Genomic DNA, 123,746 nt, shown 5'->3' with positions numbered 1-123,746 from the left:
TATAACAGACTCCAGAAATAATGGATGCTGATGCCAACCCTCTGCCCCCGCATCTAAATAAACGCTAGAGACTCACCAGAGCAGCTGTTGGGGCTGGAGGAGCTGCTGGGGTTGCCGGAGCCACTGCAGTGGCTGAGGCCACCAGGGCCAGGGCAGCCAGCGGGGGGTGGAGCTGCAGCGGGGCTCAGGAGTTCTCCTTGCCCAGCCCTGTGTGCATGGAGCATGTCAGCGCCCAGCCGCCGCTGCCTACTATGGCACTGAGTAGCACCCATGCTGTCAGAGGCCGCTGCCTGCTGCCAGGCTGGGGGTGGCCATATTCTACCTTTGTGCGGGAGGCTCAGAGCTGGGGGCTGGAGGAGCCACAGCACTGAAGCTGCAGGAGGTGATAGGAGCCAGACAGGCATTCAGCTCCTCTCCTGATAATTGGGAGAGGGAAATGGAGGTGTGAGGGGAAGAATGGGGGAAGGGGAGGAAGGGAAAGGAAGCAGGGGGCAGATGACAGGCATGAGTGATGGACTCAGAAGATCAGTGCATCATCATACAGTATAACCATTCGAATATAACAGACTTTCAGTATTAATGGATACCCCTTCCCACCATTAGTCTATTAAATTGAGGGTTTACTGTGTTGTTAAACAGTACTTTTCTGTTTTAAAAAGCTTGCCTGAACACTGCCCACTACTGGTCCTGGACACCTGAAAGGAAAAAAGCAGTCCTGTAGCACTTTAAAGACTAACAATATTATTTATTAGGTGACGAGCTTTTGTAAGACAGACCCACTTCTTTAGATCTGGAGAATACTTGACAACTGAGAGAAAGAGAATTTTAAATAGATAGGAAAAAAGAAAGAAAACAAAACCTGGCAGATCAGCTAGAGGGAAGGGGAGAGGAGAAAGGGAGGAGGAAAAAAAGCCTCTGCAATTGTCTATTAAGTGGGATGCTTGTGGTCACTGTGAATATCAAAGGTGGGGAAACTGTTCTTGTAACACGTAATTGATATCTTTAAGTCCATGATGAAGAAGTGGGTCTGTCCCATGAAAGAGCATCACCTAAGAAACAATAGTTAAAGTGCTACAGGGCTGCTTTTTTTTTTTCATTTTGTTTTGTGAAGATACAGACTGACACTGCTACCTCTCAGAGTCTATTCACCCAAAAGGAAGAACAATGAAACTTGCTGCGTGTGCTTGGTTGCTACAGAGGGTACTACAGATTTGACCTAGCCTAGAAATGGGACCACTGCACATTTCCACCCTAGAAAATATAAGGACAAGGCCAGCAATCAGGAAGAGGCCAACTGTGCAGCTGGCCTTGTGACACAAGATCCCCGAAAAAAGAAGTCCTGTGGCAAAGCCCACAAAAGCTTATGCTCCAAAATCTGTTAGTTTGTTAATCTATAGGGTACCACAGGACTTCTTGTTGTTTTTGAAGATACAGACCATCTCGGTTACCTCTCTGATACTTAAGATTCCTAAACTCTGCCAGGGCAGGCTCAGACCTATGCCATACCTTGCATGTAATTACAACACACAGGCTATGTCTAGACTAGCCCCCAACTTCAAAGGGGGCATGTTAATTAAGGTGCTGGAAGATTACTAATAAAGTGCTGCAGTGCATATGCAGCACTTCATTAGGCTAAATCTCCCCAGCGGCAACTCTGAAGTGTTGAACTTCGAAGTGCTGGCTTGTGTGTAGTGCAGGTCAGCCGCTGGGAACTTGGAAGTCCCTCTACTCCTCAAGGAGCTGTCTACACTATCACCTTCCTTCGAAGGAAGGATGGTAATTAGGGTGTTGGGAGTTTACTAATGAAGTGCTGTCCTACAAAGGCAACACTTCATTAAACAAATTCCACACGCCATGGCAACTTCAAAGTACCAGCACAGCACACATCTAGCCACGGCTCACCCACCAGTACTTGGAAGTGCTGGGGCAACTTCTAAGTCCCTTTAAACCCTCAATTTACTCCTTTACTCCCAATTACCATCCTTCCCTCGAACGAAGGTGGTAGTGTAGACAAGACCAAAATTTTGGGGGAATAAAGACACTCCGAAGTAGCACAGGCACTTCAAATCACCCAGGGCTACAGCAAGCCTGCACTTCAAAGTCTGACGCTTCAAAGTTGCCGCGGGGGAGATTTAGTCTAATGAAGAGCAGCATATGCACCGCAGCACTTCATCAGTAATCTCCCCACACCCTAATTACTACACCCCTTGGAAGCTGGGAGCTAGTCTAGACACAGCCACAAGGTTGCATCGGCACGCAGCCCAGTCTTGAGGCTAAAAGCGAGATCGGACACCATGGCGCGGCCGTGGCTTTACAAGCCCCAGTGCAAAGCTGGACGAGCTCGCCGCGGCGCTCCGGGAAGCGATACAGGCGGACCACCAGCCAGGCCCACACCCCAGCGGCAGGCCCAAGAAGCGCACGAAGGGCCGACCCTTCGGCCCCCTAAGCCGCTTCCCAGGCAGCCACGGCTCGTGGGCGCCGCGCCGCTCCTCGCGCACGCGCCTTAGCGGCCCGCCCTCGTGGGGGGGGTGGGGGGAACGTGCCTCGCCCCCGGGGCTCAATGGCGACGAGTGACCCGGAAACGGCCCAGAGACAAGTGAGTGACAGGGGTTCAACCCCCTCTCCCGGGCCGGTCCCGGCCAGGTCGCGCGCCCTCACCCCGTCACCGGGAGGGGGGAACCTCCTGCGCGCACCGCCCCCTCAGCCCCAGCGACCTCCCCAGCGTGCAGCAGCAGCAGCAGCAGCAGCAGCCTAGGCGTCCTGCCCCGGCCGGGCCTGGGCGCCCCCGCCCGCTGGCGCGCGCGGTGCTGTGACTCCTGGCAGCCTGCCCTGGGCTGCAGCCCCCCGGTCCTAGGCTACCCCAAGCTTTGTATCTACCCGGCCGAGCTTCTCTGCAGGGGTTGGGACCCTCGGGGCTTAGCTGGAGCCGGGAGCTGCTAGCCGGGCCGCGTGGGGCGGCGGCCAGAGCTGTGTCAAGTGTGGGATGTTAAAACTTTGGTTAATCAATTAATGGGGGGCGGGCTGTTCTGGCCGGGCTGCGAGCGAGCTCCCCGCCTGTGGCGGGGCGGCCCCTTGGGGCTGGAGCACCCCCCTGCCCAACAGTGGGCCGCTCCAGCCCCTACTGGTGGAACGGATGAGGCTTGCTGGTTAATCCTGTAATATTGCTAGTTCAATTAGCCACGTTAGTCCGTAGTCTAACAAAACAAACCAGCAGTCATGTAGCAGTTTAAAGACTAACAAAATAATTTATTAGGTGATGAGTATTGAATTTCAACGGTCGCTGTCAATAAACTTTATCGATTTTTTTAAAAAGGCTTTTGACAGCATACATAGAGAGTCATTGCAGAACATAGTACATAGTTATGGTATCCTGCAACGCTACATCAATACCTTCCAAAATCTCTATCTAAACTCCCATTGCTGTGTGAGGACCGATCGTGGTATGACCGATTTCTTCAATATTGATTCTGGTGTGCGGCAAGGGTGTGATCTATCACCATTCTTGTTCCTTCTGGCTGTGGACTTCATTGTGAGGAAAGCAATGTGCAGGATGAGTTTTGGTATCACTTGGGAAAATCAGTGCCGGCTCATGGATCTGGACTTCGCTGATGATATCGTGCTGCTTGCAGAAATGGGCGAATGCTTGCAGGACATGACAACAAGTTTAGAAAAAGAAGCAGGTAAAGTTGGGTTGAGGATAAACAGCAATAAAACAAAGGTGATGCCGGTCAGAAAAGATCAGGCGAATACGCCAATAGCGGTCGAAAGTCAGTCTTTAGAAGATGTTTGGCAGTTCACCTATCTTGGCAGTATTCTGCCCAATGATGGGGATGTTAAGGCAGATGTCAACTGCAGAGTTGGGAAGGCCTCGACAATGTTTCAAAGACTATGCCCAATTTGGTGTGCATCAACAATTGGCCTTGCTACAAAGCTTCAACTCTATAGCACTATTGTCATGTCCACTGCAATCTATGCCAGTGAAACATGGAAAAACACTGCAAGAATATCATAAGCTGAATGTGTTCCACCAACGATGTCTGCGTAAGATCCTTGGTGTTACCTACATCGATTGCATTGCTAATGAAGAGGTTCTATGAAGATGTGGTCTGTGGAGACTGCAAGATGTTGTGGCAGAGCGTAGATTGCACCTTGCTGGACACATCTTGCGTCTTTCAGATAATCTCCGTCCAAAGGTAGCAATGTGATGGACACTAGCTGAAGGAAAAAGAAAAAGGGGAAGACCACTGAAAACATGGCGAAGCACAGTTAAAGAAGATTTTGAGAACATTGGCATACCATGGGAAGAAGCGGAAACAGTGGCATCAGACGGGAATCTCTGGAAAGCACTTGTTGCCCAATGTGCCCAGACGCACAGGCGGACTTAAGTCTAAGTCTGAGCTTTCGTGGGACAGACCCACTTCTAATGGAAGATCTGGAGAAGCAGGTCTGTCCCAGGAAAGCTTATCACCTAATAAATTTTGTTAGTCTGTAAAGTGCTATATGACTGCTGGTTTGTCTAGTTCAATTCAACATTCAGTTACATGAAACCTCCCCGTCTTTTTAATTTGTGGGGTGGGGGTTACACTCAGAGGCTTGATGTGTGAAAGGGGTTGCCAGTACAGAAAGTTAACATCTCCAGTGGCTGATGAACTGGTGTGTGTATAACTTTGCATGTCTGTGTTATGCCATTTAGAGTGTGATATTCAAGTACGTGTGGCTGCAGGAATATCTAATGCTAGGAAGGACACTGTTTGCAACCACAAGTGGAACAATAGGAAACTTACCAACCAGACCTAGCGTAGTAAGCGCCACCTTAATTTTTGTCTATTAAAAACATGTACAAGTGGGGAAAATCTAAGACATTGAAATACATTAAAGCAAATTTGTTGTTGAGGCTTTAAAAACAGAAAAGTCATTAAGTTAAAGCTGTTGAACTGCTCCTGTTTTCTGAGATACCAGCATCTAATTCTTTAGTTAGCTGTATCATTTTATTGGACTCAGAACTGGAAGGGACCTTAAAAGGTCAGCTGTAGAGCCCTATATGAACCCAAAATTTGTATCCACAAAAATGGCCCAGGGTGGATATCTGTAAATTTGCAGAACTCTAGATACAAAATTTGTATCCGTGCCTGAATCCTCAAAAATGAGCTGCAGATTTCCACGTCCGCTGATCCCCACAGATACAAAGCAGATATCTGCAGATTTATGGACTCTAGTCAGCTGGCCCAGTCTTCTGCACTCGTAAAAGGACTAAGCATTATTTGGAACAGTGGTCTCCAACCTGTCTGTATCCAAGACCACTTTCTGAATGTAAGGGTAACCCAAGGTCTACCTTTCCCCCAAGCAGTGCCCTGCTCACTCCATCCCCACTCTCTCCCTCACTTTCACTGCCTCTTATCTGGGGCAAGGTGTTGGGGTTCAGGAGGGGTGCAGACTCTGAGCTGGGACTACAGGGTTCACAACGCAGGAGGGGACTCTGGGCAGAGCCTGGGGCTTGGGTTGGGGTACAGGAAGGTGTTCCGAGCTGGGGCAGTGTGTTAGCGTGCAGGAGTAGTGTGGGTTGCTTGTGCTGAGAGGGGGCCAGGATAGGACAGGTGCTTGGGATGCAGGAGGGGCTTCAAAGTATGGGAGATACAGGGTGCTGGCTTTGAGACTGGCAGGGCTAGGATGGGGAGCTGCGGTTAAGAAGAGAGGCTGGGGTGTTGGTTTGGGAAGGGGGTTCAGGGCTAGGGTTTGGGGTGCAGGAGGGGAATCAGTGCAGTAGGAGGTATGTGTTGCTGACTATGAGAGAAGATGAGGTGTTTGGGGTACAGGAGCAGATTTGGGATACTGGCTCTGGGATGGGGATCAGGGCTGAGGCGTGGGATGTAGGAGGGCTTGTGGGGTGCTGACTGTGGGAGGGGGCTGGGAACTGGGCTGTGGTCTCCTGGCAGGTGGCACTTACCATCGGCGGCTCCCTGGTTGGTGGTGCAGTGAAGCTAAGACAGGCTCCCTTTTCTGCTTTCCGAAGGAGCTACTATGGCCCTGGGGATGGGGCACATGTGGCTCTGTGTGCTGCCATCTGTGCCCGCACTACTCCCTCAGTTCCCATTGGCACAATTCCTTGTTCCTGGCCAATAAGAGCTGCAAGGAAGAGTGCCTGAGGGCAGGAGCAGCATGCCAAGAGTCTTGCCCTCCCCTCCTTTCTGCAAACGCAGGGCCACACTCACTACTTCCAGAAATGGGCTAGCTGCATGGGGCTGGGTCAGGTGGTGAGCCTGCCTTAGCAGCAGCCCCATTCCACTACCAGAGATCACAATCCCCAAGACTGATCAATCAGTCATGATAGACCATCCCGGATATGTAGTTGTCTAACTTGCTATTAAAAATCTTCAGTGATGAAGATTTCACAGTATTCCTAAAGAATTTGTTTGTGTTTAGCCACGCTGATAGGATTTTTTTTTTCCTAATGTTCTTCCTAAACTTCCCTTGATCCCCATTGCTTCCTATCCTATCCTCAGAGGTCAGTAACAATTTTTCCTCTCCTCCTTGTAACAACCTTTTATATACTAGAAAAACATTTTTTTTGTTTTCTGGTTGTTAGCCGGTGGCCGGGTAATGTGCGGTGAGGTACCAACTATGCCCTTGTTATCATCCAAGTTTAAAACTGCAAGAGCAGAGAGCTCGTCGCTGCAAGCAGCCAAGACAGGCTGACGGATTCCCCTGGGTCCTAAGTAACCCAGTTTTTAACTGTTAGAGCAGGCAGCTCCTTGCACTCTCACCTACGGCCAGGCTGTTGTAACCAAATGGTTAAAGTTCTTTTGTTGTGCCGGCTGTGTTGCAGTGACAAAAGGGTTAACAAAATAGTTAGGCTTGGATCTTAACTAGTTACAAGTTTATTAAGCTACAGTTATAAGCCTGCTGTTACAAAAGGCTATTGTTTACTTCTTATATGCTAGCAAAGTACAGGTGTTAACAAGTTACGTTACAATCCAATACAAAGATATCTGTTACCATCTAACACAATGATATCTTGATACTAGTTACAGAGCTCTAATTCTTTAGCTGTGCACAAAAAAAAGTCAGAGACCTAGCATGGGTGTATCTTACCCTCTCTGCGTCTCTCGATACCAGTGTAGCCAAGCCGGATCGGTCACTCAATTCTGCGGAAAGACGAATACGAGGTTGGGCGTCCCTAGCTGTGGACCTCGGGAGGCAATCACCTGACCCGACCAGCAGGTAGTTGGTGGAATGCACTCAAAGTTAGAGTTCTGCTGGGCCCATCTTTTATACCCCTTTTGGGTTACGTATTCTCTTTCTTATCTATGGTGCCAGATCATACTGGTCTGTCTTTGTGACGCCAGTTTGTTACAAGGGCATTTCTACTTAAGCAATTTAGGAGTACAGGACATTCTTTTGTGCAGGCGGGGCACGTCCCCTTCTGGGTGATTGTGTGTGTGCATCACATTGATCAATGCCAGCTGGGGTGATTTCTGAGGGTCTCCCCCCCCTCTTGTTGACAGTCTGGCCTGTTAGCCTTCTAGCTGTACTTTCTGCTTCTCAGGGTCACGATAAGCTAGCATATCTGGGCCTCAATGAGGGCATCAAAGACTGTGCTGTCAGCAGCCATTTCCGTGCCCTGTGTGCTCCTCAGTGGGGGGGGGCAGCGAGCAAGCTGGCTTGTAAGGGGGAGACTCTGTCTGGCTACACTGGTGGAATGCAGTGGACCTGCATTCCACCATCTTTTTTCCTGGGACTGCCATTTTTAAAAGGTGGCTGGGCAGCTCTGAGCTGCATGTGGCTCTTTAAGCAGCCACTTGCAGCTCCTGCCACTCCACTTCCGGCTCCCTGAGTGCTGATGAAAGAACAGGACTCAATTTAACTGGTTTAATGGCCGTTGCCCGCCATTAAACCAATGAAATTAAATTGAGCCCTGCTCTTTCAGTGTGGCGGGTCAGGGAGCTGCCCCTGCTGCACTGTTAAGTGTGGGAGCCAGAGGGCTGTGGGGAGCCGTGCAGCTGCATGGAAGGGAACATGGCACTCCTTTTGAAATGTAAATGAATCCTGGGTTTGGGGGGATGTGGTTAAAGGCTGGGGGCAGTTTGGGGCTCTGCAGGGGAGGATGTTTAAAGGCTGGCAGCAGGTTGGGGCTGCAGCGGGGTGTGGAGTTAAAGCCTGGAAGCAGGTTGAGGCTGTGGGGGCGTTGAAGTGTGGCCATGGGGAAGAGGGCAGGGGGTTAGGACTGGTGGTGGGTTGGAGCCACAGGAGAGGCAGGGGGTTAAGTCTGGAGGCAGTTTGGGGCTGCGGAGGGTGGGGGGTATGAGATTAAAGCCTGGCATCAGGTTGGGGATGCATGGGGATGGGGTGTTAAAGCTGTGGTAGTTTGGAGCCGTGGGGGGAGCCAGGGTGGTTAAGGCTGTGGTGGGTTGGGGGTGGGGCTGTTAAGCATGGTGGTGGGTTGGGGCTGCAGGGGGGGATTAAGCCTGCAGGGGGCAGAATTCCAGCATATTTTTTTCCTAGAAGAAAAGCACTGTTGAAAACAGTTTAATTACTCTTCTCTTTTCCAGACTGAATAAACCCATTTTTTTCAGTCTTCCCTCAAAGGTCGTATTTTCTAGCTCTTTAATGATTTTTGTTGCTTTTCTCTTGGCTTTTTCCAATTTGTCCACAAATGTCCTGAAATGCAGCCTCCAAACAAGACACAATACTGCAGTTGAGGCTTAATCACTAGGGCTGTGGTTACACTAGCAAGTTTTGTGGACAAAACCCCGGTTTTGTGGACAAAACTCGTGGATTGCCTACATACAAACTGCGTTTTGTTGACCGTTTGTCAACAAAACTCATCTCTTTTGCCTGCAGCATTCTGCCTCTCAGCCACAAGGCACAATGCTGCTGTTGACAGATTTTGTTGACAAAAAAGCTGTGTGGATGCTGTGGGGGAGCCTTATCTTGACTGACAGGGTATCCAGAACAATGGGCAGCCCTGTCTGCTATGCTTCCAGGTGCCTGTTTTGTCCAGAGGGCAGCTGGACAGTCCAGCCACTGTGTCCACAGAATGGAGTGATCTTCCGGTTGGGTTTTGTGTGTTGCTGCACTCTGTCAACAGAAATTTTGTCGGGAAATCCCTTCCGATAGTGACTTCTGTAGACATATCGCTGTAGTGTAACCATATACTGGGGTGGAGTGGAAGACTTATTTCTTGTGTCTTAGGGTATGTCTACACAGCAGCCTTATTTTGAAATAAGCTATTCCAGAAGAGGTATTCTAAAGTAGTTTATTTTGAAATAATACAAGTGCTGAGCTCTTTTATATTCAAATTTGACACATTAACACGTGGTTTGAACCGGAACTCCAGTTACCTGGGTCATTATATGGACTCTTCTTTACATACTTTGTTTTATCTGACTCTTGACTCCCCCCACCACCCCCTCTGCTCTTCTGATTTGCCCACCTTGATTACAATTTTTCGGGTTTGTCAACGTTCATAACTATTTTTGGTTCTCTGTGTCTTAAATATTGAGTCTGTTCTGGTATGGCTATGGTCTGAAGAAGTGGGTCTGTCCCAAGAAAGCTAATAAAGTATTTTGTTAGTCTTTAAAGTGCTACTGGACTGCTTTTTTGTTTTTACATCTACACACAATATCCATTTCAAAATAGCAGTTGTATTGGGTAGATGGTACCAAAGTTATCTGGAAATAAGGGCTGTTACTTTAAAATAACTTTGCTGTGTAAACCTACTCTTACTTATAACACTCCTGGTTTGTACGTCCCAGCTCATCACCCCCATCTTGATATTGTCCTGTCAATATAATTGGTAAAAATGTGTTCACATAAGTCCCAATCCTGCAATGATTTCTTTGCGGGTAGACTCCCATGATTGCACAGAGCCAGCTCCAGTGAATTCAGCTGGGCTCCATACAGGTGGAAACCAGTAGTATATTTTCAGATATGTGGTTTTTTCAAGTTTATGGTGCCCATTTAAAATATTTAGTGGATAACAGTGAGAAGATGCAAAATGTGCATCAGTGGAGCAATTACATGTTTGACAACTTCAATTTCACTTACAGATGGGGGTAGAATTCTGGTCATAGGGAACTTACGGTAATAAGCACTTTAGACTTGAGGATCAGGTTATTTATCTTTTAACATACTTTTCTTCTAGATTGATGAAATTGATGCTCTCTCATCTATATATGGTGATGACTGGTGTGTTGTTGATGAAGATGAAAGGATATTTTGCATTAAGATTAGTGATTGTTTGGAACAGCCAAAATGGACTCTGTGTTTGCAGGTATGGTATTGGTACAGAGTTCAGTACATAATTATGAACAGTAAACCCTCGAAATGTGGGATTTCGAGTAGCCCTTAACTCGTATTAATGCAAGTTAAACAAACTCAATATCTTGCTCCCCCTGGCTCTGGCTCAATCCCCCTCAATCCTGCGTGGCCCTGGCTCAACCCCCCCACCCCAGCCCTGCTCACCATCCACTCACACCTACCCCCACGCACAGCTCTGGCTCACTACCCCTCACTTGTGGCTCCGGCTCAACCCCCGCCCCCACCGGTTCAACACCCGAGCATGGCTCCGGCTCAACCCTCCCCACCCCGGTTCAAATCCCCCACACGTGGCTCTGGCTCAAACTCCCAGGGTGTGACCCTGGTTCAACCCCCCTTAGCTGCAGTTCACCCCCTTCCCCCTACCCATGTGGCTCTGGCTCAACCCCCCACACCAGCCCAGTTTAAATCCTCCAAGCGTGACCCCAGTCCAAACCCCCTGTGGCCCAGCTCACCACCCGAGCCCAGCTCTGGCTCACCATCCTCATGCTTGGTTCTGGCTCAACCCCACCCCCGCCTCAGTTCAACTGCCCCTTCCCCTGTGCGTGGCTCTGGCTCAACTCCATCCTCCACCCCCAGCAGCCCTAACCCGCCCCAGGCTTAACCCCTCTGCCCCTCTCCAACGGACCCAACCCATCATCAGGCTTAACCCTCCCCCAACTGCCCACCCAACTCCAGGACTTACCTTTCAAAAGAAGCTCCAGGTGCTCCTGCTGCTTCCCTGGCTGCAGAATATGCGTTCTGCCAGGGACAAAGCTGCCCCCAACTTATACGAAATTCGAATTACGCAAGTGTGTGTGGGAATGGAACACTTTGTGTAAATCGAGGCTCTGCTGTAGGGGTACATGTGTGCCTCATTTAATGGGACTCCATACAGACTCTAGGGTCGTCTTCTACAGGTCCAGTAATAGGATGAAGGCTTTCCACAGTGTGTTCAGATTGGCTGCGTCTACACTACAGAGATCTTTCAAAAGAAGCTCTTCCAGAAGATCTCTTCCAAAAGAACTTTTTCTGAAAGAGTGCGTCCACACACAAAAAAGTGGATCAAAAGAGCAATCTGCTCTTTCAAAAGAGATTGTCCACACAGCCCCAGCTCTTTCTAAAGAACAGGCCAGGGATAGAAAAATCTTGCCCCATGATGACTGCTCTTTTGGGGAAAAAAAGGGCCTGTGGAGCATCTGCACACATTTTCTTTTGAAAAAGCTTTTGAAATGGGATTGGAAGAGTGGTTTCAAAAGAAGCACCACATTCTTTCGATTTACTTTTGAAAGAACACTTTTTGTGTGTAGATGCTCTGCAGGATCTTTTGAAAGAGCCCCCTCCTTCCAAAAAATCTTTTGAAAGAATTGCTAGTGTAGACACAGTCTTATTGTCTCCTTAGAATATCTGAAAAAAGTTCGCAGTAATTATTTTTGCTTATTCCACACCCTTACATATTTCATTTAAAACGTGTCTGTCCCAGATAGTTCTTTCACTGTTATCTATTTATATACTGATTTTGCATAGAAGGACTGGCTGAATTTATGCAGCTGGTTCTCTTATAGCTTTATTTGAGAATTAAAGAAACCATTTTAGATTGCATTTCAGCTCAGGCTGACCTGATTGAAAAAATTTCTTCTAGGTATTGCAATCAGTGTTCATAAAATGTTTAGGATATGTGTCATACATGGCTTTGTACAGTATTACAAGCCAAGAACATGCCAAACAATTGTTTGTTGAAACACTTTTTTTGGTTAGTGTACACATGGATGACATCTATGTGTATATACTTTTTAGTAAATCAAATAGACATAAACAGTTACATATGAATTGCTTCTAATTCTTTTCATTTGTGTGTATCATGGATGGGCAGAAGTCTGCATTATACCGCTCCTCCGCCCCTAGAATAGAAATACTTCCTTTGTATCATCGTGTAATAATGGAGCAACGTACTTACTCCTGTTTATAACACTGCTTGCCACCCGAATACTCTAACTGGTTTTATCATGGTCATTTTCAATTTAGCTATTTTTTTTGTGTTCAACCTTATAACTATTTACATTTAAAATTCTTTTTAGGTGATTCTGCCTTCTGAATATCCAACTTCAGCTCCTCCTATTTATCAGCTGAAGTAAGTGATATCTCTTTGTCAACAGATGTTTCTTTTAAAAATTTACTGCATTTTTTCAAATTATTATAATTGGAGTTGCTTGTAGAAGTTAAATCTCTGAATTGAATATTCATCCTGAGAGTTAGAGATGTTAACAAACCATTGTAAAATTTACAGTTTTATTTGAGATTGAAATGTTAGCACCATAGGATGAAAGGATCACTCTGAAGTCTATTAGACAGGATGGAGGAAGCTGCCACAGCAGCAGGGGCAGAGAGAACAAAAGCAGCAGCGTGCACAACTGCATGGGAGGCAGTAGGGAGAGTCTGTTATACTCTGAGCAAATCTGGAGCCATGTTAATGGAAAGTGTGTTCAGCCTTTTTCAAATGGAGCGATGGCATAATCCAAAAAGTGGGGTGTTAGAAGGGAGCAATAGAAAATCTTGGAAGATTGCTTATTCTGAGATGTTAAAAACCCAAATTCTTTATCACTAGAAACAGCTGACAATATTTTGTCCTAAAAGTCCTACTTTTGACTGTAATTTTTTTAAAGTAATAATTTTTTCAGGTAAGTAAAGACACAAAACTCACAATTTGTAGGTACCAACTTCATTGTATGTCTTTTTTTTTTTTTTTTTGATCATTCTAGTGCCCCTTGGCTTCGAGGACAGGATTATACGGAACTAGCAAATAGTCTGGAAGAAATCTATGTGTAAGTGGCAGAAGATGGAAAATTCTAAACAGTTACTTAATGTATTTTCAGTTGCATATCTCTCAATAACTATATGCATGAATCAGAAGGATTGGGGTAACTACTGGAACAGCTGAAACAAAATTAGACATTTGCATAAATAAAGCAATCTAAGAGATACTTTTGTACGTTTCTCGGATTATTTTGAGAACGGCGAATTATATAAAGTTACAAGCATTAATCTTGATGGATAATTTCTATTTTAATTATATTCTTTAGACCATTTGTACCACTGATATAGAATTCTTTACTTTGACTGCTGTTATATTATGGGTTACTTTTACAGTTTGGGTTACTTATACAGTTTACAGTTACAAAAAATCAAATCCCTGATGTCCAATCTGTATCCACATGTTAAACTGCAGGATGTGAAACTACTTACTCAGGCCTTTGAATACAGTTGGAAAATCAGTTTTTATTAAAAACTATGTTTCAGCTAAAGAAAATAATTATAAATCTAGCTTTAGAAAAGACACTCATTAGCTAGAAGAGCCTTATTAACCCAGTGTGGAAATAACAGAACATCTCAAAATGAGTGAGAATAAATAAATATTTAGAAACATTCAGACTATGTTGTTTGTTTTATTAGTGTCAGCATGAGATAGAAACAATTATTATATATAGTTTGTATTATCCAGTCAGATCCTGGAGCCTGATATAAACCTAGCAAAAGTGAAATACACATTAAGCATGCAGGCATGTCATTTGCTACTGAAATACAAACATCTTTGGTGAGGACTATGGTAGCTTTTCAATGGCACAAAACAACACAGTAGTTAATTTGGGCCTGTAAACAGATATCTAACTGAGCGATTGAGAATATATTAGGCAGAATGTAATTATTAAAATTAAAATTTGGACAGAAAATAAGGGCCTGCAAGTCTATTCTTACGAAAAGTGCCATAGGGACTTTTAATAACTGTAAATTCTCCAGCTGTGCACGAAGTTCTCCAACAAGGGTGATGACTGACATGGGGGAGTCTCTAGGATGTGTAAATACACAGTAGCTGTTTGCACACCTTTTGAACCACAGCATTTGGAACAGGGGCTAGAGGATGACTATACTCTGACTATTCCAGAAGTCATCAAGAAGTTGCCTGAATCTGTTGGTAACACTGCATGTGGTGTGCCGGATCTCTCTTATTCCAAACCATTTCTTAATAAGGAGTGTTCAGTAATACGAAATCTGCTATAAGGTGGGAAAAATGAAATACAACTAGAACAGTTAAAGAAGTATTCATGACTCTGTGGTAAAATTCTTGCTTTTCATTGTACACAATGAAATACACTGCAAGAATTAAAAATGGTACATGCTTGTCAGAAAGGAGCATGAAGTAAGGTACTTAACTCATTCTAGAGTGTGTCTGAATTCTGAGGCCACAGTTACAAGTCTATGCTTACTCAATTCTTAAAGTCTTTTAAAATAATATTCGTGCCTAAATGTTCAGCTTCTATTCAGTAATATACAGATTTACTGGAAATTTACATTTTAAACTTTGCCACAAAATGATACTTATGCATTTTTCTATAAGGTGGCAGTAGTTTGAAAAAATATTGGAAGGCAAGCCTGAGATTGCTTCTTTGATGCATTTTGGTTTTGTGACCCTAGTAAACATCAGAATTTTAAGCATCTTTTTTTAAAAAAATTGTAATTGGAATAATTTTAGACAGTATTCTAAGTTTTCATTTTCTAGTACAAGTAATTTCAGGTTATAATAGATGCTGGATTCTGTGCAAATTATAAGTGCTTCTAAGTATTTTCCATTTCTGTACACATTACAAGTATAATTTTATATGTGATTAGTTTAACTGCTTGAAGAAAAGATATTATGTGAAGGAAAAACAAGAATATATACAGGTGAAGATAGATGTGCCCTATCAAGTTTATAGGATGGTTGTAGATTTTTTCTTAATGAATTATTTAACTTTCATTATTGAAAGTGAGTTTCGCCCTTATCAGTAGACTTTCTTGATCTCTGTGTCTGATTGGTATTGTCGTGCTTAAAACATCTCTGTGGACATAATCGCCCCCATGAGTCAGGGACAGCATGCGTTTGGTAGGAAAGATCACTGTGAGGAAAAAAATCTCCTCAGACACATGGAGTTTCAAATTGTCATAGCCTGCCAGCTAGCAGTGTTCCAATGGTCACTTTTTGACCGTTAGCTCCCCCGGCAACTTGAAATCATACATATTCATGAATCATGATTCGCATGCGGTGCCCTGATTGGCTGGCTCTGGAGACTTTCCGGAACCTTCTGCAAAAGTGAGGACCTAATAGAGAACTGTGCCCACATGCTAATTTCTTCGTAAATATTCATAAGGATGCTCTATAAAAGCCGGGCTCGCAGCTCATTCGGCGGCCCTTGACGGGGAGGCGTGGCTTGGACGAGCGTCCGCCAGTCCCCCAGGCTAGTCTGAAAAGGCGAAGAGCGAAGAAAGAGCTGAACGCCTCACAGAAGTGCAAGACTGCCCATCACCTGCACTCCTGGCAAGCAGCAAGTAGTGTCTCTGAGGGGAAGCTGCTGCCAGCTGTCGAACTGGCCTGCACTTGTGCAGGTACTGCGCGGCTGGTACGGTGAAACCCAGGGCCCACCAACACACATACCGGACCCGACCAGCTTATCGGACTTGACCAATCTACCGGATGTGACGCACCATACAGGACAAGTATCCTCATTGCTAGGCCCGCGCTTTGTGTGGACCCACACCCATACACCACATCTTCGTTCCAGTAAGTGGCACCGGGACCCCCAGTGGGGGAGCAAGGTTGATCCCCTTGCTGTGTCCCTGCTCGGCAGGGTAGGGGCAATGCCCAGGGGCCTGACCCTAGGGCTGGGCCTTTCTGGCCTCAGGCTGGACTCTAATTTTAAAAAGGAACTCTTAATAAGACTATTTATTTTACTATTGTTGTTGTTGTTATGGTTTGATAATTATAGATATATACATAGATAGGATTTCTTAATGTTATTTAGTTAGTTAAGCTTATAGAATTGTTATCATCATTAGAATTTCTTGTTAAATTATTAATATTTATTCATAAAGGAATTAGTGGTCACATGACAGCCACGTACATACACTAAGGTGAAGGCGTGACCTCCCTTCTTCCTTGTTTTATTTTCTGGTCCAATAGAGAGGAAAATCCTCCATTGGCCATAATTAATATATGGGTTGGACTAGCAACCCGATCCCGGTAGGGGTGAGAGGGGTAGCGTCCTCCCCCCTCCTTTGGATAAGAAAAGGTACATATATATTTATATACTTATATGTTTAATATTTATCTATTTTATTCCTTCAAACTCGTATTCCCTTTTGAAGCCACGCCACTTTAGTGTTGTCATGAACACCTGGGCTTTAGTTCAAGTAAGTGTCTACTGCTGTTAAGATAAGACCACAATACTATTTAATTTTCTTCTTAATAATTAATAAATTAATTGTGAGTGTTTTTGGAAAAATCCGGTTGTCTGTCTCGTCGTTCTTCCTAGCTCCTGCCTGTCCGGGGGGGTCGGTGGGATCCGGGTCAACTGAGTGCGCACCCCGTCATAAGTCCACGGAGGTGGGTCCTGGGACCTGAAAGGTGGTAAGGGGTTGCTTTGTTGCGTCCTCTTGCCACCCGAGGAATGCCTAGCATTGCTGTTGTTTTGTGGTACTGCTAGAGAGCCTCCCTCCGCAGGTATACTTTTTTTTTTTTTATCTCTGTTCATGTCATTTTAATAAATTTAGGACATTTTCCTAAATAAGAAAAAGAATTTCAGGTAGGAATTGTTGAATTGCTCTTCCTTACTGTTTATGTAAGAGACTGTACTTTCAGCTAGTCAATTCACCTGTAAGCAAAACAAACTTTAGTAACATGATTCATAACCAAAATTGGAATTTTTCATATTTATTGTCCCTGTAGATCCGCACCATAGAAGTCTTGTGCCATGTCTTGTAAGCACTGAAGCCATTGGTAGTTATAAAGTTTTTGGAAGGTATTTGTGTTTGTCTAAGATCTGAAAGTGCAAGAAACAGGAAATAAAAAAGAAAGTGCTCATCACAGTTCCTTTCTACCTTCAAATACTCACCGAAGGCCTCCAGGAAAAAAAAAAGAGGAAGAATAATCAAAGTTGATCTGCAGAAGCAATATAGATGAAACTCCATTTACTGATACAATGTGTAATCTTCCTGTCTTCCTTCTGAATTGTCTCTGCAGAGCCACACTATAGGAGATAATTTAAATGTGTACAGTCAGGAGGTGGGTTGAGGAATACTTAATTAGCAAAAGATATTGAAAGTTGAAGGATTAGCTTCTGAAACCAAGAATTTGATCTATCTCTAGAATTAAGAATGTTTCATCAAGGTAGGAATTGAATTCCAAGTCCCAAGTCCAGGGCAGTCTTATTTAAGAAAGTAGAGATTTTTCACAGAAGCAATTGCTCATTATAATAGTGTAGGTACACCACCAGTGATCCATTTTAGTATGTGTTTGTGTTGGAAGGGCTTTTGTCTGGGATTTCTCCCCTTAATCTGTAAAGAGTTGTGAAAGGTTTTGTTTTTTCCAAACAGTAACTATTAATTGCCCAGTCCTGCAGACACACATGCACAGGCTTAATTAACTTTAATATCATGAATAATTCCATTGGAGTCATTATGAACTAGTTATTTAAAAGTAAACATGTGCAGGGCATTTGCAGGATCAGGGATGTCAGTGTCTTCATACACTGCAGTCTAGAAGCTTTGCTTTACCTTGAAGATCATGATTGTTATGAAAAAAAACATGGACATCAAAAACAGGACCAACACCTTCTGAGATGGAGAAAATATGAATTATACAGTATTTTAAAACTTTAAAAGAGGCTTCATGTACAGGATGGTCGTGGAAGTTGTAGACACATAAATCCTTGGGGTACTAAAGGAAATCTTGGAACTGAAGAACGTCTAAATTGTAGCTCCTTGTAATGGAAGCGATCAAGAATTTCAAATGGGAAACTACCACTCAAAAAAGAACTCTGCTCCCATTAGCATGTCTAATTCCTACAACATTTCAGTCTATAATAATTTTTATAATGTGCTGCTAAAATTTGTTCATATTATTGAATGCAAATAATTCCTCAAGTGATACCTGCAAATAGACCTTTTTACTTGCTGCAAATTTTATGTATATTCCAGGAAGAATCTTGGTGAAAGCATCATTTACCTCTGGGTGGAGAAGATAAGAGAAGTTCTGATAGAAAAAGCTCAGTCATCTGAGCCAGGTAATGTAGAAAATATATGGTGCTATCTGTTTATTTTTGATGTAATTTTAAACTATGATTCTTCTTCAAGTGCTTACTTGTGTCAGTTCTATTCTAGATGTCTGTGTGTTCCCGGGGTGTCAGAATTTCTTGCCTTAGTGGTAGAGGTTGAACCTCTCTAATCTGGAACTCTCTTGTCCGGCAACCTCCGTAATCTGGCATGATTTTTGTTAACTGGACGACCATTTATCGTGGGTGTGGCCAAATTTCCAGTGGTCCCATAAAGTTTGTTTCCAGCCACCAGTCCTAGCTTTCAGTGTTCTGTGCTGTTATTTAGCTGTAATTTACCCCAAATGTCTTCTAAGCCCAGTAAGCTGTGGAAGCCTTCATAATGTGCTAGAAAATATTGACTTATCATGGTCCAGCAATTTCTCTCATCTGGCACTGGTCAGGTCCCAAGGGTGCTGGACAATAGAGGTTCAGGCTGTGTCTGTATTTTTGGCTCTGGCTCTCTCTGGAGTCCTGCAATAGTGTAAGGGTCGCTGGTGATTAATATACAGCACCCCATCTCTTCTGAGTTCCTTCTTACTGGCCATGATTGTAGGTGAGAGCACCTGTCCTCTTGCATCTGCAAATACAATAAGAGCTCTCTTCTGTGTTCCATTTTTTCTAATTGCAAATAGTTCTGATTAGATCGTTAATGAGTAGTGTTTAATAGCTAGAGAGAATCCCCACAGGGACTTTGTCCCAAGAATGGGATATGCTCCAGTCCTTGGGATTCAAACTGTGTGCTCAACTTGCAACAAAGGTTAGCGAGCCCCAGAGCAGCTGCGTGAAGTGTTTGAGTGAATCGTACATGAAGGAGAAATGCATAATTTGTTTAAAAAAAATTAGGCTACGAATCCAGAATGAAGCCTTAAAAGCCCTCCTCACAGAGCTTGCACTTCAACCGATATTGAAGCTGTCCCTCTCTGATTCAGCTCTGAGCATATTGGTGTCAGTATGGAGCAATCTGCCAGTAGCAAGTTCCTCCTAATACCTTTCCTCCTTGCTGGTGCCTAACAAGCACCAGAAGCAACAGTGCAGCCACTTCCTGGCACTGAGTAAAGAGGGGAAGGGGGTGAGGATCCAAGTGCCCTATTTGAGTCACCTGCCCACCTGAATCACCAAGGGAATATCTCCCTGGCTAGACCCCCACCCCCCTCCTGCCATAGACTGCTCGGTAATCTGAAGCAGTGCCTTTAATGCCCAAAGTGTTTCAGATGGCTAGTGACCCAAAGGCCCTACTGGCAGCGCTTATGCTTTAGCTGGTGTAGAGATGGTTAAGGCTCCCTGATCCAAGAGCAAGTCAGCCATGGGATAATTTCAAAGAGCTGTGGAACGTCGCTGGTCCTTGGAGCAGAGCAACATTTCCTTACTCAGTGACCCAGGTCTCTCACACCACAGTAGCACAGATCATATGTCTTTAGATGCTGGTCCCTGCCCTCCCATTATTGCCCTTCCTCTTGGCAACTGATGCCCCAGTGCAAGGCCCCATATCTCAAGTGGGCTCAGGTGCACCAGTACTGCCTGCTTGGCGCCAGTCTCCCACTCCAGGCATTTGCTTCCAGACACAGATTTTTGTGGCTTCTCCAGGGTACCCAAGGAGAGACTCCTGAGTTTGCTCAGGAATTCAGCCTTTTGCCACACAAGCAGCAGTCGTTCCGGGTGTCAGATACCAGCATGGCATCCACAATGACTGCATGCCAGCAGGGCCACTGGTGAGCTCAATTGCTCTGTTGGAACACACGGGGTCTCATGGTGATGCCGGTGTTTTACTTGCACCACTTTTCTCTGGACGCCCTGGAAAAACAACCCATTACACTGCCAGCACCAGATTCAGATCATGAAACAAGCTTCTATGGCTGGGTGGAGGAACAAGTAACAACTCTGCAGGAAACTGCTCCATTGTGGAACAGTGCCTCAATCCCTTCCCCCCCGCTTGGTACCACTGTCATCCTCATCACCCGATGAGTCTGTGGTGAGCTCCTCGACTTGGCCCTTTTGGATGACTTCCGGGTACATCAAGCTCTAGTTAAGTGGGTGGCCTCCTGTTATCAATGAACAAGATATGCAGAGCTGTTGTCCCCTCCAGGTAACAATTGTTTACACTGGGTTTAAGAAACAAAAGTGATATTAAATATAAAAGTACAATTTAAGTGGTTGCAAATGATAACAGACTGGTGCTAAAGCTAATTAAAAGAAGACATGCCATCTTATTCTAAGAAACGTGTTACATGCCATTGCTTACCTTACAGTAGTTTTAATAATTTTTTTCTCAACAAACTAGGCAGCCTCCTAGCTTCGGCGTGTTCTTTCCCTCTGTTCAGTCTTAGATGTTTCCAGCAGTCATCTTAGTGGTAAGCAGGGGGTGTCTAGGTGTCTGGTCTGCTAACTAACTCCTTATTGTTGGTTCCCTGCCTATAAATAAAATTTGCCCAAGATCGGAATCCTTTGTGTTCAGTTTTAACCATTTCACTCCCTGCCTCCTATGGAAAAGTACCACATACAAAATGGATTCTAGCATCAGATGGCCACATATCTTGGCAGGACCAACCATAGTCCAGGCTTACATGAAAAATAAGACTATTCACAGATCATTGGCTTGAGTACTGGGCCATTAATTTCCTGGAGTACTGCTAATGTCCTTCAGTAGCACATTTAGATAAATAAACAGGTATATACTGCATACTTCCAATGTCAAATACAGGAATGCTACATGCACACAAATAGAATATACACATTAAGGGTATTACAAGCTCTCTAATGCTAGGTTGTATACCACATTTTGCATATAGCGTATTCAAGATAGGCATATTCATATTCAGAAACATATTTCCGTAAAAATATGGAGTTGTAATGCCACACGTGGGATCAACAGACGCTCCTTGTGTGGTACCTTCTTGGTCATGTGGTCATGGGCTCTATTGTATGCTCCCTGTAGGGTTTCGGAAATCAGAGTGTGTACATCGTAATGACCCTATCCGATATTCTACAGGACAAGGTTTAATGCCATCTCATCTGACCTTTTTACACAAGGTGGTTTTGCAGTTTGACACTATTTCATGGTATACTTCTACTGGTCGTCTTTCTAAAACCTCATAAGTTAGACAAGGAATGCAGGTTATACACTCTGGACATAAGGAAAGCACTAACTTTTATATTGAGCAAACTGAGCTGTTCCGTAAGTTGATGCATCTTTTCATTGCAGTAGTGAAAATGGAAGCCTGCCTATTTCTTGCAGAGAATTTCCTCTTGGATCACTACCTGGATCACCCCCAGCATCAAATTTTGTTATGAATAGGTGAAAGAGCAGCTGCCAGCAAGTGTTACTACCTGTTCCACCAGGGAGACGGCCTTGTCAGCAGCCTTCCTGTTCCAGTGGCTGATTCAGGATATCTGCAGGGCTGCTGTCTAGTCATACTTTCATGCCTTCGCATTGTATTATGCCATCATCCAGCAAGCCTGGGATGATGCCAGCTTTGGCAGAGTAGTGCTATAAGCTACATGATCATGAATTCCAAGTCCACCTCCACAGGTTCCACGAGTCACATAGAATGGAGTGAATACAAGCAAGATTTCAAAGAAGAAAAATACTTAGCTATGTCTTGTAACTATTGCTCTTTAAGACATGACACTCATGTCCATTCAATTACTCACCCTCCTCCCCTCTCTGAGAGTTGCCAGCAAGAAGGAACTGAGAAGGTGGAGGGCTGATTGGTGCCTTTTATACTGGCATATGCATGCAGGACTCCAGAGAGGCCCAGAACCAGCCCTACTCTGTGGAGCACCAGCTGATTGGGAGCTGACTAGACAGCCTGTAGATGGATTGCCAGCTACAATGATCCCTACGGTGGGGCAACCTTTTCTGGTTGGACTCCCATAATTTTATGGGCCGTGATAGGACAGCACCACTCACCCCATTGTAGCTATGCTACCGAGGAAATTGATACTGCCACCAACCACAAGACTCTCTACCTTTGCAAGATTTCAATCTTCAATGCTGTTAATGTAGCTTGTTTCACCAACATTGAAAATAAAAGTGATGAGAGAGGAATTGGAAGTAATAAAAACTGAAGTATTTAATTACCCCATATTGTTTCGAATTGGGCATTAGATTCAGTTCTTTCCTACAGTGCTCAACAAATGACCTAGACCTGAGCTGGAAGGAACAATCACTAAGGCCTAGTCTACACTATCACATTTGCTTTCTTGTGCTTCCAAAAGTCATGCTTTGGCAATGAAACAGAGGTGTCCGCTCTGCCATTCTTTGCACCAGAAGTCCTGAGTTGCAGCAATGTAGTAAAGCCACCCCAATGAGAGTTGTAAGGCTTTTTGTGCTAAGGCTTTAACATAAGTTCCAGTGTGAATGCCTTGTACCTAGACTGGATGCTCTGCTCATTGCGTTGAACTCAGCAGTCATGCCAGCATGTGAACCTCCCATTTCAAAGCTTTGTTGTGACAGCAGGGGCATGCTGTGCCACTCTGCTCAGGGGAAACAAAGCAAATCATTGCTGTGTAGTGCTCTTGCTGTCTTCCACTATAGGAACAGAGGGTGACAGGTGAGAGAGGATATGGGTTTGACAGCTGTGCCGTGGTAGGGAAGGAGATGGAGGTAGAATTTAGGGTCTCCTTCCTCTGTTCCTCACCTCAAGACACTGTATGACAATGAGTCATCAGCTATAAGCTGGGACTTCAGTCTTCTCTTGATGGTGCCTCTTTTCTTGAATGGATTCTTTTGCAGGGCTCAGCTCCTATTGTTCTCTGGTCATCAAAGTGCTGGTGGCAGCTGTTTGGCCAGACAGGCTGACCTTGGGGACTAATTTCACTGCATACACAGTCATTCATACTTCTAAATGAAATTGCAGGCACACCTAAATTTCTAACAGCTAGGATTTCTTACAGACCTATGATAGCTGTACTTTCTTACAAACTTATACAGGCTGAACCTCTTTAATCTGGAACTCTCTTATCCGGCAACTTCCGTAATCCACCATTATTTTAGTTAGCTGGATGACCACTTATCATGGGTGTGGTCATGGTCCTATAAAGTTTGTTTATAGCCACCAGCTCTAGGTCTCAGTGTTCTGCACTGGTATTTGGATGTAATTTACCCCTAAATGTTTTCTGAGGTTCCAGTAAGCAGTGGAAGTATTGGTAGTGTGCTAGACAATATGGATCTCCCATTGTCTGGCAAATTCTCATGTTCAGAACCAGTTAGGTTCTGAGGGTGAAGATTTGAGAGGTCCAACCTGTAATATTTAATAAGACCTAGCAGCTGCTACAAAACAAAGCTAATGAAACAATATTTAATTATATAGAACAAAGCTAAATTTATACAAACAAAGCTACAGTTACAAAGCTAACAAAGTTACAGGACTTAAAACCAGTGATGACTGAAAGTTACAGAACTTACACCTGCATTGTATTGGGCTGAGCAGAGGCTTTATACGACAGTGTGGATGTACTCCAGCAACAGTGGATTTAATTACAGTGCTTTAATATAACTGTTCGGCTGTGTCTACACTAGAGAGTACAGAAGTGTCTACACACTTAAAGCGTACAGTCGACAGAGTCTTGGCAGAACTCTACATTTGCCTTGACAGTATTATCACTTAAAAATTTGAGGCACAACAATCTATCAACAGAGTGCTGTCGACAGAATTGCAGTGTAGACACTTTTGTCGACAGAGAGGACTCCTGGCTGCTGGGCAGCACTTTCCAGAGCTGTCATTCTGCTTTCTGGCACCAGAGGGCAGTGCAGTCTGACAGTTCTCTGTCAACATCAAGTTGTGTAGATGCAATCTGTTGACAGATGTTCTGTCGAGATTTCCCTGTCGAAGGTAACTTCTGATGACAGATGCTTCTAGTGTAGACATAGCCTTGGTGCAAAACTTCAAGTGTAGACATAGCTTAATGCTAATAGTCATTCGGATAAAAAGGAAAAAGCAATCAAGTAGCACTTTAAAGACTAACAAAATAATTTATTAGGTGAACAGTTCTTAAAAATAACGTAGACAGAATACTAAAAGTGCACTGTAGGGACCAATCCTTCTTTAGTAGGGGATAGGTTTGATAACCTACCAGGATATTTTCATCTCATTTCTGATTCTGTGAATAGGTCAGTCTTCACATGTTATTGACCAAAGCGTAGAATTTTTGCCAAATTACTTGGACTGGTTTTGTGTGGAAACCTCTTTTAATGTGGATCACACTAGGATAACTAAACTTCAATTTTCATTCCAATTTACTAATTTAACAACAATAACATTTTAAACTTTTGATCTAAATAATAAACGAGTTCTTCAGTTTCTTAAAACCAGTATTAAAACAGAATGTGTTTTATAATTTATTGCATATGGCTATAATACTGACAGTATTGCAATAATACTTTTTAGCAAGAGTGCAATCACAAATTTTGGACCAAAAATGCCAGTTGTAATTAATGTTATTGTCAAATACACTTTATAGTTTAATCACAGTCATAAAATTGATTGATATAGTCAGTTTTAGAGAGTTGAGTGACATGATCAGAATTTTTACTTTGCACCGGACAACCCTGATAAAATTTGTTACAAATTTTATTGCTCCATGCCAGCAGGACCAGATGTTAAAAAAATTACTGAAGAAATTAATGAAGATTATGAAGATGATTATTCCCTGGAGTATCAACCAGCTCAAGAAGATACAGTTAAAACACTCAGTTTTGTTATATCTGAAAGCCAAGAAGGTAAAAATATCACTGATGATTTTGATGTAATATGTAGAAAGAAAACCTTTTTGTTTCTACCTTTTATCACCACTGGCTGTATCTTATCAAATAATCATGCAATATTTGGTTTAAAATAGTCTGTTTTCCTAGCCTCTAATATTGTACAATAACTATAAAAATTCAATTTTTGTAGCATGTGAAATATTATTTCACCTTTTTCATGAGTTCTTCTTTAAAATTTGGAGTTTGCCTTATTTCCTAGCTAGCTAGCTACATTATTATAAATTTGTAGCCATATTTATCTCCAAAGAAAAATATAAAGAGATCCTAATTTTAAATCTGTAGATGAAGAACTGCCACCAATTTATCATGGGAACCCAATCTCGGACCGAAGAAGCACTTTTCAGGCACATCTGGCTCCTGTAGTGAGCCCCAAACAGGTTAGTAAAGCTTGGAAGATGAATTGTAGCCTACAGTTTTGTGCCTGATTAAATACCATTGATGTAACTGGAACTACTGGAATACATCTCTATTTTGTGAAGTGTATGCAGATACTCTTGTGGTAAGAGTATTTATCTTTATGATTCTTTACCAGTCTTTATCATTCACTGTTAGCTGAAACTGTTCCTCTGATACTTGCCTTTAAAGCAGTTGCGCTATCACTTGCTTTTAAGTGGTTTAGATGTGGAACTGTGAGTGAAGAGATTTGGTTTCTAATCCTGATTGTGACACTAACATATTGTATGATGTTGGGCAAACAGTTAGGCTACGGTTACACAGCAAGTTTTGCCAACAAAACCCTGGTTTTGTCAACAAAACTGGTGAAAAGTCCATACACAAAATGTGTTTTGTTGACAGTTTGTGAATTAAACTCAGCACTTTCGCTGGTAGCGTTCTGCCTCTGAGCCATAAGGCATAATTCTGCTGACGACAAAGCAGTGTGGATGGTCTGGGGAGGCCTTCTCTCGACAGACGGGATCCAGAACAATGGACAGTCCTGTCTGCCGTGCTTCTGGGTGCCTGTTTTGTTAAGAGTGTGGCATGCTCTTCTTGTCGGCTTTTGTGTGTCATCAGAAGTTTTGTTGGGAAATCTCTTCTGGCAGTGACTTCTGTTGACAGATCACTGTAGTGTAATCATAGCCCTAAGGTATATTTCTACTCTGAAAAGGGACTATATACATATGTAAATTCCCAGCTCAACAGTTTTAATCTTTTTTTAGTATTTTTAGTCCTATTTGCTAGTTTTAGTGACAGGAGTTCAAGTCCCCTTGGGAGTTCAAATCCCTGCTCCATCACAAGAAGTTTGTAGGATCTTGGACAAGTTGCTTAGTCCATGTTTCTGTTTTCTACCTTGAAAATGATGTTAATAATACTTCCCTACCTCTCAGGCATGCTGATGATTAAAAGAATTAAAGCAGAGGGAGGGGCAAACTAGAGCCCACAGGCCACATCCAGCCCATCAGCCATTTAATCTAGCCCTTGAACTCCTGCTGGGGACTGGGGTGTAGGGCTTGTCCTGCTCTGTGTGCGCCATATCTCCCAGAAGCAGCAGAATGTCCCACTTCTGGCCAGCTTCTACACACAGGGGCAGCCAGGGGGTTCTGTGCACTGCCTCTGCACCAAACACTGCCCCAACAGTTCTCATGGCTGGGGACTGGGACCAATGATAGCTGCAGAGCTGGTGCCTGGGGATGGGGAGGAGGCAGGACAAAGAGGAGTGTGGCCACACCTCCACACAGGAGCTGCCTGGAAGGGGGACATGATACTACTGCTGGGAGCTGCTGGAGGAGCTAAGCATAGCCAGGAGCCTGTATCCTTAAGCCTTCTCCCCACACCCCAGCCCTGATCCCTCTCCTGTCCTCTGAATCCTGCAGTCCTGGCCTGAAGCACTCTTCTGCACCCCAAGCCCCTCGTTCATGGCCTCACCCAAGAGGCAGCACATCCTACTAGGGCCCTCCACACTACCCCTGCACTGCAACCTTCTGTCTCAGCACAGGGCATGCTCCTGCACCCCGAGCTCTTAATTTCTGGCCCCACTCCAGAGCCCACATCCAAACTGGAGCCCTCACCTCCTCCCACACCCCAACCCCAATTTCGTGAGCATTCATGGCCCTCCATACAATTTCCATACCCTGATGTGGTCCTTGGGCCAAAAAGTTTGCCTACCCTTGCATTTAAGATTGTGAAGAGCTCTGATTTTTTTGGTATGGGAGGTCCCCGCTATATGTTGGGGATAAGTTCCAGGAAACTGAGATTGAAATAATATAAAGTGGGGAATTTCCCCAATAGGAATCAGTATAAATAGGAGGTGATGCTTTCTGCTAAGTCTCCTATGAGATGCAGAGCAAGAATATCATCCATAGAAAAAATTGAATATGGAGGAGTTAGGTTCCCTGATCTCAAATGCTTGTTTGTCTAATTCAGCAAGGTCCTCATTAGTGAGAGGCATAGAACATGATTCCAACAGCTTTTCCACGTCATTCTCTTCAGCTTCATCAAAGCCAGCCTGTTTAGCTACTTGCACTGTTTCAGAATGAATGGGCAAGGGGGTCTTCAAACCCTATGGAGTCTTTCACAGCCTCAGGATAAGTTCCGCGCCCCCCCCCCCCCCCCCAGACACCATTCATTTTGCACAATGAGATTGACACCAGTGATCATCACAGCGTCCCTAATGTTGAATTTTTTCCAAAATTCCTAGGCTGTGGGTTTTCCCTCAATGTGAGTTTCCCAGATGAGTGCTCCAAATGTTCTCTGCAAATATTGTGCTTTCAAGGTGAGAGTTTTCATCGATGTTGGGGCTATCAAGCAAGTAAAAAATTAATAGCAATTTAAAAAATTAATAGTGATTAATTGCACGATTACTCACACTGTTAAAGAATAATAAAATGCCACTTAGTTAAATTTTTCTGTTTTCTACATTTTAAAATATCTTGATTTCAGTTGCCAGGCAGAATACAAAGTGTACAGCGCTCATTTCATATTACTATTGTATTACAAGTTTTTACACAGTAAAAAACAAGACATTGTATTTTTCAGTTTACCTAATACAAATATTGTAATGTAGTCTCTTTATCATGGAAGTTGAACTTACAAGTGTAGAATTTTGAACAAAAAAGAACTGCACTCAAAAATAGAACAGCATAAAACTTTAGAGCGTCCAAGTCTACTCAGGACAATTTCTTGTTCAGCCAGTTCTTCAAACAACTTTTTTTACTTTTGCAGGAGATAATGCTGCGCACTGAAAGTGGCAAGTGTTCGTGTGGCACTGTTGTAGCTTAAGTTGCAAAATATTTATATGTCAGATGCAGTATGGAGTCCAGTGTCTTCCATACTTCATCTGCCCTTCCTTCCAGAATACGTGCATGGTTATTGAGCAAATTACAGGTTTTGCTCAATAACCATCCAAAGCTGTACAGAGTAAAGCATATTCATTTTTGTCAGCAGAAAGTTGATTTTCTTTTTTTTCGTAGTGGTTCCATTCTGTAGTTTCCGCAGTAGAGCATTGCTCCTTTAAGACTTCTGAAAGATTTTGGATGGCACTTCAGATTCTTAAACTTTGTGTTGAGTGCTATCTTTAGAAATTTCGTATTGGTAATGTCTTTGCATTTTTTCAAATCAGCAGTGAAAATGTTCTTAAAACTAACACATGCTGCGTCCTCATCCAAGACTGCTATAACAAGAAATATGTGGCAGAATACAGGCAAAACAGAGCAGGAGATGTGGAATTCTTCCCCCAAGGAGTTCAGTCACATGTTTAATTAACACATTTTTTTTATGAGGGTCATCATCATGGAAGAATGTCTCTGGAATGGTGGCCAAAGTATGAATGTTTAGCGTATCTGAAACATCAAAACCTTCCAGTGTCAGCTACAAAAGTGCCATGCAAAACCCTGGTCTCACTTTCAGGAGACACTACCTATGTCCACACTAGAGCACTCTTTCAAAAGGGTGCCTTTTGAAAGAGGGGTTGAAAGAAACCCTTTCAAAGGGGGACATCTACACACAGGCTGACACTGGCGCCGTTCATGAGTGCTGTCGAAAGGGACCATCCAGGCCATCAAAAGAGAGCATCCACACACACCCCTGCAGCCTTTTGAAAGAACGGGGCAGCAAACGCCGCGGACGGGGTCATGGGGTGGCCAACCACTTCTGGGGCTGCAGAAAGCTGCTCCTTTAAAGGGCCCCTTCCCAACACCATTGGCCTGCACAGCATGAGGCCTGCAGAGCTGTCACAAGCCCTGCAGACAGTCAGCACGGGGACGGTGATGGAGCAGTAGCAGCTCAACACTCTGCTGGCAGAGTGGGTGCCCTGGTGGCCACAGCAGTGGTGGCTACCCTGCAGCTCCTGGCAGGGGAGCCCCCCTAGGGGCAGAAGGGTATGCCTCAGACCATGGGGGTCCTCTGTGACCCGCCCCCAGGTGTTCCGCTGGCTCTGGAGCTACCCCACCAGCTCAGAGTGGTGGGAGCAACTGGGCGTGGGGGAGTGGTTTGACTGATGGCTCTCGAATTTCCAGATGTGGCAGCAGACCTTCCTGGAGCTGTGCCAGTGGCTGTTGCTGGCCTTGAGACACCAGGACACCCACCTGCAGTGTGCCCTCTCTGTGGACAAGAGGGTCACGATAGCTGTCTGGAAGCTGGCCACTCTAGACAGCTACAGCTGCATGGGACACCAGTTTGGTGTGGACAAGGCCACAGTTGGGGCCATTGTGATGGAGGTGAGAAGGCCCAGGCATGCATCCACTGGGGGTGGGGGACACAGTGGGTGGCCAGGCACACCCCTCACACTCTCAAGGGTCCCTATATCCCCCCAGCCCTGCAGGTGGTGCGCACCCTCAGTGCCATGCTCCTCCAGAGGGTCGTCTGCATGGGGGACCTGGATGTGGGCTTTGCCACATTGGGGTTCCCGAATTGTTTCAGGACTCTTGATGGGACCCACATACCCATCCATGCCCCAGAGCACAGCAGAGGATGGATCATAAACAGGAAAGGCTACCACTCGGTGGTCCCGCAGGCCATGGTGGATAGCCGGGGCTGACTTTAGGATGTGTATGTGGCCTGGCCCAGCTGCACCCATGATGCACGGGTGTTCTGGAACTTGGGCTATCCCTCAGAGGGTGATCCTGCTGGGGGGACACCACCATGCCCCTCTGCCTGGTGGCAAATGCGGCATACGTTCTCCAGCCCTGGCTCATGTTATGGGCTACCTCACCCCCAGCCAGGAGTGCTTCAGTGGCTGGCTCAACCTCTCCCGCCAGGTAGCTGAGCGCACCTTCGGCCGCTTGAACATTTTCTCTTAGGCAACTGTGAGGCCACATCTGGAATATTGTGCCCAGTTTTGGGCCCCCCACCATAAAAAAGATGTGGATGTGCTGGAGTAGGTTCAGTGAAGGGCAACAAAAATGATTAAGGGGCTGGAGCACATGACCTATGAGGAGAGGCTGAGGGATTTGGGCTTATTTAGTTTACAGGAGAGAAGACTAAGGGGTGATTTAATAGCAGTCTTCAACTTCCTGAAGGGGTGATTTAACAAGGATGGAGAGAGATTGTTCTCAGTGGAAAAAGATGGCAAAACAAGGAGCAATGGTCTGAAGTTACAGAAGGAGAGGAGTAGGTTGGATATTAGCAAAAACTACTTCACCAGGTGGGCGGTGAAGCACTGGAATGTGTTGCCTAGAGAGGTGGTGGATTCTACATCCCTAGAGGGGGAAAGTGGCCATGTTCTGCTGTCTTGTCCCCATTGCCTGGAGTACCTCTCCCCTCCTGCCAGAGCTCCAGCAGATCCTGGAGCTCATGCTCCGTCCAGGAGGGTGTGTGCTTTCCCCACAGCTGGACCCTTGGGAGCCCTGGGTGAGCTCGGAGGGGGGCCCTGGGGCTCCTCACGTGGCTGACCAGCGGCCATGTTGCTCTGGTAGCTGCTGGGGTCTGGCTGAGGCGTGCAGGGGCATCACGTGCAGTGGCTGCTGCCTGCATGCTCTCAGCTTCGTGCAGTGGGGTTTCCGGGTCTGTGCAGCTTGAAGAGCTGCTGCGTGCGCAGACCATAGAGCCCCATAGGGGCTGGGCAGCATGTCTCCGCCTAACAGCTGGTTGCTGTCATGGCGGGCCCTGCTCTTTTGAAAAAGTGGGATGTGGAGCATCTGCACACGTCCTTTATAAAAAAAAAAAAAAAAAAAAAAGCAAAAAAAACCCAAAACATTGAACTGGCGGCCTCTTCCTCTTTTCTGTTTGGAAGAGCAGTGTCAGTTCCTGCAGTGCCTACCGTCAATTTCATGTTTGAAGGAGCATGTGGTGCGTGTAGATGCCCTGTGTGCTACTTCGAATTGAGGTCTGCTCTTTCAAAAGAATTGCCTAGTGGGTAGACGTACCTACTGTAAATAGAAAGTTGGCGGCATTATGTCCCATAAATGTAAACCAGCTTGTTTGTCTAATGTTTGGCTGAACAAAAAGTAGGACTGAGTGGTTTTATAGATTCTAAACTTTTACATTTTTTTGAGGGCTGTTTTGTAACAAATAAAAATCTACCTTTGTAAGTTGCACTTTCATGATAAAGAGATTGCACTTTGGTGCACTTATGAGGTGAATTGAAAAATACTATTTCTTTGTTTATCATGTTTACACTGTAAATATTTGTAATAAAAATGACAATATGAAGTAAGCACTCTACACTTTGTATTCTGTGTTATTGAAATTAATAAATTGGAAACTGCAGAAAGATATCCAAAATATTCTGTTGTTTAACAGTGTAATTAAAAATGCAATTACTTTTTAAACAGAATTATTTTTGAGTTAATTGTGTGAACTGTGATTAATTGCAAGCCCTAATCAACACTATTGTCTTTATGAACCTAACTTGTAACCTCATAATAAATATCAAGATAATTTGACAGAATTTATTTTCAATACACCCATGTTAATTTGCATTAATTATACTACCCTTCTTTACTTCTTTATTAATCAAGTCCTGTATCAGCTTCTGTGTTATCTTGCCTGGGATAGATGTCAGGCTGACAGGCGTATAACTATCTGGGTCATCCTGTTTATCCTTTTAAAAACTGGCACAAGATTAGCTTTCTTCCATTCTCCTGAAATTTCCCCAGTGTTGTGAGGCTTGTTGGAAAAAAAAAAATTAACAGTCCAGCGAGTTCTTCAGGCAGCTCTTTTAAAAATTTAGATGCATGTTATTTGGACTGGCTAATTTAAAAATGTCTAATTTCACTGCGTCTGTTTGACATTGTCCAAAGATACTGGTAGAATACAAAGAGCATTCTCACTTTGTGGTAAGATTCTCTCATCTGTTTTGCCCCCAAATATAGAACAGAAATATTAATTGAACAGTTCTGCCTTTTGAGTGTGATTATTGATAAATTTACCATTTCCATCTGTAATGGACTAATACTAGTGTCAAGATTCTCTGCATTCCCAATATATATTTTAAAGTCCTTCTTATTAGCCTTAGCTCTGCTGGTTGTATATTTCTCATGTCTGTTCATCTTGGTGTCCCAGAAATTCTAACTTCTGATTTACATTCATAACTTCACCTTTATTCCATTTGTTATATAATATTTTTTTAACTTCCTACATCTGCTTTCACATGCCTTCTAACTGTAGCCATTTGTTTGTTTTTGCTTGTTTGCTTGTCTGTACCAGGACAGACATCATCTTTCATTGTGGGATTTTGGTTGTTTGGGAGATCTAGTATGTTCTTAATTTTTTTTCCCAATTATTTTTCTCATTTCTTCCTCTGACCTAATATACTTCACAGTTGGTTTGAGCCTTGTGAAATTGGCCTCTTTGAAGCACCAAGTAGATATATTACTGTTCTGGCCTTTAGTCTGCTTAAACATTGTAAAAGTGAGGAAGTCACATTAATTTTTAGTTCTACGATCAGTTCCTGTTTATTTGTGAGGGCAAGGTCTAATATAGAATTCCCCTGTGGCGTTTGCAACACTTTTTGAGTTAGGACTTTCTTATCTACAATGTTATGTCATTCACGCCATAGTCTCCCATGATCCATAGTGCTTTTTTCCTACACGTTGTAGATAGTCATTCTGTTCTGTAGTGTGATTTGGTAATCTGTAGAATGCGCTAATGCCTCATCTTGTGCTTTGTCTGTTAGGACATTGATCCAAATGCATTCAAGATCGTTTTTTTTCTGAGTTATCACTGACTCGGAAACAAGTACTGCTATTTTTGACAGAGCAACATTCTTCTCCCCTTTTGCTCTCTTGATCCCACCTAAATAGCTTATAACCATTGGTTTTAGCATTCCAGTTGTGCAAATCATTGTGCAGATCAGGTTTCAGAAATGTCAGCAAAGTGGAATTTATGCTTACAAATTTGCAATTCCAATTCTTCTCATTTATTATCTGGACTCCTACCATTGGTGTGTTAGCAATTAAAGAATTTCTTCTCTCTGTATCATTTTGCTCTTTGATTAATTTTGTTTTAAAAATCTTGACTTCATGGTAACTGAGTGCTCCTACTTTTCATCTTTTTACCCTCACCTTGTTATTGTTTGATGTTTGTCAAGTTCTCTAAAACTCTGCTAGGTGCATGATGAACCTAAAAGGAGTCATGATCTGATCAGTGGCTTGCAGTTTTAAATATGTGGAAAAGGGAGGATCAATAGGGAGGGGAGATAGAGAGAGGGCATGGATTACCAAAAAAAAAAAAAATGATTTTTTTTTTTTAGTTTTAAGCATGTGTCTGGAAGGCTTTTAGAACGAAACTTTATTACGTTCTTTTTGGAACCAGATGCATAATAAATAATAATGCACTATTTTTGGTAAGCAGTCTCAGAACTTGGTGGTGATTTTGTCGATTATAGAATTAATTTTAGTCGTTCAGACAAATCTTTGAAAGCATGTTGAGTGATATAAATAGTCTTTCAATATATATATTTCAAAAGGAACAACATAATGAAAGGAAAATAGGTTTTTGAAGCAGCATTTTCTTCCAAAATGCAGTACATTGTTTCTTGAGGTGTACTATATCTATTGTTTCACTACACTGACTGATTTTAATGTGGAAAAAATGAGAATATCAGCATACTGCAAAGATTAATATTGTAGACTTATATTGATTACTCCAGAGAGACATTTTTTCTTCTTTTGCTGTAAAAACAATTTGCTGCCAGGCATGATTTCCCAAGCTCTCACAATGTGAATAATGTTTTGCTTAAAGCAATATTAATTATGCATTGTTTATTAAAACATTGTCTTTAGCTAAACTCCTTTCTTTGCTACATTCAGTTGATGAGGTCAGAACAATTGCAAGTTTCCTTAATTAGACACAAAAGAGCAACTAATATTGATTTACTAAATAATGTTTTTAAAAGGGCTATTTGTTAAAAGTAGAGATAGCAACTTGAGAGATTTTCCTGCATAGTAAAACCAGACCCATTACAAAATCATCAATACTATATACAATATTAAAATTGTGCTATCCTTTTCAGCTCATCAGGTTCATGCAATGTCCATAGTGTGCACAACTGGACCAGTAGTCAGTAAAAGATGTCTTGGCTCCAGTATTCACATACTATGTTATGTGTTAAATGAGAGAAATCTGATTCCTCCACATTTACAAAAGCAATTTTAAAATGCTTCCTACTCCAAGAGTGAAGTTCTTTGAATAAATGAAGTTCTACTGAATGTTATATGAAGCTCTGCTGAATGAACTGTTTTTTAAGAAAACAGTAGTAGTGTTCCTCACATTGTCCCCAGAATACATCATAGAATGGTAGTAATTTGCTGAGTTTGCAATATTTGTGCTCATGAAACTTGTGCAATCTGCAACTCTAGAGACCATCCCATGTGTTATGTCAATGTTTTGTACAAACAGTGAGAACAGGTGCATTGCATATTGATGTAGGTGAGAGAGAGAGAAATCAGTAAATTCACGCTTCCTTCCAAGAGGTGAACACCTTTGATGTTATAAAAATTATTGTATCTTCTTTACATCAGGCTCTGTGTAATCATTACTGCTGCTTTCAGTAGTTACAAATGAAAGTCAAGGGAGTATGCTGTGGATGGTATAGCACTTAAATTCCAGTGTGATGGGGCTCTAGAAATGCTTATAAACCCTGATTTTGCAAATTACGTAAACATCTGAATAGTTCCATTGGAAGTAGTCTTGTGTTCAAAGTTAAGCATGTACATAAATACCTGTTGACTCAGGAACATCAAAAGGATGTGGGGATAGCAGTTTCTGTTCTTTTTTGTTGGATACTTTTTTTTTTTTTTTTGAAACACCAATTTCTTTTGATACATGAAGATAATACAAGATCTGTATACAGATCCTTTACAAGTAATGCCTACAAATCCTGTTGTTGTTTTTTCAAGGTGAAAATGGTTCTTGCCAAATTGCTTGAGAATAAGAAAATAGCAAGTGCTACCCACAACATATATGCATACAGGTGAGTGAAGAGCAGAGAAGCAGTAAGCAGTGAAAATGTTGATAATGTACTAGACAATATTCATGTCCTGTGGGCCAGCAAATTCTGTCATCCAGCATAGGTCAGGTCCCAAGGTACTGGACAAGAGATGTCAACCTGTAGTTTTTATCTCGGGTTAATTGGCTGCCTTTTAACCTGAGGTGGTTAATGCTTTTGTAAAAGTGAACACAGACACTCCCCAAATGTTTCTTCTATTGTATAAATAAATATGAGTGACTTACTCTAAGGTTTAGATGAGGATGAACCACAAAACTTTATATTCTCAAAATAACTTTAGTTTAGACATTCTGCTGGGGATCCATTGTACGAAATGAGGTGAATTTTTATTCTGTGTTAGCTATCATGTGGTAGTTAATTCATGAGAAACTCTTAACATAGATAAGGCAATTTGTAGTTTTCACGTGTATGTGGAGGTTGAGGTAAAGATGGGGGAGTCTAGAGTTTACCTCAGCTGGCTAATGTGTGAAAATTACCATTGCCTTGTCAACACTAGGATTTTAACACAATAGCAGTTATGTTATATGTTAAATAAAACATGGTGGAAACCCCATCTCTTTACAGTGAAGACAAGATGCAAGTCTTGGGTTCCTGCCAGTTGCTAGGAGTGTGCGTCTGAGAACCAAGGCAGGGGTCACTGGAGAGATAAGAGCTGCTTTGTTTGCATTGTTGGGTTTAGTGTCTAAAGTCTATTGAGCTGCATGTAGACAAGGTGGCCACAGATTCTTTTAGTTGTTTGATTTTGATCACATTTAAAAACTTGTAAATAAATTGAAAACTCCAGGGAGGGTTTTCTTTGCTTAGTTTAAGACATTGGATGAGTTTCTGTCCATGTGTGAGAGGCTTAGTCCTGTCAGAACAGTCATCAAAAACTATAACTTGCTACTGGCCTGGGTGAGAGGAACTTGTGTCCAAGCAGTGAAAAACTATGCTTTCCATTACCAGCCTCCTTAGACATTCAGTTCTACATGTTTGCTGTTAAACAAGCTATCCTGTTTCCATAGTATGTCCTGGTTAAACAGGGTTGTTGATGACACTGTCTTTATGAAAGTTTTCAGAGAGATCAGAAAATGTGTACAAATATCAAGTGATTGATATTTTTGGATTAGGTTCTGTTACTGTTGCTTGTTTTCAGAATATACTGTGAGGACAAACAGACGTACTTACAGGATTGCGAAGATGATGGGGAGACAGCAGCAGGTGGACGCCTTCTTCATCTTATGCAGGTTACAGGAACCAAATGTCATCTTTAGATAGTTTTAAATGTGTTTTAAAAATCCTGGGTGATAAGTAAAGCTCCCAGCTCTGCATATAGCCCTGCAGATTCAGTATTCTGTATATTACCTGGCTTTTTAAAAGTAGTTCTGCTAGGTGCTGATAGGCACACAGAAGCAAAGTCATCCCTGGTATAATTCCATGAACTTCAGTAGTTACAGTATTGCAACATAGGTATAAAATTGGAAGATGTCCAATGACGTGTGGATGCACGAGATTCAGCATGAATTCATGTGCTGATAGACACACAGATTCTCAGAGCATTCCCTGCAGCATTCAGCCCCTTATCAGCTGAACACTCATTGAATTACCAAGTCTGCTGTTCCCAAAGGATCAGTGCACACTTGCCTGTAAGATGCTTCTTAGGCCATCACTTTGCTTACCACCACATCAATTAGATATTTGAAAGAGTTATTCTGTGTGGATCAGGAAAGCATAGATCCCAGAGGAAAGAAAAGTATATGAGCACTTGAGTAGTAACAGTAAGTAACAGCTTATTTGTAGCTCTTCAGTGAGATCTCTTGACTTCCTGTGTAAACATACTCGTTCATAATGCAAATTGGGAAATTAAGTGGGTTAACCTACTTCTGCTACTTCTGTAATTTTAATCTTCCTTTGCAGGATGACAATTTTTTTCAAGTTGTATCACTTACTATCTAACCAATCTTTGTTCTACTGCAACTCGATTAGGCAAGACGTTAAACAATAAGTTCTATTTTTTTTTAACTCTTCAGTTTTCTTACAGCTGCTCTACAGGAAGCTCCGTTAAAATGATAAAGTGGGCTAGATGAACTTCTGCTGTTAAGTATCAGAGAGGTATCTGTGTTAGTCTGTAGCTTTGAGAACAACAAGAAGTCTTGTGGCACCCTATAGACTAACAGATGTTTTGGAGCATAAGCTTTCATGGGCAAAGACCCGCTTCATCAGATGTATGAGTTGGGGGAGCATGGTTTCGGAGAGGTATTTGAAGAGTGGGGTCCCAGAAAAAGAGAGGGCCAGAGCTGACAAGGTCTATTCAGGAAGGTGTAAATGGCCCATTATCAATGGTAGGTATCAAAAGAGCTAAAAACACATCAGATCAGACAGGGGGATAAGAGCCATTGTGAGAGTCTAATGGGGAGATCTTAACACCCAGGGCAGAGAAGCTGCCTTTGTAAGCTGCGAGCCACTCCCAGTCTCTATTTAATCCTTGGTTAATGGAGTCAAATTTGCAAATAAATTGCAGCTCAGAGATTTCTCTCTCCATTTGATTTTTGAAATTTCTTTGTTTCAGGACTGCCACCTTTAAATCTGCCACTGAGCGTCTAGGGAGATTGAAGTGCTCTCTGACAGGCTTCTGTACATTACTGTTCCTGATGTCTCATTTATGTCCATTTATAATTTTACGTAGAGACTGTCCTGTTTGGCCAATGTAAATTGCAGTGGGGCATTGCTGGCATATGATGGCATATATTATATTAGTAGATGTGCAGGTAAAGGAGCCCCTGATGGTATGGTTGATGTTAAGTCCTGTGATGATGTCCTGGTGTAGATATGTGAGCAGAGTTGGCAGTGAGGACCGTTGCAGGGGCTGGTTCCAGGCCTAGATCACTGGTTTGTGATTTGTAGTGGCTGGTGAGGATTTGTTTAAGGTTGGCAGCCTGTCTGTAGGCGAGGACAGGCCTGCCTCCCAAAGTCCATGAGAGTGAAGGATCATTGTTCAGGATGGGTTGCAGATCACTGATAATGCGTTGGAGAGGCCTTAGGTGGAGGCTGTATGTGATGGTCAGTGGTGTTCTCTTGTTTTCCTTGCGAGGCCTGTCTTGTATCAGGTGGCTTCTGGGTACCCGTCTGGCTCTGTCAATCTGTTTCCTTAGGTGGGTATTGTAGTTTGCGGAAAGCTTGGTAAAGGTCTCGTAGATGTTTGTCTCTGTCTGATGGATCAGAGCAAATACGGTTGTACCTTAGTGCCTGGCTGTAAGCAATGGATCATGTAGTGTGCCCTGGATGGATGCTGTTAATAGAGCTGAACAAAGTATTACTTCATGTCTGGGGAGGAAAGTGTAGTGTTTGGGGGACTTTTAAGTTGCACCATTTAAAAAAAAACAACCACCCCAGATCCCACTTAAATTAGGCATATTTCTTCATCACTGAGGTATCCTGTGTTTTATTGACATGATCAGTGGAGATATGTGTTCTCTTCTGTAGGATTTTTATGTTGTCTAAGATAAATTAAAATCAATCAAGATTGTACATTCTGATCAGAAGAAACAGTATATTAGACACACTTTTTAGACATAAAACTTGGCATCTTGCTTTCCATGAGTGTTAGCCGATGGCCGGGTAATGAGTGGTCTGTGAGCCTAGTTACATCTGAGTCTTTGACTGCTAGGACTGACAGTCCCTTCGCAGCGGGCAGCCAAAATGGCTGACGGATGCCCCAGAGATCCACCCGAGTCTTTAACTGCTAGACAGGCAGTCCCTTCGCAGTGGACAGCCAGTGCGGCTAACGGGTGCCCCAAAGGTTGGTGCAGAGAGCTTATTCCACCTGAGTCTTTAACTGCTAGGACAGACTGTCCCTTCACAGTGGGCAGCCAGGGAGGCTGACGGGTGCCCCAGGAGTCGGTCCCATGGAGGCGACACGACTCAGCACTCAGCTTTTACTGCACCTTACCTCTGACCAGGCTGATACAGCCAAACGGCTGAGGTTCTTTGTTTGTGTTCGGCCGAGTTACAGTAACTGGAAGGAGTCAGGCTGAAAGCTTAAATGGTTGCTATTTATTAGAAGCAGAAATAAGAATCTGAATGGTTACAAGGTTATTGCTCTATTTTCTTAACTACTAGTAGGATGATGCATATGACATGTCAATTAGATTAGAAGTGAAAAGTTTCCCATTTGAGGACCAGACTCCTCAGCCTAAAGAGCTCTTACTATTAAATGTGCACAAAAGTACATTGCAGGTATAATTCTCACCCCTGCGTCCTTTGACTCCGGTATAGCCAAAGTCGTTCACTGAATCCCTCGGGAAGAACAGTACGAGGAGGGCGTCCCCTGGTACCTCAGGAGGCAATAACTTTACCCGACCGGCAGGTACAGGAAATTGGAGCTCGGTTAGAGTGGTCTGCCGGACCCTTCTTTATACCCCTGGGGTCACGTACACGCTTCCTTTATCTAAAGGTACCAATTGTACTGGTTCGTCTTTGTGACACCAGTTCTTACAAGGGAGTTGCAACTTAATTTACACTTGTAAGATAGAGATAACTAAATCATTAAGACAGGACATTCTTTTGGTATGGGTGGGAGATTCCTCTTCTGGGACGATGTGTGGGCATATCACTTATCAGTACCAGCCAAGGGCAGTTTAAGGTCCTGTGGTCATCAGCTGGCCTCTTAGCCCTCTTATCTGTATTCTTCCGTCCAGGGTCATGATGAGGCAGCACATCTGTGGTTTGAAGCATCAAAGACTGCTTGAGATAAGCACATCTGTGCTTTCAGACATTCTAAGACTGTGCTGTTTCCTTTGTGCTCTGTGCTCTGAGGCACCGAAGAGGGGCAAGATGGAGTAGAGCAGGGGGATTCTGTCTGCCTACAATGAGCAACTGAGTTGCTTTGCTAAGTTATTCCATTATGAAACGTGAACTGTATTGAAATTGTCCTAACTCTTCTTTTCTAGGCAGTTCCTTAATTCTTTTCTTTTTTCCTGGAATTTTTATTGCCCCATATGAAGGCAGAAGAGTTTGACAATATTTTTTGCAATTACATAAATAAGATTTCTCTGTATAAATTTCCATACAAAACATCTGAGCTATGCAGCGATACTTGAGCCATTGCAGGTGAATTTAGCTACGTCTACACTAGAGTGCGATTTCAAAAGGCGCTCTTTCAAAATTGATGGTTCAAAATACAGCATCCACATGCGAGCAGAGACTGGCGCTTCTGATTTGCCCTTTCGAAAGGGCAAGGTGTTCTTTCAAAAGAAAGAGTCTACCCCGTCCCAGACACCCTTTTGAAAGAAAGGGCCAGGAAGTGCAGCGGACAGGGTCACATGGTGGACAAGCCCTTCTGGGCCTGCAACTGGTCGCTCCCTTAAAGGATCCCTGCCCAACAGCCTTACCCTACACAGCATGAGGCCTGAAGAGCTGCCACAAGCCCTGCACATGTCAGCACAGATAAGGTAACATGGACCAGCAGCAGCAGCTTGAGCTGCTGCTGGCCTTTGCCAGTGGTGTGGTTGCCCTGCTGTCCTCAGCAGTGGCGGCTGCCCTTCATCTCCTGCTGGGGGCCACCCTCCCTGGTGTTTAAAACAGTGGAACTCCAGGACCTGCAACTCCTCTGGCACCTCCCCTCTGGGGTTCTCTGCTAACTCTGGAGCTACCCCAGTAGCACCAACTGGTGGGAGCTTCTGGTGATGAGGGGCATAGGATGATGCCAGGTGGCTCCAGAATTTTCAAATGCAGAGGCAGACATTCCTGGAGCTCTGCCAGTGGCTAGCCCCTGCCTTGCAGCATCAGGACACTCGGCTGTAGCCTGCCGCCCCAGTCGAAAAGAGGGTCACAATTGCTGTCTGGAAACTGGCCATCCCTGACAGCTGCTGCTCCATTGGCCACCAGTCTGGTGTGGGCAAGGCCACCGTTGGGGCTGTCCTCATGGAGATAAGGCAAGCTCAGGCCACATGCCCACCAGGTGGAGTGGGATCCTGGGAAAAGGGGGCTGGGAGGGGTCTGAGGGGTGGGGGCCAGGAGGGACCTAGGGGCTGGGGGGCCTGGCATTCCCCTCACACCCTCTGGAGTGTATATGTCCTCCATTTCATGCAGGTGGTTCAGGCCATCAACGCCATGCTCTTGCAGAGGGTGATCTACATGGGGGACCTGGACACAGGCATTGCTGGCTTTGCAGTGCTTGGGTTCCCAAACTGCTTTGGCACCCTGGATGGGACCCATATCCTGATCTGTGCCCTGTAACATGGCAGGGGCCAGTATATAAACAGAAGGGGGTACCACTCCATGGTGCTTTAGGCGCTGGTGGACCGCAGGGGCTGGGTTCAGGACATACATGTGTGCTGGGCTGGCCACACCCACAATGCACAGGTGTTTAGAAACTCCAGCCTGTGCCGCTGCATGGGGGCAGGGACTTACATCCCCCAGAGGGTGGTCCTGCTCGGGGACGCCACGCTGCCCTGTGCCTGGTGGCGGACACCACCTCTCGCCTCCATGCCTGACTCATGCAGCCCTATACAGGCCACCCTAACCCCAGCCAGGAGCTCTTCAGCTCCCAGCTAAGCCACACCCAAAACACGGTGGAGTGCACATTCGGTCATATGAAGGGCTGGTGACGCTGTCTTCTGATTGCCTGGAGGTGGGCCTCCAGAACATGTTCCAAGTAATGGGCTCCTGCTGCACTCTCCACAATATTGTGGAGAGTAAGGGTGAGGCCTTTATCAAGGGGTGGGTGGCTAAGTCCAGGCCGGGCTACGAACAGTGGCTGCCGCATCCGCCAGGATGCAGTCTGCATCTGGGAGGCCCTCCCTGAATATTTTGCTTAGGGGCCCCACTAATCATTGCTACAGCCGCCCCCAGTGGGTCCCCTGTACACTCCCCGTTGCTGCCCCCTGCACCCTTCCTGCTCCCCATCACCTCCCCACACACTCCCACCTCCCCAGCACCCCCTTGTACACTCCTCACTTCCCATCTCCTCTTCAAGCACACAGCACGCAGGGATGTGGACACAATAAACTATACTATGTTTCACCAAACTGTACAGTTCTTAACAATAACATAGAACAGAATCATATAACTATATACAAATGGAGAAGTAGAGCAAACTATTTACACTGGGGCAGGGGACATGGGAGGGCCTTATTGCGGGTTATTGGTGGAGGGCCTCAAGCAACGACGTCCCCAGCAGGGCTGGGATGGGGTGGGAAGGATGGGGAGGTGGGGTGGGGGGGCCGCCTCTGGCGGGGTCTCAGTGTCAACAGGGGCTTCTTTGGAGAGGCCATTGGGGGGGCAGTGGTAGGGGCAGTGGAAGGAGGCAGCTGAGCCAGGAGCTCCCTGCAGGTGCCTGCAATGTTCCTCAGGGTCCCTGTCAGCTCTCCCCAGGCCCCCTGCCAGCAGGTCGCCTTGGCCTCCTCCAGGTGGAGGTGTCGTTCTGTGACCTTTACCTGCCACCTGACAGAGGCGGTGAGGAGGACATCCTACATGCTCCGCCTCTGGCCCTTCCGGGAGCGGGAATGCCTGGTTTCCATTCCTCACCTTTGGTGAGCTGTCTGGGACTATGGAGGGTGCGAGGCTCTCCTGGCCCTCTGATGGCGCAGCTGTAAGAATGGAAAAGAAGAGAGGGACAGGCCATGAGTCCTGAACTCCTGCCCTGTGAGCTACCCTCCCCATCCGATGTCTGATGGCAGGTTGGCCCTGGGGGATCATGGAGGCAGAGGGTGTCTCTGGCCCCATAGGAGCGACCCCCTTACAAGTTGCAGCCCTGCCCACCCCCAAGAGTGGACCATGGTGCTATCCATGGGAGTGGGTGCTGAATTCCAATGGCGGATGTTATGCCGTCCTGAGGTCCATGTTCAGCTGGGCTGTGGCTGGCCAGGGTCTGCAAGGGATGTGGGGAGCCTTCTGGCGGGTATGGAGCTTCCGCCCAGTGATCCGGGATGTGTGCCCTGTTGGGTACTTAACAGAGGAGCCACTGCAAAAATCAGGGGATGCCCAGCTGGCAGAGGTGCAGCTGGAGGAGTGGGAAGGGAAATCAATGACCAGGTGTCCATCACCGCTTGAATACTCAGGAGCTGGCTCAGGGCCCACTGTGATGGGGCTGGTTGCATAGCCCTCCTGCAGCTCCTTAACCTTGCTCCTGACCTGGTCAGGAGTGCAGACAGGGTGGTCCTGGGAGGACAGGCCATCAGCCAGCTGAGCAAAAGTGGTCACATTCCACCGCTTTGTCCCCTTTTCCTTGAGGATCTCCTCCTTCTGTCATAGGCTCAGGAGGTCTCTGCACTCATGCTCTGTCCAGGAGGGTGCTCGCTTTTTCCCAGGCTGGCTGGACCCCTGGGGCATGCTCAGAGGGGGGGCCCTGGGGCTCCTTGTGTGCCCGGCTGCTGGCCATGGTGCTCAGACAGTTCCTGGGGGTCTCACTGTGGCGTGCAGGGGCAGCACATGTAGCGGCAGCTGTCTGCCCATTCTCAGCTTCCTGCAGTGGGGTTTCTGGGTCCATATGGCTTTAAAGGCTGCTGGATGCATGGACCATAGAGCCCGGCAGGGAGTGGCCAGCACATCTCCGCGTTCCAGCTGGCTGGCGCCATGGCAGACCTGCTCGTTCAAAAGAGGGGGTTGTGGAGTGTCTACACACCTTTTCTTTCAAAAGGGGAGGCTTTTCCTAATTCACATTAGGAAGAGCGATTTTGAAAGCTGGGGCACATTCCTTGAATTTTCTTTCGAAAGAGCATGCTGTGTGTGCAGAAGCCCTGTGCTCTCTTTTAAAAGAGGGCCTGCAATTTTAAAAGTACTCGCTAGTGGAGATGCAGCTTTTATGTTGAATCTCTTACATCCATATACGTTGTCACTGGACAACTTACAATTTTATACCTATGTTGCAATACTATTACTACTGCAGTTCGTGGAATTATACCGGGGTGAATTCAGTTAGTTATATTGATGATTACCTGCATTTTGGTGTTTGAATCTTCAAAAAAATTAAAAAAAAAGGGACGCCGGCGGGGGGTGGTCTGCAGATCTTGATTCCACCAGTTCCCAAGCAGATTTCACACGCTGGTTGCCGCAAGGCAGTTCACCTAGAACTCCTGGAACTGAGGGGCTGGAAGTGGAACTCTGACTTCTGCCAGAGGAGCTGGCCATCAGGAGCCCGACTGGGGATGATGAGCAGCCCCAGACCATGCTGTTTGAGCCAAGAGGAGGCACAGGACATTGTTGGAGCAATTAGGAGATTTTTTTGAATGACTGCTGTACTGGACCTGACTCCTCCTTGATTCCCAGTTTCTGCTTCTGGTTTAGATACCTGGCTCGGTTCCTGATTCTGGTTCTGACCCCGGGTTTGTACCCTGATTCTGATCACTAGACATGATCACATCTGTTCCAGTAACTAGGTCAGACTGCTCATGTCCCAGTCTTGACAGCATCTCTGACTGGGATTTGCAAAGGCGCCTAAGAGAGTTAGGTGCTCTGATCTTTGCAGTTCAGTGGGAATTAGGTACCTAGCTCCTTTAGGCTTCTTTTAAAAAAATTTTTTCAGTGTTTGCAAAATATTCTTTATGAACAGTTGAGTTCTTAGCATTTGTAACATTTCACTTGACACTTTCATGTGAATATTTTGTCCGCAATTACTAAAAGAAGCATATTTTTACTTGAAATCTAAAGCTATAGGAAAATCAGAGCAGGAAGTATCACAGAATCACAGGGCTGGAAGGGACCTCAGGAGGTCATCTAGTCCAGCCCCCTGCTTCAAGCAGGATCAACCGCCACGAAGTCATCCTGGCCAGGACCTTGTCCAGCTGGGACTTAAAAACCTCAAGGGATGGAGAATCCACCATCTCTCTAGGCAACACATTCCAGTGCTTCACCACCCGCCTGGTGAAGAAGTTTTTTCTAATATCTAACCTACACCTCTCCTTCAACTTCAGACCATTATTCCTTGTTCTGCCATCTGACGCCACTGAAAACAGTTTCTCACCCTCCTTTTTCGAGCTCCCCTTCAAGAAGTTGAAGGCTGCTATTAAATCACCTCTAAGTCTTCTCTTCTGTAAACTAAACAAGCCCAAATCCCTCAGTCTGTCCTCACAGGTCTTGTGCTCCAGACCCTTAATCATTTTTGTTGCCCTTCGCTGAACCTGCTCCAGCAAATCCACATCCTTTTTATACTGGGGGGTCCAAAACTCAACACAATATTCCAGATGTGGCCTCGCCAGTGCCGAATAAAGAGGAATAACTGCTTCTCTAGATCTGCTTGAAATGCTTCTTCTAATGCACCCTTATATGCCGTTAGCCTTCTTGGCTACAAGGGCACACTGTTTACTCATATCCAGCCTTTCATCCACCATAACTCCTAAGTCCCTTTCCATCGTACTGCTGCTGAGTCAGTCGGTCCCCAGCCTGTAACAATGCTTGGCATTCTTCCGCCCCAGCTGCAGGACTCTACACTTCTCCTTATCGAACCACATCAGATTTCTTTTGGCCCAGTCCTCCAATTTATCCAGGTCCCTCTGGATTCTCTCTCTACCCTCCAACGAATCTACCTCACCCCCTAGTTTTGTGTCATCTGCAAACTTGCTAAGGGTGCAACCCAGTCCCTCATCCAGGTCATTAATAAAGATGTTGAATAACACCGGCCCCAGAACCGAGCCTTGCGGCACTCCGCTTGAAACAGACCGCCATCCAGATATTGAGCCATTGACCACTACCCGTTGGGCCTGACCATCAAGCCAGCTTTCTATCCATCTTATAGTCCAAGGATCCAATCCATATTTCCTTAACTTATGGACAAGAATGTTGTGGGAGACCGTATCAAAAGCCTTGCTGAAGTCAAGGTATATCACATCCACTGACTTCCCCATGTTCACAGAGCCTGTTACCTCGTCATAGAAACTAATCAGATTGGTCAGGCAGGACTTGCCCCTGGTGAATCCATGTTGGCTACTTTTGATCTCTGTCCCCTCTTCCAAGTGCTCCAAAATGGATTCCTTGAGGATTTCCTCCATTATTTTTCCAGGGATTGAGGTAAGGCTGATATGCATAATGATTCTGTAAAAATTAATCCTTTTAAACATTGACCACCATTTACATTTCTATTTATCCTGAAATTTAAAATTTTGTACTTGAAAAAAGCCATTTATGAACTTAAGTATTCTAAATCAGACAGTTGAACTCCACAAATAAAACAGTATCACAGAACTCTGGAGAAAGCATAGACCAAATGTTAGTCTTCTCCCTGATTAATAAAATTAAATCAAATTAAATTAAAAACAACGCCCTACAGCAGGGGCCAGCAACCTTTCTGAGCCAGAGTGCCAAAATTTGACCTTTTGACCTCTATGTACTCTCCGAGTGTCAATGGTATTTTTTAAAGTCACTAGTAGTCCTACTTACAATAGCTTTATTAATAAATAAATTAAGATGCAGAGCTTTACTGTTTAGAAGGTGGTCGGCAGCATTAGCTGGTCTTTTGTTAATCCACAGGTAGCATGGCTTTGAGCACGCTCCCAGCTGCATGGCGGGGCGGGGGAGAAGGGCAGGGCTGAGCTCCTGCCTTGCGTGCCAATGAAAATCAGCTCACATGCCACTCTTGGCACCCTTGCCAGGGCTTGCTGACCCTTGGTCTAGAAGAAGAAATGGGTACTTACCGTCACTGATTCTTCAATATATGATACAGAGGTGTATTCCATTACACACCCTCCAGCCCCTCTTTATTGGAGTCTAGCCTTTGGGCTTTTGATGGGAAGGAACTGAGGGGTTCACAGCACCACCAGCTCATATAGCCTGCGGAGCGACTCTGAGCACAAGATGCAAGCGCTGCCTCCAACAAATACTGCTAGGCAAAATTCTCTGGCTCCAGGGCACTTCTAAAAAGAGAGTTGGGGATGGGACAATGGGAAGATACGTTTAACTTAACAGGGACAAGGAAAGGGTATTTCTGAGGGACAAAAAAGGCACATGGACAATATTTGTTTGTCCTTTCTGAATGGAGAGATGAGAGTCAAGTCTTCCAACCAACATTATTTTTTTAGAGCGAAAAGAGAAATTAATTCAGATATGAAGTCCTCCTCTCCTTTCCCATCTTCCTGATGTGCTATTGTTGCTGCCCTGGAAGTGGCAGGAGGCCAGGCCTGGGGCATTTCTGACAAGCATTCACTTGGTCTATGTTCCATGTGCATGTTCCAAAGGTGCAGCTTGCAAAGGTCTTCAGAGCACCAGCCACAGACAGTTACCTAACCTAATCCCACCAGTGTTTAGGGTAAAGTTAAAAGTGCAGATGGATGGCCTGCTCATGGGGAAGGGATTCAGATCAGAATACAGATAGTAACTAAACGTGCGCAATATTTAAAAATAATGAATGGAATCAACAAGTATTCTTTTAGTACTATCTGATTGCAAGTTGCTGTGGGAAGGAAAAAGCTTCCATTGTACAAAAGAAACAAGTTTCACTGTCGACTTACATGTTTATCTATTTAAAATAATGCTTGGGTTTTTTCTAAACAGATTTTGAATGTCCGTAATGTTTTGGTTGTGGTGTCCCGCTGGTATGGAGGGATCCTGCTCGGACCAGATCGCTTTAAACACATCAACAATTGTGCCAGAAGTATACTAGTGGAATACAATTACACAAATTCAGCTGTAAGTTATTGAAAGATTGACAATGTCAATATCTGAACATAATCAATTTGTGTAAATTGTCAGAGCTCAGCTGAAGAAGAGAAGAGCAACAAAAATTATTAAAGGTCTAGACAACATGACCTATGGAGGAAGGCTGAAAAAATGGGTTTGTTTAGTCTGGAAAAGAAAAGACAGAGGGGACATGATAAGCATTTTCAAGTACAGTAAACCCTCGAAATGCGCGATTTCGAGTTGTGCTTAACTTGCATTAACACAAGTTTAGTGCAACTCAAATTCTTGCTCCCCCTCGGCCCTGGTTCAGCCCCACCCCCAGCCCTCTACAGCCTTCATTCAACTCCCCCACAACCCTACTCACGACCTGCGCCCAGCTTCAGTTCATGCCTGACTGGCTCACCACCCCTGCTTGTGGCTCTGGCTCAACACCCCCATGCCCTGGTTCAAACCCCCCAAGCGTGGCTCCTGTTCAGTCCCCTCCCACCCTCATTCAAACCCCCCACGGCCTGGCTCATCACCCAAGCGTGGCTCTAGCTCAACCCCTCCTACCCCAGTGAATTCCCCCTGTCCCCCTGTGGCTTCGGCTCAACTCCACCTGCCCCTGCAGCCCTAACCGACCCCAGGTTTAACTCCTCTGCCCCCCTTTCATGACCCCCCAACCCATCCCCAGGCTTAACCCCCCCAGCTGCTCCACCCCAACCCAGCACTTACCTTTCAAAAGGAGCTTCAGGTGCTCTTGCAGCTTTCCCTGCTGCAGAACACGCGTTCCGCTGGGGGAAAAAAGTTTCCCCACGACTTACACAAAATCTGAGTTATGTGATGGTGTGTGGAAACACAACCCCCCCATAACTCAAGTGACTGCTGTACATAAAAGGCTGTTACAAGGAGAAAATTTGTTGTTCGTAACCCCTGAGGATAGGACAGGAAGCATTAGGCTTAAATTGGAGCAAGAGAGGTTTACACTGATCATTAGGAAAAATTTCCTCACTGTCAGGTTGGTTTAACATTGGAATAAATTGCCCACGGAGGTTGTGGAATGTCCCTGCTGGTGATTTTCAGAGCAGGTTGGACAAACACCGGTTAGGGATAGGCTAGATAAGACTTAGTCCTGCCATGAGTGTAGGGGCTGGACTACATGACGTCTCCAGGTTCTCTCTGGTCTTATGGTTCCATGAAGTGAATGGAGCTATGACCGTTTATACCAACGGAGGATCTGTCTCATGGTAAGCTTGGGGGACTTATGCTAACCTATGAGCTCAATTCAAAAGATTCCTTAACAACTTTTTCCTTACAAAGATTTCAGAGACTCCTCTCTGTTTTCTTACTTCAGAATTTTCCCTAGTATTGCCTAGTTTTGGTTCTATTTCTTGTTAATTGTATTTTTTTTATAAAAGTTAATTTGTAAACATACCTGACTGCCTTACATGGGTCAAGTCTATGGCATTAATGATCCCCAAGTTAGAGTGTGTGCTCGATAACCAATTTCATGATAGGCATCACCCTGGAAGAGATCTTCAAATGACCCACAGATTGAGGGAAGCCAAATTCTAGTTCTGTTGAAGTCAGTGGAAGCTTTGACATTAAATTCAAAGAGGTCAGGATTTAATTTGATATTTGTATTTTTTTAAACACCTCGCTTGTTCTGATACCCTGTGTGAATCTCAGGGAATCTACAGAGAGGTGTTTTTCAGAAATGATATAATTGACTCTATGCTAATTGTACAATTCAGTATTTGAGATGATTAACTTTAAAATGTTTCAAAAGTACGTTATTGGATTGACTTTGGATGGGACTTACATCCTACATCACTTAGTTGGTTTTGAAAATATTTACCATTAGGCATTATATAATGTTGATATAAACAGTCTAAAAATTTGATAGTGAACCACCTAATGGTGCTGCTCTAATGTACAGGATGAAATTGTATTCCCTTTGCCAAGGATGGTTATAATTGAAAGTGATAACAATTTTCTTTCCTCCTTTTCTGTTTTTTTTTTACATAGTGCATATCACAGCAATTTGTGTATGTTCAATTTCTCTGTTTCCATATGTAGTCCGTTAGTCCATTTCCTCTTCTTTAGTGTGGGTTATGGATTATTTACACAGTGACAAGGAGAGAAAAAGATTTGTTTATAGGAAAATTGGATTGTGAAACAAAAAATTGTCTTGTTGGTTAGGATTCACTTTGAATTTCTTAAAGACTTCATTTCAGATTGACTCTGTTCCTTTTAAGGTGTGTGTGATTTGATCTACTTTGTACAGGTTAACATTCAGTGAAATGTTTATCAAAAGATAGCAATCGTGTTTTGATTCTTGGGAAAAATATTATGTTTTTGCTAAGTGTCTTCAGTGTAGCAAGCAGGATGCAAACATACTCTTTAATGGCCAACAGTGAACTTTTCTGTTTGATTTTAAAAGCAAAGTTCCAGTAAAAGATCGCAGGCATTTTGTAAACTGTGCTAAAAAAGTTAGAGAATGTCATGCCAGCAGGAAGGCAACAGGTTTTTACAGAAGGTATAGATGTGTTTTATACTTATGCCAGACAAGAGAAAGTGGAGGCTATGATGTCAGCTCAGAAACACCATGGCTATGGTTACATTAGTTAGTTTAGCTGACAAAACCCCAGTTTTTTTATATACTTTTTTTTTTTAACAACTAATACCACAGTAGGGTAAGCCACCCTGCACTAATCCCCAATATACTATAAACCTCAGAAGAGAGTTGACAAACCTGGTGGTGTGTCCACCTGTTAATCGACAAAACTCAGCACTTTCGCTGGCAGCGTTCTGCCTCTCAGCCATGAGGCATAATGCTGCTGTTGGCAGATTCTGTCAGCAAAAAAACTGTGTAGATGCTTTGGGGGCCCTTCTCTCAACAGACAGGGCATCCAGAACAATGGGCAGCCCTGTCCGCTGTGCTTCCAGGTACCTGTTTTGTCGAGAGAGCAACTGGGCGGGCGGGCCACTCTGTCAACAGAGCAGAGCACTCTTCCTATTGGCTTTTGTGTGTGGCTGCACTCTATCGACAGAAGTTTTGTTGGGAAATCTCTTCCAACAGTGACTTCTGTTGAGAGATCACCGCACTGTAACTGTAGCTTGAGTGTTGATTTGGACAGGGAAAGTGTGAGACACAGGTGCCATAATATGGTTAAACATGGAGGCTGTATCATTAACAACAACTAATACCACAGTAGGGTAAGCCACCCCACACTAATCCCCATACTATACTATAAACCTCAGAAGAGAGTGAAGGCCACCCTCAAGTCTGCCAGGCAACCCAGACTGGTAGCCAGAGTCTTGACTCACTTCTTTCCCTCATACCAGAGGCAGGAGATGTCAGATGAGGGGAGCCACAAGTTCTATGAGATGTAGAGGTATACTCACTCATTAATCCATGCAAGTACACAGGACTAACGCTCAGGCATCCTGCTGGGTTGAAGGCCTTTGATTGTGCCCTTTCTAATCCACCAGTCATGCCAGATTGCACTAAAGTTATAACTATTGTAATTTAAATCTCCCATAGCCAGACCTCTTGGATACCATGTGCAAGATGAAAAATCTCATGCATCAACTTGCTCATTTCTCCAGGTGGGGGAAAAATAATTCCTTCCAGAGCTGGCAGTCACTTTGCCCCGTGACATCAGAGGAGCTCTGGCATTAATAGCTTAAAAGTGGAGCTGAAACAGAGAGCCTGCAATTGCTTTCTCACTGGAAAGCCAACCCTTCCACTCCCTTTCCCTAACTGCATGGGATGGGAGCCAATTATCCAGCCTTCGATCCCCTCTTCCACCCACCTATCCAGTGGCAGCAGGAGTGAGCCTCCACAGCTTGGACAAAGAAGCAACTTGTAATTCTTCCACCCTTGGGAAATGCAGCCTGTGGAAGGGATAGGGCTAAAAGGAAAAATAGTGATGCATCATTCATCACCAGATGTGAAGGGGGGAAGGTGAGAAGCAAAGGGACATGTGGAATTCTGCATTAGCTGCTTCTGGTTATATATGCCTCTACTGCTCCTTCCCTAATAATAATAATAATAATAGCAAGATGGCTATTGGGGTGAGCTTGTTGGCCCTGATACTGTTCGGTTGCTCCTGATTAATACCAGTGTAACTTCAATGAAGTGACGCGAGTGTGCAATTTTTTATTATGACTATCTTATCTATTTATTCAGCTCTCTCCCCTACGCTCTGCTCAGTGCCCAGAGCCCCCCAGTCAGGTTCAACAGTCCCTTCTGTTGCTGTACAGAGGAAGATAAGGTCCTCGCACTGAAGAGCTTAACAGTTGTAAGCAAAATCAGAGGCAAGGCAATAATTTCTTCTGTAACTATGAACATAAAGGTTTTAAAATCACTCAAGGCAAAAATGTACTCAGTAGGAAAGTTATCTTGTTAAATGTTATACATGTTTGAATGATCACAAAATCATTGAACTGGGAACATTTAAAACTCTTTACGCTATTAAATGGAGCATATGAGTGACCTCAAAAATGTCAGCAGTGCACAAAAGAACAGGGTGTCTAGAAGGGCAGAGGTAACTGAAATAATGTTTGTGTGGTTGTATTTTTCAGGAAGAATCATCTAAGCAATTGGGAAAGAACAGAAAAGTAAAGAAGGACAAGAAGCGAGCTGAACATTAATTCATTTAAAATCACTTACAAAAAGTTTAGTTTACATATTTACATAAAATTAAACATAGAGGATACTCAGCTACAGAAAAGATCCTCAGAAATACATGTTTTTATTCAGCACAAAACTTAACAAGAGCATAGAAACATTTTTCTCCTATTCTGTGGTTGCCTCAGCTATTCTGAATGGGAGATCTTAAACAAATGTGTCTTCCACACTCTCATATCTTTAAACTGGGTCCTGAGCCTACCCAGAACCTTTTTTATTCATTACAGTTGATTCAAGAAGAACATGGATTAACTGTCCTCCATACTACGAGTTCAGTATTCAATTGCCTGCCCAGGACTGGGATCCAGCAGGGCTCTTCTCCACCAAGATGAAGACATGGAACAGCTTAGTAAAGAATATTGTCTTTTTAAAGCATCCTGTACTTGAGAAGAAAAGCAGATAGCAGACTGCTAAATTGCCTTGGAGAGGCTCTCATGTATCTAGTCCTTGAGCGTGCAGTTTGGAGTCTGTTTGATCACTCAAGACCTGTCAGAAGAAAAGGTGTCAGGCCACTTTGTCAGTACTTCCAGGGTTTTGCTGCATGAGTGTGAGTCTGAAACCTCTGTGACGGGGGGCACCCTGGTATTGAAAGGGACAATATTTTTAAATCAGGAAACTGCAACTTTGAAATCATGTGTCCCATCTAATAATGAATATTAAATATATTGATTATCTATACTAGTTGTTCTGTTTTATTAATTGTATAGATTCTTTAATGGCAGTAATTTTTCCTCTCTCATGTAACTTCCAGATTTCTCTCTGCTATACTACAAGTTTTAACCTAGATCCTTCAAAGGGAGTCAATGGGATTCCTGTTTATGCAGTGGTTTTCAAACTGTGGCTTGGGATGCCAAAGTTCCATGTCCACAGCCCTGTTTTAATGGGGTCACCAGGAGGCCAAAGCCTGAAGTTCACCACTTAGACCCAAAGCCTGAGCCCTGCCAACCAGGCATAGAAACTTACAGAAATTGCTGGTGGTATACTAATGTTAATGAAAGATATGATTTTTTTACCATGGTGTTTATATATTTATATATTAACAAAGGCACACATGAAAAAGTGCAGCAGTGGTGTCGATACTTGGGAATACTTTGCCCAAGACCGTCCCCAGTGGAGAACAGTGATCCGTGAGGGGGTGGCACAATTTGAGAGGTCCCGCAGCAGTGCAGACAAGGAGACACAGAGAACAAAAGAGTGTCAAAAACTTCCCGATGCCCCTCCAATAGCTAGCAAAATGCTCCTATTCTGTGATTAGACTTGCAGCTCCAGAATCGGGCTGGTCAGCCATCAACAGACTCACAAATAGGAGGGTGACATGAAGATGTCCTACTCATTATCAAGTGACTGCCAAGAGGGAAAAAGCAATATTGGAGCAAATCAGAAACCAACCTACCTGACCATTCTAGAACCCTGAAGTGCCTAGAAACAGTACCCTCGTTTTTCTTTTTTTCTTTGTCTTTGTCTTTTTCTTTCTTTTCTTTCTTTCTTTAGTGTTTTAAATTGAATTGGCTGTCATTATGCCAACAACCTACCTTGACATTTATAATCTGGTCTTTGATGAGGATTTTTATTTTTAAAAAGCCCCCAACATTGTTAGAAAAGCCTCTTCTATCAAAGTGCCGGTTTCTCTGTGAGCCAGGGTGAATGCAAAAGGAATGCCAAAATAGCCAATGTCTATAGTGCCACAGAAGATCAACCTGCTTAGGGTCAATCTTCTGGGGTTTTGTTTCATGCATGTGTGAAATGGCACTTTCCGGGGTCAAAGTCGAACCCAGAACTCCCAAGCAATGAGGATTAAGAAGGACTGATGGCAGAAATACTCCCATCGACCTTTTTCTCTACAGACAGCCACTGAAGTTGACCACTGATAAGTTGATTTTAGCAACGCAACTGGCATAGCTAAAATCGCATATCAGTGGTTGACTGCTATGTCTAGTGTAGACGTAGTCATAGATAGCTTGATGGCTTGCCTGCCTGTCTCGAGTCCAGATAATACTTACTCCTGCTGTGACTGCAGGGGACTAGGCTATACGATCTGTAAAGTTCCCTTTCAGTACCAGGAGTCTTAGATTCTAATTTTGAGAATTCCTGCTGATCTTATAAACTGCAGGGTCCTGGGGACAAGTTTGCTGGATGTGCTTTGATTGCTCTTAGTTAGAAGTTATTTAGGTTGAAAAAAAAATCCATAAAACATTTAATCTAACACTCCTATCGTGAATTCAGAATTTCAGAAAATACATCTAAAAAGGATTAATTTGTTCTTAAATAATTTAATTTTTTTACAACGATAAAATTATATTATCACAGCATAGTCATTTTGAATTGTAGTGATAGTTTGGTCTTGCTGTGGCTTAATACTTTGGAATGGAATCATTTCATGCAGTTCTGTAATCTATTTATGTACAGCGTTATGTTTGCATTAATTTCCGGGCGAATTCTGCACCCAAACATTACAAGTTCTGGACATAATATTGTAAACGTTTGCATATTTTATTTGTTAAAAAATCCACAATATAACTGTGCCCGTTTCATGCCCGTTTTTATTTTGGTAATTTATTTCAAAATATTTTTTGGCAAGTATGCCTGTAATGCACCAGAAAAGATTCTGGATATAGTTTTTGACAAATAGATTCCTTACTATACATATTACAGGTTGAACCTCTAACACAGCACCCTTAGGACCTGACTGGTGCCAAACAGGAGGATTTGCTAAACTACAGGAGGCCAATAATGTCTAGCAGCATTAACAATGCGTCCACCGATTACTGCACATTATAAGACATATAGGGGTAAACTGGAGCTAAATAACAGCACAAAAGACTGAGAGCCATGTCTGTGCTTTCTCAAAGAGCTTGCTCAAAGCCATGACACCTGTGGATAAACAAAAGACCAGCTAATGCTACCAACCACCACATAAATGGTAAAGCTCTGCATCTTAATTTATTTATTAATGAAGCTGTTGTAAGGAGGACTATTAGTGACTTTAAAAAGTGTCACTGGCACTCGGACTGGACATAGAGGTCAAAAGGTCAAATTTCGGTACTCTGCCTTGGAAAGGTTGCTGACCCCTGATCTAGCTAATAAATTGCTCTCCAAGCTTTATTACAAGTTACGTTCGTGCAGATGAACTCTGCTAATAACTAAAAGAATGGATCTCTGGTTCAGCTTTGCCTACATTAGGAATATTTTTTAAACATTTCTCAGTGTTTCCAACAGTGTTGAGAGCTCCATTATAGACAGACCATTGACTCCCAACACCTTCTTCAGTAGAATGTAGATCCATCTGATCGTGGCTTAATGGTCTTTGTAAAATAAGTTTGTGATTTTGGTTTATTTATCAGACCACTAAAACTTCTATAGTAATTGGCATTAGTTAGCTTCCCTTTAGCCATGGATTGGAAGTACCATACATGGTTACATTCTCCTGCCTAAAACTGATATTCAGGAACAAAGACCCTGCTTCATTTTTAATAAATACAGGAGATATCCAAATGAATAGGTCCAGATTCTCATAAGCTACATTTAGAATGCGTTTGTATCTTGAAATAATTTAAGCAATTTGTGCAATGCAAATTTGGTGCTATCCAAACAGCACCAAAGTTCAAAATAAGCACCTATTCCAAAAATTCCACTATACCTGTCTTATGAGGGGTAGTGGAACCAGAATACCACACTCGAAATAGCCATGCGGTTACTATTTTGGGATACCCTGTATCCCGAAATAGCAACCGCAGTCTAAACATGGCCGTATTGTCTACACTGGTTAGCATGGTGCTCCAATAATGGGTCTTTTTATAATTTCCTTTCAATGTGCATCAGATTCTTCTGTAAGTGCTTTACTAGAAATGAAGAAGTTACTGTCTCATAATTAGATTGTAAACTCTTTTGAGGCAGAAGCCATCTTTAGTTTGGTGTTTATAGAGCACATAACACACTAGGGCATTGGGCTCCTAAACTAAATTATAATATAACTAATAGCTATGAATGCGTAGTATTTTTGCTTTTAAAGATTATCTTAAAAGGGAACAGTCAGAGCAGAGGGCAGAACTTGCTCTGTATTTGGGCAAGATGAGCCTCTCTGCTCTGGCACCCTTGAGACCTGATTGGTGCTGAACCACAGAATTTGAGAAGCCAGGGGAGGTCAATACTGTCTAGCAGCATTACTAACACTTTCACACTTACTAGGCTCTTAGAAGAGACTTGGGGTAAAATACAACTGAATAACAACACAGAACACTGACAGCCAGGACTGGTGGCTGTAAACAAACCTTATGGGACCACAGGAAACTTGGCCACACCCATAAGTGGACATCTGTCTGACAAAAATCATGCCAGATCACAGATGTTGCTGGATTAGAGAGGTTCAACCTGTACTTTTCCGTCCTGTCAAGCATTGCTTGAGTCTCACAATCAGCAAACATATAAACAAAAAGATGTTTCCAAAATCTTCAAAAGTTTAAATCCTCCAAGCGAATGGATTTCCCTGCTAAGCATCATAGGAACCAGTGGTAAGCAAATCTCTTGAATTTTCACATCGCTAAAAGCAGGTTGTCATTTCTGTGACTATACATGAAAATAGTATGATGATGCTCCTTTTTATTTTCAACCAGGTAATTGTTTGAATTAGAGTTAACTAAATTCTTTTAGGTCCAACATGGCTTGTGGTAGTAGGGGGAAGAAAACAGTTTGCAGCACTGGTTAGCAGTTCTTGTTAAGATGTGTGGTTTCTACAGTGATACCTGCAAATGTGAATGCTCACAATGGAAGTATTATCTTATATAGTTTACATTCTGATATCACTTACATAGTGTGCAGATTTTTGTATGAATAATAATGGTTTGCATGTCTATAGTGCCTTCTATCCAAGGACTATCTGAATGCATTTTGCAAGCACTAATGAATTTACCCCAATAGTGAGTTTACTTCTGTAGGCTAAATATTACAATAAAATAAAATAAAATAAAATCTAAACTGTGCACACAACTGGAATTCCATTTCCACTACCCCAGTCCTGTGGTGAAGTCATGGCCCCCACTGCAGCCAAAGACAAAGCTCCCACCAACTTCACTGGGGCCACGACTTCTCCCTGTTTTTAGGAAGTTAACTTCTGATCCTGGTCCCCTGAAGTCAACAGGTGTTAGAAAATGCAAAATAAACCACTTATTTGTTAACAGCCCAAGAGATATCTGATATAATTTTGCTGTGTGTGCTCTTTGAACTAGGGAGACTCTATAAACAGTAAAATTCTGTTTGCCAGGACGCAGAGTATATCATGTTATATGGCTGTACATGATGAAGCAAATGGGATCTCAACCCTACAGCAATAATCATTTCTTTTTGTTAAACATCTTTTTTTTCTTCCGCAGAATTAATATTCTGCAAATATATGTAAATGGGAAACAAATTACAGAGGAAATCTGATGCACACAGTATGCTAAAATAAAAACTCTTGTGTAGAATAAAGCAAGCAAGCTATTTTTTCAAGCCAGTTTTTCTGATCTCCCGTGATAAGGATCAACCAAAAGGAAACGTGGTTGCTTATTTTAAAACAAGCACTTGAAACTCCACTTACATTGTTTATTGGAGACACTTCTGCAGATTCAGTTTTCAGGCTGTTTCAGTTAAACAGACCAGGCTTTTGCAAACAAGGGAGCAGTACAATATCTAGATTTACCAAGCCTCAGAATCTTGCAATGTTTTTTCACTTTATGAAATAATGTTGGATTTTCAACATCTGTTTTTCAATATATAGTATCTTATTAAAAGTCTTCATCATCATTACCATATTAGAAACAGTTACTATACTGTTTCTTCATAAAAGAGACTGAACAGGATGCACAATATGTATAATGACAGCGCTGAAAATCTACACCTGACTGCAACATGTACCCAGAGGAAAACTTCATCCGCAGTGAACTTGGAACCACAATTTACACTGGCTGTTTTGATATTACTGGCAGTTCTTATGGTTTTGTTAGCCCTTATTACAGTTTTTGGAAATGGCTTGGTCATCCTAGCTTTTTTGGTGAACAAAAATCTGAGGCATCGGAGTAATTATTTCTTTCTCAATCTTGCGATTTCAGACTTTTTAGTGGGTAAGTTATTATAATGAAGCAAATGTGATATTCACTGTATAGTTTAAGACAAAGAAAAGGTTTATTTCATCATGTTGCTTCTCTTAACGAGCAATTTTCCTGAACATAACCGAAGATGAGAATAATGATTTAGATAATCATCAATGATTTAGATATCAACAGAGAGAATAATGACATAAAGAGTACACTTACCAAGTTTGCAGATGATAGTGAGTTGGGAGGGGTTGCAAGTGCTTTGGAGGGTCAGAATTCAAAATGATCTGGATAGACTGGAGAAATGGTCTGAGGAAAATAGGATGAAGTTCAATAAGGACAAATGCAAAGTATTCCACTTGAGGGGGAACAATCGATTTCACACATACAGAATGGGAAGTGATTTTCTAGGAAGGAGTACTGCAGAAAGAGACCTAGGGGCTGTAATGGACCACAAGCTGAGTATGTGTGAGACATGGCTGCAAAAAGAGCAAACGCGGTTCTGGGATGCATTAACAGGAGTATTGTGCAAATCATTCTTCCTCTCTGCTCTGTGCTGATTAGGCCTCAATTGGAGTACTGTGTCCAGTTCTGGGCACCGCATTTCAATGAAGATGTGGAGAAATTGAGAAGGCCCAGAGAAGAACAACTAAACTGATTAAAGGTCTAGAAAATATGACCTAGGAGAGAAGATTAAAAGAATTGGGTTTGTTTGGTTTGGGAAAGAGAAGGCAGAGAGAGGAGATGACAGGAGCTTTCAAATACTGAAAGAATGTAACAAGGAAGAGTGAGAAAAATTATTCTCCTCACCCTCTGAAGACAGAACAAGTGATGGGCTTAAATTGTAGCAAGGGAGGTTTAGGTTGGACATTAGGAAAATTTTTCAAACTGCCAGGATGGTCAAGTACTGGAATATATTACCTAGCCTGGTTGTAGAATCTGCGTCAGTGGAGATATTTAAGAACAAGTTGGACAGATATTTAACAGGGAGATGCCTTGGTGGTGCTTGGTCCCGCCTTGAGGAAAGGGGGCTGGATTTAATGACTTCTTGAGGTCCCTTCCAGTTCTAGTATTCTATGATAATGGGGTGGAAGCTACATAAAGTATTTTAGCAGGATGTTAGTTCACATAAATTTATTAGAAAAACTGATAGTTTAGCAATATGAAAGACATTTGCTCCACAAGAGAACAACTATTTTATGTAGCATGGATATGAAACCATTGCCGCTTAGGGGTTATTATTTGTAACTGGTCTTAGTTAAATTTCCACTCATCTTTAAAAACTGGAATTTTGTTTTCTATTGCAGATTGTCATATAGGGCACAGTATATGCTAGTTGGTAAATCTTGTATTTATTGCAAATACCCTTTACCACTTACTCCTTAAACCCTTGTACTCTAGATGGAGCACAGATCATCTACAAGTCCTCTCCACTTCACTCTGTCTTGGGACAAAACCTCCAGGTGATGCCAGGAGTACCCCAGTTGTTGTCCTTCAATCTCAGTGGATCTTCCACATGTTGTCTAATGTTTTTGCCTTTTGCATTTTCTTTGTGGGTTCCATTTGAGAGCTTGATGGACTATGCTGGATGATGATTTTCTGAGAGTGTGGCTTCGCCATCTGCACTTTCTTCACACACACACACACACACACTCTCACTTCCCTTTTAAAAATTATGCTTGGAAAAGAAACAGAATTAATTGTTGGAATCCAAAATCATACACCTATGAAATTTAAACCAATAAAAAGAAGAGACTTAAATCATAGTGTACTCAAAATAATAGTTTTTAACATGTTTATATTTCAACAATGTTAAATATTTCCCCAGGACACAACTGAATTTTTGGTAAATTATACATTTATATCCTACTTATTTTACTTAAGCAGTAACACAAGGTCATCAAATGAAATTCTGGGTAATTATGGCATGCCTCAGGTGATAGTCAGAGGCATGAGGTTGAAGACTTAGGGCTACATCCACAAAGATACACATTCTTAGCTGCAATGCTTGTCTTCAGGAGTCCTGCTACCCACTGGAGCCTCAGCCTTGAGTGAGATGCCAAGGTTACCTACACAATGCATGGGATGAATTGTGTGCTTGGGAGTGGGATTCTCAGAAGCCAGCAAGCTGAGCAAGAAGTCACTTAAGCTAACAAGGAGTGAAATGCTGAAATGAGGTGTGTGGTGTAACTCCTATCCCTCAGAGAGAATTAGGCACCTACATCTGGATCAGTGGGAAGCACCTAACTGTACCACGTCAGAGACTGCGAGAAACCTATCCCAGAAAGGCATATAGCTCAGTGGTTAGGGCACAGACGTGGGAGACTGAGGTTCAAGTCCTTGGTCTGAATCAGGTAGGATAGGGATTGGAGCTGGAGTCTCCCATGGCTCATGCGTGCTCTGATCACTGCCTTACTGTGTGTAGTTGAAGGAGATAGCTCCAGTTCTGTTGTGGGGAGGACCTGATGCAGTATGGTTGTCGTAGGTGACCTTTGCAAGGCCTACTAGATTAAGCCCCCAGATGAGGGGTGGACAGGGGAATGCAGTTTCAGGATCTCACTGTAGCTTAGGGGTGTAAGCTTTGAACATACATACACACTAGTTACTTTTACAGTGTGCACTCTTTGGGAAGGGTCTGCTTTCAGTGCTGGGAATTAGCTGCAGAAGAACTCCCATTAATGCTGGTGGAGTTCTGTTTCTGGTCCCAGACTTCTGACCCTGGGGCTATTGAATTGGGAGTGCTGTTGGCACTGTGTTCACTGCAGAGAAGGGAACACTTTCCAGCTTTCAGCTGGCCAAATAGGAAGCAGTGTTTCTGGACTCCAAAAGATGGAAGGTTTCAGAGATAAGGATGGAAGTGTTCTAAGTGCTCCAACAGGAATAAAGTGTTCATAAATATTTCAGAGGGAGTTAATGAAGCTCTATGCTTTATGAGTGAATTTCATCCTGCAACAAATACAGGATCAGTTCATACCAAACAAAATGGCAACTACTTTGAGATCAATTCACCAGCTTTCAGTTTAGCAGGTCTAGTGAAGACCCACCAGATATAACACAGATCACTCTGCAGCTGATCCCCATACCTTACTCCCGACAAGAAGAGCATGACTACACGGGGCTCCTCTCCCTGCAGCTCCATGCTAATGAGCAGTCTCGCAAATGGCTGCTCATTAGCATACTAGCATGGCTAATTAGCATAGCCACTCAAGATTTTGCTCTCAGCAGAGGGGTCTGCTGGCAGGAAAGAGGCTGTATAGACGTGCCTCTGCTGGCTAATGCCCCCCTAGCCCCCGTCACCAGTCCCTTATCCCTGAAGTTTTTCAGGGATAGGAGACTGGCGACAGAGGGGGGTTTAGCCAGCAGAAGCACATCCAGATGGCCTCTGTACGGCTGGCACCTGCCTTTCCCGACAGCGAAATCTCTCTTGGCTATGCTAATTAGCAGCGCAAATATGCTAATGAGCAGCCATTTGCTATTGCGAGACTGCTTATTATCATGGAGCTGCTGGGAGAGCACCTTGATGTACACATGGCTGAAGAGTAAGGAGCGTTTCTCCTGTTTACGTCCTGCAGAGTAGCCCTTGCAGTAAATTAACCTAAGGCATGTTACCACCATGTAAGTTATTCACTTTGCTGGAATCGCGTACCTTAGGTTGACTTTCTGTGGAAGTGTAGACATAGGCTGTGTAAATTCCACTCTGACATATTTTTAATTTGTTTACCATAAACAGTGCTGTGGATAACACCACATGCAGTCCTGTCTATAACAATTCAATTGACTTGTTTTTCTGTAGGTGCATTCTGTATCCCTCTGTATATCCCTTATGCTCTGACAGGCCAGTGGATATTTGGAAGACGTGTCTGCAAGCTTTGGCTAGTAGTTGACTATCTCATGTGCACAGCTTCAGCATTTAACATTGTCCTTATCAGCTATGATCGGTTCCTGTCAGTTACTAAAGCTGTAAGTAGAATATTCATACAGTAGTTAACTTTGCATGTTTCAGGATGTTTATATATAATTGTGTATGTTCAGAATCACACCTGTCACTTATACAAACACCTTTCATCCAGAGATTGGAAAGCACTTTACAAAGATGGATAAGTATTATCCAACAGAGAATAAAGGGACTTGCCGAAAGTCACACATTGAGACTAGATCCACAGTCGGAGGTAAAATTGATTTTAGATACAGAAATCTGGCAATGAGAACTGTGTAGCCAGAGTCAACATATTTAAAACTGATTTTTGCTGCTGCCCATATAGTGGGAGGTCAATGGAAGAAACTGTCCCGTCAACTTCACTTACTCCTCACAACTGCCAGGAGTATTGGGGTCAATGGAGGCACCATGCCAGTTCAATTTAGTGCATCCTCACTAGACATGCTAAATCAAATCCCAGCGGGTGGTATATGTAAGTGTAGACATAGCCTGAGTCAATGGCAGGCTTGGAAATAGCTCTCCAGAAACCCAGGATAACCTAAATTAGAAGTGGCACAGCTAACAGTGCCTGTATTTCAGTTAGACTTACATTATAAGATCCTATTTTCATGTAACTTGTAACTTTGCCAAACTTTTAGTATCCAGGTTGAAGTTTTCTATGTTGGCGGTTGTCCTCAGACTGAATTTTTTGTTGTTGAAACTTTCAGCTAACAGTTCAGCTGCTTCTCAGAATGAAGTTGGGGTTAATACTTTGTTTAGACAACGATAAAAAAATTCTTGAGTGTTTCATTGGGAAGCTTTACCTCAGCCATTCTCTGGAGCCTTTCGTGATTTGAAATGTGGTATGAGGCTCACCCTTCTTTCAGGCATGTGCTTTTCTGCTACTCCCATGAACATTGGTCCACCTTCAGAGTCAAGAGTTGTCAGTTTGGCAACTAAAGCCTCTCACAATTCCATCTACACTGACAATCTTGCAGGGGGTAAAGTTGGTTTTCTGCTGTGGCTGCTGTACATGGATGCAGGGGGGCTTCTGTGGCACTGGAGCTGGCAGTAGGGAGTCCCTCTTTTTTGTGCTCTCAGAGAGGAAGAAGAAGCTGCTTCTTCAGGAAGTACCATAAATCCTGTGCACTGAATGAGCCCGGGTCCTGTTGAATAAAATAGTATGTGAGGAGGTAATTAAAGACTGCAACTGTACATATATACAAGGGGTCTGAATTAAGTGGGGAAGGGGTAGCTCAGTGGTTTGAGCACTGGCTTGCTAAACCCAGGGTTGTGAGCTCAGCCCGTGAGGGGGCTATTTAGAGGTCTGGGGCAAACAGGTTAAAAATTCAAAAAGGGCTGCTTGCCAAAGTCTGGTGAAAAATCAGGCCCAGAGCAGAGGTGATGGGGAAGCAGGGTGGGGTCAGAATGAGGTTGGTGCAGAATGAAGACCTGAAAGAGCCTGGTGATGGGGCAACAAGGCCTGAAATGAAGGGAGGAAGGGGGAGAAAAGGACAAGGAGCTAAAAGGGGCATGGTTGGTGGCTCAGAAGAGACTGAAATTGGGAAATGGAGCTTTGGATGAAGAGCTACAAGACAGCACAAAGTGGCTCTAGGAGTGGGCCTGTGCCAAAGACAGATCTACAATGACACAAGGGTCTGTAACAGTTTTTTCCATCTATGGGCAGAATAAATGGTGTGATGTGCACCCAGGCATATGTGGATGTGCACTACCAGTAGAAATACATGCTGCCCACTGTGGGTGCTCTGCTAATCAGCTGGGCAGCACATGCATCTCTCTTGGGTGGCCACACAGGGAACACTGGTCTATAAGCACCTTAGTAAACCTACCACCTGGAATACACCCTGTGTTTCCTGAATCTCAATATTTCTTTGTGGTCAGCAAATGTCTGTGAAACTCACTGACAAAATGAGTCTCACCTCCCCCAAGTGTCTGGCCCACATGGAGGATGACAGGCTAATCCTGATAGCATTTGCTGGATTAGCTCAAGGGCCTCTGTGCTTCGGATTTAAAGGTTCCAGACCTGCTGGTGACCCATGTGGGTATCAATATGCTGTCACAGGGTGGGATTCTTCTTTCCAATTTGCTTATAAAACCGGTATGACATTGCACACAGAAATCCTACTTTTAAGGAGTATTAAAGTCGCACCACTTAGCCCTCAAAGGTCATGAGATGTGCGCACGTATTAAGATACAAACAGAATACGATGGTCACAGGCTATTTTTTCTGCTGAATCTGTGCCTTATTCAGTAAAGTGGAAGGTGTATACTAGGTGCAAGTCTGAGACAGGCAGGTGTAGGCCTACCTCAAAACCAAAGGCCCACCCCATTGCTAAGATGGAGGTTTTGGAAGGTCATTAGTGAATGGGGCTGGAGCTGTCATGAATAGAATCAAGGGTCTTCCAGTTAAGGCTGGTGAATGCTGCCCTAGGAAACTGGCATCTCTGCCTGATGCTGGGCAAGTCAATTACATCAGACTTTTCAGAGGTGGTCACTTAACTGTACTAGCAAATTAGCGAATACTTGTGTCATTGTTTCTGAGCTTCAGCTCTCTATCTGCAAAATAGGAATACTGATTCCATCTCACTTTCCAGGTGAAGCACTCACGTATTTCAGTGATTAGCACCATGGACAAGCCCCTGGGGAAATGACTAATTTTGTCTTTGGAGCAGAGTTTCAATAATGTGCAATAAATAGAGCCTGGGGCCAAACCCTGAAAAATAAGGAAACAACAAATTATGGAATAACTGCTCCTTCAGGAGGTACCATAAATCCTATGCTCTGAATGAGCCAGGGTCTTGTTGAATAAAATAGTATGTGACCAGGTAATTAAAGACTGTCACTGTACATATATACAAGGGGCCTGAATTCAGGTTGCACAGACAAACTTTTCTTGCTACTGGATATGTAAAAAAAAAGTGTGGTAAACCATAAAACCCTAAACAACTAACAGTATCTAAGCAGCCACTTAAATTTATAAATAAAGCACCATAACACCACACAAATTATTACATTTCCTTCATTTAAGACATATGGGCTGCATTTACTCTACCCTTCATACAAATGAGGTGCTGAATATTCATATCAGTGCCTCATTAGCATTTCCAATCTACAGCATTTACATGCCCCTTCCGAAAGGGAGGGGTAGAGTAGACACAGCCATGGTGGTCCCGAGGGAAGAGAGGAGAATACATTTTATTCTGTGGCAAAGAGAAATAAATCTTCAAGATTAGCTGCTAGCTAAAGCTTGGGAGCAGTCACAGTCTCTTTCCTGTTACAGTGGGAGTAACTTCCCAACTTTTAATTCACCACTGAGATTCAGTGTTTTCCAGAATCAGAAACTGACTTCATGCTATTTCCTTGTTGTAGCAGTGATGAATGAATAATAGGAAATGGTCTGTCATCATTTCAGTGCACAGTATATCCATCTCAAAATGTCCTCCCTCCCCTAAATCTGAAGATTTTGAAGTGTACAGTAGGCTACTGTGCTTGACTCCAAGATTAATACAGTTTTTCAGGGCTTTATATAAACACAGATGTTCTGGACATCTGGAGATCTCCAGTACAAATATTATTGTTAACTTTCAAGTTTTTCCAAAGTATGTATACTAATTATAAGAAGATCTCAATATGTGACTGACATGGGGTCGTTTAATTTTACTTTTAGGTGATGTATAGGATTGAACAGGGAATAACTTCAAATACTATTGCTCAGATGGTGGCAGTGTGGGTCTTTGCATTCTTAATCTATGGTCCTGCACTCATCATTTGGGAACACGTGGTTGGCTTCAGCATCATACCCGATGGAGACTGCTATGCTGAATTCTACTACAACTGGTACTTTCTCCTCTGTGCTTCAACCTTTGACTTCTTCACACCTTGTATCTTTGTGGCCTATTTTAACTTACACATCGTCCAGGATATACAAAAACGTCAAAGAAACCAGCTCCAAAGCACAGTCAGCATCAGCACGCAGGTATCTGTACCTCCAACAGGAAGCAGCGTCTTGATGGCTGGCCATTGCTCTTTGAAAGAAGAAATTTCGTCTCCAGATTTAGAAATAGAAGAAAGTCATTCTGCTTCTTCCAGGACAGGGGCACAGTCACTGGTGACCCCTGACAATGATCTGTCAGTCGCCCTCAGACTGAAGATCAGGTCAAAACTGAACCAGGACAAAAAAATTGCAAAGTCACTTGCCCTCATTGTCTGTGTGTTTGTCATTTGCTGGGCACCATATTCATTACTTATGATAATTCGTGCAGCCAGCCATGGAAAGTATGTCCACAAATCCATATATGAAATAACGTTTTGGCTTTTGTGGCTCAATTCCTCTGTGAATCCTTTTCTCTATCCTCTCTGCCATGCTAGGTTTCGACAGGCTTTCAGGGCAATATTGTGCCCCAAAACAGGCCCATGCTCAGGGGAGGGTGTGCGACGGGTGCAAATGCACCCCCCACGTATCCGGTTTGTCTCCCTTCCTCCCTGCTGCAGTGCACACGGGGAGCCTGCAGGGCCTGAGAGCTGTAGTTCCTTGGCCAGCTCCCTGCCTAAGAGAGCTGAATCTGGAGCCGGGAAGGGACTGCTTTTCCCAGCATGCCCTTGACCACTAGCAACAGAAAAGGGAGGGGGATGAGGGACTATTGTTTTTCACTTACAATATTACAGCAAGATCCCAGAAGGTAAATTCTATAAAACTTCTGGATACATTTTTAGTATGTTACAACAAAATCATTTTACCGGTAACCTCTTCTGTTCACTAACACAGTGAGAAGTTATCTAGCGTAGGGGAAGCTTTGTGATTTCTTATACAGCTGGGGGAGACTAGGCCTGAGGCTCCTTGGTGTGCTCTGTGTTTTGCATTAATGTGTGTATAACTCATACTGGACTCATTTGGACAAACCACCAAGACCAGGTGTTATTCTGTAACAAAACACAAAACACAATCACAGTTCAGCAGCCCCTCTCCTCTGCCTGAAGCCTGCATGCTGCTTCCAGCTCAGATGCTGCTGAGACCCTGCTGGGGGACAGAGGGCACATCCTGGCAGGAACTAGGGCGTTGTCGCAGCATGCTGCAGTTTGTAGTCCACAACTTGTAGTTCCCAGGGCTGCTGATGAAGTGCACTGGTCCTTGGGCTACATACCAATCACTGTTTCTACTCAGTGTTTTCATTAATCTTTCTTATACACACGCATTATATGACTATTTTGAACGCCTTTATATTTGAAAAAATTCCAGTACACATTTACAAAAACAAGCAACCCTACAGACCTTCCTGCATATGGGCCTGGAAAGGTTTGTGGTATTGCCACCAGCTCAGTCAGTTTTTAGTCTGACTCACTGAGAAGTGACTTACAGCAGAAACTCCCTCACCTTATTTCAGTTGTTTGTCCTGATGTTATATTTAATAACACGGTAGATAAATTTGTGCCATAGGTGGCAATAGTCAACCATGCAATAAATATGTGCATTTAACAGTTTTATCATTTTCAGTGCATTCGTCTTCTTTTCCTTTGATAGAACTGTGTTAAGTCCAACAACCAATTTTGCTAAATTGCGCGCTGTTCCTTTAATTTATTAATTTTGTTCTCAGGTGCAGAGCAGGATCCATTTCTTTAATTAATACAGTAAAGTCTTTGCTATCCAGCATCTGCGGGACTGGGAGGTTGCCCGATAATCAAATATTCTGGATAATCAAGAGTACTCACGCTGGTGGGAGAGCAGAGGATCCTGCCGGCTACATTCACATGCCGCGTGGAGGGATGCAGGGCAGCACTGAGAGGACTGTCCCCTCTCATGCCCTTGATTCTGCTTCTCCACACTCCTGCCTGGTCTCAGCTGACCAGCTCTGAGTCATGACGGTTATTCGAACATGCTGGTTAATCCAGTAGCAGTTAAACAAGACTTTACTGTACTGTTTATTTAAAATGGGAACAACACAAATGTATATTTTCATAGACTGCTACAAAAGCATCTGGGGAAAAAGACATGAGTGTGCTTCACATATTTCAATATGGCTACCAAAAATGTAAAGGGTAGAACGTATTCATGCAGCCCTAATTATCATTTAAAGGAACAGAAGTTCATCACATATGTATCTGAAATGTCACTGAATCATTTCAGGACTAGTTGTATTTTCTTTGCAGGAATGTTCTACACGCCAGCTAAAACCCATCCGGTGATGTAAGCTGCCTGTGTTAGAGAGTGTGAGAAGCTTAACAGGCTAACATACTCTAAAAGGCCTTTTCCATTTCAAATTAAAATGTACTCCATTTAGGTCAGGTGTATTCTATGTGCATGCAAAGGCCCGTTGAATTCAGTGTGCTGGTATTTAAAAGAGAAGAATAAAACAAAATGTCTCGAGTTCTCTCTCTTCCCCCAGCCTCTGTCTATATGCTGTTTAGGTTATAAACCCTAAGGCTGTGGCCACACTTGGCCAAAACTTTGAAATGGCGATGCTAATGGCCAAATCGAAGAATACCAATGAGGCGCAGCTGAGGGGAAGAAGAGGATTTTGAAATGTGCGGGGTCCTTTCAAAAAGGACCTCCATGTAGCTGCGCTGAGCTGCATGCGTTCAAAAGCGGCACTTTCAAAGCGCCGCGGCCAGAAGCATGTGAATGCTAATGAGGTGCTGAGTATTCAGTTCAGCGCCTCATTAGTATTCTTAGATTTGGCCATTAGCATGGCCATTTCGAAGTTCTGGCCAAGTGTGACCACAGCCTATGGGACAGGGACCTATTTTATGACAGGTGTTTAAAACTTTTGGGTACAATATAGTATAATAATTTTTTATTATGCAAGGAATAAAGGACACAGTCCATCATTGGGAAGTGCCTAATTAGTGCCACTTCCACCAAGCCCCTCCATATTTGGATTCTGCCCAGTTGATTCTGCCGGCCCATGTTTGGTGTGTCTGGTACAAAGGGGCAGGGTCCCACGATGTTTCTGGGGAAGGCCCAGCCTTGTGCTGTGTCACTGGTGAGTCCATGACCTAGGAGTGGGGACTGGGGAGGCTGCAGGATGATCTCCCACCTTCCTGCTCCCCACTGCCACGCTGGAGCCTCTGCAGTTGTTTACTGACAAATAAAACAGGCAGAATTTTTGATTTTTTGGTGCAGAACTCCAGGAGTTTTAGTGATTGGAACAAACTGTCATGGGAAGAGGTGGATTCATCATCTCTTGATGTCTTCAAATAAAGACTGGATTACTTGCTCAAAGACAGCTTTGTTAATAAATAAAGCCCATCAGTGACATGCCTGTCAGTTTGATCCTGTCTCTTTGTGTCTAGTAAAGAAAACGGATTCGATTAGGGGTCTCCCGCCTCTTCCGAGTGTGCTCACATCACTGGGCTGCTGAGTACTCTGATGTGAGGCTCCTCATCTCTGCTGTTGAAGCTGTTCATTTTAGATAAATAGACTTTGGACCAGAAAGACAGAGTGACTCATTTGTCCAGTGGTTGGGGCACCCACAGGTGTGGGAGACCCAGTGTACCCCTGCTCCTGTGACAATGTAATTACTGGTACACTTAAAACCACTTCAGCAGCAGTGAGGAAGGGAGCCCTACAACAGCAAACCCCACAGGCAAGCAGGACTGCTGAGAGACTTCACCAGACCCTGTGGGGAGCCAACTCTGGGCCCTCTGGAAATGTGCCAAAGGACAGAATTTGCTGGACCAGAGAAGGTCCAGGGCTTTTCCCAAGGTGGCCTCAGCCTCCCACTCTCCTGGGACTCCGGGGTGCCTGGGATGCCCTGAGGCTCCAGCACTGTGCTCCTGGGGCTGCCAAGGGCTCTGGCAGGCAGGGGCTCCAGTCCCACACTGAAGCAGGAGGCTCTGGCCCCAGCACAGTGCTGCGGCAGGGGCACTTGTTGGAGCAAGGGCACATGGCCACCCTGCCCTCCTGCAGCCAGGGCACTGGCCTCACCAGATGCAGCCTGAGAGGTGCCCTGGGGGACTGACAACTCAGATTTGGTGAGAAGGAGAGAGCACAGTCCTGGTGGCTCTTGGCACACCAGGGCTGAGCCTTGCCCTGTTTCCTGTCTGCAGTATGGGCCAGCTGGGTACCAGCTTCCTACTGCCACCAGCCTGGCACCCTGCAGTGCTCTTCTCAGGCCTACACCAGCTCCCACTGCCCTTTCAGGGGCACCATGTGATACCAGCTCCTTTAGGTCCCAGCGGGCAGCTTTGTTACCCAGGTTTACCCTAGCTCACTATGCCGGTGGCACACAATGGTAATGTGCTATGAGAGACCCTGGAGACCAGCAAGGCTGGAAACACCAATGGGCAAAACAGGGAGACCCAGCTACCTGGCAATCAGTAGATATCCTGTGGGAGTACGTGACGCTCAGGGCTTGTGAGGGAGGGGCTGGTGCACTCTGGGCAGCTCTTGGGGCTGGCCGTCCCGCTTCTTCACTCCAAGGGCAGGGACTCTTGTGGGGGCTCCAGCCCCGTGCTGCAGCAGGGCTGTGGTGGGGACCTCATGGCAGGGCTCAGGCTCTGCCTCTGGCCTAGTGAGCACCATTGGGGCCCTGCAGCAGGGGCTAGGGCATGGGTGTCCAACCTTTTGGCTTGCCTGGGCCGCATTGAGTGAAGATAGTCTTGGGCCGCGTACAAAATATATAATATAGTTAATGTACAAAAACCACATAATAATGTTAAAAGTTTACAATTTTGTGGGGCCGCATTACTAGCTGTCCAGGGCTGCATGCGGCCCGTGGGCCGCAGGTTGGACATGCCTGGGCTAGGGCTTTGGCCTTGGCCCTATGTGCACAAGTGGGGGTCCCAAGGGAGGGGCCCAGGCACCGGCCCTGTGCTGCTGTTGGAACTCTGGCCACCTCCCATGCTGTCTGCCTGAGGGGAGGAAGGGCGAAGCTGAGCTCCTGCTGCGTGCTGAGGTAAATTGGCTCGCGTGCCAGGAGTGGCATGCGTGTTGGGGGTTGCCGTCCCCTGGTCTATGAGATCCTTTGATGAAAAGCACGAGTCGTGTGCAAAGCATTGTTTACTAAACAAAAATCTGCTTCATGTTCAAAAATTGCGAGCTGGACTTCGCAGCCAAGAAAGAAACTGGGAGAGCATTCATTTGCCCTCAGAGGGCCTCCTGAGTTTCTGGACCAACACCTTTACTGACACTGCAGTTAACCTAGCACTTTTAATGTGTGAATGAAGCTTGAACAGATTTTTCTTTTTCCTTTAACCATCAAACGAAGCATGTGATTACTGAGTGAGTTGAAAGTGACTGGGTATGCCCTTTGCAATGGGGGAGCAGCACAGTGTGGTGGGAGAAGGTGGAGTTCAAAAGTGCAAAAATCTGATAGATAAAAGATAAACACTTGTAAATGCACAGGGCACGTCCAGCACTCATAAAGCTCACGGCAGTATATCTTACCCATCACTCATAATGACATTGATTATAATGACATTTAACTCCTGTGGCTGATGGGGCTCACCAGTCACTGCTAGGATGACATGCGAGGTAACTGGTGCTTGTGGGGGTAAGGGGATGAAGGGAGGGGAACCCTGAGGTGCAGGAAGGGGGGATGAGGAGCACCCCATTTGGCGATGAAAATTGGTGTGTGGGCGGAGGTGTGATCACGGACGGTGCACCTAAAGAGTGCTATCGTGAAGCAGCTGTGATGCCCCTTCTTCCTAGCCATTCTGGGGAATAGCTCATAAGGTCAACAATTCTCCCTGCGGTTCCAAGACATCTTTCTGTAAGTGGGGGAATGGCCCAGCTGTTGAGGGGCACTTTCCTGGCTTTTACACTGCCTTGGTAAAATGGGCTAGCAAAAGGATCCGAGTCCCCGCTCCCACTTCGTTTACCCAGAGAGCTCCCTGGCTTTGAAGGCTCTGCTTTCACTCTCCTGTGCAGCAGAGTCCTGGTAACCCCAACAAGGCTGGGCCCAGGAATCCTGGGGGCTCAATTTCCCACCTTGTCATGACCACATAAGGCAGGGACTAGAGTGTCTCTGCTCTGGGCTGCTCTCTTCTCGCTGGATGTTTCCCCGACCCAGTGATAATTGTATGGAGTCCAAAGCAAGTAAAACTTATTAAACAATCAAAGAAAGACAATTAGGAAAAATTGAAAACATGAATGAAAAACACATCAACCCATTTTATGGCCTGGAGACCTCACAAACAGTCTCCCCAGTCATAGGACAGGACAGGTCACAGTCTGTTCCTTGCAGGTCTCAGGCCTCCTTCTCAGGCCCTGGCTGTGCTGCAGGAATGCTGTAAGTCAGACACTTGCTCTGGGTGGCAGGAGCCTTCTTTCCAGTTTCAGCCACTCCCTCCCCACATCTGCCCTGCAAAGCTTCTTTGCTGGTAGAGTCTCCCTGCAGTGGGCCTCTACCCAGGGTCCCCCCTGCTCAACACACTCAGGTCCAGCCCGAGCTCCACTCTTTGCTGCACTGCTTCCAGCTTCTGGGTGGCTTCTCTGTTCCCTCTGGCTGCAGCTCTCCCCACAGCATGGACCTGATCTTGGACCATTTCCCTGATCCCTTTCCTAACTGCGTCTGGTTCTCCCTTCTGTCTCTAGGTCTGCCGCTACATTCCTCCCTCCTCCTAGGGAGCAACTGCAGATTAACTGTCCCTGTAGCCTCCAGACTCTCTTCCCTTCTCCCAGCATAGGTCTGCAGAACGTCCCAGCAACCCCTCTGCTTCCAGTTTCCTGTCTTTATCATCCCCCAGCCAGTTTCTCCTCAGTGGGGCTACCTCATTCAATCAGGACATTGCTTAGCCACCTGCCTCCACTCAGGTGTGGCCTTTTAGGCTAATTAGCCCCCTTCTCAGTCTGCCTTAACCCTTTCAGGGCAAGTGTGGGGTGAACACCTTGCCACACTATGCAATTATCCATCATCGTCATTCCTATGGAAATAGTTGATGTTCAATATGCATTAGCTGTTGCTATTCTACTGGCCTGCTGTCCCTTGAGCCTTGGGAAAACAAACATAGGCTAAAATTTGCTGCCTTTTCATGGAGAAATATCTAGCCACATTGATTCATGTTTTTGTCATGTTAGTCTATTGTGATTCATTCACTCTGGGACTGGTAGAGGAAGCAACAATACACAAAACATCTACCGAAGATGATTCTATAACGTCTCACAGATAGATCTTCTGGAATAAAATTAGAGATTGTTAGTTTATGCAAAGCTGCACTCACTGGCTGCCTGAACTGTGATACCTGTTAATAGACTCACGCTCCCAAAAAGTGGCTGAAAGTTGGACGTTAGCCTATGTCAAATATTGTGCAAGTAGCCTGTGGGATGAGGTGAAACTGCAGTGCTGTACCTCCTCCTGGTGAAGGCTGGACTTGGAAACTGAAAGGTCCCTTTCATCTGAGGAGGCGGGTTTTATCCACAAAAACTTGTAATCTAATAAATTTGGTCCTTTCCACAGTGCCATGGGACTGCTTGTTATTTGTGAAAGAACCATAGTCTGTGTTCTCAAAGTCCTCTTTAAGGGCTACCTTAGGGCAAGCGAAATACCTTTTAGTTCAAATCAGCAGCACCCCATGGGGAAGTTGCGGCACAGCCATTTACACCCCCAGAATCCAAACCGTGGGGTGGTGTGGGCATATGAAGCATTTGCAGGAGATTGAGTTGGAGCTGCTTTCCTATCAGCTTCAACAGGCTTCTTCCAGTAGATGTCACTAGTGCTCCACGGTATTTTTAAACTTTGCAGCTCCAGCTCTTTGAACAAACCCTTGCCCAATGTCATATAATATGACACAGATAATTATTCCAAAAAGCCACCAAACTCTTTACTTTTTATATGTAGTCAAGTGAATAAAAAAGTTAGAGAGAAGACACATGATCCTGGTAAAAAAACAAGTATTTAATCATACAGGTAATTATATCCTGGGCTACCTCTAGATTGCAGGCTTCTGTCAGGAGTCTGGAGGTTTCCCAACAGAAGTAGGGCGCATTGGGAGCCTTCTGCTGACATCCTGGTCTTTCTCTTTGAGGACGTGTAGTCTGAGGGGGTTTTCCTGACATTTGGCCCTGTGTGGACGGGCCAAATGTTGGGAAAGCCTCTCCTGCAAGAACTATCTTCAGGAGATACACAAATGCTTTGTGCAATTTGTGTATCTTTTGCAGACAGATCTCTTCTATCTAGACATAGCCCTGATATCAAACTTCTTCATCTGTTCTCCAGTGTAGGAGCTGCCTTGCATTTTGCATTCGAACCCCAAGGCCTTCTCTCAGCATTGCAAAGGGGTAATGAGCCACAGGTAGCTGAGTACAGAAGCAGAATGTGATCTTGGAAAAATATACTGTTTTCCTTTTGTAGTCAGTGTAATTCTCACAAAGCAGATTTTTGCAAGATGTCTCCGAAGATAGTGTAAAGCAGTGGTGCTCCCTGACTTATATCAGCTTGTATCTGGACTTTAGTGTACGAGTTGCCATTTAGGCTACGTCTACACTAGCACACTTTGTTGGAAGTAGCCTATTTCGACGTGAGACATCGAAATAGGCTACTTTGACACATATCGTCTACACGTCCTCCCAGGCTGGTGCCGTCAACTTTCAATGTTGAAGTAGCGAGGGAGAACGTCGAAAGGAGCCGCCTTGGAAGGAAATGCGGAGCGTCCACATACACGAGTGCTCCCCATTGAAATAAGGGGCCAGCAAAGCCCCAAGCCGCTCCCTTAAAGGGCCCCTCCCAGACACACTCGGCCTGCACAGCACGAGATCCACAGAGCCGACAACCGGTTGCAGACTCTGTGCACACAGCATGGACCCCCAGCTGCAGCAGCAGCAGAAGGCAGAAGCCCTGGGCTAAGGGCTGCTGCGCTCAGTGACCATAGAGCCCCACGGGGGCTGGACAGAGCGTCTCTCAACCCCTCAGCTGATGGCTGCCATAGAGGACCCCGCTATTTCGAAGTAGCAGGACGTGGATCATCTACACACACCCTACTTTGACGTTCAGCATTGAAGTAGGGTGCTATTCCCATCTTCAGATAGGAATAGCGATTTCGATGTCTAGCCGCCTAACGTCAATTTCAATGTCGAAATAGCACACAGCGTGTATAGACGCAACGCGTGCTATTTCGACGTTGTGCCGGCTACTTCGAAGTAGCCAGCTAGTGTAGACACACCCTTAGAAGGGATGCCAACGGGTACATACTTGGGGATTGATCTGCAAGAAGCTGAGCATCTCCTGAGAAGTACAGAACCATTTGGAAATCCACCCATTTGACTCAGAAGGCACTTGGGACCAGGCCTTTTGTTCGGGAAGACTATATTTCGACACTGAAGATGCTCATCTCCTAGTGGAGACCTGTGTGATTTTTGGCATGTGGAGACATACCAGTGCTAGCTCTGATGGAGCTAGGGTGCTAAAAAATAGAGTTTGACTATGGGGGCACGAGCAGTTGAAGGAGCTATACACATAACTTGGGGCAGCTAATCAGCGTGACCAGCCACTCCTGTTGCTCATGCCCTCATGGCTACACTTTAGTTTTAGTTCACTAGTGTGTGTATGTCTCCCCGAGCCAGAAATTAAACTTCCCCAACTCCAAGGGTAGCCCTACCATAGCACTGACAAAGAAGCCCTGCAGATACACTCCTCCAAATGCTGATTTGGCTTCTGAAATTTGCAAGGAGACTCTAAGCTCCAACATATGGAAGCAAAGTATGCCAGATAAAATATCTTAATTTCACTACATGGGCCAAATTCACCTCTGGAATATTGTCACTGGAAACATGGGATGAATGGAGTCTTTTATGTTTAAAACACAATGCAGACATTTGATTATCCATTATTTCTATTGTATCCAGATCACCACATTTTTTCAATGTGTCCAGTTGTTGCTATTTTAGGTACATTTGTTGCTAGGACAAATTCACAGTCCAATTTGGTCAATTTCTTAGCCATAGGATTTTTAAAATGTAAATTTCAGATATTTATCGCAGAAATTTCATAGTGTTGTAATTGTAGGGGTCCTGACTCAAAAGGAATTGTGCGGGAGTCACAAGGTTACTGTAAGGGGGTTGTAGTATTGATTCCCTTATGTCTGTGCAGCTGCTGGCAACAGCCCTGCCTTCAGCTGGACAGTGGCGGCTGCTGGCCAAGAATCCAGCTTTGTAGGCAGAGCTACTGCCAGCAGGAATGCAAACACCAGCAGCATCGCAGACATACAGATGGCATGGTATGGTACTGCCACACTGCTGTGCTGATGGCTGCAGAACTGGTCTGTTAGTCAGCAGCCTCTACTTTCCAGCCACCCAGCTCTGAAAGCACTAGTACAGAAGTAAGGGCCACATGGGTATGGTACTGCCACCCTTACTTTTATGCCGCTAGTAGGGTGGTGCCTTCAGAGCAGGGCAAACAGCCAGAATTGCAATCACTGGTCTCCACCTGCCCAGCTCTAAAGGCAGCTCAGAAGAAAGGGCAATAACACTGTGAACCTTCTAAAATAATCTTGTGATTCCCCTGCAACTCCCTTTTAGGTTAGGACCTGCAATTTGAGGCACACAGCTCTCTCTCCATGAAACCTGCATAGTACAGGGTAAAAGCACACAAAAGGTCAGATTTCATGAGAGGACACCAGATTTCATCATCTGCGATGTGTTTTGCCTGCGTGTGAATTTGGAAGGGCCCTAGTTATTGCATTGCTTGTACAGCTTCATTTTTGAATGCACCGTTCTTCCTTTCAGTTTTCTACAAATAACTAATTTAAATAATGGATCTTACCATACATTAGCTATTCATAGTCTGATCATGCCACATACATTCAGTGTCAAGTTCTGATTGGTCAGTTGTATTTTTTAGTGCTGTCATGGCAGACTCTAAAAGCAGCATCCATGTTCTAGTTTGATAGCACTAGAATAAACCACCAGCTCAAGTCTTTGCTGGCCTTCCTACATGGACTCTTCTGCTCCCATCCCCAAATCATGATAGCTAAGACCCAGTTCCTCTAAGTTACCTGGGTGCCTAACTCCCACTAATTTAGTATGGAAGTATTTCCCTTGGCTACAGAGGAAGAAGTGAGCAGAAATGCAATCTCAGTACTTTACCTTGGCCACAAACCTAGCTATGAGAAATCCAGGATACTGGCAGCTAAAAGGGTTAATTGGAAACTGATTTTTCTTTACTAGCTTCTCAATTAACTTACTTCAAAAAGGGTAGATTAGAAATGGGACAGTGGCTTGTGAGGTCAATAGGCTCAAAAAATGTTTCCTTCAATTTGTAGATACATTGGATATGTAAATAAGGTGTTGAGAGAAAAAATGAATAATAATACCTCCCCAGTGGTTACTGTTGTACAGCATTACAAATGTAGAAGGATATGCACTTCTCCACCCAGAATGGAGTAATTTAAAGTCTACAGTGGTTTAATTCTAGTTTAGTTCTCTTCATGTCATAGAGTTAGAGGCAAGAAGGCTCCATGTAGGAGTTCATCACCATTCTCTATGCTCCCCAAAGTCACTAGTGGAATTGACCTTCTGTTAGGATTCCTTTTATTTTATATTGTCTTTATCCCTAGCTTCAGGCCATTAGCCTTTGTCTTGACCCTTTTGACTATGATGAATAATTCTCTCTCTTCCGTAACTGCTCCTGGTTTGGATCCATTAATTGAAAGGAAACGTTCCAAGATGCTCCAGCCATTTGAGGAGTTGCGGTGATCCTTTTGGCAAGGCAAGCAGCCCTCAGAGATAGCCTGCATTTCGTACTGCCCACTGGCCCATTGCCAGTGCTTTGCAGGCAGTCGGGCCACTCAACTTTTCCAGTATCTGGAAAAAGTTGAGTTGCCATGAGGTGATTTTTGAAGGCAGTACTAACACCATGGGAGGAAGGGGAGACATCTGAAGCAGGCAACATGAAATAAAGTCCATGATGAAGTTTGGGTCCACAGTGCCATAAGAAACGTCGCATCCAAGGCTTTCAGGTATTCTAATGATGAATCACCGTTGTATGTAAAACTTGGGATCGAGAGCACATTTTGTCTAATTTACGGCTCGCCTGAGCCTCACAGTTTCAACAGACTTATTGGTTTTCTTCAGTATCACAGTATCAAAACAGGCATTTCCTCATTGGCTGAAAAGTCACATTTATTTCCTGGTTCACAATGTAAATATACTTCCTCCTCTTTTAATATTTTGGGATTATTGCTTGAAATGCTAGCTCATAAGGGTTTTCTAGCTGTAAACTGTGCACTGATTGACTGGGAGCAACTATCTTTATGGGGTCTTAAAGAAGAAGGCAGACAGAAATCAAACAGAGAGCCAGCTCCTTAGTTCTGTCCTACCACCTTTGCACTGCTGCAGTGGCATAAAGCAGCCAGAAGGCAGTCACATTTTCCCAGTTAAGGCCTCTCTTGCTAGTGGGAAAGACAGGTAGTTTAGAGGTGACATAGCTCAGCTTACTCTAGGCCAGATGTGAGCAAATTTTTTACATCAGGCCCCAACTGTTGCTTCTGCAATTAGCAGGGGCCCCAACCTATCTAAAATAATACAAATGGATGGAAATTTCACTTACATTCATATGAAAAAAAAGAAGCCCTTGTGGTACATGTAAGAATAGAAGTCTGTAGAATGTAAAAGTTTTATTAATCGTTATATAAATGTGAACACACAGACATAAAAGCAGTAATCTGTTTCAACATTTTTAATATCAGAGAGGAGCCGTGTTACAAGAAGTCCTGTGGCACCTTATAGGCTAAGTGATATTTTGGAGCATAAGCTCTCGTGGGGAAAGACCAACTTCATCAGATGCGTGTGTGGCGGCGGGGAGGAGGGGAGTTCAGAGGACGTGATGGATGAGCCTAGGACCCAGCATCTGATTGTGCTGTGCCTCCCTTACAAAAGTTCATGCCCTGTGGAGGGGGCCAGCCCCACATTTTGCTCACCCCTGCTCTAGGCCACCCCCGCCCAGCCCAGTAGAGGGGGTTTCTCACAACAAAGGTAGTGCAGGCAGAGTGCCTGCAAAGGGTTGCCCACACTGGAGCACATCAGCTGTCTCTGAGGGGCAGCGAGCGAAAGAGAAAACGTAGCCAGGCCTGCCGACAGGATGGCGCCGTGGTGTCAATGGACCTTGGACTCAGTGTTTCAAAGTGGCTCCAAGTGCTAGCCGCTGCCACTACTACTTTGGCAAGGGTGGGATCTCCAAACTCCTTTGAACTGCTGCAGCAGCACTGCTGTGCATGGCTGTGGGAGGGGTGGAAGACACCCAGGGAAGGAGTGATTTAAGGCTGAGTCCTACTCTCATTGCTTTAGATGCAAACTGAATCAGACCCTATAATAAAATAAAGCAGATGGAGGTAGGCCTGTCTCACAGAACTGGAAGGAACCTTGAGCCCAAACCCCTGCACTCACAGCAAGACCTCCATCACTAGCCTTGACAGACGCTTTCTCCTTTGCTCCAGGCTCCTAAATAGCCTCTTCAAGGATCAAGCACACAACCCTGGCTCTACAGGGCCAATGCTGAAGCTACTGAGCTATCCCAGCTACCTGAAAACTTTGAAAGTTAGTATAGGGAACTCTGAATGTTCTCCTGTACCTCCTCACTATACCAAGGAGAATGAAAATAGCATCAATGCTGTATTTTGTTTTGCTGAAGAGTGGCCAGCAGCTTACTGTATGTGCTGCTAGAAGGGATGGAAGAAAAGCTGAAGTCTTGGCTTTACATCCTAGGGAAAGAATTAAATCAGTGGTTCCCAAACTTTTCGGCATCATGCCCGCCTTTTGATTTTTGAGAAACCCTCACGCCCCCCGCCCCACCTCTTTTTTACTGCGGGCCAGCCTCCCCAGCTGCCTGTGAGCCGCCTGCCTGACCCCCTCCCTTCCCGCAAAGCCAAGCACCGCCAGCCCCTCAGCTAAACACATCCTCCTCCTGGCCCTCAACCCACACTCACTTACCTTTGCAGGTGGCAGCTCGCGCCACGTGGGCCTTCACCGGCTACCTGCTTTCTATAGTGGCTGTACTGGGTCGCCCATGTGAAATGGCAGGGGCTGAGAGCCGGAAGCAAGGGCTGGCTTTTTCTTCAGGTAGGGTAATGACTGGGTGGGGGAGATGAGTTGTCTTGCACCCCTCCCTAGAATTTCTTCATGCCCCACCAGGGGGGCACGCCGCCCCAGTTTGGGAAACCATAAGTTAAATACTATGCTCCAAAATGCCTATTTTAATTAGAAGCTTTTTTTTTTTTTTTTACAGAAGCCCTCTCAAAAATAAACGCAACACAGAATATATATGGGGACAAGTGCTTTTACCTCTCCAGCTTTCATACTATTAGGCTACAGAGAATGAATTTTTCCTTCCACTGGAACAAAGTAAAACTGATAAAATCAAGGGAAAAGGGATTCCCTACAGGATCAACACTATAGTCATTTGCACAGTGTAATGTGGACATAAAACACTGTCAGATCATGGCAGTGGCATTACAAGAACACATTCATTTTATATAGCTGTAAATGATAACATAAGGTGCAAGGCAGTGGATAATCAATCTGTGTTGTATTGAAGAAGTCACATACTCTTGCACATTTGCATCCTAAACAAACTCACTTTCATTTACATAATACTGAAGAAATTAATAACTTGTTCCAGTCACACAGGAAGTCTGTGACAAATCCAAGAAAGGAAGCCAACCCTCCTGCATCCAACTCCTGTGTCTTTGCCAGTAGACCAGGGGTTGGCGACCAAAACAGAAAGAAGAGCCATTTTTTCAAATCTGGTACAAAAAAATCAATAATTCAAGAGCCACGATGCACGTGAATAAGACTGTATTAGCAACATGATCAAAACACAGATGCAGTATCATATCCACAGCGCACTGCACACATTAAAGAGGGAGTTATCCAATGTTTGGAGGAGATCACATATTGTTTGCTACTTAAATATGAGTTGTTCAGTGTTGGGGTTTTAGACTTTCACCATTTGTCAGAAATTCTCAGGAGGCTTTTGTTTTTGTTTGTTTGGTTTTTTTTTACTTTGCAATTACAGCATCAGGAATCACACAGAAGTCCTTAAGGAGCTGCAGGTTGCAGACCCCTGCATTAGGCTATTTTTTCCTGCAATATTGTTTGTTTGGTCACATTACCATTATTTTTATGGTAATATCTGTGGATTCTGACTATGAATGATGTAATTATTGAGTCCACTAATGACCTTGTAGAATTACACTGGTTTGTGGAAAACCTTGATTGTCCTTGCTATTTTATAAAATTAATAGTGAGGCTAGGTTTGTGCTGAATAATAGTTTCCCCCCCACCCCCCCCCACTTTACCTATTTGAATAGTTCAAGTGGAAAGTGAACTCCAGGCATGTGTTTTGTTTAAATCTATAGGAACCAGCTTCTGAGAAGCACTGGTTGGTGTAAGAACTCACTGTAAAGTTCACTTGAGCCTTCTAAACTTTAAGGCAGCGGTTCCCAAACTTTTTGGCATCATGCCCCTCTTTTAATTTTGAGAAACCCTCAGGCCCCCAACACCTCTTCTTTACCACTATCCAACCCCCCCTTTAATAAAAAATTCAATTTGTAATTTAAAATAAACAAGAAACTTGATGTAAAAATGTTATTTGAAATTAAAAATAAGCACAATAGTTTTTCTTGGCCTCTTGCGGGTGCCTGGTGCAGCCCCTGCTGGCTGGGTGCCTGAGCCCCATGTCAGCCACCAGAACTGCCCACACCAGATGCATGCCCGCCTGAGCCCTGTGCTACCAGTGCCACCCCTCAGAGCTGATTGAGCCCTGCACTGCCAGGGCCAGCCGCCTGCCAGCCGCCAGGGCCCCGTGCTGCTGGGGCCAGCCACCCACCTGCCAGTCTCAGCCATCCAAGCCCCGCAAGCCCCTCAAGCTGGCTGCCTGAACCCCACGATTCCCTCTGCCCAACTCCTCCCCAAAAGCCAGGCACCCCCATTCCTCCACTCTCATTCCATCCCCCTCCCCCAAGCCAGGCACTCCCAGGCCCCATCCAACCCCCATCCTTCTCTTCCTCCCTCTCCTCTCCCCAACCGACACTCACTCCCCTTGGCAAGAGGCAGCCAGCTCCATGTGGGTGTTTGCTGGCTGCCTGCTTTTTATAGTGGCTGCGCCGGGTCACCCACATAAAATGGCAGGGGCTGAGAGCCGGAAGCAAAGGCCGGATTTTGATTCTGGTGGGGAGAATTATGGGGGTGGGGGGTTGGGTCACCTTGCGCCCCCCTGAAACTTCTTCATGCCCCCCGGGGGGGCCCATCCCCCCAGTTTGGGAAACCATGTTCTAAGGGGACAATGAGTGGCCTGAGAAAAATAAAGAGGATAAGTACATTCAACAAGACAAGACTTTATTGGCTCCCTTTCTAAAGCATACAGATTAGATAAACTGAACATATGGTCTGTTAGTCCAAGCTGATATTTTTAGTTCTCAGAACTGGCTTTGTTTAGCCACCACACAGTTTAGGAACATGGGGAAATCTGTGGAAAGGTGAGCATCATAAGCAGTAGCCAGAAAAGCACAACTTTCTTAACAAAAAGAACCCCCAAGGTAACCAACATTTTATAAGCAGATGTGACAGATCCCGGCAGCCCAAACAACAGCAGTTGGACACTATCAGGGCATAATTCAAGTTGCAGATGTTATTGAAGTTACTGAAGATGTATGCCAGAGATATTATTGAACTGTATGCCAGAAAAGTTAGCACTGTATCTTGTTTATCCACATGGTAGAAACAAAAGATAAATACGTTGGGTGAGATTGTACCTATGGCTTGGTCTGCATTAGACCTTACAGTCGCATGCAGGTACACAGTTCTAGCTATAACAATTGCACAGCTAGAGTCAATGTATCTTCAGGCAACTGTAAGGTGTGTCCTCACTGAGAGAGACTGATGGGAGCTTTTGTCCTGTCAGCCTCTCTTACTCATTGCAATAGCGAGGAGTACAGGGGGTTGACTGCTGACCGTGGAGAGATCAATTTTGCGTCTTTACCAGCTACGTGAAATCGAACTCTGGAAGATTGACCCTGACTAGGTGAATCTTCATGGAAGTGCAGACAAGCTCTGTGTGGGGCAATGCTGCACAGTAGCACCAAGGGTAAACACAGATGCATAATCCCTCCCTGACCTTACTCATGCTTATGCAGGAGTACTCTGTAGATATGCCTCTTCCTCATCCTTCTACCCACACTAAAATTAATCCCAGGAGTGGCCTGCCCATCAAAAGTCTGCAATTGTATCTAACCACTATGGTCTGACCCTGCTACACCACATATGTGGACTGTGGAAGATGGGGGAGTCTCTTCGATCCTGCCCATCCTCCTGCACATGGGCCATTCACAGTGTGCCCCATCCTGTAAGTCAGTGATCCTCAACCTCTCCTAAAGGATGTAGCACTTCCTAAGACAGGCCCTGATTTGACTCAGCCCACTTTTCAATTTGGTTCCTGATCCATCATTTGGAATTAAACTGCAAAAACGTATGTATGCCGGACACGGTTATATGTGCCACTGGTGGAGAAATCATCAGGAAGCTCCATCGGGCTTCAGTTTGGCCTCTTAAGGGAGTGAGTTGGTTGAAATAAAAAGTGTTGTTTAGCTTCAAGAACAAATTGGAGGAGGGAAAAATTAGTTTTAGCTACCTGGAGCGTAACCATCAGCTGGGTAAATGCTAACATGGCTCCTTCATCAAGTGTTAAAACTGCTGTGCTGATGCTATTTCAACAGATTGTGAAGAGTACAGGTAAATGACTCAGAGCAAATAGGCCACAGCAGGAACAAGGGATGTTTCACCCTATTATGGTCACTAACGGTCCTCATATTTGTACAGCATTAAGCCTAACATCATTATCGTTCTGTCTGATCTTATGAACACTTCCTGTGGCAAGAGTGAGCAGAAAAAGTGGCCCGAGTCAAGCTTTGTAATGTATTCTGTTTGATTAGAACAGCAGGAGCGCTCAGCCATCCCACTCAGGATTCATTGTGTTAGACAGGATACTAACACATAGGGAGACATGGCCCCAGCCTGAAGGCACTGGCAACCTAAGAAGCTATGGAACAAATAGAAGATGAGGTGAGGGGGAAATCAAAGATTATTATATTTATATTGCAGTCAGGGCCAAACAGAGGGGAGGTCAGGAGGGCCATTTGGCCTTGGGCTCAAGTTCAAAGGAGGCCTCAGATTTAGACTCTTGTTCATTTTTTGGCACTTGATAAGTTTTGTGACTTGTTTTTATGTCCATCCCTCAATAATTAGTACCTTTGTACAGAAGGTGGCTCTGGATTGTTAGGCTGTGTCTACACGTGCCCCAAACTTCGAAATGGCCATGCAAATGGCCATTTCGAAGTTTACTAATGAAGTGCTGAAATGCATATTCAGCGCTTCATTAGCATGCGGGCGGCAGCCGCGCTTCGAAATTGACGCTCCTTGCCGCCGCGCGGCGCGTCCAGACGGGGCTCCTTTTCCCATGAATAAGGGCACTTCGAAGTAGGCGGCGTCCTTTCGAAAAGGAGCCCCGTCTGGACGCGCCGCGCGGCGGCAAGGAGCGTCAATTTCGAAGCGCGGCTGCCGCCCGCATGCTAATGAAGCGCTGAATATGCATTTCAGCGCTTCATTAGTAAACTTCGAAATGGCCATTTGCATGGCCATTTCGAAGTTTGGGGCACGTGTAGACACAGCCATAATATTCAAATTACATCTCACCTTTTTTTGGTGCCTTATTTTGTTTTCATGTGTCATCATTTTTTATTTTGATTAGGGCTAGGGACCTCAAAAGCTGGATGTATCTCCAGCCTCTCTGAACCTCTGAGCGGGCCTGACTGCAGTAAGTCTAGGATCCCCAGTCAGGGAGCAAGCCCCCCCTGGTGCTCAGGGCTGTACAAAGAGAGCACAAGGGGTTACAATACTAACATTTTTAATACTGACCTTGCACACTTTTTGAAATTAGGGCATAAAAGAAAAACACCTCAGTTGTTCCTGACTCCCCTGCCACTTACCCCATCTTGTAGGCTTCCTGGAACTTTTGTAGAGAGATTAGAAAGAGAAGGTAGTGGCTCAGCTCTATCTATCTTAGGCTTTCATAATGTCACCTCTCACCAAAATAGCTAAATGTTTTGTATGTAAAATCACTCAGGGGCTCTCTGGCATTTTTCTGAATGTGGGTGTGTACTGGTATTTAACCCTGTCCTGTGCTCTGCTCCAATAGGCTGATCACTCCATGCAACAGCCAATAAAAAACATATTTCTTCAGGTCACGAGCCTCTCCATGAATCTGTATATTCTGGGCAGTAGGGAAAAGAACCAATCAACACTGGGGTAAGCAGGCTGAATAAGATATTAACTAAGTCTAAAAAATGTCTCCACCGAGTGCACCACTTAGATGTCAAAATCTCAGAATGCAGCCGAGACCCAGTGAAAAGGGGATTTCAACCACACTCACTTTAGTAACTATGGCAGTTGTGAAGGTGGGAAATGGTTATGATCTTCCCCTGTAAAGCAAAATTGGAATGTCTGTCAAATCCCTCTATGTAATCTGCAGCACACATGGTAATGGAGAGGCTTAATTGTGAGTCTGACCAATCATGAGTCACTAGCTGGAGTGGGCTGGCTTCTGGGAAGGCGGAAATTCGAATGTCAAATGGCTCAGTTTTCCAGGTGGAAAGCAGAAGCCATATGAAGTGAAGCTGGCTAAAAGCTACGTGGTAGCACTGCTTTGTGCCCTACGTTTCAGAGTAGAGGCAGAGAGCAGGGGCTAGAAGCTCATGGAGGGGATCAAAGGGATGAGAGAAGAAGCTGGTGTACAGTAAACCCTCTACATGCACGATTTCAAGTTGGTGCTTAACTCGCATTAACGTGAGTTAAGCGCACCTCAGAATCCTGCTCCTCCTGGCCCTGGTTCAAACTGCCCTGCACGGCTTTGGTTCAAACACCCACCAGCCCTGGTTCATCCTCCACCCCAAGTAGCTCCAGCTCACCCCCTGCTCTGCTCTGACTCTGGCTCACCCTCCCTGCACGGCCCCAGTTCCGGCTCACCCTGCTTGCCCGTTCCCAGATCACAACTCCCCCCCATCTCCATGTGTGGCTCTGGCTCACCCTCACCCCTGTACAGCCCTGGTTCACCCCTGCTCCAGCTCAACCCCACCAAAGGGCAGCATGGCCCTGGCTCACCACTCCCCTGCAGCCCTAACCCATCCCAGGCTTAACCGTCCTGCCCCTCTCCCACAGCCCCAGCCACCGCCAGTCTTAACCTCCCCAGCTTTGCCCCTCACCCCAGGACTTACCTTTCAAAAGGAGCTCCAGGTGCTCCTGCTGCTTCCCTGGCTGCAGAATGTGTGTTCTGCCGGGGAAAAAAGCCTCCCCCAACTTGTGCAAATTTGAGTTATGTGATGGTGTGTGGGAATGCAACCCTTGCATAACTTGAGGGACTGCTGTATAGGAAAATAAGGATCAGAGGCACTTGGAAGTTAGACAGGCTGTGGGAGACAGTTATGAGCAACTACTATGGGAATTTAGGACTCCATCTCGAAGAGCAGTGGTCATGACAGAAACTCCTGAGCTGGCTGAAAAAGAGATGAAAGAGGATGGTGAAGATCAGATTTTTGAGCATGTAAGGAAAAAAAGGCTCTGTTGCTATTTTGAGCATGGGCTGTAGGCAGACTTGCTCAGACAAGTATGAATCTGGGTACCCTGTGCTTCAGAACAATCACAAGCAATCCCATTAGCACAGTAATCTACATTCCTTGCCCAAATGCGATGGGGGTGCTGGGGTTTGAGGAATTCCAGGACGGCCTGCATGAGGGTTGGGAGAATTTATGGGATGGCGAGTACGATGACAAAGAATTTGGAGATGAGGAATTCAGTAGAATTCCATCACATTCTCCCCCCTTTGATCCCTGAGAACAACCAGCAGCATCAGCATGCAGCCAAAGCCAGGGAAGGGGGCAGTAATGAGGAAAGGAACTGCAGTTTACTGCACCCCTGTTGCTTCCCTGTCACCTTGGTTGCTTCTTAATCTCCCTTATTTCCTCAGATCTGGTTTCCCTTCTTCTCCCCCCGCCTCCTATCCTCTTTGTGCTCACCGCCCCCTTTTTTTCCCCTTTCAGCTGACGATCTTGTTTCCTTTAAAGCGGACCACCCCCACCCACACGACTGCTAGCCTGTTGTGCTGTTCCTCCGTAACACAGCATCTGCACTGCCCCCCTTAGGATTTCCTGGCAGCAGGTGACAGGAGATGCTGCTTCTGATGGAGTACATGAAAAGACAGGCAAAGCTGGAGAGAGGTTTTAAGAAAACCGCAGTTCCTTTCTCCTGTTGGGAGGACATTTCTCCTGAGTGCCAATGTGACAACAGGGCACTGTCACTTTTAGCATGTACTTTAGTGTTGGTATCACAGTGGTTTCCTCCGGCTCGGCAGTCTTTGGCTCTTCTTCTATCCACAGCTGTCCTCCTGGGCTGGTGATGCACTGGCATAACTTAGGCACACACCTGTCATGCTGACAGTGACACAATTGCTGCAGGAACATTGCCAGATTAGAATCACAACACTGTTGGCCCTGACTCAGGGACCTAATTGTAGCTGTTGTGCATGTATCGGTAGTTGCTTCTGTATGGCTTTTGTTCAGTCAAGCACGGGACAGAAAGGAGTAGCTGACAACCCAGTCAAACTTACTGCGCGGGAGAGAAGCCCACTGCTGTACAGGCCAAATCGGTATTTTTGTGACACTTATTTTACCCTGGTTCTGAATGACTCATAGAATATCTCCTCCTCTCCTTCCAGGCACAGGCCAGTCACAAGCACACGGCAGCAACAGGATTTTGCAGATTGACACACATGATGTATATTTCTCCATACATCAGCTGGGGGAGACAGCACTGGTAAGTACAAAAGCAGCAGCGGCACAAAGCAATTTTAGTCTTCTCTTCATGACGTCAGTGGGACGTATTACACTACTTCCCTCCCCCCCCATGCATTCATTTAAAAGTGTCCACTTGAAAGGTTTTAAAAAATCCCACGTGTCAGAATCTCCTGAGTTATCAGTAACCTGCTGAGCGCTACCCACACTCAAGGCCACCATGATTGCTTCTGCTTTAGTAGGGTTTCTGATATGACCCATATCTCACTTACCGTAAACAACTGAAGAAGATTATAAGGAATCTTTTTCCTTATGGATTACAGCATTTCTCATGTATAGACAATTTACTGCATCATGTGAAGGTTTTCTAATTAAAACAAGAGAGGCCTGAACACATGCTTGAGGCACATGCTTCTCACGAAATGACAAGACATTGTTACAAATGAGGAGCTTTGGAACAGAGCAGGATAAGACCCACTTGATGTTCAAACCAAGAGAAGAGAGTAGGGACAGCTAGGCCATGCTCTCAGAAAACCATCATCCAGCACAGTCTGTCAAGCTCTCAGATGAAACCCACAGGGAATACACAAAAGAGGACGACCTGGACAATGTGGAGAAGATCTATTGAGGCTGAAGGACAACAACTGGGGTACCCCTGGAGTCAGCTAGAAGTTGTGTCCCAAGACACAGTGAAGTGGAAGAGACTGGTGGATGACCGATGCGCCACATGGAGTACAAGGGTTTAAATCAAGTAAGTCACATTTTCACCACTCACTAGCGATTTTGCTGTCTCACGTACTTGTTAATATTTTGTCTCTTGTCTCAACATAGGAAAAGTAAAGTCGGAGATATGCTTCCCCTGGAAAGGCCTGTTACATGAAATGCACATTTTGACATGTCCCAATTGGCCACTGAGTGTCACTGTTGTTCCACAGAAATATAGCAGCAAATTATATTAGACCAGTAGGGTTTTAGATGGCAACCCACAGCCTATGTGATGATACACACGCAGCCCTCATAGAGCTGGAAGAGATCTCAGGGGATCATTGAGTCCAGTCCCCTGCCCTCTAGACAGGGCCAAGCACCACAGTGATGGATTTTTTTTAAATGTTTGTGTAGACCCCTAAATGGCCTCCTCAAGGATTAAATTTACAACCCTTAGTCTAGCAAGTCAATTCACAGACTACTAAGCTACCCCTCCCCTCTTTACAAGCAGCTGCTGCTGCTGCTGCATTAAGTAGGCCTGACAAGTGAAGCACATGTGAACACTCCATATAGATGCTGCAGATGTCTTATTTTACAAGAGTGGGCAAGGTAGTGGCTTTTATTGGAGCAATTTATGTTGGCAAGACAAGACCAACCTTCAAGCCACACAGAACTCTGGTGTGGGAAAGGATCTCTCAGCATCACAGCAAAATGCCTGGTGGAACAGATTGCTTACCATAAGCACTTAGCACATGCTATAAGGGGCTATTCAAGAGATCATGACCTTGCACATTTGCAGTCCTAGGACAAAAAAAGGGGGCTAGTGGGTTAGAGATTGTTGAATTAGCCATGCGTCCAGTGTCTTTATTCAGTCCTAGATTTCTGACCTCTAGCATATATGAATTTAACCTCCCAGCCTTGTCTTTTGAAAGTGTTGTCTAGGTTTCCTTTGAGGATGAGGACTAATAGCTCAGATATCAAGTGATCTCTGTGAAAAGTGTTCCCCCACAGGTAATAGGGTGTGTTTGCCTTTTATCATTTTCCTTTGTGAATTCATTTGCGAGCCCAGCTTTCACCCACTTGGTGTACCTCATCCAGTGCACTAGGCCCACAGGCGCAACAGTGGGGGTAGGGGAAGGGGACAACTATCCTGGGTCCTGCTGATTCAACAGGGCACAGAATCTTTGGCCATCACTGCTGCTATGGCAGCACCAAAAGTGGCTGGAGCCCCAGGCCCTTTAAATCACCTGTGGAGCCCTGTCCAGGGCACTCAGGACAGCGCTGAGTGTTGCCTGGGGCAGGCTAGCCCCAGCTCCACCCCCTTCCTCCTGAGACCTGCCCCTTCTGGAGTCATGGAGCCACCCCCACCTGGCTCAGAAAGCCTGTTGGACTCACTGTAGATGTGTAAGAGCCGTGAATCTTGAAATGTGCATTGTGAGAGGGTGATGATCCTTGCAGCAGTGGACATATGTTTACAAGGTTTTCATCAGCTGTTCTGGCAGGGTCTGGAGCCCCTTTGCGTTAGTGTTTCCTGGTAGTCTGTTGGGAGCACACTCCTGATAAGGAGTTTCGAGAAGTTGCGGAGAAGAGGGTTTGAAGGCCAGGAGTGGGGTTTCAGGACATTTCTTTCAGGATGGGATCTTTATAATAAAACAATGAAAGGCTAAAAGCAAAGTACAAGTTTAAGGGCATATGTTCAAAACCAGTCTCAATTGGCTTTCAAATTTATGTGCTCAAAATTGTGCCTCTTTTCAAGCCACAAAACCTCAGACTTAACCCACACGTGACATTTGTAATACCTAAGTGGAGTGGGAAAGTGACACTTCGGCACAGAAAATGCTTCCCCCCCACTGAAAATCTCAGACCTGCAGATTTGGGTAAGCATTGTTAAGAGCCCCCATTGAGAGTTCTTCGACAATTTAGACCTAAATAGAAACAAGATTAAATTAAGAGACAAATTAGCAAGTGCGAAGGAATGGCCTCAGCTCCGGGCCTTCCCCCTTTTCAAAAGTCAATATATCTGAAAAACAAAAAATCACAACCATGGTGCTATGATTGCTCAGTAACTGGGCATTTTCTTAAGCCCATTGCTCACCTCCTACCTATTCATTGTGTGTTTTGATTGCTGGTTATTTGGGCCGGGGATCTCGTCTTCTTACTGCCTGTGTAGATGTTGACAGTAGCACAAGGTTAGTGCCATGCCCACAATAAACTTTCCTTACTTCATACCACTGCATATCAAGCACAAAAACTTATTTACATTCAGAAAATACACCTCAGTATTCACCTGACAGACCAATTATTTAAAAATTGGATTAAAATAGAGACTGTTAGGCAAGGACCTTCCATGCCAAGCTTCAGCCCTCAGTGCATTAAAATGGCTGAATGGAGATATGAACATATCCTTAACTGCGGTGCATGAACACACCACTGTAATAATTCATTTAGAATGATGACACCAGAGACCTAATTTAAAAGTCCTGGATGAATACGGTTCTCACATTCAAACCCCAAGGCTGCTGCAAACATATCTAAGAAATCCTAAGAACTATAGTGAGCCTAATTGAATTGGACTTAAATGGACCATTGAGGTGGCCTCACAGAGCTCCCGGGAATTTATATTGTCTATACTGTATCAGAATCACAGCTTGAACTGAATAACTGGTTACATTCAATCATGTTACTGTAACTCAAGCTTGAGGTAAAGGGAAAACCTTTGGCTGTCAGCAAGGCTGTATGGAAAACAATTTCAAATCACTTTAAACCCGGTTGGCAACTGCTTTGCCAATTATGGATTCCACGGGGAAAGGTGTGCACCAGGGCTCAGGACTAAATGATTTATGTCAAGCGCCCTAGTCCCCTGAGGCATATGCAAGAGCCTGCAGAGGAGGTGCTTGTGGCTAATTATTTCTCTGAAGAATACTTGAGCAAGGTAATTTGTGCTTGCAGATGAGTCACGCTGAATAGAAGACAAGTGAGGCTGAGACTTTAGTGATATAGCTTACAGACAGATAACAGAGAAATGAATGGGTTCATCAGCCTTCTATCTCTCATACAAAAATATCAAGAGCCAGCTCTTCACAGTGTGCTGAAAGGAGAACTCCAGGGGCATGTAAAATGGATTCTGATCACAACATCTAATTACAGAGAGGAGCATATCTTTTAAGAGTGTGACAAAGGCTCCCCTCTCCCTCAGCAATAGCCGGTGTATATCCAGTTGCTTCAGGGGAGTGACAGTGGTGTAAATACCAAGTAAGTGAAGCAGTTATTAGTGAAATGTTTCTAGATTCCACATAGACACTGCTCTTTGTGTATCCTCGCTGCACATTTGTGCTGTATTTGCTGCTGTTTTCTGAAGTCTCTTCCCCAGTTTGCTACTGAGACTCTGTTATAATCAGTGAAGCCACAGAGCCTCTGGAACACACATTTATTTAAGAACGGTAAGCTACAAACAAGGAAATGTAATTTCCATTGCTTTTAGTACACTGTCTGCCTACATTTCCCTTGAAATACTCCTTGGTAAGGAAAGAAAAAACAGTTCTGCAGCACCTTACAGATGAGATGAGCTTTTGTGGGACAGACACTTCTTCAGATCTGGAGAAAAACAACTGATAACTGAGAGAAAAAGACTTAAAAATAGAAAAAAAAAAAAGAAAGAAAAACCTGATGGGTCAGTTAGATGGGGGGAATGAAGCGAGCGAAGGGAGGAGAAAAATAGCTTATGCAAGTGTCTATTAAGTGGGATACCTGCAGTCACTGAGAACCTCAAAGGTGGGGAAATTGTCCTTGTAATGTGTAAGATAATTGGTATCTTTGAGTTCATGGTGATAGGTGTCAAACTTGAAAATAAATTCCAATTCAGATGTCTCCCATTGTAATCTGGTGTTAACATCTCTTTGTTTTAAAACACACACCATTAACTCTTTGATGGTGTGTCCTGCCAAATTGAAATGCTCACTTACCCGTTTATGTGCAGTCAGATTCCTAATGTCTGATTTTTTTTGTGCATTCATTCTTTGGTGACGTAATTGTCCAATTTGTCCAATATACATGGCAGAAGGGCAGTGCTGGTGATGACATATATCACATTAGTAGAAGCGCAAGAATACGGGCCCCTGGCTGTGTGACTGATGTGGTTATGTCCAGTGATGATGTCTCTAGTGTAAATATGTGAACAGAGTTGGCAATGGGGTTCGTTGCAAGGAAAGGTTCCAGGATTAGAAATTGTGTGGTTGCTAGTGAGAATTTTCCTGAGTTTGGGCGGCTGTCTGTAGGAAAGAACAGGTCTGTCACCTTGAGCCTGGGAGAGCGCAGCATCAAGGTCCAGTATAGGTTGTAGATTGTCAATAATGCACTGGAGGGGTTTGAGTTACAGGCTGTAGGTGAAGACAAGCTGTATTCTGTTACTGACCTTCTTGGGCCTATCTAGAAGTAGCTGGTTTCTGGGTATTTATCTGGTCCTGTCAATGTGTTTCTCTTCCTTCTAACAGTGGGCAGAGATCTTGAAGTTTTTTGTCTCTGTCAGTAGTACTGGAGCAGATGCGGTTGTATCTTAGAGCTTGACTGTAAATGATGGATCGTGTGATGTGTCCTGGGAGGAAGCTGGAGGCATGTAGGTAAGAGTAGCGGTCAGTGGGTTTCTGGTACAGAGTGGTATTGATTTGACAATCAGCGATTTGTACTGTGGTGTCCAGGAAATGGATCTTTCACACAGAATGGTCAAGGATAGTGGGGAGCAAATTGCTGAAACCCCTGTGTAATTCTTCAAGGGTCTCTTTACCATGGGTCTATATGATAAAGATGTCATCGATACAGTGTAAGTAAAGGGGCAATAGGGGACGGGAGCTGAGGAGATGTTGTTTTAAGTCAGACATAAAAAAGTTAGCGTAAAGTGGGGCCATGCGAGTGCCCATAGGAGTGTCGCTGATCTGGAGGTGTAAATTGTCCCCAGATTGGAAATTGTTGTGGGCGAGGACAAAGTTACAAAGCTCAGCCACTGGATGTGCTGTGGTAACATCTGGGAGAGTGTTACTGGTGTCTTGTACTCCACTCCATGTGGAATATTGGTGTAAAGAGCTTCTATCTCCATAGTGGCAAGGATGGTATTTTGAGGAAGATTTTGGATGTTCTGTAATTTCCTTATGAAGTCAGTGGTATCTTGGAGATAGCGAGGAATGCTGGTAGTGTAGGATTTGAGGAGGAAGTCCACATATCAGGATAGTCCTATAGTAAGGGTGCTAATATCTGAAATAATAGGGTGTCTGATATTATGGATTTTGGGTAGTAGTAGATGGAAAGAGAAGAGCTCCTTCTTCCGGTTGGTTATGTTTATAGGATAAATCTCATTATCCCTCATGAGTTAGTTAAGCCTGACTTCCATCCTGATCCAAATTTTCCCCAACGTTCAAGAGCTAGGTGTTTGGTCAATCCCATTAGAAAGAGGAGCCAGTTTCTAAACTGCCTCCCAGCTTGGATATTTTACAGGCAAGGGGTTTCCATTTGGGTCCAGCTATAACTGAAATGCTTGTTGTAAGCCTGCATGGGCAGAACACTGGGGCCTAGATTCTCAGCTTCTGTAAATCCATGTCATGCCATTGAAATCCATACAGCTATTTACACCAGCTGAGGATAAGACTCTGTGACTTTAGGATTAGTTGGAGCAGAGGTGAAAGTAAGGGCCTGCACCCCGGTGCGCAGCTGTGGCATGAGCTGACTGAGCTGTACCAAAAGCCAGCAAGGAGCTATTTAAAAAGCTGGAAGGGATCCAGGCTGCGATAGGACAGTACCGGTAAGAAATGTACAGGAACTTTTAACCCTAGGTAGGAGTGAATGTTTGAGAGACATTTATAATGGTTATTGTTGGTAAGGATTTAGCACAGACACAACCAGCCAAATCAGATCTGACTCTGAAGCATTCAGTCACAGTTGCACACTGCTCAGACATCATTGGATATCATATAAGCAGTCAGGGTGGCAAAGCAACTCAGGAAAGTTCCACTGAAATAGCCCCAGCCCAAAGAACATGGGCTGAACTGAATGCACATGGCTAAACTGAGGGAGTGCTGAGAACAGCACGTGGTGCATAAAGAACAATGGTGACTTTTCTAGGAGAAGGAGAGCAGCCAGGGACATAACATGAAGAAAGAGCCATCAGCTGGGCCAGTCTTTTTTTTTTTTTTAAATAATTGGAGATACACATCTCCTGGGGCTTGAAGGGACCTCAGGAGGTCATCAAATCAGTCCCCAGCCCTCTTGGTGGGACCAAGCACCATTCCTGACTTCTATTTGCCCCAATCCCTGAATGGCCTCCTGAATGATTGAGCTCACAACTGTGTATTTAGCAGGCCAGTGCTCAAACCACTGAGCTATCCCCCTGCTGCCCCAGAGCTGAAACCACCGGGAACAAAAAGCATTAAAGCAGCATTTGTTTTTCCCCCTTCATTTGTTTCAATCATGTATGACAAGAATACAGCAGAAGTAGGAGGGACAGGGGTGACTTTGTTACCTCAGGGTAACCTGATCAACTTTAAAACAGAAACAAGACCAAACATGGCCATTTGTCCATGGCACCCAGGCACTTATACAATATTCATGCAACAATCTTTATCACTAATTTAAATTGGAATCTCTTGATGTTAGCCCAGAAGGAAAACTTGATTACAAAGGGCAGTTTACTGCTGAGAAAATAGTGTAGAAGTAGTAGGAGATGGAAGGACTCTTTAGCAAGTCTGTCCTAGACTTCCAGAGTACAGAAATGGTAGCAAGAACTACAAAAGACTAATGTAGTATTGCAACAGAAGGTTCTGTATACCCAGGTATACTTACCCTCCAGGACATTTATGGCATGAGGCAGCCTCAGTTTGTAGGCATCACCCCAGGGCTTCACTTAGGAGCAGACATGTCTGAAGAGCCTGGTTTAAAGCCAGCTAGCTGGAACATGCTCACTGAAAGACATAGGACAAGGAGCATGAAGACCCAGCAGTGTCGCAGAAAAGGTTTTTCTCATTATTTTTATTTTTCTTTGTGCTGATCCCTTCCTCACCAATTCTTTTTGGGCATACTCATCATCAGGCATTACCTCAGAAACAAATCCTGCCCACAGCAGTTCTTGGCTAATTTTTCCTCTCTCTTTGCTGGGAAAACCTCCATTTTGTATTACAGCTCACATCCTCCTTTTTCTTCCAGCCCTGCAAAAAACAAACAACCCCCCCCACCTCAAAAAATCCCTTTCCCATACTTTCGACGCCTCCCACAAAGGAAACACATACCTGTATTTTGCAGCTCTCTTAAGTATTTATTTTTTCGTCATTCTTTCCAATCCCTTTTTAACCTCTTCCCCTTTCATGTCTGTGTCTTGCTGATCACAGGGGTCAAACAGATTGGAAACACATGTGCAAGCAAAGTGAATTTACCTTTGACCTCTAGCTATATACCTCCATGGGAACGTTTAATTTTCTCTCTCCAAAAGAATTTAAAAAAAAAAATAGAATGTTCTTTGCCTGGGGCAAATTCTATGAAAAAACATGAGCTGTTTTTTTATTTTATTTTATTTTACTACTTTATAGAAAAGTGTATCCATCAGTTTTGCTTTACATCTGGAATTTTTTAAACACAATGAGATTTTTCTCTGTATCTGCAGCACTAATTGTGGCTCCTATACAAAATTAAAATAAAATCCAATGAATCCAGTATTAAGCTGGATTGAAGTGGTGTTAAACACAAAATTTGACCAATGATGGGGAAGTGGAAAAGCTTTCAACATTCCAATTTCACCTTCTCCTACTTCTGTTGCGAAATTAAAGGGACCATATAATTCTCTATGCCCGACACCACCAAACGTTATAGGTTGATGCAATGTATGGATCACATGATCCCTGCCTAAAAATTGTTTGTAAAGCACTTTGGGATCTGTGGTAATGTTGATATGAGCTTTGCATTATTATTAGAAAAACTGCAGCTATAGTTCTTTACTTTAAACCCAAATGTCTGAAAATTAACTGAAGGCTCCCCTGGCCCTGTGATACAGCCCAACAGTTTTAGAATCTGTAGGATTTTGATCATTTGGCAAACCCACACATGACTTTTCTAAGCAGGTCCTTGGACCTTTTGGAGACTTTTTCAGATCTTACGTCACATCAGCTCTTGCATATTCCCTATGCACATGGTTGGCCTAATTGTTATAATATCCAAAGAACTGAAAATATAGCTGGCACAGCTGGGCTGGCCCTCTAAGGCAATGTGGGCTCAGCTTTGCCTGTAAACTAGTAGCTACCATGATAATTTCTGACCCCCAGCTGTGAAAGACTGAGGGAAAAACTACTTAATCAGTGTGGAGGAGCGCTTAATGGAAAGCTACACAGAAGGAAGGGGATTTTCCTAGGATGAGCCTTGGAATGCAGAGCAAGCAGGCCGGGTGGCCTGAGAGAGAGGCTGCGTCTACACCTGCATTCCTCTTTCGAAAGAGGTAGGCAAATGAGGGAAATAAAAATGCAAATGAGATGTATATTTACATATTTGGCACTTCATTTGCATATTCTTATTTCAAAAGAGCTTCATTTGAAAGAAGAAAACCAGTGGGCTGGGCCTACACGTGCCCCTTCCTTTCGAAAGGGGCATGTTAACGAGCAGGTTCAAAAGATGCTAATGAGGCACTGCAATGAATATGCAGCGCCTTCTTAGCATAATGGCGGATGTGGCGATTCGAAAGTGTGGCTTTTCGAATCGCCTGCCGCCCATGGAGACGAGACCTTCCGAAAGGACCCCTCCAGTTTTCAAAAGCCCTTCTTCCTGTCTGTGATTGCAAGAAGGGTTTTTGAAAACTGGGGGGGGTGGTCGTTTCGGAAGGCCTCGTCTCCATGGGTGGCATGCGATTCAAAAAGCCGCACTTTCGAATCGCCGCAGCCGCCATTATGCTAATGAGGCGCTGCATATTCATTGCAGTGCCTCATTAGCATCTTTTGAACCTGCTCATCAACATGCCCCTTTTGAAAGGAAGGGGCACGTGTAGACCCAGCTGGGTAGATGCTGCTCTTTCGAAAGTAAACCCATCTTCGAAAGAATCCTTCTTCTCCTTATTTAATGGGAAGAAGGATTCTTTCAAAGATGGGGTTTACTTTCGAAAGAGCTGCATCTACACTGGTTTTCTTCTTTCGAAAGAAGCTCTTTTGAAATAAGAATATGCAAATAAGCATCTCATTTGCATGTTTGTTTCCCCTCATTTGCATACCTCTTTTGAAAGAGGAATGCACATGTAGATGCATCCAGAGTGTTTGCAAGAAACATGGGAGTTGTTTTAATCCCTTGGTGGGACAGGGAAGACGACAGAGGGAAAAACAGTTGGAAGGAAGCAATGTAAGAGAAGCTCTGTGAGGGTGAGAACTTGAGTAGAACCTGAGAAAGGCAGAATAATAACACAGTGTTTATTTTTGACTCAGTTATACCTTTTGCTAGCCTGGGAGGGGGCTAAGCTCATGAGCTGATCTGTCTGGAGGGCCACACTGGTGAAGGTTCAGAGACAGGCCATTGCAGGAGCAAGGAAATGGTCAGTCCAGGGTGCAGTAGATAAAGCTCCCTGCACTGCCAGTACAGTGTGGGTGTGGGGTGCCCTAGAACAGGGGCTGGGCTATACCATATCTAAATCTTTTAAAAATGATCATGTTTGGCTTATGTGCGCTTGTTAGCTATGTCGCCGTACAGATCATGCCATCTCCGGGATTATCCGGAATATTGAATTCAACAGAACACGACAACCTAACACGAGACAGCCAGAATAAATGTCAGAACCTGATAAGCCAATGTCACAAAGATGATATCTGCCTGTGCACTGGTATTCATCTTGCATGGCCCACCCCTTCTTCTTAAGGCACACACTGCTGGAAAGAATACAGCTCTCTTTGAAGCATTGTATTATGAATCCTTTTTTATCTGGGTCTTGTTTCTCTTTTTTACTTTGCTTCCTTCTAATGCATGTTGTAAGCACAAGCAACGATTCATACAAAAATTTATCTGGGAAGTGTTAATCATTTGCCAGAAGTCAATCCAGCTTTTTAGTTTTCCATTTAAAAAGTTTCAGTCACCCAATCAGGTAGCAAAACTAACACCACGTGACTTACCCTATCAGTTACACACTATGAATAACAAACTGTTAGGAGTCACAGTGAACAGGTGAGTAGCACATATGCTGGTATTTCTGCACACAGATCTGTTTGGCAAATCCTTACGAACAACCAGTAGGTTGGTAGGAATTGGAGTGAGTAGAGTAACAATTCACAAAGACCAAAAAGGGCTAAATTCGTAAGATTACTCATTCTCCATGACTAATTTGACCGTTTTTAAATGATGGGGATCAAAGGGGATGGTGGTGTCAAAAAATCGCAGAATATCTGATCTCTGTGCCATATTAACATATGCTCCATCCCTTGGAGAGAGGGGGTTCTGTACCGGTGTGTGGGGAGCAGAACATAGGGCACCACCAGGAAAGTTTTTTGCATCTGTCAACACTGCCTGATGTGTACAGATGTTTTAGAGCAAAACAGCTTTGAGCCTGACTTGTTCATCAATCACTAATTTTACAGTACATGAACTGGAAGACTTTGCAGCTATTTCATGAGTTGCAGCCAGGTTTTGGCAACAGTACAGCAGTTAGAATCTCTGCACTAGAGCTAGTCAACTATAGTAAAAATGGGGTTCACGGGCATTTATCTGAATCCTGGAGGACTGTCCAAGTCAGCTATGCTTCATTCCTATTTGCTAACATTCCAACAAGCAGGTTTTTGACTCAATTATTTCTGCTTAGTGTCATAGGGTCTTTTCATAGTGTCTGAATGTCTTCCATTAGACAAATTCTTCCAGCATTTTTGCTGCTTTTTTCTAACTTTCCAGAAGACGGTGGCATTGAAATAACATATGCTGAGAGTATGTGAGCACTACAGTTAAAAAACTGTGGCCGGCCCATGCTAAAATTGCTGAAACTTTTAGCCTTCTCAAATGTTTTCAAAAACTAACACACCAGGGCTACGTCTACACGTGCACGCTACATCAAAATAGGCTATTTCGATGAATAACGTCTACACGTCCTCCAGGGCTGGCAACGTCGATGTTCAACTTTGACGCTGGGCAGCACCACATTGAAATAGGCACTGCGAGGGAACGTCTACACACCAAAGTAGCACACATCGAAATAAGGGTGCCAGGAACAGCTGCAGACAGGGTCACAGGGCGGACTCAACAGCAAGCCGCTCCCTTAAAGGGCCCCTCCCAGACACAGTTGCACTAAACAGCACAAGATCCACAGAGCTGACAACTGGTTGCAGACCCTGTGCCTGCAGCATGGATCCCCAGCTGCCGCAGCAGCAGCCAGAAGCCCTGGGCTAAGGGCTGCTGCCCACAGTGACCATATAGCCCCACAGGGGCTGGAGAGAGAGCGTCTCTCAACCCCTCAGCTGATGGCCGCCATGGCGGACCCCGCTATTTTGATGTTGCAGGACACGGATCGGCTACACGTGCCCTATTTCGACGTTCAACTTCGAAGTAGGGCGCTATTCCCATCCCCTCATGGGGTTAGCGACTTCGACATCTCGTAGCCTAATGTCGATTTCAACTTCGAAATAGCGCCCAACATGTGTAGTCGTGACGGGTGCTATTTCGAAGCTGGCGCCGCTACTTCGAAGTAGAGTGCACGTGTAGACGCGGCCCAGTTGTCCAAAAAGTTTTGGGCAATGGATTACATGACACTTAACAGGGAGCAAACATCCTGTAGATTTGTGAACATGTCCACAAGCCAAATTTTGTATTACTCAACCAGCTCTATTGTAAACTTCCCTGAAATCTTTCTGGTCTCTCCTTTTGTGGAGCTGGCAGGCTCAGAGAAAAGGAAAATTGCTGTATTCACTCTTGGGCCTAACAGTGCAGCCCATTATCATAGTATCTGAAAGCCTTTCAAGTACAACCAAAAACAATAGTAAAGTCCTTAATAAGTTTCATGAAGTCTCTGGCTCCTCTTCCTTCTTGGGGGTCCAAATTTTGCATGAGGTAGGATTTTTTTTGTTTTGGGTTTCTTTTGAAGATTTATTTAGCGGGTAGGGCTTAGCAGTAAAAAAGGTGTCAGTGTTGGGAGGAGTCAGTGTCAGAATGGTGGAAAGGCAAAGAGGAAGGTTTTTGCAGAGTTGCTTAAGCATGGTCAGAGTTGGACGCCATCAGACCTATACTCCGTAAGTCCATTCCGCAGCCAGATGCCCGTGGTCCAGAATGTTTTGTGCTGTTTCAGTGTGACAGCATTCCACAGATTTAGAGGTTGTGGGCCTTTATTATTTAGGGACTTATACCCACTTATAATTTGGGCAGCAAGGGGGCTATGATCACTACTTATCATGCTATTGTTATCTGCTGCTCCTCTATCTGTTTATTATAGCTACTTGTCGGTTTTCATTTTATATTTAGACTGAGAGCTCTTTGGGGTCACAAACAATCTCTTTGCAAGATGTTTGCCACGCCTGGCACAATGGGGCCCTGCTCCCTAGCTGGAGTTGCTAGGCACTACCACAATACCAACAATAAATAAATAATACTCAACTCTTTTGCTCTTCACTATGTCATAGATTGGATGGGAACGTAAGGCCCACAAATGTTCCAGGCAATAGGATTATACAGGCATTTTTTTGCTAGAGAACTTTAAAACTCCCTAGAGTGAAAAATGAGAGGCTGTACTGTCAATCAGATTATAATCTATACACATAATCTAATCATGACATGGAGACACTGATTAGATAATACCTAACCAGCCAAATGAGCAGCACTGGATTTATTTCAGCTTTCTGTTTACAGAATGGATTGGTGACAATAGATAACTTCCTCTGGAGCTACACAAGGGGAAAAGATATCAGTGAACAACCACATAGGCCACTTGAGGTCACTATTGCTTGATAATGTACCAACACAACTGGAAGATGATGGCAGGGAGGGAGTAGTACAAAAGAAAAATCTTTCAACAGGTTTAGAAATGGAAACTGGCCATTTCATTTAACCAGACTGAGAAGAATACACCGTTTAGGAATGCACGTAACTTTTGCTTCCACGCAGTTAATGATGCTGGCTAAGGGAAGCATTATTGCTCTTTGTACTCACAGCTGGAAGTGAAAAGATTCACAAATACAGTCTTACAGAAGCGATACATTTCCCCCACATCTCTCATAAGCCCATGAAAGGTCTAATGGCTTTACAGAAAAAAGAGGGTCAGATCCTGCAGCCCATGCTCACAAGAGTAATTCCACTATTTTAATGGCTGGCAAGTAGAATTAAGCCCAGAAAGGATGTGAGGAAACAGAGTATGTCCATATAATATGACGCTATCAGGTGACTTTAAGGAATATAGCATTAGATTTCTATGTTAAAAGGTTAGGATCTCACCTGTGTCAATAATGAAAGGAATGTTTATATTTGGTTACTGCAGAGACCTCACCAACCAGAGCTCGTGTCAATGGCAGTTGAATAGGTAAATAATTTATCAAAGTCCATGGTGAATAAATATATAATACTCCTACCCACATAATTTCATCCATGTCCCATGGAGTCCTGCAATAAATTTCTTCTCCTTTGGAGCAGCCTGAGATTATTAAATAATTCAATACTTCCTCTCTTAGCTGTGATAGTATGTGTAGCTTTTAACTACCTCAAAGAGAGTTTTTGTTCCTTATGAAATGGTCACTCTTGCATTTCTGTCTCCAGGTAATCTGGTTGTTTAACCTTAACTAAAGGTGGGCAGGGGCTGTGATGCATGAAATGCCAACAGGTATGAACATTCAAGTCTCTCAGATTAAACTGATTAAAAACATAGGCTATTTTGATGTCCCTCACCCATGTTCTCCCACTTACCAGGAGTTCTGTGAATCATCCATCGTGTGATTGGAATTAGAATTAATTTATGGCTACTTTAGTAAATATGTTTTTGGTTTTGGGTAGCCTTTGTCCTTTAGGTTTAATAGTAAATCGCTTTATGCTGACTCCTGGCCCTCCTCCCTGTGCAGCTCTAGCTAAAGAACTTTTAAGACCTCCTTTAACATAATATCTGAGCACCTTGCAGTCTAATGTGTTGTTCCTTTCTTTACCTGGTGAGGTCAGAAGGTGTTATTGTCTTCACTGTACTGATGGGAAACTGAGGCAGGAGATATGCCTTCACTGTGATTAGAAACCTGTAGCTGGCTCATGTCAGCTGACACAGGCTCATGGGGCTTGCACTGCAGGGCTGTTACACTCTGGATTTGGTTTGGAGCCTGAGCTCTGGGATCCTCCCAGTCCACAGGATCCTAGAGTCTCTGAATCAGAAGCCTACACAGCAGTGTGATAGCCCCATAGCCTGAGGCCTGTGAGCTCAAGTCAGCTGGTAAAAACCATGGGGCCAGCTGGGGATTTTTCTTTGCTGTGTGGGCATCCTCTCAGGGTCCTAGCACTCAGGCTTCAGCCCAAGCCTGAAAGTCTACACTGCAGTTAAATAGCCCCATGAGCTTGAGACAATGGCAACGTAAACGTACTGTGGGTGGCTAAGCGATTAATTTAGGGTCACACAGGAAGAAAGTGAAAAAGCAGGGATAAGAACCCAGGTTTGCAAGTCCTAGGCTAGCGTAGTAGTCCCTAGATGGGCCTTCTTGGCTGCTAACAGCCCTACTTCGAGGCCGGTGACTTGGAATGCTACCAGCTCACTGTACTTCTTTCAGGAGTCTGATTTGTCCTTTGTTCCCCGAGTTTCACCTCACTTAAAAGCTACTTGCTGGAAAAATCATGCATAAAATTACAAAACTGTCACAGCCACACCAATGCTGAAAAATAACTTACTTTCTCTTTTTCCCAAATAAGCATAAAACAAATGAAGTACAAATATTGGACTTACACTTCAGTGTACAGTATATACAGCAGTATAAACAAGTTTTTTATGAAGTTTTAGTTTCTACTGCCTTAGTGGTGTTTTTTTATGTAGCCTGTTGTGAAAACAGGCAAATATCTAGATGAACTGATGGACCCCTGGAAGACCCATCAGTATACCCAGGGATACATGTATCTCGCTGGAGAACCACTGCCTTAAGCAATCAAGACTGGGAAGGATAAAGATTCCTCCAACCCTCCAGTCTCCAGCTGTGTCCACTGCCTCCCAGAAGATACTAAGTATGAGTAGAGGGGGCTTGAAGGTTTTGTTCTTGCTCCTCTCACTGTCTCTGTGGAAATGCCACAGCAGTTACCCCATCTGTGTGCACTCCCTCTGCAGGCTGCAAGGAGAGCCAAATTAGCTCCTCACCCCTCTGAGGAGCTTTCTGCCCTTTTAAAGAGCAGCAGTGGTGGATGTAGTTCAAGGACAGGACCTGGTTTACGTTTCACTTACTCCTGCTTAACAGGTCAAGATTTAGCCTTTAGTATTTTAACTAGGAAGGTTTATCATTGAACTGAGTGCCAGTGTGCTATAGAATCAGCAGGATGTTTGAAAAACAACTCAATAGAACCACGTTTTAACAGTAAAACTGGCCCTTTGATTGCAAACCAAACACTATGCTCCAGATGCATTCATGGAGTAGCTAACATAATGGGTCCCAGAGCCTAACTGGTGCATCTGACTGCTGTCTTAGGCTCCATCTATGCTCCAGTGACCTGTCGGCAGAAGTTACTGTCGGAAGATGTCCTCCGACAAAACTTCTGTTGACAGATCGCAGCCACACACAAAAGTGGATTGGTCTGTTGATCTGCTTTGTTGACAGAGAGTGGCTGGACTGCCCAGCTGCTTTCTCAACAGAACAGCTGACCAGTAGCACAGAAGACAGGGCTGCCTGGTGTCCCAAAAGCCCTGTCTGTAGACAGAAAGCCCCCCCCCCCCGAGCATCTAGATGACTTTTTTGTTGCCAGATTCTGTCGAGAAAGGTGTTCTGCCTCATGGGGGAGAGGCAGAAGGCTGTCAACAAAAGAGTAGAGTTCTGTTGTCAGTAGGTTTTGTTGACACAACTGGGGTTTTGTGGACAGACCTCTCTCGTGTAGATATAGCTATAGTGTAAATATAAGGGCAAGACTGAGTCACTCTTACTCATGGCGAGTTGTTACCTTACTCTGAAAGCAACCCTATTGCTTTCAGTAGGACTGCTCTTGGAGTGCGTCTACACTAGGAACTAATTTTGAAGTTAGGCACTATGTCAAAGTAGCCAGCAGAGAGTCCACACACATTTTCCCTTACTTCAAAGTTAACTTTGAAGTAGGGAGCCCAACTTCGAAGTCCTTACTCCATTCCCGGGAGTGGAGTAGTGCCCTACTTCAAAGTTTAACTTCAAAGTAGGGTGTGTGTAGACGCTCTACTTCTAAGTAAGCCACTTTTGAACCTATTTTTATAGTGTAGACACAGCCTTGGAGTGTGATAATGTTCAACAAAATTAAGGGTAGTGTAATCTGACTAACACATAAGAATAGTGAATATTCCTAATAAAAATATGACGGGCAATGTAGACATGCATGAAAAACCCCATTATGGACTAGTGTTATGCATTTTATAGAGAATGATATAATTTCTTTAGAATTTTTAAACCACCTTATAGAACTGTGTAGCAGGGAAAATCATTCTTGATTAAATTCTGTAGATTTAAAAAATCCATAGGAAGGATTGTACTATATGAAACTTAACAATAGGGCTTGTTTAGTATAATATCTCTAGGCTCTCTATTTCATTTTTCTCTTCAGTAAGGAATGCCACAAACTGTAATCTATGTTACCGATAACCAACTCTCATTTGGAGTTGGGGGTGTGACTCCGAGCTCACGAAGATGAATTAGCACTAATGCTCACTGAGCTAGTGCACTAACAATAGCATAGTAATTGGGACAGGAAGGCAGGAGTGGCAGGGGCTAGTCACCTCAAACCCATAGTACATATTTGTCACGCCCCTGAGGCTGCTATGCCGGCTCCATTACCATTTTTAGCAGACTAGATCAATGATAGCTATGGCAAGCGTCTATATGAGTTGGGAGTCACACCTCCAGCACCAAGTGTAGATGTGGCATAGTCCATGGTTACTGATGCTGCGTAAACTAGCCTTTGGTTTACTCAGTGCTTACTCAGGCAAACACCACCTGACTCAGGATAAAGCCCTACAGTCAATGAGTGAGAACTGGCATAAGCTTTAATGCTCTCTGGCAGTTTCTTCATCATGGTCTTATATCATTTAAATCAATGCTAAATTCACGCTTTTAAACATTTCTCAAACCACCGTATCATTTTACCATTAATTTAGGCATTCCTGTGGCCTCATCCATTTCAACCCCATTTTGGTGACCCCAAAGTAAATGGTCAGTGATAAACAGGATAACAGGTTACAAAGGGTGGTTGTGGTAGCAAAAGGGGGGTATTAATAAGGCAGGATTTTTAATTAATTTTTCAACTTAATTAAAATGTCCAAAAGTACAATAAAACTGCAGAAAATCTGGCAAGGGAATGGCAGCCTGTCTGATTAATGCAAGTCAGCTGTCTTCTGAGGGTAATAGTAATAATGATGAGATTATGGATATGGAAGAACCTGCTAAAGAGATATGAAATGCATGTGGAATACAAACTGTGTCCTAGTTGCTATTTTATGGTGCACAATGGATCTTATTAAGGAGGAGTAGCAGTAAGAATTACCACTGAATTGCTCAATAAAAACTATTGTGTAATTAACAGTGCAGCACCAGCCGCTGGAGTGCTACCTCCCATTGATATTCCAGAGCCTCCATTTACTTTCAGTTTTTAACTAAAGAGTGTGGGCTTCAGTGGCAGTTGCAGAGAGCTATGTCACATTTCCTTGTTAATGATAAGTAGGCTAGTGCCTCACGTGGAATATAGAGCTCAAGGGATACTTTCAAAAGTCTACACAAGTTAGAATGACACTCAACCCCTTAGTAGCAGCAGTAGTAATAATAACAATAACCTCAAGAATGGCAGACAATAAGTCTTCCTTTCCTACATCCTTTGTTTGCCTTGTCTATTTAAGCCCCAATGTATTAAGCACCTGCATAACTCCAAGCAGGTAAGTAGTCCCACTGAGACAATGGCAATGGTGACATGCCTACAACTGTTAATGAACAGGTGCCATTGAAGGTAAGTTAAGCAAAGACTGTCTCTTACTGTGCGCCTTGCAGAATGGGGCCTCAGTCTTAGTGCTTTTGGGTACTGCCGTATTATCAATGCATGATGTTATGAGTATCCAGCTAGAAACTGAAGGGCTGAAACAATGCAAGAAGGGTGCACACATATTATTTCTGGCCTGACTGGAGGTAGGAAGGACTGGAAATCTCACAAGAAAGTCAGTTATAATAATTGCATCCCAGTTTTGCAGACCTAAGAGCTTTGGATAGTCCAGTTATGTTTCAGAGAGGCAGTCATACTGTTGGAGGATGGTTTAAATTAAATGTTCCAATCCTTTGAAAGTCATCCTCCACTACATATGAGAGCACTTCAAAGTTTTAATGTAAATCCATACTCAGTACTCAGATCCAGAAGTTTGATTCAACCCATTATACAGGTGATAGCAGAGCAAAACTCAGATTTGAACTTTGTCACAGTTTTTGGGAGTATAGACCCAGAGTTTCATTGGAAACTACAAGTAATGCATTTCTTGCTTTTGTGAGCTTATTTTCTGTGCTCCTGGCAAGGTTATGCTATGTTCCATGTTCGTTTTATTCAAATTTCTTTCAGTCAAGAGTGACATTCTTAATTCCATCTTCACTGTTTACCTGGTCTGCTTTTAAAACTGAAAATAGTATCTTGAGGATTTTAGTCTCAGTGAAATAATAAAGTAAAGACCTTCTGCTTTGAATTTTGAGTAGGCTGCACCAGCATACACAAGAGAAATCTTTACTGAAGATTGCTTTGTTTTATTAAAAGGGGTGGGGGTGATGGCAGGGAAAAATTTGAAACGTGTTGATGTAAAACAGAACCAGTTTATAGGGGGCTTGCTGAAGATTGAAATTTTACAAGCTGCTTTCAATAAGTATGCAGCCTATTAAACATATCATAAAATCATAGCTTCTAGCCATGACTTTCAGAAAATGCCAAGTGTCAAAAAAGAGCAAAAGCTGAAAATTAAAGACGGAGGTTGTGGAAGCTGATCACCAAAGCAGAGGGACACTAAACACAGGAACCTATTGCTATGACTGCCAAAATACACAGTAGTCCATTTACAATGCTCATTATTTCCCCAATGGCAAAATTACTCATAAAATACCATGGATGGGGAACCTCAAAGTGTTTGGTATTTGTGACTGACTTGGAAAAGGATCAAATAGCCCAGCTGCTTCATGAACCTATAGAGACTCCACAACCACCCCAAAGTGACTGTGGCTCTTCTCTGCTGTGTTGTTTTCTGGAGACTCGGGGGTCTCTTTGGGGCAGTTGTGGGACCTCAATAGCTGCGTCTACACGTGCACGCTACTTCGAAGTAGCGGCACCAACTTCGAAATAGCGCCCGACGCGTGTAGACGCGTCGGGCACTATTTCGAAGTTAACTTCAACGTTAGGCGGCGAGACGTCGAAGTCGCTAACCTCATGAGGAGATAGGAATAGCGCCCTACTTCGACGTTCAACGTCGAAGTAGGGACCATGTAGACGATCCGCGTCCTGCAACGTCGAAATTGCTGGGTCCTCCATGGCGGCCATCAGCTGGGGGGTTGAGAGATGCTCTCTCTCCAGCCCCTGCGGGGCTCTATGGTCACTGTGGGCAGCAGCCCTTAGCCCAGGGCTTCTGGCTGCTTCTGCGGCAGCTGGGGATCTATGCTGCAGGCACAGGGTCTGCAACCAGTTGTCAGCTCTGTGTATCTTGTGTTGTTTAGTGCAACTGTGTCTGGGAGGGGCCCTTTAAGGGAGCGGCTGGCTGTTGAGTCTGCCCTGTGACCCTGTCTGCAGCTGTGCCTGGCATTCCTATTTCGATGTGTGCTACTTTGACGTGTAGACGTTCCCTCGCTGCGCCTATTTCGATGTTGGGCTGAGCAACGTCGAAGTTGAACATCGACGTTGCCGGCCCTGGAGGACGTGTAGACGTTATTCATCGAAATAGACTATTTCGATGTCGCAACATCGAAATAAGCTATTTCGATGTTGGCTGCACGTGTAGACGTAGCCTATAAGTTCAGAGCAGCATCTGAGCTGTTTGATCCTTACCCATACAGCTTAGGATAGCTCAGTGGTTTGAGCATTGCCCTGTTAAACCTGGGGCTGAGAGCTCAGCGCTTGAGGTGGCCATTTAGGGATCTGGCGCAAATAGATTAAAAACAAATCTGTCGGGGATGGTGATAGGTCCTGCTGTGAGGGCAGGCAACTGGACTCAATGACCTCCAAAGCATGTCTTCCAGTTCTGTGAGATAGATAGACACTACTTTGCTATCATTTCATCAGATGACACATGTGGGAGGGATGCAATGACAGAACCATCTCCATCTGGGAAGGGGGAGTCATCTCTCCTTTCCTGAGCTTGCTGATATCTTCCTGATCCCTCTGAACTTCTTCTGCCCAGCCCTCTGACTCTCCATTCTGCCCTTTGCTCTCCTGTTGCCTTACTCGTCCTCTTCTCAGTGCCCCTTGCTCAACCCTGTCCTTTCCCTTCTGTCTACTATCAAACTTCCCTAATACATAAGGACATGGGATGCCACTGTAGTGCAGTTTCATCACCTGGCCTGATGGAGAGCTCCAGTTCCTGACCTGCAACTCAGTGCTCCATGTCCAGCTCCTCCATCACATTGAGCATCTCCTATCCAAGACAGCAGAATAGGAGAGGCATAGAGAGAAGTGTACTGAGATTACGTCTATATGGCAATTAAAAACTCCACAGGGAAAGGCATCCAGCTGGACTTGGCCTGTGGGGAAGTCTAGAGACAAGGGGGCAATGAACTGGGGCAGGGGCAGAAACATGGGAGAGTTTAGGTGGATTACCCCTGAGGCCATTCTCTTCCATCGTTCCATCTCTGGTCCTCTCATATAGCATGCAGACCCATTTTAGGCATGAGCTAGAATAGGGAGCACAGGATGCTCAAGGCTGGATTAACTCTTCTGGAGGCCAAAGGCTAGTAGATATTTCAGGCCCCCTAGGCTGGTGGTGGGAGAGACCAAAATGAGGGTTTCAGTGTTCGAGAGAGGACTGCTGGGGAGCAGAGTGATGGTGCAGGGTGTGGGCAGGAGGCAGGGTGTTGGAGCAGGCTGGGGATGGGGGCACAGGGTGTGGGCGGGAGGTAGGGTGCAGGAGCAGGCAGTGGGTGGGGGTGCAGGGTGGGGGTGGAAGTTAGGGTGCAGGAGCAGGTGGGGGTGGGGGCACAGGGTGTGGGCGGGAGGTAGGGTGCAGGAGCAGGCAGCGGGTGGGGGTGCAGGGTGTGGGTGGGAGGTAGGGTGCAGGAGCAGGCGGGGTGGGGGCGCAGGGTGTGGGTGGGAGGTAGGGTGCAGGAGCAGGTGGCGGGTGCAGATGTGGGGTCTGGGAGAGAGGGAGGTTGCAGAAGGTGGCTGCGGTTGTGGGGTCCGGGAGGGAGTGTGCAGGAGGGAAGTGGGCATTGAAGTGCGTACTTGGCACAACTTCCATTTGTCTGCAACTCCTGGCTAACACGAGCAGCGAGGGTGGAGCTTGCAGGTGACAGCAACCAGCTGTCCAGTAGGGGAGGGGGCATGGAGAGCTGTGCCCTCTCCCCTGCCAGGCAGAGCTGCAACACACCCCTACAGCCCCTTTCATAATCTGGCCCTGGGGGCGGCAACTGGGAGCAACTCCTCAGCTACAATCCTGACTCTCTGCCACTGACTTTCTCTGTGACTTTGACAAGTCACTCAGCCTCCCTAACCTCTCTTTTCCCGTCTTCAGGATGGGCATAATACCCTCACCCTCATCCTGTCCATCTCCCCCCGCCCTCAGGAGGGGCTGTGAGGAAAACTAACTTCTTGTCTGTAGAACTGTGTGGGGTAGCCGGGCCTGGGGCAACCCCCTCCACCCAGTGTCCCATGTGCAATGTCCCCACTGCAGGCCCTACCTCTGCTCCATCCCACCTCATGCCCATTTCAGCCCCTTGCTCCTGCCCCCACACAACATGACCTGGGGGTCCGGCATGTGGTGGCAGCGGGAACCCCCCCCCACCAACTCTGCTCAGCCCCGCTGCCCTTTCCCAGCCTGCTGCACCTGGCTTCTTCCCTGGAGCGCACCGCTTCCTGTTGCCATGGTGAAGCAGAGTGCAGCTAGCCCATGGGGTGGCTGAGGCAGCCACTGCAGGGTCCACCCAATTGTGGGGTCTGGGGTGGCCACCCTCAACCCTCGCATGGATTGGACGCTCTGTGGAGTAGATTGTGGTGTTCCCCAGGGATGGGGAACCTACAGCCCACAGGCCAGATCTGTCCCCCAGCATACTTTGATCTGGCCTGTGGTGGGACTCGAGGCTCCTCCTCAGAGCTCTGCGAGCCAGCACTTGCTCTCCAGCCCCATGGCAAGTTTCTGAGCCTCAGCGCTCTCCCCTGGGAGTGGCCCTTGAATGATTTTTCTACGGGTCAGTGGCCCATGACCAAAAAAAGTTCCCCACCTTGCTTCAGACCCTGCTGGCAGCACCACTCCAAAGATAGTCCCAGGGGGCACTGTGCCCCTGAGGCCCAATATTCTCCTTTCCCTCCCTTGCTTGGATAGAGGGAAGGATAGTGATCTGTATCAAGTGCAAACACAACACTTGGTGTCAGCTCAGCTGCATACACAGGTGCGCAGGGGTAAAAGCCATGGCTCCATCTATCCTCCATCCCCTCCATCTCAGTCTGTACCTACCTACTTAGGGGTCTCGTGCCTGGCTCCATGTCCAGGTAGTCTGTGTAGCTCAAGTCAATGAAGCTAGTACATCGCTATTGGAACTAGGGGGTCTTGTCGCACCCCCTGGCTTGAAATGGGGTGCGGCAGTAACGTGATATACCAGGTTTACAGTGTGGTTCAGTGTCTCTCAGCACCTCAAGTATATTAAGCGTTCCTGCACTCCTGAGCTATTCTGCTCACACTGAACAGTGTCATTCCCTGTGAATACCATCATTATAGGAAAAGGCCTGCCTGCAGCATCAGGTCCTTCTATGACTGAAGAAGGCTGATTCTGGGTTTGCAATGCACGACGAGATGCTGAAATTCTTAGTGGGCCTCCCAATTCCAGTTGTTAGAAACCTCACCACCATCACCTGCACCACCATCAAGCGACTGCGGGCATAGAAAAATAGTCCCTAAACTTGGGGTGGTATAAATCTTTAATGCAACAGATTGCAGCTGTTTGTTACATTTACGCATAGTGCAAAATTCTGTTAGGTGCAGCCCGTGGAATTCCCAGAATGAAAAAAAAAGTCTCTCTCTTAGAGCTGGGTTGTGTTCCAAACTGCTGTATTTTCCTGTCCTTCTCCAGACACCTCCTTGGGGGGGCACATCCTGGGACACTGCTGTCTAGTTCCCATTCATAGGCCGTGGGATTTCTATCTAATCCCAGCAAGCCATTACCAAGTCTGAGCTCCTGCTGCCCCTGATTCTTCTGCTCCTAGTGGCAGACTGTGGCCCATCTCCTCTCTGGTGGATCAGCGCCTCACCCCCTGCTGCTGAAAGTCACAGCTGCAGTACAGTGCAGCCCTGGGGTGGGGGTCAGGGAGACTGACTGGGAAGCTAGTGTTAGGACTAGAAATAAAGGACAAAAGTTCACTGTTAAAAAGCAAAGTGGGGCAGTCCTTAGAAAAGAGAGTCACCTCTGAAAAGTGGGACATCTGGTGACATTAGCTGATGTTCCACAAAAACTCCCCATGGCCTTTTCAGAAATACAGCATATTTTTACAAAGAAAATATAGTGCATTAGATTTTGGTGTTGATTTACCTCAATAGCTTGATATATGGTGTTGCTTAGGCAGCAGAGTATCTGAACTTGAAGGCTTCTTGTCTGGAAGAGGTGGGATGGATGGCAATGGACTTATTTTATATACAAGGAAATGGCTTTGTCCTGCTTTCTTTATTTCATTATTTATTGAGAAAGATAATAGCTTATGGTACTTACACAGAGCCAGCTGTTTGCACGATGCCAAGAGCAGGTGGTCTGGGAGGCCTCTGATGAATTGCAAAAGACACTTACCAGCTGCTATCACTGTGTGAAATGAGCAAACCTGCAAAATCTTTATTTTCAATTGGATTGTACTTTTAAGTAAGCAAGGGAGACAGCCAGTATAACTACAGACCATGACCAACAACCCACATAAACAATGTGCAAACACAAGTGATTAATGTACCAGTATTTCAAAACATTTAAAACTAACGAGTCAGATTTAACAGTGTACGAGAGAGAAAGGGGTGCGGGAAGAGGATGGTGGGGGGAGGAGGCTAACTGGGAAGAGGGATAAAGCAAGAGGGAACTATATGATGGGCCTTAATGGCCTTTATTTGGTTCCTAACAAGTCCCACATCTTCGTTCCATCAGCCATCCAAACTCGTAAACAATTATGCTTGTCTTTGAATTTTTTTTTTTTTGTATTTATGTAGGGCACTCTTGTGAGCTGCATCACCAGGGTGCAATCCTTTGGTGCTCACCACATCCTCAAATGGTCACTGATGAGATGCACGGATAATGGGTTACAAAGACAGACATTAATAAGGTAAGATAAGAGAGGGAAGGTTTATTAATTTTTCAAGTAAAGTTAGGATGCCCAAGGGCACAGTAAAACTGTAAAGAATCTAGTGAGGGATGAGAGAGGCCTAGCTGATTAATGCAAGTCAGCTGTCCTCAGAGGGTGATAGCAATAATGATGAGATTATGGAAGAACCTGCTGAAGACAAATGAGATGCATGTGGAATAAAAACTAAGTGTCCTAGTTACTCTTTTGGAGTGCACGATGGATTTTATTAAGGAGGAACAGCTATATAAATTACTGCTGCCTGAGATGCCAGAGCAAGGAGCTGTGCTCATTTTGCTAGTGCTTCACCTGAAATCTAGCATGGAAGTGTGGTTCCGGTCCTGAAAACAGTCAAAAAATGCATTTCAAAGTTAAAGTGGGATGGACATCCATTCTTCTCAAAAAGAGAACGACATGTCTTATTTCACCTCCATTTTTACTTTTCTTTCCCTCTTTTCTATGTGCACTTGAATTCTGTTTCTTCCTTTGCTTCCTTATGGTTAATTCAGGGCTCCCCAGTTGCTTCTGGGAGTTCTCACCACATCTTGTGATGGATCTTCAGAGGGCAGCATAAACTCTCAGAAAATGAGTAGAGTTACTGTTCCCAGGGGAAGCAGTTCCCCTTTCTTTCCCTGACTTTGCTTCTCTCTTTTCATTTTTCTGTCTTTCATTTCCTTCTCCTCCCTTCAAACTTTTCTCTTCCCTCTCCATATTGTTTTGCTTATCCTCCTCTTCCTGCTGTTTCTCTTCCATCTTCTGAACTTTCTCTGTGCAATCCTTGCTACCACCTTGTATCTCTCTTTTCATTCTCATTGTCTTTCTTCTTTCCCCTTTTGCTTTAGTCTCTCCCTTCTTTCTGATGTTTCTCATTCATTTCAGTAACTGTCTCAGGCCTAGCCTGTGCCTACACTACCGCAGAAAGTGGACTGGAGGTATGCAAATCCAGCTACGTGAATAACATAGCTGGAGTCAACATACTGGTAGGGTGAATTTCTACTGGGTTTATACCATGGGCAGTTGATGGGAGAAACTCTCCTGTCAACTTTCCTTATTCTTCTCAGGGGGTGGAGTTCTGGGTGGACTGCAGAGTCATCTGAAATTGATTTAGGAGGTCTTCACTAGACCCACTAAATCAACCACCAGTGGATTGATCTCAGAGCATCAATTCTCACAATAGCATAGATGTAGCCTTAGAGCAGCAGTTCCCAACCTTCTCCAGACGAGGACCCATTTTGACAATTCAGGAAGACTTGGTGACCCAAGGCAATTCAAAATGGGGACGGGTGGGGGGCACTGCTGTAACTAGCTAATTTTCTGCCTGAGGCAAAAATATAACACTGTGTCCCCTCATGTGTATATATTCATAACAGTTATTTCACAGAAAAGAGGAAATATATTAATAAAATAATAATACTACATTTACTATAGTTAGTCACAGCTATGGTGGTGGAAAGACACTCATCCTCAAACTGCTCCCCCCTGCTTCAACCCCATAATCATGGGTTAGGGGAGTCACATTGAGAGGCTAGGAGTCCCTCAGGGGCTGGAGGGGGCTAGGGGTGTCTCACTCAGGGGCTACAGGAGTCACACTCAAGGGCTAGGAGTGACTCAGGGGTTGGGAGGTGCCTAAAGGAGTCACACTCAGGGGCTACCAGTCACTCAGGGGCTGGAGGGGGCTAGGGGAGGCACAGAGACTCCCCAACCCCACAGCTGGAAGCCGGTTGGGGTATGGAGCCTTGGGCCAGAAATGCCAGCCAGGGGGTCCCTGGCTGGGTGCGGGGGAGAACCCCCTACCCCCGCAGGTGGAAGCTGGCTGGGGCACAGAGGCCTGGGCTGGCAGTACCAGCCATGGGAACCCTGGTGGGGGTGCAGGGGGAACCCTGATCCCTGCAGCTGGAAGCCGGCTGGTGTGCGGAGCCCCAGCCAGCGGCACCAGCCTCAGGAACCCTCACGGGATGCTGGGGAAATCCCCTACCTGTGGAGTCCTGAGCTGGCAGCACCAGCTGGGGAATCCCACCTGGGTGCAGGGGGGACCCCAGCTGGAAGCTGGCGGGTGCATGGAGTCCTGACTAGCTCTCAGTCCCCAGTACCAGGCTTAAGCTTGCCAACCGCCAACCCCGCCCCCTACTTACCTCACCTGAGCTGGGCTGTTTTTTCACATGCAGGTTCGAAGTGGTACTTAATTTAATTGATTGGTTTAACTGACTGGCAGCTGCTAAGCCAGTTAAGAAGTTGAGTCCCATTTCAATGTGAATGGCTTCTTAAGAGCCAGCTGGGGAGCCGCCCAGCCCAGCCAGCCACCCTTTTCAAATGTAATCATGAGCCATGTTTGGGTCCCGACCCACAGGTTGGGAAACACTGCCTTAGAGGCAACAGCAGAGAGCACCCTTTCATGTTTCTCAGGCTCACCCCTTCACACTGACTGACCCTCCATTCCTAGCCACTCCAGCCACCTCTACTATCTCGCACATCTTTTGTGTCTATGGATGCATGAGACAAAAGTCACAGCTGAGCAACTATTATCACTGTGGTTGATGTTTGGGATTCAATCAGCATTCAGAAACCTTCCAAAGCAGGAGATGGCCTCTAGGACACTGGCAAGTCTGTGCTGAACTGCTCAATAAAAAACAAAGTGTAATTAACAGCATGGTAGCAGCTGGAATAATACAGACTTTCGTATTGATTTTCCATGTTCTATTTACTTTGAGTTTATTACCTGTCTGCTGTGACAGGGAATCAAAGAATTATAATGTTTTCTGCTGATGTGACTGTGCTCGATCAGCATTTCCATAAGAAATTCTGGGTTTAATGAGTTTATACAATGGAATCATAAACTTTCACTTCAGGATTAAAACTGGCATTCAAAGGTCTCAGTCAGAGGGCCATTGTTCCCCACCCCCCCCCGTCATAGTTTAATAAATTAATGGGAGCATTATAAAGTCATATCTGTCCCCTGAGGCTTACTGATTTTCAAAACACTTTCATCTCACCTGAATCCCCATCAATTTGGTTAGTGAGTTTGTGGTATGATCTTCAGGTCACTTTTGTTTTGATAAATTAAATCATCCTATATTTTTTTTTCTCTCAGAAGGCCCTTATGCAATGACTGGTTTTCAAAAAGCTTTTTCCACCAATGTTTTAAATCTGCAATCCCTGCATTATTAATGGGGGGGGCGTAAATACATATTTATGCAACAGACAATAATGAATGGCTTCTTTGGAACATCTCCCCATATATATATTTACATGACAGTCCACAATATTCTCTCCTGTCAGTCCCTGTAAACTTCATTTGTGACACACATGCAGCCTTCATTCTGAATTTGCTGACCTTTGCGTCGTTTGCTTTGAACCATGGGAGTTTTGTGCATGGGTGTGAGTGAGCCAGAGAGCCTCCTGTTGAGGATATTAACACTTTTCACTGAAAATAGGAAAATAACATTGTAGAGACAAAACACATTTTCTAAGGGAAAAACCCCAAACAAAACAAAAATAACAGCCCTAAACTATTGTGTGACTATTGTGCCTCTGATTCCCAATAGCAGATGTTCTGGGTGTTAGAACTCCCATCAGAACAGCTGCAGAAATGTAGAATCACATCTGGGTTTGTGACGCGGCCGCATCATTACCCACTGACAGCAAAGCGGCCAGATGCTTCCAATTCATTTTAGGGACTGAACTTAAATCGGAGCCACCAAACAGCCCTGCTTTACAACCAGCTACTTCTCATTTACTGCAGCCGTTCACGACAATGTGGCAGAGATGGCAATTGCCAGTCAGGTGCTTCCCCTGCAGAGAGTTGCAGCTGCAGTTCCTGATGAGCCGTGTGGCGGCTCGGCTGATAAATAGGCACTGCGACAGGGTTGGGCTGGGAAGAAGGAAGGGTCTGTGCAGTGGCGGCTCAGGCTGTGCTTGCTCACTGCTCGGAGGGATTAGTTCAGTGGGATGGGGACGGTCTCTCCTCCCACTGCTGCTATGCTTGTTATGGCGGCTCTCTGGTGGACCCAGCAGGTTCTGTGCTACTGCTGTCCCCCTTGTGGTGGGCTTTGGCACATTCCTGCACAATGTGTTGAGGGGGTTTCAGATCGTACTTCATAACCAGGGGAGCCAACAGCCATGCTGGGCCCCTGGGTAAGATGGGGGCGGGGGGAGCCTGGCTCCACGTTCCCAGAAGGGGTGGGGCCAAGGGCAGCTGGCCCTCATCACCTTCTGGACTGCCCCTCCCAGACCCTGCCTGGAGCATGCGGCCTGGCTCCATGCCTCCCCAGGTAGCCCTAAGAGCTGCAATTTAAAGGGCTCAGGGCTCTGGGAGCTGCTGTTGCCACAGCAGCAGCTGTAGCCCTGGTCCCCTTCAAATCACTGGGCAATTGCCCTCTTTGCCACCCCTGTCGGTTGTCCTGCTCATAATGTGTCACACAGTGGTGTACTCAACTCAAAGACCAGAGTCAGCAGACAGCAGCAGACAGCCAACTGCTGAATTGCCAATTTCTGCATCTCCTGGGTCGACTTTTCAGCAGCAGTTGACCCTCCATGGCCACCCGGATGGATCTGGCAATCTAAATTCTCTTGGGTTGGTGCCAGCAGATCTCAGGAATGGATCTGTGCTCGCCCCTCCACTGCTTGGAAGGAATAGTGCAGGGGAGAGAGGGGGTTGACTGTGGCCCCATGGTCCAGGCCTGGACTCTGGAACACTTTTCCTCAGAAGGCATTGTTACCAATCTATGGGTTTGTTTTCTTTGTCTCTGGTGTCCAAATTGTGAATTATCAAGGTTCACCCCATTTTTCCATTCCCCTCCCCACACCAAAAAGTTAGATCTGTAGCAATGAAGGGTCCAGATACCTGCTGATTTCTTTTGTAAAGAGAAGTGAAATTCTAATACGCCCTCAGCCCTGGCCACATTTTGACTCTGGCTCATGCTCACCAACATGTTGGCATTCTGGCTCAGTGAGATACCAAAGAATAGTGCGTTTTTCCTCGTCTCAGTGAGGTTGTAGAGTAGGCAATGAAAACTACTGTTGAAGGATAGGAAAGCAGATATGGCCTCAAGTGATAAAGATTAGATTTTGTACAGTACAAAGTAAAAGTATGTTTCAATAGATGGCCCATACTCTGGTGATCAGAACAATTCAGGCATGAATTTGCATGAGAGTTTGAATGCATTCAGAGCATATGTGAAAGTGAGAGCAATGTATAGAATTATCCTTGCTCTACCATGGTGCATAATACAACCCTGAGTCCAACACATAAATAACAGTGTGTGATAAGCTGCAAGACTTCTTTTGAAATAATGATCTACACCCATTTGAATGAATGGCATTTACTTTGCTGCACAAACACAAGGTTAGTTAGAGGTAGCGCGCTAAACCTTCAAAAGACACTACCTAGAAAAAAAATAAAATCACCGAGCAAATATTTATTGTAATTTCGTTGTCTGACACTAACAGGGCTGAGACATGCCCCACAACTGGCAGGTCACATTCAATCCTTGGTAATTGCCAGCCAGCAGCAGACTAAAAGAGAGACCAACTCACGGAAGAGAAGTGCTAAAAATCTGAGAAACACAAGAGGTTTTACAAATGGTAAATGGGGTCACTATTTTGTTTAGCCAGGCTTCAACTTCTCCAGGCTTTCTGCAGAAATAGAGACAATCTGATGGATTCTCCTTTTAAAGTGTGTGCATAATTGTTAGTAAGGTTAATGGCACTCATACCCTTGTATAAGGAGAAGATTCTGTCCTTGGATGTTATCATGTTGGATCATTTTCTTTAGGAATCAGTGGCTTTTCTAATGTAGTTCTACAGTAGCAAATCTTCACATCAAAACATCCCTCTTTTTAGCATCTATACTGTCAGATATAGTTTTGGATTGCAAAATTAAATTTTAGTTATAAGTGGAGCAATGAGGTTTGGACAAACTTGTTCATGTGAGTTGCTTGACCAAATTGATCTGCTGAACCAGGAGCAGCTCTTCCACCACAGCTGAGGTGCAGCAAACCAGTTCGATAGGGGAACATTTGAAACAAAAAATGGTTGATATCGTGAAATCAAGCTGCAGTGCAGAGAACCACTGCAGTTTCTCCATAACGTGAGTTGTGCCAGGACTTTGCAACCAGTGCGGCTGCACAGAACCCATATGACCGTTATGTACTGTGGAAAGTGGTTCCATGCCTCCTCCACATAATCCAGTTCACAAGGATTGCGTTGGAGTAGTTTCAGGGGAAGGGCAGCAAATCCACCTTTTGTACATATCCAGTGGTCCCAGGCTATTGTAAAACTGGTGCAGAGAGGATATGGCCGCTGTTCCTTCTGTATTTTGCATGGTGGATAAATACAACGTGTCCTTTTGGGGTCTTAGTTCACCCTTTCTTTAATAGTTTTACTCACTATGAACTTGGATTTGAGGAATTCCAAAATCTCTTTGAAGCCTCTGGATGTGAATTACTTTGAGGTGGCAGAACGTCCCATTCAGCAGAGAAAAGGAAGTGATTTGTTCATAGTTGCTTGAACACATTATTTTGGGACCAACACTGCGATTCTCAAATGCCCGTGAATGATTTTTAAAATTCGGAAGAGGATGAGGAGTGGAAAACTCAAACATGAAGGGTTCATGTTGCGCCTTCCAAAGAAATTGTAGAACATAGATTCCCAGCAGCCTAAGGCTGTAGTTGAAATGTTAACCCTGGGTAGAGCAGACCTTGTTTAAAAATGTCCGCAACTTTCTTTTGAATTCACCCTGGGGTGAAAACCTCTTCCTTGCCTGTAAGATTCATTTATGTCCTCATCATCTTGGGTGGAAGTGAAATGATAATATAGAGCAAGCAACAAAAACAAAGGGTAAGTGTCATTTCACTGCTTCCCAAGAAGAAGGGATTTTTCCAGGAAACAAGTTTCTAGTGATGATTGAGAAAATTTGCGGGATTCTTCTCCCCCTCAATAAAAACATATTCTAACTTTGAGAATAATGAAGAAGAACATGTTAAAATAGCACCTGCACACAACAGAATAGGGAACTTGAGAACAGAGGATATAAGAAAGGTAACAGCTGTGTATAAGCATGAGGTCTGTAATCACACTGCACACATAACCCAGAGACTATGGGGGCTTTAGCTATATTTATATTAATAAAGCCTTCCAAGAACTGAATTTAATAATAATAATGAATTTATAAAGTGCACAGTATCCCTCACTCTCCTGCTGAGGTATTTGGGGTGCTGAACAACATGAAAGTATTGCTGTAATAAAAATCTCTCATTAAAACAAAGAGGAAAAAGCGATAAAGGAAGTTAATAAATATGGAGCCCATGGTGATGTGGCAGAAGGAGAAAAGATTTATACCAGAGAAGGAGAAAGCAAAATGATAGGCTCGGTGTCAGCCTATCTCTGCAACCACCAAAATCGTCACTCACTTCAGTGGGGAGCAGAGATAGCACTTTGGAAAATCCCACCTGCAGTACTCTTAAAAAAGGTGTGGAAGAATGGGCTGAGATGGATGTTAAGGGGGAGCAAATGCCACACTCTAGGTCCCACTAGAACATGCATTCAGCACCAACTTGGTCGCATGTTTTCTCAGAAAAAGTTGTTGCGGCTTGACTTGTTTTACCAGGCTCACTTTGAACAATAGCTATGCCTATTGCAGTGGGGTCCAGATTTCCACTGGAGATCTCTTTTGTTAGCACAGTGTTTCTCAATTTTTTTTTTATATAAAATACCCTTTTAAAAGTTTTTAAGTACCCCCAGTACCTACAATTTTCAGACACTCAATTTTTTTTCTACCATTGCAACTGGTTAGCTGAAAAAAATTGCCTATGGCCCTGGTTGTCAACCTTTCCAGACTACTGTGCCCCTTTCAGGATTTGTTTTTCATATGCCAAGTTTAAACTACTTGCTTACCAAATCAAACTCTTCTTCAGATTATGTATCTGCCCCACAAATGCTCATCACCTAATAAATGTTTTTGTTAGTCTTTAAAGTGCTACGTGACTGCTTGCTTGTTTTGTTAGAATACATACTAACACGGCTACCTCTCTGTTACCATTTAGGAGGAGTTCTTGAACAAATGGGCACACAGACAGATGGATGGACACACCAACAGACAGATGCACAGACTCTCTAAAATTTGTAGTAGATAATAGTTTATAACACAAGTGCTCTGCCATTCCATATGTAGGCCATGCAGAGAATGCAGAGTGGGCTTAATATGATTGTGGAAGCTCAGACCAGCGTGTAAGGGTAGTGTTGCATTTGAAATAAATGGTGAGTGATGGAAAAGTTACTCTCTGAGGCTTGAGAAAAGGGATTTACAACAACTGAATGCTGTGGCCAGGAGGATGCTTGTACAAAGTCAGTGCAGAGTAAAGAGCACGGCTTGCACCAGCCAAGCAAAACCTCATCCAGCCCATGCTTTTCTTGTGCAGGTACTTGCCAGTACTGAGTACCGGCATCTTGGTATCCCCAGACACAGTATTGGCTGGGGGACAGGGAGAGCCCACTGAGTACCGGCTCCTCTTTTTTTTTTTAAACAAAAAAGGCACTGCCTCCAACATAGCCTTTTTTTTGAAATGGGAAGTGACACCATGTTTCTTAACATTATTTACCACCTTGCAATGGGTCCCATCAAAAGATGGAGACACGAAGTAAGAAGGTGGTTGGGAGACCAACAGAGCAGCACACAGACAATCCAGGAAGTTTTTGGAGATTGTTGGATATAATTTCTTGGTACAAGTGGTGAAGGAACCAACCAGGGGCCATGCACAACTTGACCTGCTGCTCACATAGGCTACATCTACACGTGAAGCGTACATCGAAATAGCTTATTTTGATGTAGCAACATCGAAATAGTCTATTTCAATGAATAACGTCTACACGTCCTCCAGGGCTGGCAACATCGACGTTCAACATCGACGTTGCGCAGCACCACATCGAAATAGGCGCTGCAAGGGAACGTCTACACGCCACAGTAGCACACATCGAAATAAGGGTGCCAGGCACAGCTGCAGACAGGGTCATAGGGCGGACTCAACAGCAAGCTGCTCCCTTAAAGGGCCCCTCCCAGACACAGTTGCACTAAACAACACAAGATCCACAGAGCCGACAACTGGTTGCAGACCCTGTGCATGCAGCATGGATCCCCAGCTGCAGCAGCAGCAGCCAGAGGCCCTGGGCTAAGGGCTGCTGCACACGGTGACCATAGACCCCCGCAGGGGCTGGAGAGAGAGTGTCTCTCAATCCCTCAGCTGATGGCCGCCATGGCGGACCCCGCAATTTTGATGTTGCGGGACGCGCAACGACTACACGGTCCCTACTTCGACGTTGAACGTCAAAGTAGGGTGCTATTCCTATCCCCTCATGGGGTTAGCGGCTTCGACGTCTCACCGCTTAATGTCGATGTTAACATCGAAATAGCGCCCAACACTTGTAGCCGTGACAGGCGCTATTTCGAAGTTAGTGCCGCTACTTCGAAGTAGCGTGCACATGTAGACACGGCTATACAGGGAAGAACTAGTAGGAGAAATAGAAGTGAGTGGCAACCATGAGATGGTAGATTTCAGGATCCTGATGAAAGAAAGGAGAGCAGTAATATACAGATGCTTGATTTCAAGAGAGCAAACTTGACTCCCTGAGAGAACTGATGGGCAGAATCCCTTAGGAAACGAAGATGAAGGGGAAAAGAGTTCAAGAGAACTGGCAATATTTTAAAGAAGTCTTACTGAAGGCACAGGAACAAACCATCCCGTTGCATAGTAAGAAATGCAAATATGGTAGGCAACCAGCTTGACTTAACAGGGAAATCCTGTGTCAGCTTAAACTCAAAAAGGATGAGTA

The 123,746-nt window shown here is 44.7% G+C and overlaps 2 protein-coding genes across 6 annotated transcripts; both read left to right on the top strand.

Moving 5' to 3' along the window:
- Nucleotides 1-2,447: 2,447 nt before the first annotated feature.
- On the top strand, nt 2,448-55,330 carry IMPACT (impact RWD domain protein). 5 transcript variants are annotated; one of them, XM_074987274.1, is made up of 11 exons: nt 2,451-2,596; nt 10,142-10,270; nt 12,372-12,424; nt 13,053-13,115; nt 18,301-18,386; nt 25,003-25,134; nt 25,462-25,556; nt 35,454-35,527; nt 36,699-36,789; nt 48,026-48,160; nt 52,721-53,564. In XM_074987274.1, the coding sequence occupies exons 1-11, from the start codon at nt 2,561-2,563 to the stop codon at nt 52,787-52,789; spliced, it is 963 nt and encodes a 320-aa protein (XP_074843375.1). In that variant the 5' UTR covers nt 2,451-2,560; the 3' UTR covers nt 52,790-53,564. The 5 variants fall into 5 exon arrangements, with proteins under 5 accessions (XP_074843377.1, XP_074843375.1, XP_074843376.1 ...); XM_074987275.1 differs by having other exon boundaries at nt 2,491-2,596; nt 25,006-25,134; nt 52,721-53,560; XM_074987278.1 differs by lacking the exons at nt 2,451-2,596; nt 10,142-10,270 and adding exons at nt 16,471-16,515; nt 16,638-16,708 and having other exon boundaries at nt 25,006-25,134; nt 52,721-55,330.
- A 3,338-nt stretch (nt 55,331-58,668) lies between these two features.
- HRH4 (histamine receptor H4) lies at nt 58,669-87,639 on the top strand. Its single transcript, XM_074985451.1, has 4 exons — nt 58,669-58,921; nt 62,688-62,854; nt 66,499-67,295; nt 87,441-87,639. The coding sequence occupies exons 1-4, from the start codon at nt 58,669-58,671 to the stop codon at nt 87,637-87,639; spliced, it is 1,416 nt and encodes a 471-aa protein (XP_074841552.1).
- The last annotated feature ends 36,107 nt before the right edge of the window (nt 87,640-123,746 follow it).

This window comes from Carettochelys insculpta, chromosome 2 (assembly GCF_033958435.1).
Source record: "Carettochelys insculpta isolate YL-2023 chromosome 2, ASM3395843v1, whole genome shotgun sequence".
Classification (NCBI taxonomy): Eukaryota; Metazoa; Chordata; order Testudines; family Carettochelyidae; genus Carettochelys; species Carettochelys insculpta.
The sequence above is the reverse complement of the archived record's forward strand: the minus strand, read 5'-3'. Positions and strand labels throughout refer to the sequence as shown.

What these genes read in the sequence shown, in the direction of transcription:
- HRH4 (XM_074985451.1), top strand. Translation starts at nt 58,669, where the DNA reads ATGTATAATGACAGCGCTGAAAATCTACACCTGACTGCAACATGTACC. An exon ending in GATTTCAGACTTTTTAGTGG is followed by an intron (nt 58,922 to 62,687) that starts GTAAGTTATTAT and finishes GTTTTTCTGTAG; the next exon opens with GTGCATTCTGTATCCCTCTG. An exon ending in TCCTGTCAGTTACTAAAGCT is followed by an intron (nt 62,855 to 66,498) that starts GTAAGTAGAATA and finishes TTTTACTTTTAG; the next exon opens with GTGATGTATAGGATTGAACA.
- IMPACT (XM_074987274.1), top strand. Translation starts at nt 2,561, where the DNA reads ATGGCGACGAGTGACCCGGAAACGGCCCAGAGACAA. An exon ending in CCTCCTATTTATCAGCTGAA is followed by an intron (nt 12,425 to 13,052) that starts GTAAGTGATATC and finishes TGATCATTCTAG; the next exon opens with TGCCCCTTGGCTTCGAGGAC. An exon ending in AGTCTGGAAGAAATCTATGT is followed by an intron (nt 13,116 to 18,300) that starts GTAAGTGGCAGA and finishes TGTATATTCCAG; the next exon opens with GAAGAATCTTGGTGAAAGCA.